The following is a 131,284-nucleotide window of genomic DNA, read 5'->3' on the forward strand; positions in this document are numbered from 1 at the left end:
CTCACACAATGCCCCAGCAGTGCCCCTCACACAATGCCCCAGCAGTGCCCCTCACACAATGCCCCAGCAGTGCCCCTCACACACAATGCCCCAGCAGTGCCCCTCACACACAATGCCCCAGCAGTGCTCCTCACACACAATGCCCCAGCAGTGCCCCTCACACACAATTCCCCAGCAGTGCCCCTCACACACAATGCCCCAGCAGTGCCCATCACACAATGCTCCAGCAGTGCCCCTCACACAATGCCCCAGCAGTGCCCCTCACACAATGCCCCAGCAGTGCCCCTCACACAATGCCCCAGCAGTGCCCCTCACACACAGTGCCACAGCAGTGCCCCTCACACACAATGCCCCAGCAGTGCCCCTCACACACAATGCCCCCAGTAATGCCCCACACACAATGCCCCCAGTAATGCCTGCAGCTTTGCCAGGTCCCCTGCTCCCGCCAGATGTACCTCCTCATCCTGCAGCTTTGACGGGTCACCTGCTTCCACCATCCATGCCTCCTCCTGCAGTTTCGCTGGGTCCCCTCCGCCAGCTGTGCCTCCTCCTCCTGCAGTTCCAGTGCCGGGTCCCCTGCTCCCGCCAGCTGCGTCTCCTCCTCCGGCAGCTTCGCCGGGTCCCAACTCCCCAGCTTGTGACCAGACGTGCCTCCTCCTCCCTCAGCCGCGCTGGATCCACTCCTCTGCCCTGCCTGCAGCCAATGGAAATCGGGTAGGCGGCACCCAAGGGGACTCCATTACACTGCCTCCCTCGGCAGCATTTTCTTTTACTTAAAAAAAAAAAATCCTGTGCATGACGGGCCGGCGGGCAGGGGGCCACTGAGATCAGCTCCGCGGGACACTCGTGGCCCGCGGGCCATGGGTTGAAGACCCCTGGTATAGCGCAACTACCCCCCTCAATCCATTTGTGACAGGGAGAGTGACTGGCAGTGGGTGACAGGGAGAGTGACTGGCAGTGGGTGACAGGGAGAGTGGCTGGCACTAGTGGGTGACAGGGAGAGTGGCTGGCAGTGGGTGACAGGGAGAGTGGCTGGCAGTGGGTGACAGGGAGAGTGACTGGCAGTGGGTGACAGGGAGAGTGGCTGGCAGAGGGTGACAGGGAGAGTGACTGGAAGTAGGTGACAGGGTGAGTGGCACTAGTGGGTGACAGGGTGAGTGGTTGGCACTAGTGGGTGACAGGGAGAGTGACTGGCAGTGGGTGACAGGGAAAATGACTGGCAGTGGGTGACAGGGAGAGTGGCTGGCACTAGTGGGTGACAGGGATAGTGGCTGGCAGAGCGTGACAGGGAGAGAGACTGGAAGTAGGGGACATGGAGAGGTGGGGCTGATGTAACATCACCAGAGACTGTGCCACATACCAGAGACTGCAGCACATACCAGCATACCTCTTACAGTAGGTGCATGCCGGCATTACCCTGTGTTACCCCGCTGCCACCTATCACCACCATAGCCCCCGGCTTCCTCTTACAGTAGGTGCATGCCGGCATTACCCTGTGTTACCCCGCTGCCACCTATCACCACCATAGCCCCCGGCTTCCTCTTACAGTAGGTGCATGCCGGCATTACCCTGTGTTACCCCGCTGCCACCTATCACCACCATAGCCCCCGGCTTCCTCTTACAGTAGGTGCATGCCGGCATTACCCTGTGTTACCCCGCTGCCACCTATAACCACCATAGCCCCCGGCTTCCTCTTACAGTAGGTGCATGCCGGCATTACCCTGCGTTACCCCGCTGCCGCCTATCACCACCATAGCCGCCGGCTTCCTCTTACAGTAGGTGCATGCCGGCATTACCCTGTGCTGCCCCGCTGCCACCTATCACCACCATAGTCCCGGCTTCCTCTTACAGTAGGTGCATGCCGGCATTACCCTGTGTTACACCGATGTCACCTATCACCACCATAGCCCCCGGCTTCCTATTACTGTAGGTGCATGCCGGCATTACCCTGTGCTGCCCCACTGCCACCTATCACCACCATAGCCCCCGGCTTCCTATTACAGTAGGTGCATGCCGGCATTACCCTGTGCTGCCCCGCTGCCACCTATCACCACCATAGTCCCGGCTTCTTCATACAGTAGGTGCATGCCGGCATTACACTGTGTTACCCCGCTGTCACCTATCACCACCATAGTCCCCGGCTTCCTATTACAGTAGGTGAATGCCGGCATTACCCTGTGTTACCCCGCTGCCACCTATCACCACCATAGCCCCCGGGTTCCTCTTACAGTAGGTGCATGCCGGCATTACCCTGTGTTACCCCGCTGCCACCTATCACCACCATAGCCCCCGGCTTCCTCTTACAGTAGGTGCATGCCGGCATTACCCTGTGTTACCCCGCTGCCACCTATCACCACCATCACTCCCGGCTTCCTCTTACAGTAGGTGCATGCCGGCATTACCCTGTGTTGCCCCGCTGCCACCTATCACCACCATAGTCCCCGGCTTCCTATTACAGTAGGTGAATGCCGGCATTACCCTGTGTTACCCCGCTGCCACCTATCACCACCATAGCCCGGCTTCTTCATACAGTAGGTGCATGCCGGCATTACCCTGTGGTACCCCGCTGCCACCTATCACCACCATAGCCCTTCCTCTTACAGTAGGTGCATGCCGGCATTACCCTGTGTTACCCCGCTGCCGCCTATCACCACCATAGCCCGGCTTCTTCATACAGTAGGTGCATGCCGGCATTACCCTGTGGTACCCCGCTGCCACCTATCACCACCATAGCCCCCGGGTTCCTCTTACAGTAGGTGCATGCCGGCATTACCCTGTGTTACCCCGCTGCCACCTATCACCACCATAGCCCCCGGCTTCCTATTACAGTAGGTGCATGCCGGCATTACCCTGTGTTACCCCGCTGCCACCTATAACCACAATAGCCCCCGGCTTCCTCTTACAGTAGGTGCATGCCGGCATTACCCTGTGTTACCCCGCTGCCGCCTATCACCACCATAGCCCGGCTTCTTCATACAGTAGGTGCATGCCGGCATTACCCTGTGTTACCCCACTGCCACCTATCACCACCATAGCCCCCGGCTTCCTCTTACAGTAGGTGCATGCCGGCATTACCCTGCGTTACCCCGCTGTCACCTATCACCACCATAGCCCCCGGGTTCCTCTTACAGTAGGTGCATGCCGGCATTACCCTGTGTTACCCCGCTGCCACCTATCACCACCATAGCCCCCGGCTTCCTCTTACAGTAGGTGCATGCCGGCATTACCCTGTGTTACCCCGCTGCCACCTATCACCACCATAGCCCCCGGCTTCCTCTTACAGTAGGTGCATGCCGGCATTACCCTGCGTTACCCCGCTGTCACCTATCACCACCATAGCCCCCGGGTTCCTCTTACAGTAGGTGCATGCCGGCATTACCCTGTGTTACCCCGCTGCCACCTATCACCACCATAGCCCCCGGCTTCCTATTACAGTAGGTGCATGCCGGCATTACCCTGTGTTACCCCGCTGCCACCTATAACCACAATAGCCCCCGGCTTCCTCTTACAGTAGGTGCATGCCGGCATTACCCTGTGTTACCCCGCTGCCGCCTATCACCACCATAGCCCGGCTTCTTCATACAGTAGGTGCATGCCGGCATTACCCTGTGTTACCCCGCTGCCACCTATCACCACCATAGCCCCCGGCTTCCTCTTACAGTAGGTGCATGCCGGCATTACCCTGCGTTACCCCGCTGTCACCTATCACCACCATAGCCCCCGGGTTCCTCTTACAGTAGGTGCATGCCGGCATTACCCTGTGTTACCCCGCTGCCACCTATCACCACCATAGCCCCCGGCTTCCTATTACAGTAGGTGCATGCCGGCATTACCCTGTGTTACCCCGCTGCCACCTATAACCACAATAGCCCCCAGCTTCCTCTTACAGTAGGTGCATGCCGGCATTACCCTGTGTTACCCCGCTGCCACCTATAACCACAATAGCCCCCAGCTTCCTCTTACAGTAGGTGCATGCCGGCATTACCCTGTGTTACCCCGCTGCCGCCTATCACCACCATAGCCCGGCTTCTTCATACAGTAGGTGCATGCCGGCATTACCCTGTGTTACCCCGCTGCCACCTATCTCCACCATCACTCCCGGCTTCCTCTTACAGTAGGTGCATGCCGGCATTACCCTGTGTTACCCCGCTGCCACCTATCACCACCATAGCCCCCGGCTTCCTCTTACAGTAGGTGCATGCCGGCATTACCCTGTGTTACCCCGCTGCCGCCTATCACCACCATAGCCCCCGGCTTCCTCTTACAGTAGGTGCATGCCGGCATTACCCTGTGTTACCCCGCTGTCACCTATCACCACCATAGTCCCCGGCTTCCTCTTACAGTAGGTGCATGCCGGCATTACCCTGTGTTACACCGCTGCCACCTATCACCACCATAGCCCCCGGCTTCCTCTTACAGTAGGTGCATGCCGGCATTACCCTGTGTTACCCCGCTGCCACCTATCACCACCATAGCCCCCGGCTTCCTATTACAGTAGGTGCATGCCGGCATTACCCTGTGTTACCCCGCTGCCACCTATAACCACAATAGCCCCCGGCTTCCTCTTACAGTAGGTGCATGCCGGCATTACCCTGTGTTACCCCGCTGCCGCCTATCACCACCATAGCCCGGCTTCTTCATACAGTAGGTGCATGCCGGCATTACCCTGTGTTACCCCGCTGTCACCTATCACCACCATAGCCCCCGGGTTCCTCTTACAGTAGGTGCATGCCGGCATTACCCTGTGTTACCCCGCTGCCACGTATCACCACCATAGCCCCCGGCTTCCTATTACAGTAGGTGCATGCCAGCATTACCCTGTGTTACCCCGCTGCCACCTATAACCACAATAGCCCCCAGCTTCCTCTTACAGTAGGTGCATGCCGGCATTACCCTGTGTTACCCCGCTGCCGCCTATCACCACCATAGCCCGGCTTCTTCATACAGTAGGTGCATGCCGGCATTACCCTGTGTTACCCCGCTGCCACCTATCTCCACCATCACTCCCGGCTTCCTCTTACAATAGGTGCATGCCGGCATTACCCTGTGTTACCCCGCTGCCACCTTTCACCACCATAGCCCCCGGCTTCCTCTTACAGTAGGTGCATGCCGGCATTACCCTGTGTTACCCCGCTGCCGCCTATCACCACCATAGCCCCCGGCTTCCTCTTACAGTAGGTGCATGCCGGCATTACCCTGTGTTACCCCGCTGTCACCTATCACCACCATAGTCCCCGGCATCCTCTTACAGTAGGTGCATGCCGGCATTACCCTGTGTTACACCGCTGCCACCTATCACCACCATAGCCCCCGGCTTCCTCTTACAGTAGGTGCATGCCGGCATTACCCTGTGTTACCCCGCTGCCACCTATCACCACCATAGTCCCCGGCTTCCTCTTACAGTAGGTGCATGCCGGCATTACCCTGTGTTACCCCGCTGCCACCTATCACCACCATAGCCCCCGGCTTCCTCTTACAGTAGGTGCATGCCGGCATTACCCTGTGTTACCCCGCTGTCACCTATCACCACCATAGCCCCCGGCTTCATCTTACAGTAGGTGCATGCCGGCATTACCCTGTGTTACACCGCTGCCACCTATCACCACCATAGCCCCCGGCTTCCTCTTACAGTAGGTGCATGCCGGCATTACCCTGTGTTACCCCGCTGCCACCTATCACCACCATAGTCCCCGGCTTCCTCTTACAGTAGGTGCATGCCGGCATTACCCTGTGTTACCCCGCTGCCACCTATCACCACCATAGCCCCCGGCTTCCTCTTATAGTAGGTGCATGCCGGCATTACCCTGTGTTACCCCGCTGCCGCCTATCACCACCATAGCCCCCGGCTTCCTCTCACAGTAGGTGCATGCCGGCATTACCCTGTGTTACCCCGCTGCCACCTATCACCACCATAGCCCGGCTTCTTCATACAGTAGGTGCATGCCGGCATTACCCTGTGTTACCCCGCTGCCACCTATCACCACCATAGCCCCCGGCTTCCTCTTACAGTAGGTGCATGCCGGCATTACCCTGCGTTACCCCGCTGTCACCTATCACCACCATAGCCCCCGGGTTCCTCTTACAGTAGGTGCATGCCGGCATTACCCTGTGTTACCCCGCTGCCACCTATCACCACCATAGCCCCCGGCTTCCTATTACAGTAGGTGCATGCCGGCATTACCCTGTGTTACCCCGCTGCCACCTATAACCACAATAGCCCCCAGCTTCCTCTTACAGTAGGTGCATGCCGGCATTACCCTGTGTTACCCCGCTGCCACCTATAACCACAATAGCCCCCAGCTTCCTCTTACAGTAGGTGCATGCCGGCATTACCCTGTGTTACCCCGCTGCCGCCTATCACCACCATAGCCCGGCTTCTTCATACAGTAGGTGCATGCCGGCATTACCCTGTGTTACCCCGCTGCCACCTATCTCCACCATCACTCCCGGCTTCCTCTTACAGTAGGTGCATGCCGGCATTACCCTGTGTTACCCCGCTGCCACCTATCACCACCATAGCCCCCGGCTTCCTCTTACAGTAGGTGCATGCCGGCATTACCCTGTGTTACCCCGCTGCCGCCTATCACCACCATAACCCCCGGCTTCCTCTTACAGTAGGTGCATGCCGGCATTACCCTGTGTTACCCCGCTGTCACCTATCACCACCATAGTCCCCGGCTTCCTCTTACAGTAGGTGCATGCCGGCATTACCCTGTGTTACACCGCTGCCACCTATCACCACCATAGCCCCCGGCTTCCTCTTACAGTAGGTGCATGCCGGCATTACCCTGTGTTACCCCGCTGCCACCTATCACCACCATAGCCCCCGGCTTCCTATTACAGTAGGTGCATGCCGGCATTACCCTGTGTTACCCCGCTGCCACCTATAACCACAATAGCCCCCGGCTTCCTCTTACAGTAGGTGCATGCCGGCATTACCCTGTGTTACCCCGCTGCCGCCTATCACCACCATAGCCCGGCTTCTTCATACATTAGGTGCATGCCGGCATTACCCTGTGTTACCCCGCTGTCACCTATCACCACCATAGCCCCCGGGTTCCTCTTACAGTAGGTGCATGCCGGCATTACCCTGTGTTACCCCGCTGCCACGTATCACCACCATAGCCCCCGGCTTCCTATTACAGTAGGTGCATGCCGGCATTACCCTGTGTTACCCCGCTGCCACCTATAACCACAATAGCCCCCAGCTTCCTCTTACAGTAGGTGCATGCCGGCATTACCCTGTGTTACCCCGCTGCCGCCTATCACCACCATAGCCCGGCTTCTTCATACAGTAGGTGCATGCCGGCATTACCCTGTGTTACCCCGCTGCCACCTATCTCCACCATCACTCCCGGCTTCCTCTTACAATAGGTGCATGCCGGCATTACCCTGTGTTACCCCGCTGCCACCTTTCACCACCATAGCCCCCGGCTTCCTCTTACAGTAGGTGCATGCCAGCATTACCCTGTGTTACCCCGCTGCCGCCTATCACCACCATAGCCCCCGGCTTCCTCTTACAGTAGGTGCATGCCGGCATTACCCTGTGTTACCCCGCTGTCACCTATCACCACCATAGTCCCCGGCTTCCTCTTACAGTAGGTGCATGCCGGCATTACCCTGTGTTACACCGCTGCCACCTATCACCACCATAGCCCCCGGCTTCTTCATACAGTAGGTGCATGCCGGCATTACCCTGTGCTGCCACCTATCACCACCATAGCCCCCAGCTTCCTCTTACAGTAGGTGCATGCCGGCATTACCCTGTGTTACCCCGCTGCCACCTATCACCACCATAGTCCCGGCTTCTTCATACAGTAGGTGCATGCCGGCATTACCCTGTGCTGCCCCGCTGCCACCTATCACCACCATAGCCCCCGGCTTCCTCTTACAGTAGGTGCATGCCGGCATTACCCTGTGTTACCCCGCTGCCACCTATCACCACCATAGTCCCGGCTTCTTCATACAGTAGGTGCATGCCGTCATTACCCTGTGTTACCCCGCTGCCACCTATCACCACCATAGCCCCCGGCTTCCTATTACAGTAGGTGCATGCCGGCATTACCCTGTGTTACCCTGCTGCCACCTATCACCACCATAGCCCCCGGCTTCTTCATACAGTAGGTGCATGCCGGCATTGCCCTGTGTTACCCTGGAGACATCTATCACCACCATAGCCCCCGGCTTCCTCTAACAGTAGGTGCATGCCGGCATTACCCTGTGTTACCCCGCTGCCACCTATCACCACCATCGCTCCCGGCTTCCTCTTACAGTAGGTGCATGCCGGCATTACCCTCTGTTACCCCGCTGCCACCTATCACCACCATAGCCCCCGGCTTCCTCTTACAGTAGGTGCATGCCGGCATTAACCTGTGTTACCCCGCTGCCACCTATCACCACCATAGCCCGGCTTCCTCTTACAGTAGGTGCATGCCGGCATTACCCTGTGTTACCCCGCTGCCACCTATCACCACCATAGTCCCGGCTTCCTCATACAGTAGGTGCATGCCGGCATTACCCTGTGTTACCCCGCTGCCACCTATCACCACCATGGCCCCCGGCTTCCTCTTACAGTAGGTGCATGCCGGCATTACCCTCTGGTACCCCACTGCCACCTATCTCCACCATCACTCCCGGCTTCCTCTTACAGTAGGTGCATGCTGGCATTACCCTGTCCTGCCCCGCTGCCACCTATCACCACCATAGCCCCCGGCTTCCTATTACAGTAGGTGCATGCCGGCATTAACCTGTGTTACCCCGCTGCCACCTATCACCACCATAGCCCCCGGCTTCCTCTTACAGTAGGTGCATGCCGGCATTACCCTGTGTTACCCCGCTGCCACCTATCACCACCATGGCCCCCGGCTTCCTCTTACAGTAGGTGCATGCCGGCATTACCCTCTGGTACCCCACTGCCACCTATCTCCACCATCACTCCCGGCTTCCTCTTACAGTAGGTGCATGCTGGCATTACCCTGTCCTGCCCCGCTGCCACCTATCACCACCATAGCCCCCGGCTTCCTATTACAGTAGGTGCATGCCGGCATTACCCTGTGGTACCCCACTGCCACCTATCACCACCATAGCCCCCGGCTTCCTCTTACAGTAGGTGCATGCCGGCATTACCCTGTGTTACACCGCTGCCACCTATCACCACCATAGTCCCCGGCTTCCTATTACAGTAGGTGCATGCCGGCATTACCCTGTGTTACCCCGCTGCCACCTATCACCACCATAGCCCCCGGCTTCCTCTTACAGTAGGTGCATGCCGGCATTACTTTGTGTTACCGCGCTGCCACCTATCACCACCATAGCCCCTGGCTTCTTCATACAGTAGGTGCATGCCGGCATTGCCCTGTGTTACCCTGGAGACATCTATCACCACCATAGCCCCCGGCTTCCTCTTACAGTAGGTGCATGCCGGCATTACCCTGTGTTACCCCGCTGCCACCTATCACCACCATCGCTCCCGGCTTCCTCTTACAGTAGGTGCATGCCGGCATTACCCTCTGTTACCCCGCTGCCACCTATCACCAACATAGCCCCCGGCTTCCTCTTACAGTAGGTGCATGCTGGCATTAACCTGTGTTACCCCGCTGCCACCTATCACCACCATAGCCCCCGGCTTCCTCTTACAGTAGGTGCATGCTGGCATTACCCTGTGTTACCCCGCTGCCACCTATCACCACCATAGTCCCGGCTTCCTCATACAGTAGGTGCATGCCGGCATTACCCTGTGTTACCCCGCTGCCACCTATCACCACCATGGCCCCCGGCTTCCTCTTACAGTAGGTGCATGCCGGCATTACCCTCTGGTACCCCACTGCCACCTATCTCCACCATCACTCCCGGCTTCCTCTTACAGTAGGTGCATGCTGGCATTACCCTGTCCTGCCCCGCTGCCACCTATCACCACCATAGCCCCCGGCTTCCTATTACAGTAGGTGCATGCCGGCATTACCCTCTGGTACCCCACTGCCACCTATCTCCACCATCACTCCCGGCTTCCTCTTACAGTAGGTGCATGCTGGCATTACCCTGTCCTGCCCCGCTGCCACCTATCACCACCATAGCCCCCGGCTTCCTATTACAGTAGGTGCATGCCGGCATTACCCTGTGGTACCCCACTGCCACCTATCACCACCATAGCCCCCGGCTTCCTCTTACAGTAGGTGCATGCCGGCATTACCCTGTGTTACACCGCTGCCACCTATCACCACCATAGTCCCCGGCTTCCTATTACAGTAGGTGCATGCCGGCATTACCCTGTGTTACCCCGCTGCCACCTATCACCACCATAGCCCCCGGCTTCCTCTTACAGTAGGTGCATGCCGGCATTACTCTGTGTTACCGCGCTGCCACCTATCACCACCATAGCCCCTGGCTTCTTCATACAGTAGGTGCATGCCGGCATTGCCCTGTGTTACCCTGGAGACATCTATCACCACCATAGCCCCCGGCTTCCTCTTACAGTAGGTGCATGCCGGCATTACCCTGTGTTACCCCGCTGCCACCTATCACCACCATCGCTCCCGGCTTCCTCTTACAGTAGGTGCATGCCGGCATTACCCTCTGTTACCCCGCTGCCACCTATCACCAACATAGCCCCCGGCTTCCTCTTACAGTAGGTGCATGCCGGCATTAACCTGTGTTACCCCGCTGCCACCTATCACCACCATAGCCCCCGGCTTCCTCTTACAGTAGGTGCATGCTGGCATTACCCTGTGTTACCCCGCTGCCACCTATCACCACCATAGTCCCGGCTTCCTCATACAGTAGGTGCATGCCGGCATTACCCTGTGTTACCCCGCTGCCACCTATCACCACCATGGCCCCCGGCTTCCTCTTACAGTAGGTGCATGCCGGCATTACCCTCTGGTACCCCACTGCCACCTATCTCCACCATCACTCCCGGCTTCCTCTTACAGTAGGTGCATGCTGGCATTACCCTGTCCTGCCCCGCTGCCACCTATCACCACCATAGCCCCCGGCTTCCTATTACAGTAGGTGCATGCCGGCATTAACCTGTGTTACCCCGCTGCCACCTATCACCACCATAGCCCCCGGCTTCCTCTTACAGTAGGTGCATGCCGGCATTACCCTGTGTTACCCCGCTGCCACCTATCACCACCATGGCCCCCGGCTTCCTCTTACAGTAGGTGCATGCCGGCATTACCCTCTGGTACCCCACTGCCACCTATCTCCACCATCACTCCCGGCTTCCTCTTACAGTAGGTGCATGCTGGCATTACCCTGTCCTGCCCCGCTGCCACCTATCACCACCATAGCCCCCGGCTTCCTATTACAGTAGGTGCATGCCGGCATTACCCTGTGGTACCCCACTGCCACCTATCACCACCATAGCCCCCCGGCTTCCTCTTACAGTAGGTGCATGTTGGCATTACCCTGTGTTACACCGCTGCCACCTATCACCACCATAGTCCCCGGCTTCCTATTACAGTAGGTGCATGCCGGCATTAACCTGTGTTACCCCGCTGCCACCTATCACCACCATAGCCCCCGGCTTCCTCTTACAGTAGGTGCATGCCGGCATTACCCTGTGTTACCCCGCTGCCACCTATCACCACCATAGTCCCCGGCTTCCTATTACGGTAGGTGCATGCCGGCATTACCCTGTGTTACCCCGCTGCCGCCTATCACCACCATAGTCCCCGGCTTCCTATTACAGTAGGTGCATGCCGGCATTACCCTGTGTTACCCCGCTGCCGCCTATCACCACCATAGTCCCGGCTTCTTCATACAGTAGGTGCATGCCGGCATTACCCTGTGTTACCCCGCTACCACCTATCACCACCATAGCCCCCGGCTTCCTATTACAGTAGGTGCATGCCGGCATTACCCTGTGTTACCCCGCTGCCGCCTATCACCACCATAGTCCCGGCTTCCTCTTACAGTAGGTGCATGCCGGCATTACCCTGTGTTACCCCGCTGCCACCTATCACCACCATAGCCCCCGGCTTCCTCTTACAGTAGGTGCATGCCGGCATTACCCTGTGTTACCCCGCTGCCACCTATCACCACCATAGCCCGGCTTCTTCATACAGTAGGTGCATGCCGGCATTACCCTGTGTTACCCCGCTGCCACCTATCACCACCATAGCCCGGCTTCTTCATACAGTAGGTGCATGCCGGCATTACCCTGTGCTGCCACCTATCACCACCATAGCCCCCGGCTTCCTCTTACAGTAGGTGCATGCCGGCATTACCCTGTGTTACCCCGCTGCCACCTATCACCACCATAGTCCCGGCTTCTTCATACAGTAGGTGCATGCCGGCATTACCCTGTGCTGCCCCGCTGCCACCTATCACCACCATAGCCCCCGGCTTCCTCTTACAGTAGGTGCATGCCGGCATTACCCTGTGTTACCCCGCTGCCACCTATCACCACCATAGTCCCGTCTTCTTCATACAGTAGGTGCATGCCGTCATTACCCTGTGTTACCCCGCTGCCACCTATCACCACCATAGCCCCCGGCTTCCTATTACAGTAGGTGCATGCCGGCATTACCCTGTGTTACCCTGCTGCCACCTATCACCACCATAGCCCCCGGCTTCTTCATACAGTAGGTGCATGCCGGCATTGCCCTGTGTTACCCTGGAGACATCTATCACCACCATAGCCCCCGGCTTCCTCTTACAGTAGGTGCATGCCGGCATTACCCTGTGTTACCCCGCTGCCACCTATCACCACCATCGCTCCCGGCTTCCTCTTACAGTAGGTGCATGCCGGCATTACCCTGTGTTACCCCGCTGCCACCTATCACCACCATAGCCCCCGGGTTCCTCTTACAGTAGGTGCATGCCGGCATTACCCTCTGTTACCCCGCTGCCACCTATCACCACCATAGCCCCCGGCTTCCTCTTACAGTAGGTGCATGCCGGCATTAACCTGTGTTACCCCGCTGCCACCTATCACCACCATAGCCCCCGGCTTCCTCTTACAGTAGGTGCATGCCGGCATTACCCTGTGTTACCCCGCTGCCACCTATCACCACCATAGTCCCGGCTTCCTCATACAGTAGGTGCATGCCGGCATTACCCTGTGTTACCCCGCTGCCACCTATCACCACCATGGCCCCCGGCTTCCTCTTACAGTAGGTGCATGCCGGCATTACCCTCTGGTACCCCACTGCCACCTATCTCCACCATCACTCCCGGCTTCCTCTTACAGTAGGTGCATGCTGGCATTACCCTGTCCTGCCCCGCTGCCACCTATCACCACCATAGCCCCCGGCTTCCTATTACAGTAGGTGCATGCCGGCATTAACCTGTGTTACCCCGCTGCCACCTATCACCACCATAGCCCCCGGCTTCCTCTTACAGTAGGTGCATGCCGGCATTACCCTGTGTTACCCCGCTGCCACCTATCACCACCATGGCCCCCGGCTTCCTCTTACAGTAGGTGCATGCCGGCATTACCCTCTGGTACCCCACTGCCACCTATCTCCACCATCACTCCCGGCTTCCTCTTACAGTAGGTGCATGCTGGCATTACCCTGTCCTGCCCCGCTGCCACCTATCACCACCATAGCCCCCGGCTTCCTATTACAGTAGGTGCATGCCGGCATTAACCTGTGTTACCCCGCTGCCACCTATCACCACCATAGCCCCCGGCTTCCTATTACAGTAGGTGCATGCCGGCATTACCCTGTGGTACCCCACTGCCACCTATCACCACCATAGCCCCCGGCTTCCTCTTACAGTAGGTGCATGCCCGCATTACCCTGTGTTGCCCCGCTGCCACCTATCACCATCATCGCTCCTGCCAATAGCCGGTGAGCATCTGTACATACGTCACGCAGACTTCTAGGAAATGTTCCGATAAATGACTCATGTAGTATTGTCTCAGCGTAGTCACCCAGACTCAAGGAAAGGATTAAATGGGAGTCTGTCCAGAACGTATATCATCCTCTTCCTCATACGCAGCAGCCACAGACACACAGACCTGCTTCACCTGTGTATCAGCGACAGGCACACAGATTACAGGCACGTTGGAACCCTGCACTGTTTGTATAAGGGGTGTGAGAGCTCCGTACACACAGGATTCTAAGCTCCGGGACATAGGAACACAGAGCATGTGCCAGCATTGTGGGACACATCCCGTACAGGGGACCTCCCACTGCGCCTGTGTCGGCATGTAGACAACATTAGGGGGGGGGGGCTGATGTAGACCTCATCAAGCCCCATCCCCAGTATTGCAAATCCTGCAATTCGCAGGTCTTCAAGGAGGGGACGAGGTGAAATGATGCAATATGCATCGTTAGGCCCCCCACCGATATGTCAAGAATTTACTGCTGTGGCCAGGGAGATCTGCAGGGCGCAGCCAGTATCCGGGAGGGTTGCCCACATTTCTGGGGGGATGGGGGGGGAGGGGGACCCATTCCGGGAGGGTAAGCCACCCTGACATAGGGGTGTAATCGGTCCGGGACTCTGTTGATTATGCTGTACCAATCAGGATAAACAAAAGTAACAAATGGAAGCGGCACTTTGTACAAAGTTTATATATTACAAATGGAAATCACGGTGTCTGACATTTCGGGGTGGGAACACACCCTGATGAAGGGGTATGTTCACCTGTTTCCATTTGAATACTAAATCAGGTGCGATGCAGAAGAAATGCCTACTCTCAGGAGCATGGGAGACCACACAAATAATCGCGAGTCTCCTGCATTCTGGGAGAGTAGGCTCAGTGTTGTGGGTCTAGGGCTGATGTATGATGTAGTGATGAGGGCAGTGAGCCTGTGGAGATGTTCCCCCTGGTGACCAATCAGCCGCCACCTATAATTTTATAGAACACACTTGCTAATTGTTACCTCAAAGCTGGTTGGTTGCCATGGTGTAAAGGGGTGTGCGGTGCGGTGTAGTGCCTGTTGCCGTGCAGGTGGACCACTTACCTGGCACCGCACCCTCTCACCTTCAGGCCGTGATGAGCCATGGTCCTGGTACTCGCCTGCCCCCCGGACAGGAGGATCTAGGAGGAAGGAGAGGTGGTGAGAACTGTTCTTCGTTTGCAACAAACGATGCCCCCTACACCCCGCGACATTCCTACAACACGGAGCTTCGGGCTTACGTGATGTCATCCTCGGTACTATTGAACTATCGGCTCAAATTAACACCTATAAGCACTCGCACACCAGGTGATAACTCCACCATGCACCCTGGGCCGGCGCCACCACTAGGCAGCTTTAGGCGTTTGCTGGGGGCGCCGGCCACTGGAGGGTGGCACTTGGGAGCAGGTCCCCATCCACCCATGGAGCCAGGTGAGCGGTGCCTGCCCCCCACCCGTGGACCGACTCGGTGGCGGCAGCCGCATCCCCTCTTGCCGTAGAGTGAGTGAGCGGTGGGGATGGTCTCAAATCCCCCCACATCTCTCCCTCCCCCCACCGTAAAGCTTCTTTGTTTCTGTGCAGGGTAAATACTGACTGCTTTATTTTACACTGCAATATAGATCTCACTTTGAAGTAAAACCCCACCCAAATCGAATTCACTCTGCACAAGTTACATCTGCCCCACCTGCAGTGCACATGGTTTTGTCCATCTAAGAAGGAACTTTGCGAGTGAACCAGAATAAGGGCCTGTGTGTGTAGAGCGACACAACACTAGCACGTTTAATAACTGCGCCCAGCGTGCAAAACAGCATTCACCAAAATATAAACAAATGTATAGAAGGGGTTCTGCACCCGCTGGACTGCTGACAAACCGTGTTCTCCTGGGCTCACCACGCCCCATACAACATTCAACACAACATAGGAGAACCCCACACGGCGCTGTGCCCCCATCCTCAATGTGTTTAATCACGATTCTGCCGTTTGCAGCTGGATCTACGGATATCCTCAAAAAATTCCCAGTCCGGACCTTGTGGCTGGGCCCTATGTGCGCATCGAGGTTTCTTTTGATGGATACACACTGTCCCGGTCACCAGTTCCAGTACCACACATTGCGAGTACTGACCTCTATATTGGGCCCTATTTTCAAATAAAGGTTTCTTTTAATGGATTCTCCGTTTCACCCCTCTCAATGGTTCATGCAGCGCAAGTCCCCAATCTTCCAGATACTGACCTCCAGAATGGGCCCTATTTTCCTTAAGCAGTTTATTCAAGGCACCAGTCCTTATGTCAACAATGACTCGCCTAAAAAAGAGGCCCTACAGTATATGCCTCAAAAGGTGTTTTTTTCAATTCCTCTGTGATTGGACCCACAGACTCAGGTCAACCATTCATCCATAAAAATTATTATTATTATTATTATTATTATTATTATTATTATTATTTTAAAAAATATATAAATTAAAAATGCACCTGCAGGTGGGAACCTCCAGCTCTATCCACAATCCGGATCAGGACAGAAGTGGCAGCCGATGGAAAAAAAGGTAAGGTCCCAGTTAGCTAAAATGCCTCCACTCACCAACATGTTTCCAAGTGTGGAGGGATCCGGTATTTATACCAGGACCCATATTACCTTCCTGGTCTAGAACCCGGTACTTAGAAGGAGTTTTACAGAAACCTCTTGAGGCTTACAGGGCGAGTCATTGTGCCTAAGCTGCAGGGGGGAGCTATGTTATCCAGTGGTGGCTCTCACCATATTAGAGGAGGGGGCTGCTACAATGCGCCCCCCTCCACTGCCGCTGCACCAGCCGCACCGACCCTCCGGTCTCGGCCACCGGTCCCCCCAGGGCAGGACCGAGTACGGGGCTAAGGCAGAGTCCCATTGGCCATCATTTCGGGAGTCGCGATTGGCTCATGAATGGCACCAATTTAGAAATGCTGCTCTGTCCACATAGCTCCTTGTGCCGCGTGTACCCCTGCTACCTACCGCACTACTTCCAGTGCTGGGACCGGACATTTGATCCTAGCGACTGGAGCCGGGTCCTGCTTTGGACTAGGGATGGGACATCGAAAGAAAACATCAGTTGAATTATGTTTTTCAACATTGGTTAGAAAACATCATTTAGACCTAAACATTGGTACTGTGAACCTGATGTTAACCGATGTTTCTATATATATTTCAATAAACTGTCTACTTAAGCATATAATACACTAATAAGCTAATGAAATGATAAATAATCCATTTAAGTTTATCATGTTGGAGGCTTTTACAGTTTACACACATCTCATATATTTGGCTACATGTGTCAATCATCCTGAGAGTGTGTGTATAACGCTGGGCAGGGTCACACATGAAACTCCACCCCCCACCCAGCCTTATACACACACATTGGATATATGATTCATGTTTTGAGGGAAATAAAAAAAAAATAGTGAGGGGAAAACATAAAGCATTAACTAGCAAAACTTTATTGTAGCAACTCACAGCAGCTCACAGCCTGCTACAACTCACAGCGGCTCACAGCCTGCTACATCTCACAGCAGCTCACAGCCTGCTACATCTCACAGCAGCTCACAGCCTGCTACAACTCACAGCGGCTCACAGCCTGCTACAACTCACAGCAGCTCACAGCCTGCTACATCTCACAGCAGCTCACAGCCTGCTACAACTCACAGCAGCTCACAGCCTGCTACATCTCACAGCAGCTCACAGCCTGCTACAACTCACAGCGGCTTACAATCTGTTATTTTTAAATATTTGTAAGGTACTTCCTTGTCTTTGCGGCCACCGCTTACACCAGTTACGTTAGCCGCTACGTGAATTGCGATTGTCCCCTCACGATTGCTCACCGTGCTTCAGGCTCAGTGGCACACTCTGCTTCGCTCGCCACAACATTACTAAAGGTAATAGATGGTGGCGTGGACCCCGAAAATAACAAGCTTGTCCCCAGCTTGCAGAATCATAATGTCCCCAGGACAGATCACTGCCACTGCACAAATCAGTTCTAGTCAACGCTCAGTGGAGATGTTTGCAGAAAAGAACACATCAGGGTATGACACAAAGGCAGGGTGCCAACTTTTAAACGCTCCAGCCTGGAGAGGAGACTTTCAGCAGGAGTTCGGGGGCGGGACTTAAACGTGCCATCATTAAGCCCCGCCCCCATGAAGGAAAGTTACTAAATTTGCCTATCTTCGTGGAGGGGGTGGGGCTAAATGACGCGATTAAGACACTTTAGCCCCGCCTCCTCCCCGGAGATCTGCAGATAAGATAATTTGGTACTTATGTAATATCTGGGCTCCCGTTTTTCTTATGAGACTGTGTCCCCTCGCGGGGCTCGCTGCGCTCTCCACGCTTCGGGCACGGTGGCTCGCTGCGCTCGCCACACTATATAAAATCAACTCCATGCGTAGTTGGATAGTAGGGGTATGAAAAAATGGGGTGCATTTAACATGGGAGCCCAGATAATACATAAGTACCGGTAATTTAAACGCCGCGGTCAGGGGTGGGGGAGCCGCAATCGGGGGGGGGGAGCAGGGGTCCCCCAGAATCCGGGAGGGTTGCCCACCTTTCCGGGAGGCCGGAAGGGTGACCCGATTTTCGGGACCCTCCCGGCCATTCCGGGAGGGTTGGCAACCCTGCACAAAGGTGCAGAACATTCTTTGTACATTGCACGTGGTCAGCTATAGCGTATTCTGTTTATTCCCTGTATTTACCAGGAACTGCCACTAGATGGTGCCAAAATCCACGAGATTGTTATTTTCCCAGCATGTAAGTCAGGGTATACGGACTGATCACAGACTAATGACTCATGATAGACAGTCATATGGTCCACCACTAATGGTGGACAGTCAAATTGTCGACAGGGTTTAAAGGCCGACACACAATAGGTCGACAGGGTCTAATGGTCGACATGGTCAAAGGGTCGACGTGAGAAATTGTCGACATGAAAAAGGTAGACATGCATTTTTTTACAAAATTTTCAGCCGACATGTGCCGACAGGCGGTATTCCCTGCCCTACCATCCACTAGCTAGGGGAGCGCAGCGAGCCATGCAAGGGGACGCAGTACACTTAGACAGTGTCCATGTCGACATAGACACCCTAAAAACATTAAAACATCATGTCGACCTTTCCCATGTCGACCTCTTCGAATGATTTCCCAGTGTGTGCGTAGCTCTGACTCTTCCACATCTGTGTGACACAATCAGGCTGATAGTGGCCGGCGCTGATGATTTCACCGCCCTGCCTGGGCACGCCTGCGTATTCTCTGCCCCTCCCAGAAAACGTCCGGTTACCGCCCACAAAGAGCAGCTTCCTATCACATTGCGGTCAGATTAGATGCTGAATTGTGTTGCTGTCTGACCTCATGCGCTACGTTCTGCGCACAGGGGCTACGTTCTGCGCACATGGGCTACGTTCTGCGCACAGGGGCTACGTTCTGCGCACATGGGCTACGTTCTGCGCACAGGGGCTACGTTCTGCGCACATGATCTACGTTCTGCGCACAGGGGCTACGTTCTGCGCACATGGGCTACGTTCTGCGCACATGCGCTACGTTCTGCGCACATAGGCTACGTTCTGCGCACAGGGGCTACGTTCTGCGCACATGGGCTACGTTCTGCGCACAGGGGCTACGTTCTGCGCACATGATCTACGTTCTGCGCACAGGGGCTACGTTCTGCGCACATGCGCTACGTTCTGCGCACATGGGCTACGTTCTGCGCACATGGGCTACGTTCTGCGCACATGGGCTACGTTCTGCGCACATGCGCTACGTTCTGCGCACATGGGCTACGTTCTGCTCACATGGGCTACGTTCTGCACACATGCGCTACGTTCTGCTCACATGGGCTACGTTCTGCACACATGCGCTACGTTCTGCGCATATAGGCTACGTTCTGCGCACATGGGCTACGTTCTGCGCACATGGGCTACGTTCTGCGCACATGGGCTACGTTCTGCGCACATGGGCTACGTTCTGCCCACATGGGCTACGTTCTGCGCACATGGGCTACGTTCTGCGCACATGGGCTACGTTCTGCCCAAATGGGCTACGTTCTGCCCACATGGGCTACGTTCTGCCCACATGGGCTACGTTCTGCGCATATGGGCTACGTTCTGCCCACATGGGCTACGTTCTGCGCACATGGGCTACGTTCTGCGCACATGGGCTACGTTCTGCGCACATGGGCTACGTTCTGCGCACATGGGCTACGTTCTGCCCAAATGGGCTACGTTCTGCCCACATGGGCTACGTTCTGCCCACATGGGCTACGTTCTGCGCATATGGGCTACGTTCTGCCCACATGGGCTACGTTCTGCGCACATGGGCTACGTTCTGCGCACATGGGCTACGTTCTGCGCACATGGGCTACGTTCTGCGCACATGGGCTACGTTCTGCGCACATGGGCTACGTTCTGCGCTCATGGGCTACGTTCTGCGCACATGGGCTACGTTCTGCGCAAATGGGCTACGTTCTGCCCACATGGGCTACGTTCTGCCCACATGGGCTACGTTCTGCCCACGTGGGCTACGTTCTGCGCACGTGGGCTAAGTTCTGCGCACGTGGGCTACGTTCTGCGCACGTGGGCTACGTTCTGCGCACGTGGGCTACGTTCTGCGCACGTGGGCTAAGTTCTGCGCACGTGGGCTACGTTCTGCGCACGTGGGCTACGTTCTGCGCACGTGGGCTACGTTCTGCGCACGTGGGCTACGTTCTGCGCACATGGGCTAGGTTCTGCGCACATGCGCTACGTTCTGCGCACATGCGCTACGTTCTGCGCACATGGGCTATGTTCTGCGCACATGCGCTACGTTCTGATAATACAGGAGGCAGGGACACATATGGGGCTCATGTGGAGATATCTGTGTGTAGGAGGGAGCGCAGCGCATGTCCCCAATACCGATGTGATCCCCCATTCCCGTACGCAGCCGTATGCAGGTGTGTATGGAGAAGGGGGTGGGGTGGTGTTGGGTGGGACGGTGCAGGAGAAGTGGTGAGAGGACTCCCCTAGCTCAGTCCACGGCATGGCGGAATGTGTAAGGAGTGATCTCACCTGCTGGGGAACTACTGTGCCCAGCAGCACCAGAACCAGCTGCCTGTTCACTGCTGGGATAAATACGAGGGTGCTAAAGATAAACGTTTTTAAGGCTTAATACATCTGCCCCTCTGTGCTAATCCTTGGAGCATTAAAGTGGAGAGAGATAAAGTCACACACAATCAGCTCCTAATTGCACAGGCTGTGTTTGGAAAATGAAAGGAGATGATCGGTACTTTACCTCTCTCCAAGGGCCCCATTTATCCAAGAAGAATAACCCCAAGGACATACTGTATTCTGTTTAGTATAACTGATAATATACAGCTGGTACTCTCCTCGCCGGTGAAGTCCATCGCTGCCTCACACCTCAGCGGTACTCTCCACTCTGCAACATGCATCCCCTCCCCCGTGTCCAATGTGCTGCAGTAATTACATGCTATCAGCCATCGCTACTTATGCTTTGGTGGAGTACGGAAGGGTTAATTCATTACGCACCCTCAGTATACACATTATTCTGTGCCTGTGTAACACTACATAATCCTGGATAATTCTGGCATTGCCGCGGTTAATGGCCTTACATCACAGGAAAATGAGGACATTGTGTATAATAATAATGGGAACGTTTCGTTACTAATTCGCTTTCTGCGGCTGTTGTGTTCTGCAGCCATGAAATCACATAATCGGCTCAGTCCAGGGACTCTGGGGACGATACATGGAGAATACTGGGCCGCCAGCTCTCTCTTCAGTGGCAGAGGATGGGCCGGCAGCTGGACTGGACCGCCAGCTCTATCTTCAGAGGCAGAGGATGGGCCGCCAGCTGGACTGGGCCGCCAGCTCTCTCTTTAGAGGTAGAGAATGGGCCGGCAGCTGGAATGGGCCGCCAGCTCTATCTTCAGAGGAAGAGGATGGACCGGCAGCTGGACTGGGCCACCAGCTCTATCTTCAGAGGAAGAGGATGGGTCGGCAGCTGGACTGGGCCGCCAGCTCTCTCTTTAGAGGCATGGGATAGGCCGGCAGCTGGCCCGTGCCGCCAGCTGTATCTTCAGAGGCAGAGGATGGGCCGGCAGCTGGACTGGGCCGCCAGCTCTATCTTCAGAGGCAGAGGATGGGCCGACAGCTGGACTGGGCCGCCAGCTCTATCTTCAGAGGCAGAGGATGGGCCTGCAGCTGGACGGGGCCGCCAGCTCTATCTTCAGAGGCAGAGGATTGGCCGGCAGCTGCACGGGGCCACCAGCTCTATCTTCAGAGGCAGAGGATGGGTCGGCAGCTGGACTGGGCCACCAACTCTATCTTCAGAGGCAGAGGATGGGCCGGCAGCTGGACTGGGCTGCCAGCTCTATCTTCAGAGGCAGGGGATGGGCCGGCAGCTCTCTCTTCAGAGGCAGGTGCTGGGCAGGGGATTGGCCGGCAGCTGGACTGGGCCGCCAGCTCTCTCTTCAGAGGCAGAGGATGGGCCAGCAGCTGGATTGGGCCGTCAGCTCTCTCTTCAGAGGCAGAGGATGGGTCGGCAGCTGGACTGGGCCGCCAGCTCTCAGTTTAGAAGCATGGGATGGGCCGGCAGCTGGACTGGGCCGTCAGCTCTCTCTTCAGTGGCAGGGGATGGGCCGGAAGCTGGACTGGGCCGCCAGCTCTCTCTTCAGAGGCAGAGGATGGGCCGGCAGCTGGACTGGGCCGCCAGCTCTCAGTTTAAAAGCATGGGATGGGCCGGCAGCTAGACGGGGCCGCCAGCTCTCTCTTCAGTGGCAGGGGATAGGGCGAAAGCTGGACTGGGCCGCCAGCTCTCTCTTCAGAGGCATGGGATGGGCCGGCAGCTGGACTGGGCCGTGAGCTCTCTCTTCAGAGGCAGAGGATGGGCCGGCAGCTGGACTGGGCCGCCAGCTCTCTGTTTAGAAGCATGGGATGGGCCGGCAGCTGGACTGGGCCGCCAGCTCTATCTTCAGAGGCAGAGGATGGGCCGGCAGCTGGACTGGGCCGCCAGCTCTATCTTCAGAGGCAGAGGATGGGCCTGCAGCTGGACGGGGCCGCCAGCTCTATCTTCAGAGGCAGAGGATTGGCCGGCAGCTGCACGGGGCCATCAGCTCTATCTTCAGAGGCAGAGGATGGGTCGGCAGCTGGACTGGGCCACCAACTCTATCTTCAGAGGCAGAGGATGGGCCGGCAGCTGGACTGGGCTGCCAGCTCTATCTTCAGAGGCAGGGGATGGGCCGGCAGCTCTCTCTTCAGAGGCAGGTGCTGGGCAGGGGATTGGCCGGCAGCTGGACTGGGCCGCCAGCTCTCTCTTCAGAGGCAGAGGATGGGCCAGCAGCTGGACTGGGCCGCCAGCTCTCTCTTTAGAGGCATGGGATGGGCCGGCAGCTGGACTGGGCCGTCAGCTCTCTCTTCAGAGGCAGAGGATGGGTCGGCAGCTGGACTGGGCCGCCAGCTCTCAGTTTAGAAGCATGGGATGGGCCGGCAGCTGGACTGGGCCGTCAGCTCTCTCTTCAGTGGCAGGGGATGGGCCGGAAGCTGGACTGGGCCGCCAGCTCTCTCTTCAGAGGCAGAGGATGGGCCGGCAGCTGGACTGGGCCGCCAGCTCTCAGTTTAAAAGCATGGGATGGGCCGGCAGCTGGACGGGGCCGCCAGCTCTCTCTTCAGTGGCAGGGGATAGGCCGAAAGCTGGACTGGGCCTCCAGCTCTCTCTTCAGAGGCAGGGGATGGGCCGGCAGCTGGACTGGGCCGTCAGCTCTCTCTTCAGTGGCAGGGGATGGGCCGGAAGCTGGACTGGGCCGCCAGCTCTCTCTTCAGAGGCAGGGGATGGGACGGCAGCTGGACTGGGCCGCCAGCTCTCTCTTTAGAGGCATGGGATGGGCCAGCAGCTGGACAGGGCCGCCAGCTGTATCTTCAGAGGCAGAGGATGGGCCGGCAGCTGGACTGGGCCGCCAGCTCTATCTTCAGAGGCAGAGGATGGGCCGGCAGCTGGACTGGGCCGCCAGCTCTATCTTCAGAGGAAGAGGATGGGCCGGCAGCTGGACTGGGCCGCCAGCTCTATCTTCAGAGGAAGAGGATGGGCCGGCAGCTGGACTGGGCCACCAGCTCTATCTTCAGAGGCAGAGGATGGGCCGGCAGCTGGACTGGGCTGTCAGCTCTATCTTCAGAGGCAGAGGATGGGCCGGCAGCTGGACTGGGCCGCCAGCTCTATCTTCAGAGGCAGAGGATGGGCCGGCAGCTGGACTGGGCCGCCAGCTCTATCTTCAGAGGCAGAGGATGGGCCGGCAGCTGGACTGGGCCGCCAGCTCTATCTTCAGAGGCAGAGGATGGGCCGGCAGCTGGACTGGGCCGCCAGCTCTATCTTCAGAGGCAGAGGATGGGCCGGCAGCTGGACTGGGCCGCCAGCTCTATCTTCAGAGGATGGGCCGGCAGCTGGACTGGGCCGCCAGCTCTATCTTCAGAGGCAGAGGATTGGCCGGCAGCTGGACTGGGCCACCAACTCTATCTTCAGAGGCAGAGGATGGGCCGGCAGTTGGACTGGGCCGCCAGCTCTATCTTCAGAGGCAGAGGATGGGCCGGCAGCTGGACTGGGCTGCCAGCTCTCTCTTCATAGGCAGGGGATGGGCAGGCAGCTCTCTCTTCAGAGGCAGGGGCTGGGCAGGGGATGGGCCGGCAGCTGGACTGGGCCGCCAGCTCTCTCTTCAGAGGCAGAGGATGGGCCGGCAGCTGGAATGTGCTGCCAGCTCTCTCTTTAGAGGCATGGGATGGGCCGGCAGCTGGAATGGGCCGTCAGCTCTCTCTTCAGAGGCAGAGGATGGGCCGGCAGCTGGACTGGGCCGCCAGCTCTCAGTTTAAAAGCATGGGATGGGCCGGCAGCTGGACGGGGCCGCCAGCTCTCTCTTCAGTGGCAGGGGATAGGCCGAAAGCTGGACTGGGCCGCCAGCTCTCTCTTCAGAGGCAGGGGATGGGCCGGCAGCTGGACTGGGCCGTCAGCTCTCTCTTCAGTGGCAGGGGATGGGCCGGAAGCTGGACTGGGCCGCCAGCTCTCTCTTCAGAGGCATGGGATGGGCCGGCAGCTGGACTGGGCCGTGAGCTCTCTCTTCAGAGGCAGAGGATGGGCCGGCAGCTGGACTGGGCAGCCAGCTCTCTGTTTAGAAGCATGGGATGGGCCGGCAGCTGGACTGGGCCACCAGCTCTCTCTTCAGTGGCAGGGGATGGGCCGGAAGCTGGACTGGGCCGCCAGCTCTCTCTTCAGAGGCAGGGGATGGGACGGCAACTGGACTGGGCCGCCAGCTCTCTCTTTAGAGGCATGGGATGGGCCGGCAGCTGGACAGGGCCGCCAGCTGTATCTTCAGAGGCAGGGGATGGGCCGGCAGCTGGACTGGGCCGCCAGCTCTATCTTCAGAGGCAGAGGATGGGCCGACAGCTGGACTGGGCCGCCAGCTCTATCTTCAGAGGCAGAGGATGGGCCTGCAGCTGGACGGGGCCGCCAGCTCTATCTTCAGAGGCAGAGGATTGGCCGGCAGCTGCACGGGGCCACCAGCTCTATCTTCAGAGGCAGAGGATGGGTCGGCAGCTGGACTGGGCCACCAACTCTATCTTCAGAGGCAGAGGATGGGCCGGCAGCTGGACTGGGCTGCCAGCTCTATCTTCAGAGGCAGGGGATGGGCCGGCAGCTCTCTCTTCAGAGGCAGGTGCTGGGCAGGGGATTGGCCGGCAGCTGGACTGGGCCGCCAGCTCTCTCTTCAGAGGCAGAGGATGGGCCAGCAGCTGGACTGGGCCGTCAGCTCTCTCTTCAGAGGCAGAGGATGGGTCGGCAGCTGGACTGGGCCGCCAGCTCTCAGTTTAGAAGCATGGGATGGGCCAGCAGCTGGACTGGGCCGTCAGCTCTCTCTTCAGTGGCAGGGGATGGGCCGGAAGCTGGACTGGGCCGCCAGCTCTCTCTTCAGAGGCAGAGGATGGGCCGGCAGCTGGACTGGGCCGCCAGCTCTCAGTTTAAAAGCATGGGATGGGCCGGCAGCTGGACGGGGCCGCCAGCTCTCTCTTCAGTGGCAGGGGATAGGCCGAAAGCTGGACTGGGCCGCCAGCTCTCTCTTCAGAGGCATGGGATGGGCCGGCAGCTGGACTGGGCCGTGAGCTCTCTCTTCAGAGGCAGAGGATGGGCCGGCAGCTGGACTGGGCCGCCAGCTCTCTGTTTAGAAGCATGGGATGGGCCGGCAGCTGGACTGGGCCGCCAGCTCTATCTTTAGAGGCAGAGGATGGGCCGGCAGCTGGACTGGGCCGCCAGCTCTATCTTCAGAGGCAGAGGATGGGCCTGCAGCTGGACGGGGCCGCCAGCTCTATCTTCAGAGGCAGAGGATTGGCCGGCAGCTGCACGGGGCCACCAGCTCTATCTTCAGAGGCAGAGGATGGGTCGGCAGCTGGACTGGGCCACCAACTCTATCTTCAGAGGCAGAGGACGGGCCGGCAGCTGGACTGGGCTGCCAGCTCTATCTTCAGAGGCAGGGGATGGGCCGGCAGCTCTCTCTTCAGAGGCAGGTGCTGGGCAGGGGATTGGCCGGCAGCTGGACTGGGCCGCCAGCTCTCTCTTCAGAGGCAGAGGATGGGCCAGCAGCTGGACTGGGCCGCCAGCTCTCTCTTTAGAGGCATGGGATGGGCCGGCAGCTGGACTGGGCCGTCAGCTCTCTCTTCAGAGGCAGAGGATGGGTCGGCAGCTGGACTGGGCCGCCAGCTCTCAGTTTAGAAGCATGGGATGGGCCGGCAGCTGGACTGGGCCGTCAGCTCTCTCTTCAGTGGCAGGGGATGGGCCGGAAGCTGGACTGGGCCGCCAGCTCTCTCTTCAGAGGCAGAGGATGGGCCGGCAGCTGGACTGGGCCGCCAACTCTCAGTTTAAAAGCATGGGATGGGCCGGCAGCTGGACGGGGCCGCCAGCTCTCTCTTCAGTGGCAGGGGATAGGCCGAAAGCTGGACTGGGCCGCCAGCTCTCTCTTCAGAGGCAGGGGATGGGCCGGCAGCTGGACTGGGCCGTCAGCTCTCTCTTCAGTGGCAGGGGATGGGCCGGAAGCTGGACTGGGCCGCCAGCTCTCTCTTCAGAGGCAGGGGATGGGACGGCAGCTGGACTGGGCCGCCAGCTCTCTCTTTAGAGGCATGGGATGGGCCGGCAGCTGGACAGGGCCGCCAGCTGTATCTTCAGAGGCAGAGGATGGGCCGGCAGCTGTACTGGGCCGCCAGCTCTATCTTCAGAGGCAGAGGATGGGCCGGCAGCTGGACTGGGCCGCCAGCTCTATCTTCAGAGGCAGAGGATGGGCCTGCAGCTGGACGGGGCCGCCAGCTCTATCTTCAGAGGCAGAGCAATCGGCCGGCAGCTGCACGGGGCCACCAGCTCTATCTTCAGAGGCAGAGGATGGGTCGGCAGCTGGACTGGGCCACCAACTCTATCTTCAGAGGCAGAGGATGGGCCGGCAGCTGGACTGGGCTACCAGCTCTATCTTCAAAGGCAGGGGATGGGCCGGCAGCTCTCTCTTTAGAGGCAGGTGCTGGGCAGGGGATTGGCCGGCAGCTGGACTGGGCCGCCAGCTCTCTCTTCAGAGGCAGAGGATGGGCCAGCAGCTGGACTGGGCCGCCAGCTCTCTCTTTAGAGGCATGGGATGGGCCGGCAGCTGGCTGGGCCATCAGCTCTCTCTGAGGCAGAGGATGGGTCGGCAGCTGGACTGTACCGCCAGCTCTCAGTTTAGAAGCATGGGATGGGCCGGCAGCTGGACTGGGCCGCCAGCTCTCTCTTCAGTGGCAGGGGATGGGCAGGAAGCTGGACTGGGCCGCCAGCTCTCTCTTCAGAGGCATGGGATGGGCCGGCAGCTGGACTGGGCCGTCAGCTCTCTCTTCAGAGGCAGAGGATGGGCCGGCAGCTGGACTGGGCCGCCAGCTCTCTGTTTAGAAGCATGGGATGGGCCGGCAGCTGGACTGGGCCGCCAGCTCTCTCTTCAGTGGCAGGGGATGGGCCGGAAGCTGGACTGGGCCGCCAACTCTCTCTTCTGAGGCAGGGGATGGGACGGCAGCTGGACAGGGCCGCCAGCTGTATCTTCAGAGGCAGAGGATGGGCCGGCAGCTGTACTGGGCCGCCAGCTCTATCTTCAGAGGCAGAGGATGGGCCGGCAGCTGGACTGGGCCGCCAGCTCTATCTTCAGAGGCAGAGGATGGGCCTGCAGCTGGACGGGGCCACCAGCTCTATCTTCAGAGGCAGAGCAATCGGCCGGCAGCTGCACGGGGCCACCAGCTCTATCTTCAGAGGCAGAGGATGGGTCGGCAGCTGGACTGGGCCACCAACTCTATCTTCAGAGGCAGAGGATGGGCCGGCAGCTGGACTGGGCTACCAGCTCTATCTTCAGAGGCAGGGGATGGGCCAGCAGCTGGACTGGGCCGCCAGCTCTCTCTTTAGAGGCATGGGATGGGCCGGCAGCTGGACTGGGCCGTCAGCTCTCTCTGAGGCAGAGGATGGGTCGGCAGCTGGACTGGGCCGCCAGCTCTCAGTTTAGAAGCATGGGATGGGCCGGCAGCTGGACTGGGCCGCCAGCTCTCTCTTCAGTGGCAGGGGATGGGCAGGAAGCTGGACTGGGCCGCCAGCTCTCTCTTCAGAGGCATGGGATGGGCCGGCAGCTGGACTGGGCCGTCAGCTCTCTCTTCAGAGGCAGAGGATGGGCCGGCAGCTGGACTGGGCCGCCAGCTCTCTGTTTAGAAGCATGGGATGGGCCGGCAGCTGGACTGGGCCGCCAGCTCTCTCTTCAGTGGCAGGGGATGGGCCGGAAGCTGGACTGGGCCGCCAACTCTCTCTTCTGAGGCAGGGGATGGGACGGCAGCTGGACTGGGCCACCAGCTCTCTCTTCAGAGGCAGAGGATGGGCCGGCACACAATGCCAGGGTGAGATGGCATGTTACCCAGGCTAAACCAACCTGAGCCCTCTCCATCCGTCCCATGAGTATAGGTGACACACAGTGCCAGGGTGAGATGGCATGTTACCCAGGTGAGACCATCCTGCGCCCTCCACATCCGTCCCATGAGTACAGGTGACACACTGTGCCAGGGTGAGATGGCATGTTACCCAGGTGAGACCATCCTGTGCCCTCCCTATCCGTCCCATGAGTACAGGAGACATGGAAGTAACATTGTACTGATCACGTTTCTAACTTCTGTGTCCTCTTTCGGCATTAATTAATCTAATGGGGTAAATTGGATAATACAGAGAATGTGCTTTGATGGATGAGATGAAATCCAGACTTACTGTATGTAGATATATTACCAGCAGCTGCGCAGGGGGAGGGAGAGAATACTGCAGGGTTATTTGGGCAGTTCCTAGGCACCCTCTTGTAGCTTCTTACATTCTCCGCTTAAGCTTGAGTTTCAGAGGTTGTGGTTGGGTTGCGTTGGCACAGCCATGGATAATCGCAGAGTAATTGGGTTGTGTTGGCACAGCCATGGACAATCGCACAGTAATTGAGTTGTGTTGGCACAGCCATGGACAATCGCACAGTAATTGGGTTGTGTTGGCACAGCGATGGACAATCGCACAGTAATTGGGTTGTGTTGGCACAGCGATGGACAATCGCACAGTAATTGGGTTGTGTTGGCACAGCGATGGACAATCGCGCAGTAATTGGGTTGCGTTGGCACAGCGATGGACAATCGCACAGTAATTGGGTTGTGTTGGCACAGCTATGGACAATCGCACAGTAATTGGGTTGTGTTGGCACAGCAATGGACAATCGTGCAGTAATTGGGTTGCGTTGGCACAGCCATGGACAATCGCGCAGTAATTGGGCTGTGTTGGCACAGCAATGGACAATTGTGCAGTAATTGGGTTGTGTTGGCACAGCCATGGACAATCGCAGAGTAATTGGGTTGCGTTGGCACAGCGATGGACAATCGCACAGTAATTGGGTTGTGTTGGCACAGCCATGGACAATCGCACAGTAATTGGGTTGTGTTGGCACAGCGATGGACAATCGCACAGTAATTGGGTTGTGTTGGCACAGTGATGGACAATCGCACAGTAATTGGGTTGTGTTGGCACAGCCATGGACAATCGCACAGTAATTGGGTTGTGTTGGCACAGCGATGGACAATCGCACAGTAATTGGGTTGTACACTTATATATAGAATTTTACTTGTGTTCAATGCGCATAAATTGTGATTGGCTGCCTGCTAATTTCCCATGGGAGGGATACCGTCCTCCTTTAACTGTAAACTGGTATAGATGAATATGGGATAGCTTGGCGCACATTCACAAATAAAATGTGAGTTGTTTAAATTTTAAAAACAACATTTATTTGGATAAAATACATACATATAACACTAGGACACTTCTGAAACACTGGGATAAAAATACAGATAATTTGACCTCACCCTGATGGTTCTTTGCGGTGGGCTCTCTATTCATCTATACCAGTAATTGGGTTGTGTTGGCACAGCCATGGACAATCACGCAGTAATTGGGTTGCGTTGGCACAGCCATGGACAATCGCACAGTAATTGGGTTGCGTTGGCACAGCCATGGACAATCGCACAGTAATTGGGTTGTGTTGGCACAGCGATGGACAATCGCGCAGTAATTGGGTTGCGTTGGCACAGCGATGGACAATCGCACAGTAATTGGGTTGTGTTGGCACAGCCATGGACAATCGTGCAGTAATTGGGTTGTGTTGGCACAGCAATGGACAATTGTGCAGTAATTGGGTTGCGTTGGCACAGCAATGGACAATCGCGCAGTAATTGGGTTGTGTTGGCACAGCCATGGACAATCGCTCAGTAATTGGGTTGTGTTGGCACAGTGATGGACAATCGCACAGTAATTGGGTTGCGTTGGCACAGCCATGGACAATCGCACAGTAATTGGGTTGTGTTGGCACAGCGATGGACAATCGCACAGTAATTGGGTTGTGTTGGCACAGCGATGGACATTCGCACAGTAGTTGGGTTGTGTTGGCACAGCGATGGACAATCGCACAGTAATTGGGTTGTGTTGGCACAGCGATGGACATTCGCACAGTAGTTGGGTTGTGTTGGCACAGCGATGGACAATCGCACAGTAATTGGGTTGCGTTGGCACAGCCATGGATAATCGCACAGTAATTCGGTTGTGTTGGCACAGCCATGGACAATCGCACAGTAATTCGGTTGTGTAGGCACAGCAATGGACAATCGCACAGTAATTGGGTTGTGTTGGCACAGCCATAGATCTGTGTGCACAATCTGAGGGAACAGGGGGGTCAGCTGACATCCGGTGCAGGGGAGAATGATCCAATGATTTCTCCAGATCCGAGACTCCTCTGTGGTGTTTCCGACCTGCGAGCACCCCATGCAGGAAGCAGACGGGTAGCTGACGTCAGCTGCCCACCACCACACCCGCATCACCGGCCCATTACCATGGAAATGGCCATGAAACGTTCCCATGGACAATCGCACAGTAATTGAGTTGTGTTGGCACAGCGATGGACAATCGCGCAGTAATTGGGTTGCGTTGGCACAGCGATGGACAATCGCACAGTAATTGGGTTGTGTTGGCACAGCCATGGACAATCGTGCAGTAATTGGGTTGTGTTGGCACAGCAATGGACAATTGTGCAGTAATTGGGTTGCGTTGGCACAGCAATGGACAATCGCGCAGTAATTGGGTTGTGTTGGCACAGCCATGGACAATCGCTCAGTAATTGGGTTGTGTTGGCACAGTGATGGACAATCGCACAGTAATTGGGTTGCGTTGGCACAGCCATGGACAATCGCACAGTAATTGGGTTGTGTTGGCACAGCGATGGACAATCGCACAGTAATTGGGTTGTGTTGGCACAGCGATGGACATTCGCACAGTAGTTGGGTTGTGTTGGCACAGCGATGGACAATCGCACAGTAATTGGGTTGTGTTGGCACAGCGATGGACATTCGCACAGTAGTTGGGTTGTGTTGGCACAGCGATGGACAATCGCACAGTAATTGGGTTGCGTTGGCACAGCCATGGATAATCGCACAGTAATTCGGTTGTGTTGGCACAGCCATGGACAATCGCACAGTAATTCGGTTGTGTAGGCACAGCAATGGACAATCGCACAGTAATTGGGTTGTGTTGGCACAGCAATGGACAATTGTGCAGTAATTGGGTTGCGTTGGCACAGCAATGGACAATCGCGCAGTAATTGGGTTGTGTTGGCACAGCCATGGACAATCGCTCAGTAATTGGGTTGTGTTGGCACAGTGATGGACAATCGCACAGTAATTGGGTTGCGTTGGCACAGCCATGGACAATCGCACAGTAATTGGGTTGTGTTGGCACAGCGATGGACAATCGCACAGTAATTGGGTTGTGTTGGCACAGCGATGGACATTCGCACAGTAGTTGGGTTGTGTTGGCACAGCGATGGACAATCGCACAGTAATTGGGTTGTGTTGGCACAGCGATGGACATTCGCACAGTAGTTGGGTTGTGTTGGCACAGCGATGGACAATCGCACAGTAATTGGGTTGCGTTGGCACAGCCATGGATAATCGCACAGTAATTCGGTTGTGTTGGCACAGCCATGGACAATCGCACAGTAATTCGGTTGTGTAGGCACAGCAATGGACAATCGCACAGTAATTGGGTTGTGTTGGCACAGCGATGGACATTCGCACAGTAATTGGGTTGTCTTGGCACAGCCATAGATCTGTGTGCACAATCTGAGGGAACAGGGGGGTCAGCTGACATCCGGTGCAGGGGAGAATGATCCAATGATTTCTCCAGATCCGAGACTCCTCTGTGGTGTTTCCGACCTGCGAGCACCCCATGCAGGAAGCAGACGGGTAGCTGACGTCAGCTGCCCACCCCCACACCCGCATCACCGACCCATTACCATGGAAATGGCCATGAAACGTTCCCATGGGCTGTGTCCTCTGCCACCACACCCACACTGCTAGGTGCGAGCAAGACAACGAACATGTAGTTTGCCGTGCCCACTCGCACCCTGCAAAGAAATGCAAAACATTGGTCCTCCATGTGAACATGCAGGGGACCGAACCAATTAGGATAACCCCCTAATGTCAGAGCACAAGCACATCCCCCCCCCCATCTATCGCCTGCTCTTGCGTATAAATTGGAAAAACTGCTTCACTTTTGTTTGTTGAACTACCATACCTCCCAGCATGCACCTCTCCATTCCCTAGTAATGTGACAATTAACCTCAGTGGCGTAACAAAAAAGTCACGCCCCCCTTCCCCCCCCCCCCCGCCAGGAAAATTTTGTTTGCAGATCAGACACCCGTGGGCTCCGGTTCTAATGCAGCAGATATCCCTGCGCTGTGCATATATACTGTATGCTGCCTTTATCTGGATTACATGATTGATTCCTAAGTGTCGGTTCTGCAGTACAGCACTGGTGCGCCACATGACCTACTTTCTGTGCCCGTCCTGCGGTATATGCTGCTGCTGGGGAACCCTCTGAATCAGTAGCCCGGCTAAGGATATGGTGGAATGGCCCAGTATGCTTCCCCCTATACCCCCTACTAGATGTTACATTGAATCCCTGGTAGCTGTGTCACAGCTCCCCGTGCTGGGCCCATAGCAGCAGAATGTGCTGCGGCGAGGGTGCAGCACGGAGGGAGAGCCGGGCACTTCCCTCCCTGTGACCAGGAAACTCTCTCATCAGCGGCTCCCTCGCTCCATGCAACTGATCTGGGACAGAGATGTTTCATGCATATTTCAGCACCCTCGGCCCGCACAGTAATTAAAGACAAGTGGAGAACAATGACGACGTTAACTCTTCGCGGGACACACTAATGTTACATACCGCGGCTACTTCAATGCTCAGGTGTTACGTGGCCAGTAATTGTCCTGTACAATGGCGGCGCCAACATCACGCGAATTGCTGACATTCCACTAGCGCCGTGCAATGGGTACTGTATTACCCCCAATGTACATTTGGGGACGGGCAAATTCAGCGTATATAATCAGAGGCAGATTCACCCGATTCTATGACATCTTGGAACCGATGATTTAATGCCCGATTATCTTTGCCACGGTCTCTTTCTCGTGCCACTTTTGGAATCTCAGGTCATCAGTGTTCTGGCTAGGGAGGCCAATCCCGGGATCAGAAACGATGGAATTCCGGGATTTAAGGTTCAAAATTTTCTCGAGTTTGAATCCCGGAATTGGAGCCTCCAATCCCAGTATTTCGGGGTCAGTGCGCACGTACACAATTACTCGCTGTGCCGGGCTGAGATGCTGCCCAGCAACCAGTAATATAAAGGTAACACTGTAACCACCATTGGTCGACACTAGTGTTCACGCAGGGGAGTGATGGTCAACACATTAAAGAGTCACATTATAGTCTCCCTCTATGCCCAAAATACTTGTGTTGACGTTTTGTCAATGTTAACCTATTGCATGCTGACATTTTTTACGTGTCGACATATTGCTGTTGACCAATAATTGTCGACCTACTGACTAATGACCTTACACAGTCGACCTATCGGACGGATCCCCTCAGGCAGCCAATCCCGGGTCTCTCGGTAATCCCAGGTTTGGCCTCCCTAGTGAAGAAGGCGAGTACTGTACTACCATGGCCGTGATCCGTGGTAGGGAGATAGGGAGTGATGACATCATCTCTGTGCTCCGCCCACTCGGAGATGGGTTCTCAGATTGGCTACAAGTGGCTCCTCTTACCTCGGACCTGTGTACAAATGGACACAGAAGATTGATGAGCTGACATTCTCTGTGCTGCTGATAATAATCTATTATGCTAGTTAATGTTGTAGGTTCATCTCCTGCTCACCCATGTGTAGCCAGTATTCGGGAATGGATATAGGAGGTGCCCAGACATTATCAAAATGACCTATAAGTGTTGTGAGATGGTCTGCAGCCAACCGTTCTGGACTGGTGCATGGCGGGGCCAACGGAGGAATGCAGGGGCAGTACTGGCTGTATCCAGGTAACGACTGTACTGTAACCAGGTAATGATTATATCCTGGTAACGACTGTACTGTAACCAGGTAATGGTTATTTCCAGGTAATGACTGTAGCCAGGTAATTACTGTACTGTAACCAGGTAATGACTGTACTTTAACCAGGTGATGACTGTATCCAGGTATTGACTACTGTAACCAGGTAATGACTGTATTGTAACCAGGTAAAGACTGTATCCAGGTATTGACTGTACTGTAACCAGGTAATGACTGTACTGCAGCGGTCCTCAAACTATTTTGCTCCGGGACCTCGTCAGGGCAATAAAAATTATTACGGGACCCCAGCAAGCTACCACAGAATGGTCACACACATGTGTGGTCAGCAGACAGCACATACATGACAGTATGGTGGAGGCACAGAGTGATGGGAGGAGTCTGAAGTAACAGACAATTCAACTGATTTTTCAACTACTTAAATGAGGGATTAGAGAAGTCATCAGCCTGATGGTCAACAATATGGAGTCGCGACCCCATGCAGAGGTGTTCGTGACCCACTTTGGGGTCAGGACCCACAGTTTGAGAACCACTGCTGTACTGTAACCAGGTAATGACTATATCCAGGTAATGACTGTAGCCAGGTAATGACTCTACTGTAGCCAGGTGACGACTGTATCCAGGTATTGACTGTGCTGTAACCAGGTAATGACTGTACTGTAACCAGGTGACGACTGTAACCAGGTAATGACTGTAGCCAGGCAATGACTATATCCAGGTATTGACTGTAACCAGGTAATGACTGTAACCAGGTAATGACTGTACTGTAAAAAGGTAATGACTGTAACCAGGTGACGACTGTATCCAAGTATTGACTGTACTGTAACCAGGTAATGACAATACTATAACGAGGTAATGACTGTAGCCAGGTATTGACTGTACTGTAACCAGGTAATGACATTACTGTAACCAGGTAATGACTATATCCAGGTAATGACTGTAGCCATGTAATGACTGTAACCAGGTAATGACTATATCCAGGTAATGACTGTACTGTAACCAAATAATGACTGTACTGTAACCAGGTAATGACTGTAGCCAGGTATTGACTGTACTGTAACCAGGTAATGACTGTACTGTAACCAGGTAATGGCTGTAACCAGATAATGACTGTAACCAGGTAATGACTGTACTGTAACCAGGTAATGACTGTAACCAGGTAATGACTGTAGCCAGGCAATGACTGTACTGTAACCAGTTAATGACTGTACTGTAACCAGGTAATGACTGTAGCCAGGTATTGACTGTACTGTAACCAGGTAATGACTGTACTGTAACCAGGTAATGACTGTAACCAGGTAATGACTGTAGCCAGGCAATGACTAGGTGGGTTTGCACGGGGGGAATTTTAGCATCTGCCCATGCGCAGATATGACTATATCCAGGTAATATCTATGGATCTTATTCTGGTCCATTCGCTCTCCTGCGTGTTCACACAGGGGAGTGATGGTGTGAGACTACACATGCGCATAAACCGTGCGGGCAGCCATGGCAAACTGATTATTCGCCACAGTGCTGCGGGTGGGGGGCATAGGGTGGCGGCAAGTGGTCACACCAATTGGACCGTCCAGCATTCCCATGGAAATTCGGCAATGATGCGGGTGCGGGGGGTGTTGGCAGCTGATGTCAGCACAAGGCTCCCGCAGACCTAAGACACCACAGAGGTGTCTTAGGTCTGCAAGCGCTGTAGAAATCATTTGATAGTTGGCGATCATCTAATGATTTCCTCCTTGCACGCAAGCTGCGAATGGATGTTTATGCAAAACATGCGGCGCGCGAGGGGGAGCAGGGCACCGGGCATTTGGTGGACTTCTAAGGCTGTGAAATTCGCAGCCTTGTGAGACAACCATAATAAGGTCCTATATCCAGGTAATGACTGTAACAAGGTAATGACTGTATCCAGGTAATGATTGTAGCCAGGTAATGACTGTAACCAGGTAATAACAGTAACCAGGCCTACTAAAAAATAAGCAGGTAATAGAAGGAAAAGAGAAAGCGGAATTATTCAGTTAATTTTTTGCTTCGGTATTTACAAGGGAAGAATCTTCAGAAGATCTCACACAGATTACATGCTCGGCTCTTGATTGCTCCCAAACTGTATGTTTGAGAGAGGAAATAGTCTAATATAGATTACAGAACCTAAATAGTAACAAATCTCCTGGCCTGGACGAAATACACCCTAGAACAGGCATGCCCAAAGTCAGGCCCGGGGGCCAATTGCGGCCCGTGCTGTCATTTCAAGTGGCCCGCAGCCTCCAGCTGGAAGCGGGCAGAGCATCAGATGTGGGAAGCACAGCACAGGACACTAAAGGTGGGGCCCCGGCGAGCGCACCTTTACCTTGCTGTCTGCTGCAGTGAGGAGGTGCCGGCCGCCACAGTCAGATGTGTTTGGCATCCTACCCCTGCTGCTGCAATCATATATCACCCTACTCCACAATCACAGTTACAGCAGGGTGCAGGGAGGGGGGCAGCAAGGGGGAAGCTTGCTCCCGTAACATGCAGAGCGGAGGAGGGCAGCAGCGGGAGCCCAAGCATCTCCTGTCCTTGCAGTGCCTGCTTTGCCTCTCCTTCCTCTGGCTCACACAAGGGGCTGGGAAACATACAGAGAAGGGAGGGGGCAGAGTGGGGGACATACAGTGAAGGAGGGTCAGGCTGGGGGACATACAGTGAATGGAGGCAGTGATGGCCATTCAGAGAAGGTGGAGCAGGGGCAGGCTGAGGGACATACAGTGAATGGGGGCAGAGTGGGGGACATAGTGAATGGGGATCATACAGTGAATAGGAGTCATACAGTCAAGGAGGGTCAGGCTTGGAGACATACAATAAATGGAGGCACTGATGGACATTAAGAGAAGGGGGGCAGGCTGGAGGAGAGAGCGAATGGGTGCAGAGTGGGGAACATACAGTGAATAGGGGACATACAGTGAACGAGGCCACACTGGGGGACATACAGTGAATGGGGGCAGGCTGGGGGAAATACAGTGAGTGGGGGCAGAGTGGGGGACATACAGTGAATAGGGGACATACAGTGAAGGAGGGGCACGCTGGGGGACATACAGTGAATGGGGGCAGGCTGGGGGAAATACAGTGAATGGGGGCAGAGTGGGGGACCATTCTGATGTGATTAATGATTCAAAGAATGTCAGGCTGAATGGTCGGCCCCCACACATTTACACTTCACCAAATCTGGCCCTCATCGCAAAAAGTTTGGACACCCCTGCCCTAGAATACTAAAATAATAAATTTCTGTCACAGCACTACCATTATATCTGATATTCGAGGAATTAATCAATTCAGTGACGGTACCAAGGGACTGGCGCATAGCTAACCTAGTTCCAATATGGAAGAAAGGTAGCAAAACTAACCCTGAAAATTATAGACCGGTCAGCCTTACATTTATTGTGGGGAAAATATTAGAAGGAATAATAAGAGATAATATCCAACATTTCTTAGAACAGGAGAAAGTGATAAGTAAGGCTCAGCTTGGGTTCATCAAATATAGATCATGTCAGACTAATTTAATTAGCTTATATGAGGAAGTCAGTAGGCGGCTGGACTTAGGGAAATCTGTTGCTGTAATACTTCTTGATTTGACTAAAGCTTTTGACACGGTGCCTCATAAAAGGTTATTAATAAAACTAGGTAATTTAGGGTTAGGAGATACAGGGGAGTATTCTATGCATTTTTTCTCCATGTGCAGTGAATCCTGTTTAGGATTCACTGCACATTCACAGGGTTCCGGAGGGCTTCAGCATTTGCTGCCAGCCCTCCCTGTCACCCTATTCAACGCCGCAGGGGCTCGCTGCCCCTGATGGCAAATTTTATTCGCCGCCGGGGGATGGCGGCAGGCAGGGAGATGTAAGAATCCCTGCCTGCCCCAGAATTTGTGGGGGAGAAGGAGGGCTCCCGGTGACACAGGCAGCAGAAGCTGCCCCCCCCCCGGGAGAGTTGGTAGGGGACAGGGGTAGGGAGCTGCTTCACTGGTCCTGCTCGTAATAAGCCAGGACCAGTGTGAAGTGAATATATGAATATTTAATGAGCGGCTCCTGGCTCCCGGCAAAAAAAAAAAAAAAAAAAAAAAAGGTAAAAATAAATAAATAATTAAATATATATTAATGTGCTTCAAGCACATGAATAAAAATATAATGCCCCTTCACAGAAAAAAAAAATCTGATTTTTTTTTACACCAAAAAAAACAAAAACTTTATTTTAAAAGATCACTTTCCAGTTCACCTAAAAAGATGTTGAATGCAAAACGGGGAATCATGGGAAAAATCATCCTAGCATTGAATACACTCTCGGCGAATCCCAGTGAAAACCCCATAGAAATATTCCAGCGTCTTGCAGCGAGCATGAAACGGAGAACTGGCCGTCATTCACTGGTCGCTTTATTTGATCTTTTACAGGATATAATATTGCAGTAACTGCAGAGCTGGTTGATTCTACAAGCACAGGACAAGGGGTTGGGATGGGAAATCGGCCTGGAAAATTTTTGGATGCAGCCTTCATGGAGGCGGGGACTGTTGAGGGGGTGGGGCTGTTGCATTGGTGAGATCCCTCCTCATAGGGCCTGATTCTGTATTGGGCACAGTTGCAGTCGTCCTTGTGTCTTTACCTGCAGCAGCAGCTGAGTCTTTATGCTAATTCCCAGCGGCAGAACTTGTGTGATCCCAGGTGGACAAATATCATTTTCCTCAGATTTCCCTGAATGTTCCTCCCTCTAGTTTCAGTCCACTCTCCTGCCCGCCATTGCCACAGCCTACTCCTGCCCGCCATTGCCACAGCCCGCTCCTGCCCGCTATTGCCACAGCACAGTCCTGTCAGTCATTGCAACAGCCTGCTCCTGCCAACCATTGCCACAGTCCACTCTCCTGCCCGCCATTGCCACAGCCCACTCCTGCCCGCCATTGCCACAGACAACTCCTGCCCGCCATTGCCACAGCAAGCTCCTGCCCGGCATTGCCACGGCACACTTCCGGTCAGGTAAGGCAGCTGGATTTGGAGTGGGAGGTTTGAGGGGGGAAAGCTGAACATTCCCTATTTCTGGGGTAGGTGTATGAAGCAGTGATAAGGGAGAAGAAGTGATAAAGTGCCTGGTACTCTATCACCGGCCAATCAGCTCCTGGCTGATAAGTTACAGGCGGAAGCGGTCATCTATTAGAATGAACTTAGGTCTACAGTCATTAGGTCGACCCCACTAGGTCGACTGGCAGGAAGGTCGACCTGACTTAAGGTCGACATGGGCCAAGGTCGACATGACTTAAGGTCGAATTTGCATAAATGTCGACATGAGGAAGGTCGACTGGTCATAAGGTCGACATGGGTTTTTCACTGTTTTTTGAGCTGACATGTGCTGACAGGCGGTATTTCATGCCCTACCATCCACTAGGGCGTGGTGGGAGAATAAAATAGTGAGCGCAGCGACGCACCGTGCCCGAAGCATTGCGAGCGAAGCGAGCGATGCGAGGGTCCGATTCTCATTGCCAACTGTGTCCATGTCGACTGTGTCGACATTCGGATCAAAAAACCGTGAAAAACCCATGTAGACCTAATGACTGTAGACCTAATTTCATTCTGACAGATGTCCCGATTCCTTACAGGCTGGGTATAAAAAGGGACAGTTAGGAGCTGATTGGCCGGAGATAAAGTACCGGGCACTTTATCACTTCTCGTCCCTTATCACTGCTTCATACATCTGCCCCTCTGTGTGATTTATTTCCAACAGCCCCATAACAGAGATGTTGCCCATAGCAACCAAGTATCTTCTACCTGACATCTAGCAGAGGCTGTAAGATGACAGGTAGAAGCTGATTGGTTTGCAGGGTGATTCCCCCGGTCACTGCTGCATCCCAATGTCCTTACGGCAGTGAAACGGTTAACGTTATAGACAAGCTGGTAATTATAATCCCAGACTCAGTGCTCCGTTATCTCTCCGCTCCCTTCTCCTCTGTGTAAGGCACATTATCATCCAATTATCAGCCGGCGTGTGCAGCGATCACCCCGGTATCGCAGGACTAATGTGCTCCTGCCGAGATAATCCTACAGGTGGGCAGCCAGCCAGACACTTCAATTACTCTGCCGGAGCCACCAAGCGCGGAGAGAGGCCGCGAATCGTGATGACAGAGGATGTGTGGTGACAATAGGCTTCTGTTCCCAGCTGTGACCGTTAGGGATATAATAACAGAAGGGTGTGATATAATAACAGGGCGATATAATAACAGAAGGGTGTGATATAATAACAGGGCGATATAACAGAAGGGTGTGATATAATAACAGGGCGATATAATAACAGAAGCGTGTGATATAATAACAGGGCGATATAATAACAGAAGGGTGTAATATAATAACAGGGCGATATAATAACAGAAGGGTGTAATATAATAACAGGGCGATATAATAACAGGGCGATATAATAACAGAAGGGTGTGATATAATAACAGGGCGATATAATAACAGAAGGGTGTGATATAATAACAGGGCGATATAATAACAGAAGAGTGTGATATAATAACAGAAGGGTGTGATATAATAACAGGGGGATATAATAACAGAAGGGTGTGATATAATAACAGAAGGGTGTGATATAATAACAGGGCGATATAATAACAGGGCGATATAATAACAGAAGGGTGTGATATAATAACAGGGCGATATAATAACAGAAGGGTGTGATATAATAACAGGGCGATATAATAACAGAAGGGTGTGATATAATAACAGGGCGATATAATAACAGAAGAGTGTGATATAATAACAGAAGGGTGTGATATAATAACAGGGCGATATAATAACAGAAGGGTGTGATATAATAACAGAAGGGTGTGATATAATAACAGGGCGATATAATAACAGAAGGGTGTGATATAATAACAGAAGGGTGTGATATAATAACAGGGCGATATAATAACAGAAGGGTGTGATATAATAACAGGGCGATATAATAACAGAAGGGTGTGATATAATAAGAGGGTGATATAATAACAGGGCGATATAATAACAGAAGGGTGTGATATAATAACAGGGCGATATAATAAAAGGGCGATATAATAACAGAAGGGTGTGATATAATAACAGGGCGATATAATAACAGATGGGTGTGATATAATAACAGGGCGATATAATAACAGAAGGGTGTGATATAATAACAGGGCGATATAATAACAGAAGGGTGTGATATAATAACAGGGAGATATAATAACAGAAGGGTGTGATATAATAACAGGGCGATATAATAACAGACGGGTGTGATATACTGTAATAACAGGGCGATATAATAACAGAAGGGTGTGATATAATAACAGGGCGATATAATAACAGAAGGGTGTGATATAATAACAGGACGATATAATAACAGAAGGGTGTGATATAATAACAGGGCGATATAATAACAGAAGGGTGTGATATAATAACAGGACGATATAATAACAGAGGGGTGTGATATAATAACAGAAGGGTGTGATATAATAACAGAAGGGTGTGATATAATAACAGAAGGGTGTGATATAATAACAGGGCGATATAATAACAGGACGATATAATAACAGAGGGGTGTGATATAATAACAGGGGGATATAATAACAGAAGGGTGGGATATAATAACAGAAGAGTGTGATATAATAACAGGGCGATATAATAACAGAAAGGTGTGATATAATAAAAGGGCGATATAATAACAGAAGGGTGTGATATAATAACAGAAGGGTGTGATATAATAACAGAAGGGTGTGATATAATAACAGAAGAGTGTGATATAATAACAGGGCGATATAATAACAGAAGGGTGTGATATAATAACAGAAGGGTGTGATATAATAACAGGGCGATATAATAACAGAAGGGTGTGATATAATAAAAGGGCGATATAATAACAGAAGGATGTGATATAATAAAAGGGCAATATAATAACAGAAGGGTGTGATATAATAAAAGGGCGATATAATAACAGAAGGGTGTGATATAATAACAGAAGGGTGTGATATAATAACAGGGCGATATAATAACAGAAGGGTGTGATATAATAACAGGGCGATATAATAACAGGACGATATAATAACAGAGGGGTGTGATATAATAACAGGGGGATATAATAACAGAAGGCTGTGATATAATAACAGAAGGGTGGGATATAATAACAGGTGGGTGCATGATTATACTGTACTGGGCAGTGGGCACACAGCTAGTCCCCCAGGTGGGTGCATGATTATACTGTACTGGGCAGTGGGCACACAGCTAGTCCCCCAGGTGGGTGCATGATTATACTGTATAATCATGCACCCACCTGGGGGACTAGCTGTGTGCCCAGTACAGTATAATCATGCACCTACTTGGGGGACTAGCTGTGTGCCCACTGCCCAGTATAGTATAATCATGCACCCACCCTGCACATAGAAATGAATGGACAGCCAGTGATTGGCTGAGAGCTCTCAGCCAATCACTGATTGTCCATACATTTCTATGTGCGCCCGCTGCTCCCCTGCTTCCCCTACGCCAGTGGCGTAACTCCCAATGCGGCAGACCCCGCGGTGGCTTGGAGGAGCCAGCACCGCGGGATATGCAGGGAGCGTTTTTCGCCGGTACTTGTAAATCAGGGATGCTGGAAAGCGCAGGCATCCCTGACTCCTCCTGCTGACAGTGGCCGATTCCCTTAAAGCCGGCCGTGCTGCACCCTCTCTCCCTGGCTGCTGAGGATGGAGGGAGCAGCGGCGTACACATGGGAGATGAGGTTATTTAATAGTCAGCTTGCTGTTTCAGAAAAGCATCCGGGGGGGGGGGGGGGTATCCTGTAGGTTTGCCTAGGGCGCCTAGATGCCTTGCACCGGCCCTGAGTGCAGACTGGCCAATGGTACATTTTCCCATATCCAAGATGGCGGCGCCAGCCTCACGGTGCCAACCAGAAACTAAATCACATTATACCTGCAGGCCTCTGGAACTAAGCCCATTTTAGACCACCAACATGGCATAAACCCCCATCCAGCGCAATGCAAGCCTCTGCTGGTCGGGTAAGTAACACACTCGTCGGCGGCAGTTACGAGTGACCATGACAGAGGTGAGGGGGCAGCAGCAAGGGAAAGCCTAGCGTTCCCCTGGGAATGCAGGCGCATCGATGCATGCACAGGGCAGGTGGCTGAGGTCACATAAAGATCACATAAAGATGACATCACATGTCACATGAACATGATGTCAGCACCATGCATGTTCACTGGGGCATTCGTTTCAGCCGCGGGCACTGCTTGCCAAGTATATGCAGCCTAGTGCACACGTCTGAATCAGGCTCATACATTCTTGCCATCTCCTCCGGGGCAGCCCAGCTAGCGCAGGGGGCGTGGCCAGCACAGGGGGCGTGGCCAGTACAAGGGGCATGATCAGTGGGAGTATGCGCTTTGCGTTGGGCGTGGTGACATGACTGTGTCATTTCATTGTGGCTCGCTTTCTGCTATGCAAACCAAAATCTGGTGCCCATTTGTCCACCTTCCCAGGGGGCCAGCTGAATTTCGGGAGGGAACCAGAGCAAGTTTCGGTAATTTTTCCTACAATGAGCGATTTGCATTCTTCATAGGATAATGCATTTATGACATAGACAGTGACGGAGGGGAGGGGACGTCTAGCACCTGCACCTTTATCTCCGCAGACCTACCTCGCCCCCACCCCGCTCTCGCTAAGGCCCAGACATGGACGACGACATACTTTGCATTCCCAGATTTCTGCAACACCTGCTCCAGCGGCGACTTCCCTTGGTAAATCTTTCGGTCTAAGCCCGCCATGCTCTACTTCCAGAACAGCCGCCGCTATCTGCCGCATAAATAATTTATCAGAGCCTAAGTGGCTGCAGAGGGAACCCCGGCCCACCACCCCCCCCACCCCCCCCCCACACACAGACACACACACTCACCTCCCCCACCCACCCCTCGCCTATCCCCGGCGACAGCCTACATTTAGTGTGACCCAGTTCTAGAATCTTCCATCTGCAGTTTGTGATGTTCTCAGCACATGGCATTACCAGCGCAGCGCTTCCTTATCTCCGCTGTATAAACCCTTCTCAGCTTTAAGCCCAGAGATAAGTCAGACCGTGCGCAATTCACTCTGCAGATAGGGAGCGCCGCGTGCCCGAGCCTTTTCAATTCTTAATTAGTTTGGACAGTCCAGATAACACTTATAATCTCACACGGTTTCCCGGAGTCCAAGTCAGTAGGGAGACGAGGGATCCGCGGGCAATGGAGCGAAAACACAGCGAACGGAATTAACTCCTTCCGTACCAGAGAGATCCAGTGATCCGAGGCTGCATTATAAAGACAATGGCGCATATACCGGGCCTCTCTGCGTGACCACCGCTGCGAACACGGGAACATGTATGCTTGTTCTTTTATTTTATACCGATTTACTTCAAAGAAAAGTCTGGGTGCGCGGACGTACGTACATACATACAGATGTAGCCGCGCTAACCCAGCCTGCAGCTGTTGTATTTCTGCAAATCCTGACACTCTCCGAGATCCCTCCTTCTGCGCCACCACTTCTACAGGCAGCACAGCGTACAGCACAGCCCAGGCCCCCGACCACACAGCGTGCAGCACAGCCCAGGCCCGACCACACAGCGTGCAGCACAGCCCAGGCCCCCGGACCACACAGCGTGCAGCACAGCCCAATGCCCCGACCACACAGCGTGCAGCACAGCCCAGGCCCCAGACCACACAGCACGCATCACAGCCCAATGCCCCGACCACCACAGCGTGCAGCACAGCCCAGGCCCCCGACCACACAGCGTGCAGCACAGCCCAGGCCCCCGACCACACAGTGTGCAGCACAGCCCAGGTCCCCGACCACACAGCGTGCAGCACAGCGCAGACCCCCGACCACACAGCGTGCAGTACAGCACAGGCCCCCGACCACACAGCATGCAGCACAGGCCCCCGACCACACAGCGTGCAGCACAGCCCAGGCCCCCGACCACACAGCGTGCAGCACAGCCCAGGTCCCCGACCACACAGCGTGCAGCACAGCGCAGACCCCCGACCACACAGCGTGCAGTACAGCACAGGCCCCCGACCACACAGCATGCAGCACAGGCCGACGACCACACAGCGTGCAGCACAGCCCAGGCCCCCGACCACACAGCGTGCAGCACAGCCCAGGCCCCCGACCACACAGCATGCAGCACAGCACAGGCCCCCGACCACACAGCATGCAGCACAGCACAGGCCCCCGACCACACAGCGTGCAGCACAGCCCAGGCCCCCGACCACACAGCACAGCCCAGGCCCCCGACCACACAGCGTGCAGCACAGCCCAGGCCCCCGACCACACAGCGTGCAGCACAGCCCAGGCCCCCCGACCACACAGCGTGCAGCACAGCCCAATGCCCCGACCACACAGCGTGCAGCACAGCCCAGGCCCCCGACCACACAGCGTGCAGCACAGCCCAGGCCCCCGACCACACAGCGTGCAGCACAGCCCAGGCCCCCAACCACACAGCACGCAGCACAGCCCAGGCCCCCGACCACCACAGTGCGCAGCACAGCCCAGGCCCCCGACCACACAGCCCTGGCCCTGGACATCAAAATTGTGGGGGGCCCCCTCTCACCCCCCCCCCCCCAACACTCACCGGAGTAGTTATACTCGCTGCCCATCGGAGTTAGAGCTGCTGCACGGGCGCGGCCTCTTCATCAAGAGAGCAGGGCAGCGGGGAGATGCGAGGCTGGCAGGTGACTGGGAGAACACGGCATCTATCGCCCAGCACTGCTGCAGTGCTTCCCACGCTGCGGCGGATGGGCAGTGGAGGGGGCCCTGCGGTGGATGGAGGAGGGGCCACACTCACTGCACCCATATTCAGGTGTCCCGCGTCAGAGCTGCTGCTGCCGGAGATGTCCCTCAGGAAATGATGCGGCGGCCATGTTACTGGTGATTTATGCAGAGGCAGTAGAGAGTAGTTCCCGGGAACACTGCGGGCGCCATGCTTATGGAGACCTGCGCTGCAGAGAGGAGGGGCCACAGGGACGGTCTACACAGGACCATTATCTCTTAAACCGCCCCTGGGCCTCACACATACATATGCACAGATGTACATAAGGGCCCGATTCAGACCTGGCAGCATGGCTGTGAATTTGCGCAGCGGGCTATTATTGATACACTGCACATGTGTACGGCTCCCAGTACCATCCTGAGTAAGTCTCCGGGCACGCGGCTCCTGTGGCGACTTGTGCCCTATTTACAAATCATTCGATGATGAGCCTGTTACGGAGGAATTCGGACATATTACCGGTGGGAGCGGCTGTGCACGGGTGGGAACGGCTGTGCACCCATACACATCCATTCACTGGCTGCAGCGAATTTGCAGCCGTGCGATCAGCTCCGAATTACCCCCAATTGTAGTACACACTGCTGCGGATGCTTCTACCTCTGACTCATACCCTCATCCTCATCTACCCCGTCTACCCTCCAACACTGGGCTGGACGTGCAGACTGGCACATCAGGAAATTGGCACATGGTGTCCCCGTGCCGCATGCTCACCCCCCACGTGCCACGCTGCTGTGCCGTGTTTAGATGCAGCTTTCCTCTGTATTTACCCTGGGAGCCTCTGTCACGCGTCAGTACTGCAGCAGGAATCAGCCCCCCCTCCCCCCACCGTACAGCACATTATTACGCACCGTCGGCTCCTGTTATGATGGAAACAAGTTATATGAATTATTGGTACTTATGTATTATCTGGGCTCCCATGTTAAATGCACCCCATTTTTTCAAACCCCTACTATCCAACTATGCATGGAGTTGATTTTATATAGTGTGGCGAGCACAGCGAGCCACCGTGCCCGAAGCGTGGCGAGCGCAGCGAGCCCCGCGAGGGGATGCGGTCTCATAAGAAAAACGGGAGCCCAGATATTACATAAGTACCGAATTATTCACTTGCGAGTTTAGAAACTTGTCACCTTCAGAGCCCACATGAAGTGCAGCCGCTTCCAGGCGTCTGCGTATGAAATATAGCAGGGCCGGATTAAGCCTTCGGGGGGCCCAGAGCACTTTAGACAGGGGGCCCCCTCCCACTTGTTATTACTGGCCGCAAACTGCACAGGAGAATATTACACTGTCAATACACAGAATAATGGCAGTAACTGCAGGGGGGGGGGGGGGGGGGGGTGTTAATATTATATATATATATATTCAGTAGCATGTACGGGACCTAATTGTGAGATGGAAGAGATGGCGCTCTAGTGCGCAGTGGAGCGTATACCACGATGGGTGCGTATACTGTAAGTCCCACTCCGCAGATGCCACCATTGTCTTGCGATGGAGATGGTCCAGAGAATTATACGTAAAGTGGTTGACACTCTGGGGGAAATTTACTAAAGCAAATTTGTAACAAATAGGTGTATTCGTATCCAGAAATACACCTATTTTTTACACATTCATATTTTCGGGATTTACTATCCCAAAAATACGCCAATTTGTATTCGTATTGAAGGGACATTCGTATTTGTATTTACAAATACGACTGAATATACCATCGAAAGAATACGACAGAAATCACCATTCAAAAGAATGGTGATTCCTAATTTACTAAGCGGCCGTATCGAAAATATGGCCGCTAATTAGCGGTAAACGGCCTTAATTGCCGGCCAAATACGCCAGGAAAATACACTTCATTTCCACAGCAAAACCAATAGTTAAATAAAAGCACACTGACACATGTAAAATAAAGCTATACTGATACCCAGTAGTACAATGTAAACATGCTTGGGATAAGCATAGTGATATCCTTACACAGAAATAAGGATCAAATATGGTTTGAGGTAACATGTTTAATAAAGGGGCAGACTAGATGGGCCAAGTGGTTCTTATCTGCCGTCACATTCTATGTTTCTAGGTTTCTATACTTACCTATATTAATGAGCCCGTAGGTAGGTCCCTGTCCATCTGTCATGATGGGGTCTGGGGTCCAGTGTCCTGGGCTCCAGGGTCCGAAGAAATCCATAGGGGGACCTGTGGAAGGAAATTATACTCATGGGACTCCTCCGGCGTAGATCTGGTCCTCTTCACTCCTGAAGTAGTCCTGCGTACTTGGCAAAATAATAAACCGGACACCCGAATCCATCGCGAACATGTTTACATTCAGCGCTTCTCACTCCGAATGCCGCTATTGGCCGCCTAGTGGCCAATCAGGAGCTACTAGGCCACAAGCCAGCCAATAGCGGAATTCGGAAGGAGGAGCCGCAGGATGTAAACAAACATCCTCCGGCTGCTCCTGTCAGTTCAGAATGGATTTGGGGTTTTGCAGTTTATTATTTTGCCACGTACGCTGGACTACGTCAGGAAACAAGAGGACAGGTCTACGCCGGAGGAGCTCCGTGAGTATAATTTACTTCCACGGGGACCTACCTACGGGCTCAAGATAGGTAAGTATCAGTATGTGTGGGCTATGTATGTAATAAAGCTTTATATATAAAGTGTACTTTTATTTAACTATTGGTCTTGCTATGGAACTAAGAGTCCCAGCAAGCCCATTAATGGACTGCATGCTGGGACTTGTGGTTCTCCAAGTCCCAGTATGCGATCCAGGCTTGCTGGGACTCATAGTTCCACAGCAAAACCCAATAGTTATTAAAATTTTTACACAATTTATCAGCCTGGCACCCACAAATGATTCCCTGATTTTTTACAACCAGGCCCGGCTCTATGAAAAACCATGTTGACTTTTTTCATGTGTCGACTAATGGTCTGTCGACCAATAGTGGTCAACCTATTGACTGTCAACCTGTTGTGGACCTGTAGACCAAATTCCCGCCACACCAGTAACTGCAGCGTCTGACCGTCCACACTCATGTCGGTAATTAGCGTATACTGTATGACGACGAGGACGAGCCGTCAGCGGCCATGCTGGGAATATTAATGAATGCATTAAGGAAGGAGCCGGACGTCATTGTATAACAGATGTTTATTCCCATTTACATAGCTCCAACCTGAGCCCCGCCCCCCGCGTCATCCCCCGGCCCGGCCGACACCACATTGCAGTGTATATGGGCCACTGCAGCCCTATGCCTATTACTGCACATAGGGCCTGATTCAGTAAGACTCGGGCCCCAGCATGTTCCGGCCAGGGACCGATGTTACAGGTCTGCGCATGCGTCTGGGCAGGGGAGGGAGCGGGCGGAGAGCGGCCTGGGGCAGGGGAGGGAGCGGGCGGAGAGCGGCCTGGGGCAGGGGAGGGAGGGGGCAGAGAGCGGCCTGGGGCAGGGGAGGGATGGGGCGGAGAGCGGCCTGGGGCAGGTGAGGGAGGGGGCGGAGAGCGGCCTGGGGCAGGGGAGGGAGGGGGCGGAGAGCGGCCTGGGGCAGGGGAGGGAGCGGGCGGATAGCGGCCTGGGGCAGGGGAGGGAGGGGGCAGAGAGCGGCCTGGGGCAGGGGAGGGAGGGGGCGGAGAGCGGCCTGGGGCAGGGGAGGGAGGGGGCAGAGAGCGGCCTGGGGCAGGGGAGGGATGGGGCGGAAAGCGGCCTGGGGCAGGGGAGGGAGGGGGCGGAGAGCGGCCTGGGGCAGGGGAGGGAGCGGGCGGATAGCGGCCTGGGGCAGGGGAGGGAGGGGGCAGAGAGCGGCCTGGGGCAGGGGAGGGAGGGGGCGGAGAGCGGCCTGGGGCAGGGGAGGGAGGGGGCGGAGAGCGGCCTGGGGCAGGGGAGGGAGGGGGCGGAGAGTGGCCTGGGGCAGGGGAGAACACCCGCCTTTTATGGGCATCCCCATGTAAAGGCTGGCCATTCCCCTGGGGCCGCAGGTGGGCCAATGCCTGCATTCACCAATACACTCGCACAGATCTAAAACATCGGTCTCTGCGACGAATTCGCACCTGAATCAGGCCCATAGTGTATACAGTGTAACTAGAAAAGGTTCCTGTACTGTACAATCATTGTCTGCGTTTGGCATTTATATAGCGCTTCACAGATACTGCACATGACTACAAACGTTTCACCACTGTATATACCGCTGTTTATACCACTGTATACCTTTATATATGGATCCCGCGATTTCACCTCTGCTGGATAAATATATCTACATTTGGATTATTTATTTACTGGGCCACTAAAGCCAACATTTGTAAACTTTATATATAAACCAATGAGATTAAATACTGTGTTCAGTGCTACCCTGTCATTGCTCTGCGGATCTACTGAAAATCAATATATTCCTGTATCTTCCCACTCAGAAAACACAGCTTCGACCTTACCAACCTCACCACTGAGCTGATTCTGCAGTTATCTGAGTTGCTGTGACATCACTGACCCCGCCCTTATTTAGGAATCTACCAATGTATTTCTTACTTACAGAAATGATGTCATTTCACACATATTATTGAGCTCAGCATTATATAGAATTTCATACATATAAATGGCAAATACTGATGTCACTTGCTTCTAAATTAATTCAGCTCAGGTTGCAATTTGGAAAATAAGTGTCATAATCCCGAATAGACTTATGCCCCCGGTGTCGTAGGGGGATACGGTCATATTGTCTACAGCATTTAGGTCTACAAGCATTAGGTCTACACCACTAGGTCGACCTACATTAAGGTCGACCTACATTTAGGTCGACATGCATTTAGGTCAACATGACTGAAGGTCGACAGGGTCATTAGGTCGACAGGGCCATTAGGTCGACTTTTATAAGGTCGACAGGGTCATTAGGTCGACATGGGGAAGGTCGACAGGCAAAAGGTCGACATGGGGTAATTTGACTGTTTTATGAGTCGACATGTGCCGACAGGTGGTATTTCATGCCCTACCATCCACTAGGGCGTGGTGGGAGAATAAAATAGTGTGCCGAGCGTACCGAGGCACCGTGCCCGAAGTATGGCGAGTGCAGCGAGCCATTCGAGGGGACGCGGTGCTATGTTGACTGTGTCGACGCTTGAAAAAAACAAATTTTGGAAAAAATAAATAAAACCATGTCGACTTTTTCACTGTCGACCTAATGACCCTGTCGACCTTATACCTGTCGACCTAATGACCCTGTCGACCTAACACATGTTGACCTAATGACCCTGTCGACCTAACCCATGTCGACCTTCAGTCAGGTCGACCTAAATGCAAGTCGACCTAATGGTGTAGACCTAATGCTTGTAGACCTAAATGCAGTCTGACGAATGATCCCATTCCATCGTAGGTTATGATGTAAGCTTCTGTATTTGGTGGTTGTAAAGACGTTTCGCCTCCTGTAGATATTCCTGCACACTGGATAATAATGGTGGAATACTGCTATATACTGTACACACACATAACCTGCACATTCTCCAACATTTGGGAAGTGTTGGGGCTACGACATGATATTTATTGCTGATGCGACTATGAAACTATGTTTTTACATGATGATCTCGAAACGTACGTCGGCCTCGGAATACGGTTCTACGACATGGTATTTATTGCTGATGCGACTATGAAACTATGTTTTCACATGATGATCTCGAAACGTACGTTGGTCTCGGGAGACGTTCAGAATGGCAGAGTACTTGTGTACACCTGATGGTCACATAGAATCACATGAATAATCTGCTTTGGGCGACCATGTGAAGCTGCTGTGAATCTTCCAGGATAGAGTTAGACAACCTGGCAGGAGATAATGGAACTGGTATCTCCACCACGACACCATGCCTGGCAACATGTGGATGGCCTAAAGTTAGGACAATGTCCATCAGATTGCTTTGCCCATGATGAGCACGCTCATGAAAAACACCATGATGAAGAACACCCACATGAAGAATCGGTCCATCACCTTGGCAACCTTCTTCCACTCCCCAGTTCGTTTCTGTGCTGCCTTCTGCTCCCTGAAGCAGTTGGCCATGTATTCAATGTTGTTAAGCAAGCGCTGATTGTGGCACAGGCAACGGTCCTTGGCGCACTCAGCGTACCCACTTCCTTTCCCACCCCCACCTTGATCATCATTATCATAAGTCCCAGTCTCCTTCCAGACACCATGGCCATTGCTTACAGCATCTTCAAGGCAAAAGTCTGAGTCTTCTCTCATCACTTTACCCTTCGGGCCACTGTCTCCACAGTTCTTAATTATGGCTGCGGGTTCCTCCCGTTTGGCTTCTCCATTCATGACTTGTACTTTGGGTGGTTTCTCTGGCTCAGCTTTGGGCCTCCTACAGCTCTCGCCCACCTCATAGACAAAGAAAATCCTGGACATGTACTGCAAGATAAACTTCTTTGCCCACTGTGGGACTGGTTTTGCCTCTGGGCCGCAGTGATGAATATTCATGATGAAGATGGTTAATGCTGTGGAGGCCGTGATCATTGTCATGGTGGCAATGTAATACTTTCCTAGAACAAAGTGACAGATATAGATTTTAAGAATGAATTAGATCAAACCTGAAGCTTTGTACTGGTGTGTAGGTAATGTAGACTATTACGTCCACAAGCCTCACGTTGTACTCTATATAGAGAAATCATGTCTTATGTTATCTCTTACTTGTCCGAGGTACCAAAAGCACCCCCTTCCCTCTACTACAATGGACCAGTCCACATATCTCCTCCTATAATATTTCACAGTAGCATCATTTCTGTTTGCCATAGCTATACCCTGTAGCACAATACCTCCCAACATTACTTTCAGGGGTTAAAGTGAGGGGGAACATTGGCCCTGCACAGTAATTCTCACATAAAAAGCATTCTAGTTTGCAGGGGGATGCCAAAAACCCTACCACTGGCCCTGTCTCTGCCTAATGGGGGGTAATTAGGTGGCATAGACAAAATGAGTTCCCCCACCTCTGCATGACCTCTTTAAGCCCACCTCCTCATTGCATGACATCTCATAACATTGCATCACACATCCCAAAAATACATTACACATCCCAAAATGATATTGCGTCTCCCAACATTACATTTCATCTCCCAAAACTACTTCACGACCCCCAAAACCACATATTATACTATATCTTAGTTGCCTGATAACTGAATCGTGGCTACACAGCTCAGTTTATAAGTAGCCAGCTTGGCACCTTAACTCCTGGTGACTGGTTTTAGGTGAGAATGGGGTGAGGACATCTAGCATGGCATCCTCATAGTAATTACTGTGCTTAGTGAGAGAAGCTGCATATCATAAGGGCTTAGGTACTGGCTACCTCCTCTCTCCCTGATCCTATGATGGACACTGAGGTGCTCTCTATTGGATGATAGTAGACATTCCTACATAATGTAATGCAGTCACTAGGATACTTTCTGTATTGTATGATAGTCACTGGGATGTTCTCTGTATTGTATGATGGCCACTAGGATGCTCTCTATTGTATGGTAGTCAGTAGACATTTCTATATAATATAAGGCGGTCACTAGGATACTTTCTGTATTGTATGATAGTCACTGGGATGTTCTCTGTATTGTATGATGGCCACTAGGATGCTCTCTATTGGATGATAGTAGACATTCCTACATAATGTAATGCAGTCACTAGGATACTTTCTGTATTGTATGATAGTCACTGGGATGTTTTCTGTATTGTATGATGGCCACTAGGATGCTCTCTATTGGATGATAGTAGACATTTCTACATAATGTAATGCAGTCACTAGGATACTTTCTGTATTGTATGATGGCCACTAGGATTTTCTCTGTATTGTATGATAGTCACTAGAATGCTCTCTATTGTATGATAGTCACTGGGATGCTTTCTGTATTGTATGATGGCCACTAGGATGCTCTATATTGCATGGTAGTCAGTAAACATTTCTAGATAATATAAGGCAGTCACCAGGATATTTTCTGTATTGTATGATGGCCACTAGGATGCTCTCTATTATATGATAGTTAGTAGACATTTCTATATAATATAAGGCAGTCACTAGGATAGTTTCTGTATTGAATGATAGTCACTGGGATGCTCTCTGTATTGTATGATGGCCACTAGAATGCTCTCTATTGTATAATAGTCACTGGAAATGTCTTTATATTGTAAGGCAGTCATTAGGATACTTTCAGTAATGTATGCTAGTCACTGATATGCTTTCTGTATATTATATCTACTAGCATTGGGCAATTATACATAACAGCATAATACCGGCTTTATCTTACTTGCATTACATTTTGCATCTTTCATGAGAATATTTTTTATCCACACTCATTACTTGCTCCCACTTACACTTGCGGGATTTTTGTTAAGCAGCACCCACCCTATGGAATGTCCTTCCACGCACACTAACACTCTCCTCTAGCCTCCAAACTTTCAAGCGTTCCCTGAAAACTCACCTCTTCAGGCAAGCCTATCATATTCAGGACCCCCACACAACCTCCAGTAGCATTCATATCTACTTGCCTCCCACCAGGACCACCTAGTAATCTGGTGGGACTGCCATGCTATGGAATTCTATCCTTATATATCCCTCCTATTATCCCTATAGATTTTAAGCTTGCGAGCAGGGCCCTCCTACCTCCATGTCGGTTTGTATCTACCCAGTTTGTTAAATCACTGTTGTTTCCAATTGTAAAGCGCAACGGAATCTGCTGCGCTATATAAGACGCTGTAACGGAATCTGCTGCTATATAATATGTGGTAACAGAATCTGCTGCGCTATATAAGACACTGTAACGGAATCTGCTGCTATATAATATGTGGTAACAGAATCTGCTGCGCTATATAAGACACTGTAACGGAATCTGCTGCTATATAATATGCTGTAACAGAATCTGCTGCGCTATATAAGACACTGTAACGGAATCTGCTGCGCTATATAAGACGCTGTAACGGAATCTGCTGCGCTATATAAGACGCTGTAACGGAATCTGCTGCGCTATATAAGACGCTGTAACGGAATCTGCTGCGCTATATAAGACGCTGTAACGGAATCTGCTGCGCTATATAAGACGCTGTAACGGAATCTGCTGCGCTATATAAGACACTGTAACAGAATCTGCTGCGCTATATAAGACACTGTAACGGAATCTGCTGCGCTATATAAGACGCTGTAACGGAATCTGCTGCGCTATATAAAACGCTGTAACAGAATCTGCTGCGCTATATAAGACGCTGTAACGGAATCTGCTGCGCTATATAAGACGCTGTAACGGAATCTGCTGCACTATATAAGACACTGTAACGGAATCTGCTGTGCTATATAAGACACTGTAACGGAATCTGCTGCGCTATATAAGACACTGTAACGGAATCTGCTGCGCTATATAAGACGCTGTAACGGAATCTGCTGCGCTATATAAGACGCTGTAACGGAATCTGCTGCGCTATATAAGACACTGTAACAGAATCTGCTGCGCTATATAAGACACTGTAACGGAATCTGCTGCGCTATATAAGACGCTGTAACGGAATCTGCTGCGCTATATAAAACGCTGTAACAGAATCTGCTGCGCTATATAAGATGCTGTAACGGAATCTGCTGCGCTATATAAGACGCTGTAACGGAATCTGCTGCGCTATATAAGACACTGTAACGGAATCTGCTGTGCTATATAAGACACTGTAACGGAATCTGCTGCGCTATATAAGAAACTGTAACGGAATCTGCTGCGCTATATAAGACGCTGTAACGGAATCTGCTGCGCTATATAAGACGCTGTAACGGAATCTGCTGCGCTATATAAGACGCTGTAACGGAATCTGCTGCGCTATATAAGAAACTGTAAATAAATACATATCTTATTATATAGCTCTACCTTTTATACAGCATGTGTGGAATTGTTAATGCTAGTGTTTACAAGTGGCCACAGTTATATGTAACAATGGGTCTGATTCGCTAGGCTGTGTATAATGAATTGGTCCCAATATGTATTTTATGTATTTTGATGCCACTCCAAGGCAGTTCCGGCTGTCCGTTTGCAGCACCGCTATGTCTGGTAGTGCCCTGGCATTAGTCTCTATTGCGTATTTTACCCCTTGGTAACTATCTGTGAATTCCTGCTATAGATACTAGTCTGGTTACAGGTGTGATATCTTCTACTTACCGATAAGTGGCACATTTTCTGATGGTGGCATGCTCTCTGCCACCAGCAGCTGAAACACAGTGAGAGCCAAGAGGACAGTTACGCCCAGAGACACCTTCTCCCCAGAGTCTGCTGGAAGGTAGAATCCTAGAGGTGCCAGGAAAGAGATCATCACACAGGGAAGGAGAAGATTGAAGATGTAGAAGGAGGCCCTCCTCTTCAGCATTAATGTGTAGGTTACATCAGGGTAGGGTTCAGAGCAGCACCCGTAGGTTATAACGTTTTTCTTGGCCGGCATCCCAAGCACCTCCCATTCCACATTCTCCACAAAGTCCGTCAGATCACCGGTGTCTAGGTGGTTCAGGATGTCAATTTGATTGCCATTATATGTCCACGAACCAAAGGTCAAGCGACATTGCTGAGCATCAAATGGGAAGAAAGAGACATCTACTTTGCAGGAGCTTTTAGTAATGGCCGGAGAGTCCCACATGATCTGCCCGTCATATCTGATCACGACGTTGGTCTCCATGGAGCCTGTAAACTGGTCGTCAGCACTGGAAAGAAGAAGAGAAAACGTATAATGTTCTAAAACATGGAATCAAGAGCGAGATGTGGAGGAAACATAACAGTCTAAGTACCACCATTGATTCTTGAGACTTCAGTCTACAATAAAGGGATATTAAACCATAGGAGATCACCTGGTCCATGGTTTGTATGGTCTTGGAATGAGAACCCTGACTAGCTAGGCTGAAATCCCAGAGCCGTCGCATATTATAAAGGAACAACAGCCCAGAACTTGGCCAAGTACAGTAGTAGGGTGACCTCAATCTTCTCAAATCACCATTTGCGGATCATCTATGGAATAAAGTTGTAGACTTTCCCCCTCTGGTGTAATATTCTCACAACAATAGATTCTGCATATAAGTGTACCAATTAGCCACATGCAATTATCAAATATATAGGAACTTTACATTGACTTTCACCAGGTGGACAACATTTCCTTACACCCGGCGGTAGAAGGAAACCATGGAAGCAAACACAACACACATTGACAGGCTAATTCTGAGTTGAATGCAAGTGGAACTGGGGATGGATGGCGTCAATTCATCCGTACCGCACATGTGCTGTAGAAAGAGATCTTGAACCCTGTATAAATACACAGATGGGGATTGCAAGAGCCAATGGATTGAGTCACACTTGTGCAGAGTGTTAGCTCATGTACTGGGCATTTCTGGGTGGTAACTGGGTAACGAACTCTCTTGACACATTTTACTAATGCGTGTTGGAGGAGTGTCATGGACAGAGAAGGTGGCTTTTTAGGGGCATACGGGCATGTGTCTTCAGCATCATATGTGTCATATGTATAAAACAGCTTTAGTTATAAATAAACTGCACTCCTCTAAATTAGTAACAGCTTCATAGTACACATCATCAGCCCTGGAGCTTTATTTGATGTCAAGGACAACAGAGCACATGAAATATATATAACCCAACGCATTTCTCCGAGTGTACAGATATCATCAAGGGAACAATATATGGGAGACCGGTTGAAATCTCCAATATCCCCAGGGCCAATGATATTTCAGAAAGAGTATCTTTAAAGATGTTTTCGAGGATTAAGGTGCAAGTTGGCAAAAATATCCCAGAAATGGCTGTATCGCGTACCTTTGGCATCTCATACATAGAGAATCCAGAAGATATTACTATATTATAGTATATATCAGATACAATACAATAGAGAAGACCAAAATGAATCATTAAATATGAATATAAACCACCTGTCTAAAAACACATTTTTAGAAGATTAATGAATTCATTTTGGCATTTAAAACATAACAGTTTAATGGTGCTTATTACACATAAACACGGAGCACTCAAATATAAATAAACAGTATGTATTGTTTTTTATATAGATATACTGTATATGTATTTTAGCACTTTTATGTGTAATAAGCACTATTAGACCGTCACATTTTAAAGGCCACAATTAATTAATTTATATTTTAAAAAATAGTTTTTAGACAGGTGGTTTATATTCATATTTTAATTATTAATATTGGTCTAGAATAGATACGACACCATAGGTCTCTCACACCCTATTCACCTACTCTGTACCGTACTGGCCTCCTGCCTGTGATTTGCTGCAGTAAGTTTGATTGTAATCCAGTTTTCTACTAGATGTTCCTCTGGCAGCACTCACCTGTACTGGTCAGAGGCCTGTGATTTGTTTGTGGAGTAAGTTTGACGATCTTGTTTTTTATTAGGCATTACTGCGGCTGCACTCACCCGTGCTGGTCTGAGGCCTGTGATTTGCTATTTGAAATAATGCATTGGCAATATATATATTTTTTTTTCTACTAGGATTTTACATTATTAGTGTATAATGAAAAAAGGTCATACTTATAATTTAACTGCTGCCCTGTCACTGTTTTTCCTCAATGTTTAATAGACGAGCTCTGTTCTTTTTTACTGCCCTGTGTTTGTGCTGCTGCTCTGTTGCTTAGTAACCAGCCAGCTCGCTGCAGCCTATGGCCAGTATTAATGAAGCAATATTGTGAGCAAAATTTACTGGAAATTACTGGAAAACAATGGTTTTATCTGTGTTTTTTTGTTTGTTTTTAAAAAAATCAAAACAATTTACAGGGGTATTTGATAAGTGCCATTTTTTCAACTAGTCAAAAACCCAACACTTTTTGCCATCTAAGGCCGACTTTAGATTCGACCTATTTAATCAAAAGTGACAATTTTTTTGACTAGTCAAAAAAGCCAGAACGGTCGAAAAACATGTGGACTGGTGAAATACTCACCGAGTCACATGTTTTTGGCAAAATTGCGGACGTTTTCATCATTTATTGCCCATGCAGTTTCGACTTTAAAAAACAAAAGAGAAATTGCATCAGCAAAAAATGAATAAAAAACTCCCGAAAACGGCCACATGTGAATACTAAACTCTTACACAATGTGCAGTAACTCAGAGTCACTGCTGCCCACTGCAGTACAGAGCATGGAATTGCAGCACTGGGTGGCGCTGGTGGGGCAGTGACACTGTCCTCTATATCTGTAATGCTATGGGGTACATTTACCAAGATGGCAACCAATCAGATATACTGTACTTCTTATTTAGCACCTTCTAGAAAATAATAGAACTCCCAGCTTAGTATATTTACCCCTCTAAGGCAGAGGTGTCAGTTTGGTCTAAATGCGCAGCCAAACGCACACAACCGCGAGCAAGCACCGGCGTTTGCACAATTGCAGCTGACGTGTGTAATTGGGGTATTCCTAAATTGGGCGAGGGCGTGTTGTGGGCGTGTAGGCGGAATTGTTGGAAATGATGGGATGTACATACGGAGAGATCCATCTGATCTCTATCTCCTGCCCCAGGTAGCGGATGGTGAAAGTGCACGCTGATAATGATGGCGGTCTAATTCCGTAAGAGTATGAAATAATGGCGTCTAGTTGACTCAGCGGCGCCGGCGATATGTTACTAGAAGTAAATCATCCTATAACTTACATGAATGATTTTATATTGCAGATTCTCGCCAATACAAAATCCTCATTATCACTGAATAATAATTAATTCCAACATCATTATATTTCTTATTCCCAGAGAAGAGGACCGGCCTTCATGTATCTACACCAGCTATGGTGGCTAGAGGCCTTTATGTCACTCCCAGTAATGTGGCAATACCTGCGTCTGACCTGTATTACGGGACCATCAATATTCTCTGTGTAATCAGATAGGATGTATAAACTACAGAGGTAAAATAATCTGTGACGTGCACAAGGGGTGACATAAAAACTGCAGAGGTAAATAAAATAATCTGTGACGTGCACAAGGGGTGACATATAAACTGCAGTGGTAAGGAAAATAATCTGTGACGTGCTCAAGGGGTGACATAAAAACTGCAGAGGTAAAATAATCTGTGACATGCACAAGGGGTGACATATAAACTACAGAGGTAAAATAATCTGTGACATGCACAAGGGGTGACATAAAAACTGCAGAGGTAAAATAATCTGTGACATGCACAAGGGGTGACATATAAACTACAGAGGTAAAATAATCTGTGACATGCACAAGGGGTGACATATAAACTACAGAGGTAAAATAATCTGTGACGTGCACAAGGGGTGACATAAAAACTGCAGTGGTAAATAAAATAATCTGTGACGTGCGCAAGGGGTGACATATAAACTACAGAGGTAAGTAATATAATCTGTGACGTGCACAAGGGGTGACATATAAACTACAGAGGTAAGTAAAATAATCTGTGACGTGCACAAGGGGTGACATATAAACTACAGAGGTAAGTAAAATAATCTGTGACGTGCACAAGGGGTGACATATAAACTTCAGAGGGAAGTAAAATAATCTGCAATGTGCACAAGGAGGGGGGACATATAAACTACAGCAGTGGCATGCGGTGGGGTGAGGCAGGTGAGGCACAGCCTTTCCTGCCAAACTCACGTATATGCCGGAGTTTTGAATTTATAAAGTATGTCAAAAATACAAATGATATATTAAAAATCTTATTTTTATTTTAATAATTTTTATAGTCAAAACTGTGGAGTAAAACGTCTTTGTCAGGTGAGGCAGTGCCTCACCTGCAGTGCCTCACCTGCAGTGCCTCACCTGGCTATCTTTTCTGTGCATCTCTTATCAAAACTCAGCGAATCTCCAGCAGTGTATTCTGCTGCACATGTGTATAATGCCGGCATGTAGCCCATGGCTCATATATTGTGTGCATATCTGGCTCTGGTGCTTGCCAGGGACTCCTTAGCCATTTACCTCATCGCACGTCCCTGAACTACAGAGAGAAGTAATATAATCTGTGATGTGCACAAGGGGGGGGACATATAAACTAAAGAGAAAAGTAAAATAATCTGCAACGTGCACAGGGGGGGCATATAAACTACAGAGTAAAAAAATATAATCTGTGAGGTGCACAAGGGGTGACATATAAACTACAGAGATAAGTAATATAATCTGTGAGGTGCACAATTGGGTGACATATAAACTTCAGAGGCAAGTAAAATAATCTGCAACGTGCACAAGGGAGGACATATAAAGTACAGAGATAAGTAATATAATCTGGGATGTGCACAAACTGGTGACATATAAACTACAGAGATAAGTAATATAATCTGTGACGTGCACAAGGGGGGACATATAAACTACAGAGGTAAGTAATATAATCTGTGACGTGCACAAGGGGATGACATATAAACTACAGAGATAAGTAATATAATCTGTGACGTGCACAAGGGGGTGACATATAAACTACAGAGGTAAGTAATATAATCTGTGAGGTGCACAAGGGGGTGACATATAAACTACAGAGATAAGTAATATAATCTGTGACGTGCACAAGGGGGTGACATATAAACGACAGAGCTAAGCAAAATAATCTGTGACGTGCACAAGGGGGTGATATATAAACTACAGAGGTAAGTAATATAATCTGTGACGTGCACAAGGGGTGACATATAAACTACAGAGCTAAGTAATATAATCTGTGACATGCACAAGGGGGTGACATATAAACTACAGAGCTAAGTAATATAATCTGTGACGTGCACAAGGGGGTGACATATAAACTACAGAGATAAGTAATATAATCTGTGACGTGCACAAGGGGGTGACATAAACTACAGAGGCAAGTCAAATAATCTGTGTCATGCACAAGGGGGTGAATATACTGAGCTGCAGAGTTATATTTTGTTTTCTTTATGAAATTGCCCATTTTCAGAGGTATCACTAATCGCTAACGACTCTCGGGAGTGCGTATCGTTAACTATATTCAGAGTCCAAACTAGATGATATAATGAACAATATCGCTCGGAAGCCCCCAATATCCCTCAGAAGTCCCCAATATCGCTCAGAAGCCCCCAATATCCCTCAGAAGTCCCCAATATCACACAGAAGCCCCCAATATGCCTCAGAAGTCCCCAATATCGCTCAGAAGTCCCCAATATCCCTCAGAAGCCCCCAATATCCCTCAGAATCCCCCAATATCACACAGAAGCCCCCAATATCCCTCAGAAGCCCCCAATATCCCTCAGAAGTCCCTATTGCCGAGTGTGCTTGTATTTATATCCATCTGATTGAATGAGCATTAGTAACATGCTGAGCTTGCCCGCTGTGCCCGCAGCCCTGGTAGGGGAGTGTGCCCAGGGCCATGCAGGGAACGTGTGGCCACAAGCTGTGCTGTCAGATAGAAATGCAAAGTTGTAATTCGGTCCCAGGGCTCTGAAAGTCACCTCAGCTGGAGAACATGAGCCGCACACACACGGCAGCTGTACCTGAGATTGTGTTACACCTTCCCACCGAGGTTGGCAGCACATGGGGGTGAGAGGAGCCCACGTACACTATGTCTCCTAGAGATTTCTGCTGTTCTAAAGTCAGAAAATTAACTATTTCTCCACTCAGTCCAGACACCCCCGAGATCTGCGTCTCCCACCCACGCTCATTACCTGCTCACGTTACTGGTTACATGGGCATTCCTAAGGGCACCCACTCCATGCCCTCTCACCCTTGTACAATACGGCTTTCCTGCAGTCTCCAAACCATTCAGCACTTCCTCACATTGTACCTGACTAACCCCTTCTAACATACCAATTACCCTGACTAACCCCTGATTAACCCAAGCGATAATACCCAATTACCCTGACTAACCCCTGATTAACCCAGGCTATAATACCCAATTACCCTGACTAACCCCTGAATAACCCAGGCTATAATACCCAATTACCCTGACTAACCCCTGAATAACCCAGGCTATAATACCCAATTACCCTGACTAACCCAGGCTATAATACCCAATTACCCTGACTAACCCAGGCTATAATACCCAATTACCCTGACTAACCCAGGCTATAATACCCAATTACCCTTACTAACCCCTGATTAACCCAGGCTATAATACCCAATTACCCTGACTAACCCCTGACTAACCCAGGCTATAATACCCAATTACCCAACTACCCAATCTATCCTATTCTACCCGACTAACTGCCTTCCTATGTTATTTTCTCAGAGTGAAATGGTAAATCGCTACATGCTGTCTCTTAGCCGTATGTTATCTATAAATAGCATCATACAGTATGTCTGAGTTAATATTATTAACCAAACGTAATGGTCAGACTGTCTAGACTCCAGGTGCTGAACTTGTTTACCTGCCTCTATAACAGTATCTGCATATGCACAAGTTGGTCGTTGGGTTTTTGTAGTGTCACTCTCAACACAACTCCAGGAGCGACCCTGCTTGAACACAGGTGGGTCTGCGGTCATCTCAGTGATCCTAATATGATCTGCTTTCTGAACTCACACCTGAGAACAATTCCTCTTCTCAGTCTAACGTATTTCCTTGCAATAAGATGAGTATTGAATAGTTAAGGATACATACAGGGCATGTAGTATATGTTCACCGTCCTTTGCTTCCTGTGTTAATCTCCATCGCCCTGGTGGACTCCAAGACCTCACACTCACATTTAGGTGGGCAGTCATAATGGAACTACAGACTCCAAAGCCGGGTAATGGGATCTGTGGATCAATCATGGTGCATGCTCCAAATATGAACATGCTGTCAAGCAATCCGCCAGGAGAGGACAACAGGCCGGAGATGAGGGTGATGGTCACCACAGTTGACCTTGATACGCAGAACCACTATGACTGCCATGAAGATGACCTGGTTCTGATACCCAGTAATTCTCCCAGTATCAGAGTGCGGTTATATAACACAATTAGATCCTTCGCATTGGCGGCAGAAGGTGGCAACCAGATATGGCCCTTCCATCATAATGGTGACGTAGGAGAAGTCTCTGCCTGGACCCCGGCTGGAAAAGTGACAAGAATCAGACTGATGGCTCTCAACATCCATCCGACCTACTTGTTATATAGGACTATATCAGGTCTCCATACATAACTGCTAGGTATGCGGATGGTATCGAGACCATCATAATCGTCCTTATTCCAGCGCAGGTAGGCATCAAACCAAACCTGTCGGATCCACAGATATGCCATCAGGATCTGATTGCGCTCGTCCTAGGAGAGACCACAAGGGGGAGAAGATGAAGCAGTGATCACAGTGCTACTTACAACCACCTACCTCGCTCTAGGAGAACATCTGAAGGCCCTACCACCAACTTACCTCCCTGTCCCAACGCAGTGCACTAGCTTGGGATAATACGTGGTAGCCAATATCATGGTCACAGTGAAGGATTCAATGACATTTTCAGAATACTGACGAGTGTTGAAGAACCATAATTAAAATGTAATGAATAAAATCACATTCTGTATATAAAATGGAATGAAAAAACCATTGACAAAGGTGCCCAATGCTCAGTAAACGTAGCCATAATTACACTACGGACAATTTATTTAAATTAATCCCCTAGACTTCTATTAAATTGAGCTGATTCTATAATACTGTAATGCATCCTTAACACCGGCACAGTCTATTAGCTACAGGATGACACAAGCAGATGCGCGTTTCACCCAACACTAGATATCTGACACCAAGATAAATAAAGGGGGCTCTATACATGTTCATCAAGGTGCCACAACGAAATAGTATATAGACAGAAAATGTTATGACAGGCGCGTTTCATCAACCTGAAGACTTTTCAAACAGGTGAAACGCGTCTATGGCTAAAGAACATGTTTTTATGCTCATTATTCCCTAGTGGACTCTTCCAGCAGGTAATATGCAAGCTACAAGGTGGCCGCCTCAATCATCCGGACATTGGGAACTTTCTGGTTATACACAGTTGGAGGCATCCCAGTATTTTGACCTTGTCGGGATTTTAAATGTCGGTATTTTGACCATGTCGGTATTTTGACGTTGTCGGGATTTTGACCTTGTCAGGATTTTGACCGTAGGTCAATGGTTGTCTGTATTTTGACCGTCGGGATTTTGACTGTCGGGATTCTGACTGCATCCCATTATGATAATGAAACAACAAGGTTGGTGGTCTTTGCGCATCAATGGAAGCAGCTATGTTCTTGAAGTATCACCACCTGCCTGAATATAACATATACAAAGAAACTGGAACTGCGCTGCCAATTGGGATAACTCTGGGGTACAAAGGATAATGTGTCCTTAAGTCACAGTTTGTCTTCTTACTGTATGTCCAAAGATTTTGGGTTTCCGTTCACCTCAAAAAAACAAGAAGAAAAACTCCTGGTGCAGTATTATATTAAATGTTTAGTACATGGCAGCTAATGGATACCATATATTAACCGTACCATCTACAGACCTTATCCAGGCCTGTTATGAAGCATGTACACCAAACAGGTCACTGGATATCAATCCTCCTCCTCACCAATCACCAACAAGGCAGGGCCGTAACTATGGGGGGGCTGGGGGGTCACGCGCACCGGGCGCTGGAGGGGGCGCTAGTGTGCAGTCCTGGGACTCAGTCAATCAGTCCTGGGAATGAATTCAGCCAATCAGCGTCCGGCAAGTCTTTTGAAAATCTGCTTCCCGCCCACCGCCCGGCAGCGCTAGGAGCCGGAGTTAACCTACTCCAGTCCCCGGACCCCTGCTGCCTGTCCCCAAGCCAAGGCAGTCATTTGGTGTGTGTGTCCCCCCGCCGGGTGGGTGGTGGTGGGGGGCGACCAAATGACAAGGTAACAGGATTCTCCACCAAACACCTACACGTTTCAACCTATAAAAGGTCTTACACCCTGAGGAAGACCTTGGTCTTACTTACACCCTGAGGAAGACCTTGTGTAGGTTGAAATGTTACTTTTCTTCTTGTTTTTTGAGGTGAACAGAAACCCGAAAGCTTTGGACCTACTGTAAGAAGATAAAGTGCGACTTAAGGACTCATTATTATTTGTACCCCAGAGTTACCCCAAATGGAAATGCAGTTCCAATTAGTATTATGTTAATTTACTGCAACAAGGGGACACGGGGACTTTGGAGGATGGTATAATACCTTCTACAAATACACCTTTAATCATTGGTCATAAATGGGACACATGGTCACAGTGTAAGGGAGTGTGTGCCACATAAACCAGCGATGTGCCCAGTGCTTCTACAGCGCCAAGCCCCACCCACCCTTCTACTGGAATCTGTCCCTAGCTGCCATGTGCAGTAGCGACAGGTAAGAGATCACCACCTGGTCACCTCCCATCTCCCCTGAAAGCAGCACTGGGGCAGGGGTAAGGCTGGCAGACAGGTCACACAGCGGTGCCCAGCAGTTACTGGCATAAGATCACAAACCACAGGACACATGATGGGCAGACTAATGGGTTCTGCAGCGCGGTGAGAATACCATGTCGATAATCTGTGACAGGGTGATCTGCAGCGTCACATTCATTGCTTTGTCCATGTCTTCCACTGGCCGCAGAGCGTTGGAGTAGTTGGCAAAAAGATCGTTCATCAGCTTGTAGGCGAACTTCCCCTGAGCCCCCAGAGTGCCTGCAATGAGAGAGGAGTCAGTGACAGGATGTAACACATTAGTACATAGGTAGGTACTAGAACACTGACCACCAGACGCCACGTGTGCTGTCCCTGAGATCCGGGGACCTGGGGAGACCACAGGGACATGTGTGAGACCTGCAGAGCTGACAGAGTAATCTGACCATACACAGGCCGCCCCAGATTCAGCCTAAGTGCCCTAGAACCAGGAACACCCCTATATTGTATTCCACCCCCATTCTCTGCAGGGTACCAAGACCCTCAGGTAGGGATGGCCATCGATGGCAATACCAGCCATTGATAGTAACAAACTATGTGATGGATGAGCATCAAAAGTTTTTCCTATCGATGGTCATCCATTTTCTTTGTCTGACTGGCCTGATGGCCAATCAGAACATGGGGCGGGGTTACAGGGTTGTCGGTGGCAGAGCTATGCTCCATGTTCTTGCATCTTGAGAAAAAAAAAACATTGGTTTTGCTGCGCCCTCGATGGAGGCACACCGTCTGGTTCTCCCCCATCGTTGGCAAAAGTATTTGATATCGGCCATAAACCATCGATGATTTATACCCACAGGTTCCCCTTATCAGACAAGCAGAGCTCACAGTACAATCAGACAATAATAATAATAGGATAAATCCTCTATGTCTAGTGTCCGTTTGTGAGTCTCCGACACAATGCCATCTGTTGGCAGCGAGAGAAACTACATCTCTTTCTCTCTCACACATGCACAAACACAGAGGCAATCACAAGGTAGCAGGCTAGGTTTTTTATTTGCTTACTAGTACAATATCATTAGGTGTTTGCGCCCCTGACAGTGGCAATAAAAGATGATGTATCAACAGAATGTTTCAAAAACACACACCCAGGAATAGGGCAGAGATAGGTGCCCGTCACTGCAATGGGCACAACAGCGGGTATCCGCAATATATCCTGGGATTCCCCAGGGGCAAATTTACAAGTGATAACGCCCCTAGGCACAACAGCAATGCCCCCCCCCCCCCCTTACTCAAGTGTATTATTTTCACCAGTTATAAGCCCTCAACAGAGTTTGCCAATTTAGTAGAATAATAAAAAGCCACAAACATGTACAGTATACATGTTTACTACGTATGACAGCTTAAAGTATGTGGATGTCCTAACCATTTACATCCCATTCAAGGCGAAATATGATACAGTACACTGAAAATATTTAGCAATTTCTGGTTACGTTGCTGGCTGACCGTACCAATACAAGCATCTAAGTGCTGCCCTCAAACAGGTGCCACCTCTAGGCACATGCCTCATGTGCGTAATGGGAAATTTGTTGACCTCACAAGGAAAAGGACAGAAATTCCATGCAGCACATCTGTCATGCATCTGTTTATGGAGGTCATTCTGGTCAGCGAATTTACCCCCCTTATGCACATGTGCAAGGCTTCTATGCGGGCACCCTTGGAGACTTAAGGGGCATACACACGTAGAGATCTGTGCTAAGCAATTTTGCTAATGTCAAGATCTCCCATGGAGAGCACATACACACGCAGAGATTTGTGCTAAGCAATTTTGCTTAAGCAAAAAAAGGCCGGGCAGTGGTTCAGAATGAGATATTGCGATCAGTATCTCTCATTCTGTACACACAGAGAGATTTGCAGTCATTTGCTAAGCAATCTGACTAGATTTTGACTGCATGCACTGACTTAGCAAGAGATATTTAATTTCTTGGAGCATACACACGGAGAGATCTGTGCTTACTTTCTAAGCAATCTAGTCAGATTGCTTAGAAAATAGCACAAATTTGCTCCGTGTGTATGACCCCTTTACATACACATAGACAATACCCGCACCAGTCTTTAGTTTTTGTACAAAATATTTTCCTATCTCTACTTCAATAAATGTACTGCAGGGAAGATATCCCATTCATTCATTTATTCGGTAAGGGAGGTGCCACCCAATACTCAGTTATAGACAGATTTCACAACAAGGAAAGGGAAGTATTTATGTGAGTGCACTGAAAGTCAAATAATGATCAATAAAATATAACTTTTAATGATGTTTAATGAAAAATGGTGAAATATTAAAATGTAGTAAATAAAGATAAAGAGCAGAAAATGAAAGATTAAAACACAAATGGCCGCTGCTTATTCATGTCCACCACTTGCAGGGGTAAGTTGTCCTGTATGCCTGCGAGGAATAGCTGCTGTGTATCTTTTGTATACTCAAATATTCACTGGCTTCATGGCTAGCCTTTCACTTGCACAGTCTCCGTGGCACTCATGGGCGGGGGGATGGTAGTTCCTCATGCGAACGAGTGCAGGTACCGGCCTTCCAGGCAGCAGAGACGGTCTTAGATCTTCAAGCACTGTGGAAACCATTCGATGGTCGACGATCATTGAATGTGGCGCATATATTTTCTAGGGGCAGTGGGGGGTGTGCATACACATGGCCTGCGGGCAGTATTACATGGCCCGCTAAGAGGATGCAGTTTAAATCCTGGCGGTCGGGATCCCGGCGTTCAAAATCCCGACGCCGGAATCCCGACACTTTCTCCCCCCGTGGGTGTCCACGACACCCTCGGAGGGAGAATAAATTAGTGTGCCGAGCGCAGCGAGGCACCGGGCCCGCTGCGTGGCGAGCGCAGCGAGCCCGCAAGGGGGGGCCATCCACGTCCCCCCCTTGTCGGGATTCCGGCGTCGGGATTTTGAATGCCGGGATCCCGACCACCGGCTTTTCATGCTGAATCCCCGCTAAGCAGCGAAATATCGCTGCTTAGGGAATCAACCAGAATCAGGGCCTTAATTCAGACTGGTTAGCATGGCTGCAATTTTTGCAGATGGACAATAGCATGCTGCACTGCAGGTGGGGCAGATGTATCATGTGCAGAGAGAGTTACATGTGAGTTATTTTGTTTCTGTGCAGGGTAAATACTGGCTGCTTTATTCTTACATTGCTATTTAGATTTCAGTTTGAACACACCCCACCCAAATCTAACTCTCTCTCTCTCTGCACCCGTTACATCTGCCCCATCTGCAGTGCAGCATGGTTTTGTCCACCTGCAAAAATTGTAGCATTGCTAACAGGTCTGAATCAGGCCTTGAGCACCAATCAGTAAACCGTAATGGAATGTTGGGGGCTCGTCCGTTGTTTGAGTCTTATATACAGGGTTCCATGAGAGGGTTTGATTGGATGCCTTCATACATCCTCTGGGCCCAGGCTTACCGTCAACACCCAATATATGACTAATCAGGAGATAATGATTTATTTATTTACAGGTTCTTATATAGCGCAGCAGGTTCCATTACAGCGTCTTACATACTGCAGCAGATTCCGTTACAGCGTCTTATATAGCGCAGCAGATTCCGTTACAGTGTCTTATATAGCGCAGCAGATTCCGTTACAGTGTCTTATATAGCGCAGCAGATTCCGTTACAATGTCTAATATAGCGCAGCAGATTCCGTTACAGTGTCTTATATAGTGCAGCAGATTCCGTTACAGCGCCTTATATAGCGCAGCAGATTCCGTTACAGTGTCTTATATAGCGCAGCAGATTCCGTTACAGCGTCTTATATAGCGCAGCAGATTCTGTTAAATTGTCTTATATAGCGCAGCAGATTCCGTTATAGTGTCTTATATAGCGCAGCAGATTCCTTTACAGTGTCTTATATAGCGCAGCAGATTCCGTTACAGCGTCTTATATAGCGCAGCTGATTCCATTACAGTTTCTTATATAGCGTGTCAGATTCCGTTACAGTGTCTTATATAGCGCGGCAGATTCCGTTACAGCGTCTTATATAGGGCAGCAGATTCCGTTACAGTGTCTTATATAGCACAGCAGATTCCGTTACAGTGTCTTATATAGCGCAGCTGATTCCATTACAGTTTCTTATATAGCGTGTCAGATTCCGTTACAGTGTCTTATATAGTGCAGCAGATTCCGTTACAGTGTCTTATATAGCGCAGCAGATTCCGTTACAGTGTCTTATATAGCGCAGCAGATTCCGTTACAGCGTCTTATATAGCACAGCAGGTTCCGTTACAGTGCCTTATATATAGCAGCAGATTCCGTTACAGTGTCTTATATAGCGCAGCAGATTCTGTTACAGTGTCTTATATAGCGCAGCAGATTCCGTTACAGTGTCTTATATAGCGCAGCAGATTCCGTTACAGCGTCTTATATAGCGCAGCAGATTCCGTTTTAGTGTCTTATATAGCGCAGCAGATTCTGTTACAGCGTCTTATATAGCGCAGCAAATTCTGTTAAATTGTCTTATATAGCGCAGCAGATTCCGTTATAGTGTCTTATATAGCGCAGCAGATTCCGTTATAGTGTCTTATATAGCGCAGCAGATTCCTTTACAGTGTCTTATATAGCGCAGCAGATTTCGTTACAGCGTCTTATATAGCGCAGCGGATTCCATTACAGTTTCTTATATAGCGTGTCAGATTCCGTTACAGTGTCTTTTATAGCGCGACAGATTCCGTTACAGCGTCTTATATAGCGCAGCAGATTCCGTTACAGCGTCTTATATAGCACAGCAGATTTCGTTACAGTGTCTTATATAGTGCAGCAGATTCCGTTACAGTGTCTTATATAGCGCAGCAGATTCCGTTACAGCGTCTTATATAGCGCAGCAGATTCCGTTACAATGTCTTATATAGCGCAGCATATTCCGTTACAGTGTCTTATATAGCGCAGCATATTCCGTTACAGTGTCTTATATAGCACAGCAGATTCCGTTACAGTGTCTTATATAGCGCAGCATATTCCGTTACAGTGTCTTATATAGCGCAGCATATTCCGTTACAGTGTCTTATATAGCACAGCAGATTCCCTTACAGTGTCTTATATAGTGCAGCAGATTCCGTTACAGCGTCTTATATAGCGCAGCATATTCCGTTACAGTGTCTTATATAGCACAGCATATTCCGTTACAGTGTCTTATATAGTGCAGCAGATTCCGTTACAGTGTCTTATATAGTGCAGCAGATTCCGTTACAGCGTCTTATATAGTGCAGCAGATTCCGTTACAGCGTCTTATATAGCGCAGCAGATTCCGTTACAGCGTCTTATATAGCGCAGCAGATTCCGTTACAGTGTCTTATAGATCGCAGCAGATTCCGTTACAGTGTCTTATATAGCGCAGCAGATTCCGTTACAGTGTCTTATATAGCGCAGCAGATTCCGTTACAGCGTCTTATATAGCGCAGCAGATTCCGTTGAGCTTTACAATTGTAGACAGGACAAACTGGGTAACAACAGACAGACTTGGGGGTTAGAGGGCCTTGCTGCAAGCTTACAATCTATAGTGACATACGAGGGAAACACAAGGACAGGCACCAGTAATGATATGACATTGCTTTTAACCTCAGCTAAATTATCTGACGGACTCCACCGCCGCTATCGATAGATAACGCCACGCAGAGCTCCAGATTACATAAGAAGATAGAAAATGCTTTCAATTCATATTTTGTGTCAATTGCGGAATAAATTATCTTAAATATGTCTGCAAATGTCCTATAAGTATAACACGAGTTGTTTATCTTGTTTCCTGGGGCTAAAACTTGACAGATTTATCATAGTATATTTATCAGGCAATGATATTCAAGGACTTTCTCTAATTATTTCAGTCCCAATAAGCATATATTTTCTATTAAGTGCATCAGGGTAATTAATGTGCTTAAAGCTAACCACATTGGATAAAAAGTAACAGCATGAGATAAGCGAAATCCAATTAAACAAAATTAATTATGCAAAAAATGAAACGATAATTGCCTGATCAGATAAAACTTACAGAGACCCGAAGCAGAGTGTAACATTCCCAGATGTATCAACAAAAGTTCTCAGAAAGTGACACAACTGAAGGGCGGTGCAAAGCTTCAGGGTGCGGTGCAGTGTTCCATGTGGTGGGGCCGCTGGGTCCCTCTGCTGCCAACACCTCTCTCCTCTTATGGCTGCATAAAGCCGGGGCTGTGGTTGTTGACAGGGCTGGTTCTACCATATGGAAACATAAGGCAGTTTTATATAGCGCCAGGGTCTGTGGGGGCACCCCTGAGACTGCCTATCTCAAAATAAGGATGTGTATGAGGAAGCTGCTCTTGTAGTACTTAATGCAGGTGGCGCCTGTGGGACTTCTATAACTCCATGCCAGCACTTGGTGCCAGCGGTGGGGTTGGTTAAGTGGGCAGAAGAGTGAAAGGTTGTCTTGGGTGCCAAGAAGCCTCACACCGGCCCTAGTTGTTCTCCTGTGAACTACCCACGAAACAAATAGAAATCTCAGGTAGGAGAACCATCAACCCTCACCTGGCCATGGAGAGCACGTTATATCAATAACCCAGGTGGACATAGCATTTAAGGGGTCTTTTTAGGGGACAGACATAGACTATGGGAGGTCCAATGCAGAAGTCTGTGGGCAGGCTGCCTCTACCATTAGGCAGTAGAATCTGGGGGACGCCCCTGAGTCTATCACAAAATGAAGAAAGACTCTTAAGAAGGCGGCATTGTGGAACCTAATGCAGATGGCAGGTGTTGTAGTTCCAAGACGCCACCTCCACACGTTCACCGGAGGGTCTGGAAAGTGGGTATTGGTGTGTGGGTGGTGGAGGGGGATAGTAAGCTGAGGTCTGTGGGCCCCATCCCCAATGGAAAAGCAAATGGCACAGTTCAAACGTCACAAGGACTTTGTGGCCATACTAGTGTCCTCTGTACATACTCTGTGCAATAATTTGCCACTCGCTTCTGAAATACGGGGCAGGCGCCAGTCTCCTGGGGATCCCTGGCATGGTGCCGGTGGCATATTTTGGAGATTTCAGTGTTATAATGGCGCCGGTGGAAGCAGGACAGGCAGATAGTAAGTACTGGAGGGGTTAATTCAGCATGGATCGCTAATTAGAGAAAACACAAACTGCGCATCGTGCATGCGCAAGCTGAAACCGCCACTAAAAATGCGATCACAATCCAGTCGCGGTTTGACTGACAGGAAGACGTTGTTTGGGGGGTGAAAGCATGACTTTCTGGGTGTGTTTGGAAAAACGCAGGCCCAGGCATTTTTCGGGTGGGTCTCTGACATCAGCGCTCACCACTCCCAACCGGTTTCAGTCGCAGATTAGTGGAAGCCTCAGACTTATACACAGTTTGCACAGGTACTATTCGATGTTCTGGGAATTGCGAATGCACGGGAATTAGCGATGCAAAGGGGTGTTTATTCTCTCCTAGTGGGCGGCAACTTTCTGCTCGCAGTCCACTGCATTTTCTGTATAAAGTGATCCATGCTGAATTAGGCTCCGAGTGAGTCAAAAGTCAGTTTGACTTTGAAAAAGCCTTTGGAAAGGTGAAACACGTGTCAGGACCCCCTGAACCTGCAGAACCTCTGTTGTTGCAATATTAGAAAACATGTATACAAAATTCTTAATTTAATAATCTACTTTAAACAAATTACAAATATAAATAGTGATAGAATAGCAGGGTCTGTGTAACCCAGTAAGAACCCCTATTAAGGGGACTGGGGGAAGCCTAGCAGTAAGAGGGCAAAGACAGTGAGGAATTAACCCCTGCCCAGCTTATAACAGCAGTGCAGATTCACTGTAAATAGGGATACAAAACTATTTACAGTATATGCTTATTAAAAAGTGATACAACTTAACTGTGAATAAAATGTGAATAGAAACGCAACATAAACATCAATTTAACATGGTAATAATCCCCATAAAAAAACAGAGGGAAATCTAACACCCAGACAGTTAAGGTAAAGAAGGGTTTATTCCTATTAAACCCATTATAACGGAGCAGATCTATTTAACATAGATATAATACTCCTCTGCCAATATCAGGCTGCAATAAAATACCAGAGACTTCAGCAGTCTTGTTGCAACATTGTATTTTACAGCAATAGACTACTCCTCACCAAAGTATCAAAGTCCCACTCAGAGAAAAGCCTGGGCTCTGTGCCAGAGAACAGGGTTACATTGTAACCATCTGTACTAAATCTAAGCACTGTGCTCAAAGAACAGAGTTATAAAAAGCAATATAGATAGTAAATTCCAGTGCTTATTTCTCAAACAATAGATTTAAGGCACAACAGAGGTTCTGTATTTTAATACACTACTGTTGCACAATTTTTCCAATCTTTTTTCCCTACACGCAGGGGTTTATTCTGTTTGGTACGGTGGGACCGTATACGGGCGAATCAGTGTTTTTTTCATCTGCGCATGCGTAGCTTTCGCAATGCGCATGTACGGCGACCTCACACCGCTCACGGACGGGTCTCTCCGTGCGAAAAAACCTGTTCTCAAGAGTACGGACATTGTGGGTGGCATGGGGGCGTTTTTATGGGAGCGGCTGGAATAATGAGGAAAACTGGGCGTAAACATGGGCATACACGGGGGTGTGCACACAAAATGCACGGTGCTACAACCGCTCGATCGGCGAATGCACCGTGCATTTTGGGCCAAAAACAGGCGGACGCCAAAGATAGCTCCAGACCACCCCTAGAGATACCGCATGAGAGCGGACGCCTAGGTCTGCTAATTAACGCTGATTACTACTCAAACACATACACCTGAATGTAATAAGCAATGCTGCAGTCTATTAAGTCCAAACCATGATTTCACTACCTGCAAGCCACACACAGCACTCAAACACATTGGAAGCTTATCTTTATATACTTCTCTACATGTAAAGGTTGGTTTCATTGTAGGTAATATTAATTCTAAGACCTGCTTATATAGGTAGTTATTTTATAACCATCTACACCCAATCAGAAAGTGTTTTTGTATACTTTAAAAAGCAGTACACTCAATTCACAGAAGTCGACATGTGTCAACTTTTTCACTGTAACACCAACATAACTTTATTTAAAAGTAAAACCAATGTGGGGACACATAGATAGTGATTAAAATGCAACATTAGAACATAATAAATATACATGTAATGAGGGTTAAAATGTTGTTTTATTAGGGTGTTTATTAAGGTAGACAATTGAGTTAATAGAAAACAATTATTGAATAACAGTTAGAATAATTAATTGTCTTAATTATAGTTGAAAGGCTAGATTAGCAGGTCCATATATGTGAAGGGTATGCCACCGTGCACGGACGTACGCTCACTCTCACGATCGGTGACACGCTGAGTTTTCCATTGAAAAAAGGCGAGACCCGTCCGTGCACTGTGGCGTACGCTCAGATATACGGAAGATGTCGGTGTGAAAATGGACAACATCCGTCCGTATACGGTGGCGTACGCTCTGTTGTACGCCAGTTATCGGTGGCTAAGAGGAGACCCGTCCGTATACGGTGGTGTACCCTCAAGTGTACGCCACTCCCCATTGTCGGTGTTTGTGACCATCTGTATGCAGCTGTTCTGTGGGCGGACTTTCGCTCACCGTCCGCGTACGGGAAACGTACGGTGAAATGGACCATACGTATGTTTCACCGACCTAACCAGAATAAGGCCCACAGTGTATTGTATGTGTTCAATGTATGTACATTTTTTAACCTCATATTTCACCTCGTCTAAATGTCTTATGCCCTCAAGTTTCAATTAATAAAAGGAAAAAGAAAGAGACATTTTTAATAAAACTTTATTGAAGTCATTGTTCACAATAAAAATCATATGTGAAGGAGTGCATCTAATCGTACAACCCCTTTTTTTTCTCCTTTTCCTGTGTACTTATCACTGGTTGTCTAAGATAGCACCCCCACCTGTAATTAAATTCAAAAACAGGTGGATTTAAGACCCGAATACACGGGCATAACAAATAGTGTGCGGACCAACTCCACCTGTTCTATGAAAGCACCAGGCGGTAAGGCATCGTATAACAACTCTCAAAGGGCCAGATGTATCAAGATTCATAAAGTGATAAAATGGAGAGTGATAAAGAACCAGCCAATCAGCTCCTAACTGCCGTGTTACAGACTGGGGTTGAAAATGACAGGTAGGAGCTGATTGAACGCTTCTATATCACTCTCCATTTTATCACTTTTTGAAGCTTAGTGCATCTGGCCCTAAATGGGCACCTCACTCCTTGCACACTGATACACACGGATGTACACCAGGGGAGGAGCTTGTAGCCGTATTCACAGTAGCAAAACCGGCAAAGATGTTACCACAGACCCTGCAGACAGCAACACAGAATTGGTGGATGACAGTGATTGTATAGTGTGCATGACCTTGGGGGGAAATGACCACTCTCCTAATACACATGTGTACAGATATACATGTGTATGATTAGTGTTACACATATACAGATTGGCTGAGAGAAGTCTGAGCCAATCAATGGCTTGCTAGTCATCTGTATGGGCATTTTTTTTTTCCAAGTTATCTGTTCCTCCCAGCTCCCGCCGCTGCCCGGCAGCCAGCATCTTCAAGTTCTCCCTGCCCGGAGCCCTGCTCCCACTGTCACCTCACCACAACAGCTTCCTCCTGCCCGGCTCCCTATGCAGCCTCCCCTGCTCTGCTCTCTATTAGCCGGCATCCCCCGCCTGGCTCCCTCCTCCTGCCCGGCTCCCTATGCAGCCTCCCCCTGATCGGCTCTCTATTAGCCGGCATCCCCCGCCTGGCTCCCTCCTCCTGCTCGGCTCCCTATGCAGCCTCCCCTGCTCTGCTCTCTATTAGCCGGCATCCCCCGCCTGGCTCCCTCCTCCTGTTCGGCTCCCTATGCAGCCTCCCCTGCTCTGCTCTCTATTAGCCGGCATTCCCCGCCTGGCTCCCTCCCCCTGCTCGGCTCTCTATTAGCCGGCATCCCCCGCCTGGCTCCCTCCTCCTGCCCGGCTTCCTATGCAGCCTCCCCCTGCTTGGCTCTCTATTAGCAGGCATCCCCCGCCTGGCTCCCTCCTCCTGCCTGGCTCCCTATGCAGCCTCCCCCTGCTCGGCTCTCTATTAGCCGGCATCCCCCGCCTGGCTCCCTCCTCCTGCCCGGCTCCCTATGCAGCCTCCCCCTGCCCGGCTCTCTATTAGCCAGCATCCCCCGCATGGCTCCCTCCTCCTGCCCGGCTCCCTATGCAGCCTCCCCCTGCTCGGCTCTCTATTAGCCGGCATCCCCCGCCTGGCTCCCTCCTCCTGCCCGGCTCCCTATGCAGCCTCCCCCTGCTCGGCTCTCTATTAGCCGGCATCCCCCGCCTGGCTCCCTCCTCCTGCCCGGCTCCCTATGCAGCCTCCCCCTGCTCAGCTCTCTATTAGCCGGCATCCCCCGCACAGCTCCCTCCTCCTGCCTGGCTCCCTATGCAGCCTCCCCCTGCTCGGCTCTCTATTAGCCGGCATCCCCCGCACGGCTCCCTCCTCCTGCAGCTCCCCGGGTACTGCATATGATAAATCCATGCGATTTATCATATGCAAACCTTGGCACATCAAGTGCCTAATCGTGTGTCCCCCTCCCGGGGAGCTGCAGGGTGAAATCAGGTCCGACTTGTCCCTGTATGGGGGCCTTTAGGTAGGCAGCAATGGAGTACTAGATTTAGATTAGATAGATTTAGATTCAGCTTTATTGTCATCACCCTAAGTTAGGGCGACAAAATTCAGTTTTAGCGTTCATCCAAATACTAACATAGGTACTTATGTAATATCTGGACTCCCGTTTTTCTTATGAGACCGCGTCCCCTCGCGGGGCTCGCTACGCTCGCCACGCTTCGGGCACGGTGGCTCGCTGCGCTCGCCACACTATATAAAATCAACTCCATGCGTAATTGGATAGTAGGGGTATGAAAAAATGGGGTGCATTTAACATGGGAGCCCAGATAATACATAAGTACCCTAACATACAATAAAATCTGAATGGTCCACATACAAATAACAATACAACTTTAAGTCCCATACTAGGTCTGTTCTGCAACTGCTGAGCGTCTGTATCTGGGTCTATGGTCAATAAATAATGAGTCTGGGGCCGGTGAGACCTCCCAGCCTCGTGCTCTGTGTTCTGCGTGTGTATGACCTACGCAGATATAAGTGACTGTGAAGGACACCGTCTCTGGGTCTATAAATGATGAGGCTGGGGTCGGTGAGACCTCCCAGCCTCATGCTCTGTGTTCTGCGTGTGTATGACCTACGCAGATATAAGTGACTGTGAAGGACAACGTCTCTAGGTCTATAAATGATGAACCTGGGTCCAGTGACACCTCCCAGCCTCGTGCTCTGTGTTCTGCATGTGTATGACCTACGCAGATATAAGTGACTGTGAAGGACACCGTCTCTGGGTCTATAAATGATGGGCCTGGGTCCGGTGAGACCTCCCAGCCTCGTGCTCTGTGTTCTGCATGTGTATGACCTACGCAGATATAAGTGACTGTGAAGGACACCGTCTCTGGGTCTATAAATGATGGGCCTGGGGCCGGTGAGACCTCCCAGCCTCGTGCTCTGTGTTCTGCATGTGTATGACCTACGCAGATATAAGTGACTGTGAAGGACACCGTCTCTGGGTCTATAAATGATGGGCCTGGGGCCGGTGACACCTCCCAGCCTCGCGCTCTGTGTTCTGCGTGTGTATGACCTACGCAGATATAAGTGACTGTGAAGGACACCGTCTCTGGGTCTATAAATGATGGGCCTGGGGCCGGTGACACCTCCCAGCCTCGTGCCCTGCGCTCTGCGTGTGTATGACCTATGCAGATATAAGTGACTGTGAAGGACACCGTCTCTGGGTCTATAAATGATGAGGCTGGGGCCGTTGAGACCTCCCAGCCTCATGCTCTGTGTTCTGCGTGTGTATGACCTACGCAGATACAAGTGACTGTGAAGGACACCGTCTCTGGGTCTAAAAATGATGGGCCTGGGGCCGGTGAGACCTCCCAGCCTCGTGCCCTGCGCTCTGCTTGTGTATGAAATATGCAGATACAAGTGACTGTGAAGGACACCGTCTCTGGGTCTATAAATGATGGGCCTGGGGCCGGTGAGACCTCCCAGCCTCATGCTCTGTGTTCTGCGTGTGTATGACCTACGCAGATATAAGTGACTGTGAAGGACACCGTCTCTGGGTCTATAAATGATGGGCCTGGGGCCGGTGAGACCTCCCAGCCTCATGTTCTGTGTTCTGCATGTGTATGACCTACGCAGATATAAGTGACTGTGAAGGACACCGTCTCTGGGTCTATAAATGATGGGCCTGGGGCCAGTGAGACCTCCCAGCCTCATGCTCTGTGTTCTGTATGTGTATGACCTATGCAGATATAAGTGACTGTGAAGGACACCGTCTCTGGGTCTATAAATGATGGGCCTGGGGCCAGTGAGACCTCCCAGCCTCATGCTCTGTGTTCTGTATGTGTATGACCTATGCAGATATAAGTGACTGTGAAGGACACCGTCTCTGGGTCTATAAATGATGACACTGGGGCCGGTGAGACCTCCCAGCCTCGCGCTCTGCGTGTGTATGACCTACGCAGATATAAGTGACTGTGAAGGACACCGTCTCTGGGTCTATAAATGATGGGTCTGGGGCCGGTGAGACCTCCCAGCCTCGTGCTCTGTGTTCTGCATGTGTATGACCTACGCAGATATAAGTGACTGTGAAGGACACCGTCTCTGGGTCTATAAATGATGGGCCTGGGGCCGGTGAGACCTCCCAGCCTCATGCTCTGTGTTCTGCATGTGTATGACCTACGCAGATATAAGTGACTGTGAAGGACACCGTCTCTGGGTGTATAAATGATGAGTCTGGGGCCGGTGAGACCTCACAGCCTCATGCTCTGTGTTCTGCGTGTGTATGACCTACGCAGATATAAGTGACTGTGAAGGACACCGTCTCTGGGTCTATAAATGATGGGCCTGGGTCCGGTGAGACCTCCCAGCCTCATGCTCTGTGTTCTGCGTGTGTATGACCTACGCAGATATAAGTGACTGTGAAGGACACCGTCTCTGGGTCTATAAATGATGGGCCTGGGGCCGGTGAGACCTCCCAGCCTCACGCTCTGCGTGTGTATGACCTGCGCAGATATAAGTGACTGTGAAGGACACCGTCTCTGGGTCCATAAATGATGACACTGGGGCCGGTGAGACCTCCCAGCCTCACGCTCTGCGTGTGTATGACCTATGCAGATATAAGTGACTGTGAAGGACACCGTCTCTGGGTCTATAAATGATGGGCTTGGGGCCGGTGAGACCTCCCAGCCTCATACTCTGTGTTCTGCATGTGTATGACCTACGCAGATATAAGTGACTGTGAAGGACACCGTCTAGGGTCTATAAATGATGGGCCTGGGGCCGGTGAGACCTCCCAGCCTCGTGCCCTGCGCTCTGCGTGTGTATGACCTATGCAGATATAAGTGACTGTGAAGGACACCGTCTCTGGGTCTATAAATGATGACACTGGGGCCGGTGAGACCTCCCAGCTTTGCGCTCTGCGTGTGTATGACCTACGCAGATATAAGTGACTGTGAAGGACACCGTCTCTGGGTCTATAAATGATGACACTGGGGCCGGTGAGACCTCCCAGCTTTGCGCTCTGCGTGTGTATGACCTACGCAGATATAAGTGACTGTGAAGGACACCGTCTCTGGGTCTATAAATGATGGGCCTGGGGCCAGTGAGACCTCCCAGCCTCATGCTCTGTGTTCTGTATGTGTATGACCTATGCAGATATAAGTGACTGTGAAGGACACCGTCTCTGGGTCTATAAATGATGAGTCTGGGGCCGGTGAGACCTCCCAGCCTCGCGCTCTGCGTGTGTATGACCTACGCAGATATAAGTGACTGTGAAGGACACCGTCTCTGGGTCTATAACTGATGGGCCTGGGGCCGGTGAGACCTCCCAGCCTCATGCTCTGTGTTCTGCATGTGTATGACCTACGCAGATATAAGTGACTGTGAAGGACACCGTCTCTGGGTCTATAAATGATGGGCCTGGGGCCGGTGACACCTCCCAGCCTCGCGCTCTGCGTTCTGCGTGTGCATGACCTATGCAGATATAAGTGACTGTGAAGGACACCGTCTCTGGGTCTATAAATGATGAACCTGGGTCCGGTGAGACCTCCCAGCCTCATGCTCTGTTTTCTGCATGTGTATGACCTACGCAGATATAAGTGACTGTGAAGGACACCGTCTCTGGGTCTATAAATGATGAGGCTGGGGCCGGTGACACCTCCCAGCCTCATACTCTGTGTTCTGCATGTGTATGACCTACGCAGATACAAGTGACTGTGAAGGACACCGTCTCTGGGTCTAAAAATGATGGGCCTGGGGCCGGTGAGACCTCCCAGCCTCGTGCCCTGCGCTCTGCGTGTGTATGAAATATGCAGATATAAGTGACTGTGAAGGACACCGTCTCTGGGTCTATAAATGATGGGCTTGGGGCCAGTGACACCTCCCAGCCTCGTGCCCTGCGCTCTGCGTGTGTATGACCTACGCAGATATAAGTGACTGTGAAGGACACCGTCTCTGGGTCTATAACTGATGGGCCTGGGGCCGGTGAGACCTCCCAGCCTCATGCTCTGTGTTCTGCGTGTGTATGACCTACGCAGATATAAGTGACTGTGAAGGACACCGTCTCTGGGTCTATAAATGATGGGCCTGGGGCCAGTGACACCTCCCAGCCTCGCGCTCTGCGTTCTGCGTGTGTATGACCTATGCAGATATAAGTGACTGTGAAGGACACCGTCTCTGGGTCTATAAATGATGGGCCTGGGGCCGGTGACACCTCCCAGCCTCATATTCTGTGTTCTGCATGTGTATGACCTACGCAGATATAAGTGACTGTGAAGGACACCGTCTCTGGGTCTATAAATGATGGGCCTGGGGCCGGTGAGACCTCCCAGCCTCGTGCCCTGCGCTCTGCGTGTGTATGACCTATGCAGATATAAGTGACTGTGAAGGACACCGTCTCTGGGTCTATAAATGATGACACTGGGGCCGGTGAGACCTCCCAGCCTCGCGCTCTGCGTGTGTATGACCTACGCAGATATAAGTGACTGTGAAGGACACCGTCTCTGGGTCTATAAATGATGGGCCTGGGGCCGGTGAGACCTCCCAGCCTCGTGCTCTGTGTTCTGTGTGTGTATGACCTACGCAGATATAAGTGACTGTGAAGGACACCGTCTCTGGGTCTATAAATGATGGGCCTGGGTCCGGTGAGACCTCCCAGCCTCGTGCCCTGCGTTCTGCGTGTGTATGACCTATGCAGATATAAGTGACTGTGAAGGACACCGTCTTTGGGTCTATAAATGATGACACTGGGGCCGGTGAGACCTCCCAGCCTCGCGCTCTGCGTGTGTATGACCTACGCAGATATAAGTGACTGTGAAGGACACCGTCTCTGGGTCTATAAATGATGGGCCTGGGGCCAGTGAGACCTCCCAGCCTCATGCTCTGTGTTCTGCATGTGTATGACCTACGCAGATATAAGTGACTGTGAAGGACACCGTCTCTGGGTCTATAAATGATGACACTGGGGCCGGTGACACCTCCCAGCCTCGTGCCCTGCGCTCTGCGTGTGTATGACCTATGCAGATATAAGTGACTGTGAAGGACACCATCTCTGGGTCTATAACTGATGGGCCTGGGGCCGGTGAGACCTCCCAGCCTCATGCTCTGTGTTCTGCATGTGTATGACCTACGCAGATATAAGTGACTGTGAAGGACACCGTCTCTGGGTCTATAAATGATGGGCCTGGGGCCGGTGAGACCTCCCAGCCTCATGCTCTGTGTTCTGCATGTGTATGACCTACGCAGATATAAGTGACTGTGAAGGACACCGTCTCTGGGTCTATAAATGATGAGTCTGGGGCCGGTGAGACCTCCCAGCCTCGTGCTCTGTGTTCTGCATGTGTATGACCTACGCAGATATAAGTGACTGTGAAGGACACCGTCTCTGGGTCTATAAATGATGAGTCTGGGTCCGGTGAGACCTCCCAGCCTCATGCTCTGTGTTCTGCATGTGTATGACCTACGCAGATATAAGTGACTGTGAAGGACACCGTCTCTGGGTCTATAAATGATGGGCCTGGGTCCGGTGAGACCTCCCAGCCTCGTGCTCTGTGTTCTGCATGTGTATGACCTACGCAGATATAAGTGACTGTGAAGGACACCGTCTCTGGGTTTATAAATGATGGGCTTGGGGCCGGTGAGACCTCCCAGCCTCGTGCTCTGTGTTCTGCATGTGTATGACCTACGCAGATATAAGTGACTGTGAAGGACACCGTCTCTGGGTCTATAAATGATGGGTCTGGGGCCGGTGAGACCTCCCAGCCTCGTGCTCTGTGTTCTGCATGTGTATGACCTACGCAGATATAAGTGACTGTGAAGGACACCGTCTCTGGGTCTATAAATGATGAGTCTGGGGCCGGTGAGACCTCCCAGCCTCATGCTCTGTGTTCTGCGTGTGTATGACCTACGCAGATATAAGTGACTGTGAAGGACACCGTCTCTGGGTCTATAACTGATGGGCCTGGGGCCGGTGAGACCTCCCAGCCTCATGCTCTGTGTTCTGCATGTGTATGACCTACGCAGATATAAGTGACTGTGAAGGACACCGTCTCTGGGTCTATAAATGATGACACTGGGGCCGGTGAGACCTCCCAGCCTCGTGCCCTGCGTTCTGCGTGTGTATGACCTATGCAGATATAAGTGACTGTGAAGGACACCGTCTCTGGGTCTATAAATGATGACACTGGGGCCGGTGAGACCTCCCAGCCTCGCGCTCTGCGTGTGTATGACCTACGCAGATATAAGTGACTGTGAAGGACACCGTCTCTGGGTCTATAAATGATGGGCCTGGGGCCAGTGAGACCTCCCAGCCTCATGCTCTGTGTTCTGCATGTGTATGACCTACGCAGATATAAGTGACTGTGAAGGACACCGTCTCTGGGTCTATAAATGATGGGCCTGGGTCCGGTGAGACCTCCCAGCCTCGTGTCCTGTGTTCTGCATGTGTATGACCTACGCAGATATAAGTGACTGTGAAGGACACCGTCTCTGGGTCTATAAATGATGGGCCTGGGGCCGGTGAGACCTCCCAGCCTCATGCTCTGTGTTCTGCATGTGTATGACCTACGCAGATATAAGTGACTGTAAAGGACACCGTCTCTGGGTCTATAAATGATGAGTCTGGGGCCGGTGAGACCTCCCAGCCTCGTGTCCTGTGCTCTGTATGTGTATGACCTACGCAGATATAAGTGACTGTGAAGGACACCGTCTCTGGGTCTATAAATGATGGGCTTGGGGCCGGTGAGACCTCCCAGCCTCGTGCTCTGTGTTCTGCATGTGTATGACCTACGCAGATATAAGTGACTGTGAAGGACACCGTCTCTGGGTTTATAAATGATGGGCTTGGGGCCGGTGAGACCTCCCAGCCTCATGCTCTGTGTTCTGCATGTGTATGACCTACGCAGATATAAGTGACTGTGAAGGACACCGTCTCTGGGTCTATAAATGATGGGCCTGAGGCCAGTGAGACCTCCCAGCCTCGTGCTCTGTGTTCTGCATGTGTATGACCTACGCAGATATAAGTGACTGTGAAGGACACTGTCTCTGGGTCTATAAATGATGGGTCTGGGGCCGGTGAGACCTCCCAGCCTCGTGCTCTGTGTTCTGCATGTGTATGACCTACGCAGATATAAGTGACTGTGAAGGACACCGTCTCTGGGTCTATAAATGATGAGTCTGGGGCCGGTGAGACCTCCCAGCCTCATGCTCTGTGTTCTGCGTGTGTATGACCTACGCAGATATAAGTGACTGTGAAGGACACCGTCTCTGGGTCTATAACTGATGGGCCTGGGGCCGGTGAGACCTCCCAGCCTCATGCTCTGTGTTCTGCATGTGTATGACCTACGCAGATATAAGTGACTGTGAAGGACACCGTCTCTGGGTCTATAAATGATGACACTGGGGCCGGTGAGACCTCCCAGCCTCGCGCTCTGCGTGTGTATGACCTACGCAGATATAAATGACTGTGAAGGACACCGTCTCTGGGTCTATAAATGATGGGCCTGGGGCCGGTGAGACCTCCCAGCCTTGTGCCCTGCGCTCTGCATGTGTATGACCTACGCAGATATAAGTGACTGTGAAGGACACCGTATCTGGGTCTATAAATGATGGACCTGAGGCCAGTGAGACCTCCCAGCCGCGCTCTGCGTGTGTATGACCTATGCAGATATAAGTGACTGTGAAGGACACCGCTCCCTCAAAACCCACTTTTTTCGACTAGCCTATCCCTCCTCCTAACCTCTTTTGATCCTCCTATCCTGCCTCCGTTCCCCTCCGTTCCTACTTATCCTATTGTTTTTCATTCGTCTACCCACCTATTTTTAGTATGTTAACTCGGTACTTGTTTCCTAGCACGGCCACAACGATCAAGATCGTGGTCATCGTAAGTGAAAATCGGGGGCATCGCGGGCATCGCGGGCATCGCATGCACTAAAAAAATCGGGTGCGATGGCCGCAACGCGATTTCCCCATAGGGAACAATGTTAAATGCCTCAATTTAGCCGCGATGCCCCCGATTTCCCATAGGAAACAATGGTAAATGGGCCAGAAACCCCCAAAAACACGCCTGAACAGTGAAATGTCCCCCCAAAAGTATTTTACGCCACCCCACGATCAACGCGAACCCGTAGCGTGGCGAGCGCAGCGAGCCCGCGAGGGGCGGCGGTACGCGTCCTCCGACCTTTTCATACCCCCACTATCCACGTCGGCGTGGAGTTGAGAATAGAATAGTGTGGCGAACGCAGCGAGCCACCGAGCCCGAAGCGTGGCGAGCGCAGCGAGCCCCGCGAGGGGACGCGGATACCTGTGAAGCCCGCGAAGGGACGCGTTTACCTGTGAAGGTATCCGCGTCCGCTCGCCACGCTTCGGGCTCGGTGGCTCGCTGCGCTCGCCACACTATTCTATTCTCAACTCCACGCCGACGTGGATAGTGGGGGTATGAAAAGGTCGGAGGACGCGTACCGCCGCCGCTCGCCAAGCTTCGGGTTCGCGTTGATCATGGGGTGGCGTAAAATACTTTTGGGGGAAAATTTCACTGTTCAGGGGTGTTTTTGGTGGTTTCTGGGCCATTTACCATTGGTCCCTATGATGATTTGGTGAAATTGAGTCATTTAACATTGTTCCCTATGGGAAATCGGGGGCATCGCGGGTACATTGAGCCATTTAACATTGTTTCCTATGGGGAAATCGTGGGCATCGCGTCTGCACCATTTAAGCCTTTTTTAGCCGCATACGACGCGACCGACACGATTTTCACTGTTTTCAATGCATTTCAATGGGAAAATCGGGGGCATCGCGTCGGTCGCGTCGTATACCACTAAAAATGACACACGATGCCCGCGATTGTGGCCGTGCTAGGAAACAAGTACCGTTAACTCTTATGAGTAGGGTCCTCCTGCCTCACGTACTCACCCTACCTCTTTACCTCACCTGTGCTCCTGTCCTGTTCTTCCCTTCCTCTACTTCATCTTCAGTCTCCTCGACAATTTCCACACCTACTTCTGAACTGATGCTGATTTTATTTCTACCAGCTATACCCCTATTTATACTGTATTTTATCACCACACCCTGTACGTTACCTTGTCATTTGTTTTTTGTTTGCTATGTACGGCGCTGCGGACACTTTGCGGCGCCTTATAAATAAACGTACTACTACTACCGTCTCTGGGTCTATAAATGATGGGCCTGGGGCCGGTGACACCTCCCAGCCTCATGCTCTGTGTTCTGCGTGTGTATGACCTACGCAGATATAAGTGACTGTGAAGGACACCGTCTCTGGGTCTATAAATAATGGGCCTGGGGCCGGTGACACCTCCCAGCCTCGCGCTCTGCGTGTGTATGACCTACGCAGATATAAGTGACTGTGAAGGACACCGTCTCTGGGTTTATGTTGGTGGTTAAAGTCATTCCTATGGGAAGACGCACCAATGTATACGGGTCATGAAGCAGCAATTGTTCCCTCAGTATACGCCATCCTCGGACAGCCACTGTCTCTTCTCATTCATCTTTGTGCTTTCCATTTGTTATGCGGGATCTCAGCATCAATGTGTTGTGAGATTTCAATTACTAGCGTCAATGTATTCCCTGCACCCCCCATCCTGCCCACTTTACAGGTAACCACACCCCTACAGCTCCCCCTCCCCCCCCCCCCTCTATCCCCCATCTTCAGTAAACATCTCACTGATGCTAGTGTCTTTAAATCAGGGCCTGGATCTTCCTTCCCCGCTGCAACAAAAAAACTGATTTTGCAGGTCCGCGGCGAGGGGGCAGGGCTAAAATGGCGCAAATCATGTCAATTCATGTTATTTTAGTCCCTCCCCCAATCCACAGACCTGCGAATTGCCAGGTTTGACTGTCAGTGGGGTGGGGCTTGGTGATGTCAGCCTCGTCCCGTCCCCCTGACATGTAGGGGGACATTTACCAAAATGGATTCGTAGAAAAAAGGTGTATTCGTAGGGAGAAATACACCTTTTTTTTACGAATTTGTATTTTCGGGATTTACAATCCCAAAAATACAACAAATCGTAGTCCTAAAGATGGAACATTCGTATTTGTATTTACAAATACGAATGTCTACACCATCGATAGAATACGACAGAAATCACCATTCAAAAGAATGGTGGTTTCTGATTTACTAAGCAGCCGTACTGATAATACGGCTGCTTAGTGGTGTGAAACACCCACGCAAATACGACAGGAAAATAGAACACCATTTTCCTGTTCTATTTGCGTTTTAGCCTGCACGGATCAGTCAGATCCGTGCAGGCTGTAGTGTAAAAAAATAGAAAAATTAAATAAATTTAAAAAAAAAAACGGCGTGGGGTCCCCCCCACAGCTGTAACCAGCACCAGGCTGAAGGAGCCGGGGCCGGTAATTAAAAATCAGGGAACCCGGCAAATAGGGGTTCCCCGATTTTTAACAACCAGCCCCAGGTTCCTGGTCCGGGGCTGGTTCCCAAAATACGGGGGACAAAATGACTAGGGGTCCCCCGTATTTCAAAAACCAGTCCCAGGCACAACCAGCCAGCAGGGTAATGCCACAGCCGGGGGACACTTATGATATAAGGTCCCGCGGCCAAAACATTAACCCCCTGACCGGTCAGCCATGGATCCAGAAGACCGCCGACACAGGACCAGAAGATGACACAGGACCAGGGCTACCTATGGAAAGAAGATAGGTAAGTATTAGTATGTGTGGGCTTTGTATGTATTAAAGTTTTATTTTAAAAGTGTGTCAGTGTGTTTTGTGTACTATTTTTTTAACTGTGGAACTACAAGTGCCAGCGGGCCCTTTAATGCCCAGCAGGCTGGGACTTGTGGTTCTCCAAGTCCCAGCTTGCTGGGGAGGCTTGCTGGCACTTGTAGTGCCACAGTAAAAAACAATAGTTTCATCTTTTTTTTTTACACCATAATCAGCCCGATGCCCACCGCCCAGGGGCATCGGGGACAGTACCAGGCTTCAGCCTGGTCAGGTAAGTCCTGGAGGGGGGGGACCCCTTCATTGGGGGGGTCCCCACTCCCCCAGGGCCCCTGGCCAGGCTGACTGGTCGGTAGGGTTAATGCTTTGGCCAGGGGGACTTGTATAAAAAGTCTCCCCCCGGCTGTGGCATTACCCTGCTGGCTGGTTGTGCCTGGGACTGGTTCTTGAAATATGGGGGACCCCTAGTCATTTTGTCCCCCGTATTTTGGGAACCAGCCCCGGACCTGGAGCCTGGGGCTGGTTGTTAAAAATCGGGGAACCCCTATTTGTCGGGTTCCCTGATTTTTAATTACCGGCTCCAGGCTCCGTCAGCCTGGTGCTGGTTTCGGCTTGCAGCCTGCACGGATCTGACTGATCCGTGCAGACTGCCTGTACGAATTCGTATTAGCGGCCGTATATATGGCCAGCTAATACGAATTCCTACGACATCGGAGGGTTACAAAGCAGTTGTATATGACTGCTTTGTAATTTCCCCTCCGGAACACGACTTTGCATACGACTCAAACAGTCGTATGCAGCCGTAGGGGAAATACCAATACGAAAAACTAGGTTTTTCATATTGGTAAATTTCCCCCGTAATATCGGGTCTAGAGATGGCCATCGGTGCAGTCATCATCAATGGCAATACTGCGACCAGCCATTGACAGTAATAAAATATGTGATGGATGACCATCGATAGTTTTACCTATCGATGGTCACCCCTATTCTTTGACTGACTGGTCCATGGGCCAATCAGAACATGGGGGCGGGGATTTACAGGTGTGCTGACATACAGGTCTAGTGATACGAACATGTAACAATGTACATGTATTTTTCAAGGTGGAAAAAGCTGCATGAGCATCGAAACGCGTCGGAGACTGGTACAACAGAAGTGCTGCTATACCCATCTCCTTCCCAAAACTGTGTCTCTAAGTGCCCCAGGAATCGCAGTGGAAATTCTATCCGTTTGGTCATCCCAGAACAACAGGATCCAGGTGCAGGCCTGCACACACCTGTGGAGGAACGCCACCTCTTTAATTTACCTGCTGAGGACAATGTGAACACTTCAGATATTTCATCGGTGCGGAGGGACGCCATACCCCCCCCCCCCTCCACCCCGATTGGAGGAAGTATTTCGAAGGGATACCATTCAATATCTGCCTAAACAGGACGAATTGCACTCTTTTTGGGCCCAGAAAGGAAGGGACACACACAAGGAGACGAGGTGACTGAAATAACCCAGTACGAATGCGTACTACCCACTCCATACATGTATTTTTACTCACACCTATTTAGCCAATACTTTTTGAAGAGTGATATAATATTAAATGTTTTTAATTTAACTCCCTTTGTTTGCACACCTGATTTACTGTATAGCGCAACTTCCATTAGTTTTTTTTGGTTGTTTGGACTGTGCCCACTCAACTTTGCCCCATACTGCCCTTCAAAAAGCAATGGCATCCTTCAATCGCACTTTGAGCTTCGGGCAGAGGCGGAAATACCATTGGTGCAGCAGATGCATTGCACCGGGGCCCCTGAAGACTAAGGGGCCCATTTCTGCCACCCACTGCTGTGTCGCATATTGTGAACTTGGTTTGGAGTGGAAGAGGAGGGCCCAAAAATGTTGTTTTGCACCTGGGCCAACCACTTGTAAGTTCCGACACTGGCTTCTGGCATGTGGTCAGCAGGGCCCACGCTCTCTCCACAGAGGGAGGGCGCCATTCAGATCCAGACAGGGGCATCTCCCTTCCAATCAGCGCCATGGATCGCACATCTGCGCAATTTACATCCCGGGCCATACTCCCAGTAAGTTTTGCGCTGTGTATGTGCAAATTGCTAGGATAACGGGCACCACAACATTTCCTTGGCGATATGTGCAGCACCATTGACCCGGGCTCCAGAGCGGTGAATGTAAACCAGGGGTTCAGGATGTGCAGAGTGGGGACCCTTTGGACCAGGGGCCCCGTTAGGTAGGTAATGGGGATTTGGGTTAGGAGGACATAGGAAGCAGCAGAGGGACAAGTGAAGCGACGCTGCAGGTGTAAGGACGGGGATGTGTTTTGTTAAGGCAATTGAACATGTATACTGTACATATAAAGAGAACAAATGCTCCAATCAGGAGTAAATGAATTTAAAAGCGATAAGTAATCACCCATCTTAATTAGATTGTAATAAGCGTGACGGACGGGAGCCATTTGTCAGCTGCGCCCAGTGCAGAGGAACGCTGTGTGCCGCAGAGGAATCAGGAACGCAGGTAACTGCTGCCAGTGATCTGCCGCACTAACTGCCCCAAGTACGCTGCCAGGGAAAGTGTCATTTATCCCAGGCTAAGCGGGGCTGACAGTGCGTGACGATGGCTGCTGTCTCCTCACCACCCCCAGCATTACAGACACGCACCAGGAAATTCCTAATCTGCACCTGATGACAATACTCAGTCACCGTCAGTCCCACAGAGACACCCCAGCCCCACCAGAAGTAGGATACATTGTGCATTGTATCCTGAAGACGGGGCCGCTGAGCACCGAAACATCTAGCACATGGATTAAACCACTCCAACTTGTTTTCACCTTTATCCAAGACTGCGAGTGCCACTTTATATAGACTCAGCCAAACATAGTATAAAAGTTATTTTTTGCTCCTTATACAGACACAGTCACATGAAGTATACAAGTTCTGTTCTCCATATACAGACTCAGCCACACACAGTATAAAGAGTTCTGTTCTGCTCCATATACAGACACAGTTACTGTACATGCGGTATACAAGTTCTGTTCTGCTCTGTATACAGACACAGTCCCACACAGTGTACAAGTTCTGTTCTGCACTTTATACAGACACAGTCACACACAGTATACAAATCCTGTTCTGCTCTCTATACAGATTCAGCCACACACAGTATACAAGTTCTGTTCCGTATACAGACACAGTCACACACAATATATAAGTTCTGCTCTGTATACACGCAGTATATAAGTTCTGTTCTGTATACAGCCTCAGTCATACACAGTATACAAGTTCTGTTCTGCTCCATATATAGCCTTAGTCACACACAGTATACAAGATCTGTTCTGCTCCGTATACAGCCTCAGTCACACACAGTATACAAGTTCTGTTCTGCTCCATATACAGCCTTAGTCACACACAGTATACAAGTTCTGTTCTGCTCCGTATACAGCCTCAGTCACACACAGTATACAAGTTATGTTCTGCTCCATATACAGCCTCAGTAACACACAGTAAACAAGTTCTGTTCTGCTCCATATACAGACTCAGTCACACACAGTATACAAGTTCTGTTCTGTCTGTATACAATCTCAGTCACACACAGTATACAAGTTCTGTTCTCCATATACAGAAACAGTCACAAAAGGTATATAAGTTCTGTTCTGCTCCGTATACAGACACAGTCACTTGCAGTATACAAGTTCTGTTCTGCTCTGCATACACACTCAGTCACATGCAGTATACAAGTTCTGTTCTGCTCCGTATACAGAGTCAGTCACACACAGTATATAAGTTCTGTTCTGCTCTGTATACAGAAAAAGACACATGCAGTATACAAGTTCTGTTCTGCATACAGACACGGTCACACACAGTATACCATTTCTGTTCTGATCTCTATACAGACACAGTCACACACAGTATACAAGTTCTGTTCTGCTCTCTATACAGATTCAGCCACACACAGTATACAAGTTCTGGTCTGTTCCATATACAGACTCAGTCACACACAGTATATAAATTCTGCTCTGTATACACACAGTATACAAGCTATGTTCTGCTCCGTATACAGCCTCAGTCACACACAGTATGCAAGTTCTGATCTGCTCCATTTACAGACACAGCCACTCACAGTATACAAGTTCTGTTCTCCATATACAGACTCAGTCACATGCAGTATACAAATTCTGTTCTACTCTGTATACAGAAACAGTCACATGCAGTATACAAGCTCTGTTCTGCTCCGTACATAGAAACAGTCACATGCAGTATACAAGTTCTGTTCTGCTCCGTTTAGAGACTCAGTCACACGCAGTATACAAGTTCTGTTCTGCTCCATATACAGACTCAGTCACATGCAGTATACAAGTTCTGTTCTGCTCCGTATACAGTCTCAGTCACACACAGTATGCAAGTTCTGATCTCCTCCATTTACAGACACAGCCACTTACAATATATAAAGTTCTGTTCTGCTCCGTATACAGACTCAATCACATGCAGTATACAAGTTCTGTTCTGCTCCGTACATAGAAACAGTCACATACAGTATACAAGTTCTGTTCTGCTCCGTTTAGAGAATCAGTCACACGCAGTATACAAGTTCTGTTCTGCTCCGTATACAGACTCAGTCACACACAACATATAAGTTCTGCTCTGTATACACGCAGTATATAAGTTCTGTTCTGTATACAGCATCAGTCACACACAGTATATAAGTTCTGTTCTGTATACAGCATCAGTCACATACAGTATACCAGTTCTGTTCTGCTCCATATAGAGCCTCAGTCACACGCAGTATACAAGTTCTGTTCTGCTCCATATACAGCCTCAGTCACACACAGTATACAAGTTCTGTTCTGCTCCATATACAGACTCAGTCACACACAGTATATAAATTCTGCTCCATATACACACAGTATACAAGTTATGTTCTGCTCCGTATACAGCTTCAGTCACACACAGTATACAAGTTCTGTTCTGCTCCATAAACAGACACAGCCACACACAGTATACAAGTTCTGTTCTCCATATACAGACTCAGTCACACACAGTATATAAGTTCTGTTCTGCTCCATATACAGACTCAGTCACATGCAGTATACAAGTTCTGTTCTGCTCCGTATACAGAAACAGTCACATGCAGTATACACGTTCTGTTCTGCTCCGTTTAGAGAATCAGTTACATGCAGTATACAAGTTCTGTTCTGCTCCGTATACAGACTCAGTCACACACAGTATACAAGTTCTGTTCTCAATATACAGACTCAGCCACACAGTATATAAGTTCTGTTCTGCTTTGTATACAGACAAAATCACTTGCAGTATACAAGTTCTGTTCTGCATACAGACACAGTCACACACAGTATACAATTTTTGTTCTGCTCTCTATACAGACACAGTCACACACAGTATACAAGTTCTGTTCTGCTCTCTATACAGATTCAGCCACACACAGTATACAAGTTCTGGTCTGTTCCATATACAGACTCAGTCACACACAGTATACAAGTTCTGTTCTGCTCCGTATACAGACACAGTCACACACAGTATACATGTTCTGTTCTGCTCCGTATACAGACACAGTCACACACAGTATACAAGTTCTGTTCTGGTCCATATACAGCCACAGTCACACACATTATACAAGTTCTGTTCTGCTCCATATACAGACTCAGTCACACACAGTATACAAGTTCTGTTCTCCATATGCAGACACAGTCACACACAGTATATAAGTTCTGTTCTGCTCCGTATACAGACACAGTCACTTGCAGTATACAAGTTCTGTTCTGCTCTGTATACAGACTCAGGACCTTATTCTGGTTCAGGCGGCCAAACGTACGCACATTCCGTATCAGCGTACGTTTCCCCTACGCGGACGGTGAGCGAAAGTCCACCCACAAAACGTCCGCATACGGACGGACACAAACACCGACAAAGGGGAGTGGCGTATACTTGAGCGTACGCCACCGTACACGGACGGATCTCCTCCTAGACACCGATAACTGGCGTACAACAGAGCGTACTACACCGTATACGGATGGCTTTCGTCCGTTTTCACACTGACATCTTGCGGCTATCTGAGCGTTGGCCACCGTGCACGGACGGGTCTCGCCTGTTTTCAATGGAAAACTCAGCGTATGTCACCGATCGTGAGAGTTAGCGTACGTCCGTGCACGCTGGCATACCCTTCACATATATGGCCCTCATAATCTAGCCTTTCAACTATGATTAAGGCAATTAAATGATATATTGTAATTGTTATTAAATTATTGTTTTCTATTACCTCAATTGTCTACCTTTATGAACACTCTAATAAAAATACATTTTAACCCTCCTTACATGTATATTTATTATGTTCTAATGTGGCATTTTATTCACTATCTATGTGTCCACACATTGCTGTTACTTTTAAATAAAGTCATGGTGTTGTTTGTGTGTATGTACTAAATTATGTCCATAATTAGTTTGATGCGATTTTTTAATATGTATACCTGCCCCAATGTTATGTGTGATGTTTTAATCTAACAACATTAAACATTCATGCATTTTCACTATGTGTTATTTAACTCAAAAACACACACATTCACACAGCAATCGTTACCCCTCACCTCAAATTACAAATATAACTGACGTTTCACATCTGTATGTACCTGCCCTTACACGCCCTCTAACATATTTATGAGTAACAACACAGGCAACTTCTAACTGAACATGAACTTTTATTTTTTTTAACAAAAATTTAAAACTTGAAAAAAACATTAAATGAGGGCCTCCAGTTGGCCAAAAAGAATATATAGATATAGGAGGGTCAGGAAGATTTCCCTCATTATCCGGTCCACCTCACCCTGGTGCTGTTCAGTGTCTGTAGTGAAGGGGAAAAAAAAAAAAATATATATATATATATATATAATATACACAAATGTTAGTTGTATTTTAACATAATACCAAGTTGTGTGTTAAGTGTGAAGGCCACATACATTTTTCAACTACATTGAAGATGGATCTGCTGTAAACACAGTACTAAATACTAATATGTTTACACACACATACTGTACATATTACATAACATGAAATAAATTCCTCCTTTTTGGATGAATGTATGCTGTATTCCAATTGGGAGGTTTGTGCTGGGGACTCACCTCTAACCTCACAATTAGGCTGTGCTATTTAAGGGTAATGACATGGTTGTGGCTTAAGCACTTCTTACTATTTTAAATGTAGGACATTGCTGTACAAATTATAGGCCTACAGCTGTGTTTGTAAAGCATGCATCCGCATGGCCTCACACACTATGAACAAAACAATCTATAAATTTATGTTGCACATCATGCTGGGAAGTGTAGTTACACAACAGCTGGGCCCACATAACTTCAACACCACTACTGTAGGATATGTCATTGGATGTACTGTTATGTCAAATACTCAAGGGGTGAGGCGTGGCAACACTCTTACTGCTAACTCCATTCTAGACCCCCTCCAATCCGGGTTCCGCCCTTTACATTCCACTGAAACGATTTACTATCGGCTAAATCCAAAGGCCTCTTCTCTATCCTCATCCAGCTTGATCTGTCGGCTGCCTTTGACACTGTTGACCACCCTCTCCTGCTCAACACCCTCCGCTCCTTTGGCATCACTGGCACGGTCTTCTCCTGGTTCACCTCATACCTCTCCGATCGCTCCTTCTACATCTTCACTCCGAGCTCCTCCTCTCCTACTACCCCGCAGCCAGTCGGTGTTCCCCAAGGGTCAGTCCTTGGCCCTCTCCTCTTCTCCCTCTACATCACCTCTCTGGGCACCCTCATCAGCTCCTATGGTTTTCATTACCACCTTTATGCTGATGATACCCTAATCTATCTACTGCAACATCCTTCTCTCTGGGCTACCTCTCACCCGCCTCGCACCTCTCCAAACCATTCTTAACGCTGCCGCTAGGCTCATCTTCCTCTCCCGCCGCTCTACCTCCGCCTCCCCCCTCTGTCTATCTCTTCACTGGCTCCCCATTCCTTTCCGAGTTCTCTTTAAACTCCTCACCACCACCTACAAGGCTCTCTCTCCGTTCCTACTTATCCTGTTGTTTTTCGTTCGTCCACCCACCTATTTTTAGTATGTTAACTCTTATGAGTAGGGTCCTCCTGCCTCACGTACTCACCCTACCTCTTTACCTCACCTGTCCTCCTGTCCTGTTCTTCCCTTCCTCTACTTCATCTTCAGTCTCCTCGACAATTTCCACACCTACTTCAGAACTGATGCTGATTTTATTTCTACCAGCTATACCCCTATTTATACTGTATTTTTCAACACACCCTGTACGTTACCTTGTCATTTGTTTTTTGTTTGCTATGTACGGCGCTGCAGACACTTTTCGGCGCCTTATAAATAAACGTACTACTACTACTACTCTGAAAATACACCAAGGGGACCCTTGTTCCTGGAGGAGGCCAGGCCACAGCTATGGCTCTCACTGCATTGATATGTTGCAACTAATGATGATGTTGGATACACATATGTGGGTGTTGTAAATGTTTATGTGTAGAAATGTTTATGTAAACATTTGGCACATTGTTTACTTACGGCTACTTCTGCCATCCTGTTCTTCACTGGATGGGTGTCCAGTAGCAGCTGACTGGCTGGTGGCAGATGCCTGGCTGGCGGCAGATGCCTGGCTGGCGGCAGATGCCTGGCTGGGGGTGGGTGAGTGGCTGGCGGCAGATGCCTGGCTAGGGGTGGGTGAGTGGCTGGGGGTGGGTGAGTGGCTGGCGGCAGATGCCTGGCTGGGGGTGGGTGAGTGGCTGGCGGAAGATGCCTGGCTGGGGGTGGGAGACTGGCTGGTGGAAGTGGAGGGGGAGATGGTGTGGGTACCAGCAGGCCCCAAGGTGGTCTCCACTAAATCCTCCTCCTGCAGCTGGGCCTCCTCTCTGGCCCTCATGCGTGCCCTTGCGTGTGCTGAAATGTTCATGTTGATGGTATCGATATTGAATGTTGTGTTTCATGAAAATAAGTGAAAGAAAAAATTACATTAGTCATGGTCATATAAATATAAATGATACATTTACATTTATATTTAAAATTTCCCATGAAAATTTTAAGATCCGCTACACACAAAATCCAAACTTATCCATATACACCCCTATACACCCACATACACCCACATATTAAAAGTAATTCCTGAAACCATTGCTAAAAAACTCATACATATTTGAGAAAAAATATATACTTACATCGGCTAATATGCCGCCGAAGTGTGCATAGAAGCACTGGCTGCCGGCAGCGCAGGTCCGACCAGCGCCTCTCCACCTGCCCCAGGCTTCTCTGACGTGGGTCCGGGCGTAGATTAAGCGGTGGGCAGGGTTATACGCCCGCCGCTTCTTAGCATTGGACACATATGGGGCCCCAGTACATGACTTGGACCAACGCCAGCAGCTCCGCAGTGGAAAGGGGGTTAGCCCTTGCTGAAGACATATTGGCAATGGCGCAGTTATTAATTGCAGGTACATATATAACTTTTGGTGGTTGCTGATTGGTCTAAAACCTATTTTTTTTATTTTTAACTTTATTAATCCATCTTACATTAACAATATGTATGCGAATAAAAACTTTTGCATTATGCTTTCAATGTAGAGAGACGTACTGTATATACAGTGTGCGAAAAATTATACACGCAACCATCTACTAATACATACGCTGATAACAAGGCACATACAACATGTTGGTGTATGACAAATTAATACTCATAACAAATGTAAGGAAAGCATTGTAACGTTGGTATGTTTTTAAATTTGTTTAAGAAAGCATACACAAACTCCAACAGAGACCACCTGAAAACACTCATCATTGGAGTGACATGTGCACACATTTAACCATGTAGCACACAATGGTCAACAACCTGTGTATGTGCATGTACAGGTGAATGCTCAGGTGCGTTGAGACCTGCGTAATTTAAGCGGGAATTATCGGCGGGAAATATCGGCGTAAATTAGCTACTACATTGCGGGGAAAAATATATGCCCCCTTGTTCATGGCGGGAGATTACCATATAAATATACAGTCAGATGCAGGCCAGAATTGCTGCAAACATGTCTAGCTCAGATGATTCCGCAGCTGAGGACGCTCTACAGAGAGCAAGAGCAGAATCCCTGCTTGAAAGGTTGAGGCAGAGGGAGCAGGAGAGGACAAGGAGGGCCCAAGAGCAAGGGGGCCCCTCACTAACAACGCCACCAGCTCCACAAGGGCCAAGCAACCAGCCAGAACAAGAGGTTGCATCTCTCCAAACAGGTGTGACCCAGCAGCTGCATGGTGAGAGAACTGGGGCCACCAGAAAATGACCTGCAACATCTAGGCCGAGTACTGAGCAGGATACCACCACCAAAAAGAGAAACCCTGCATTTCAAGAGGCAGAGATGAGAATTTTAGTGCCCAGAGCACGAGAATGAATAGAATTGGCTATCAGGAAGCCGGGTGCCAGTGCAAGGCGAAAGATTTGGGAGAAAATCACAGAGGAAGTGAACTAGGTGTCAACAGTGGTCAGAGATTGGCTATCAGTGAAGAAAAGGCAAGTGTGTTTGTCCCCCTGATAATGTCATATGTGTGTACATATGTTACATGTATGTTTTGAGAATAATAGAAAGGTGTGTTTGTAGATAGTGCTACACTTCAATCACACATGTGAACACAACCATGTCTAATAACCCACAATTATATATGAAACATGCACCCTTGGTGTGATGTGAGGTTATGGGCACAGTTCTGCTCCTGTGAAGTATTTGATGGGACAACAGAAAGTGTGTTGTTGAAAAAGAGTTGTAGTAACATGTTCCATATGATGCTACTGAAACAAGAATGTCCAAACTGTGCACATGTAGCTGTTGAGAAACTACACATCCCAGCATGCCTTCCCATAGTTAAATTAATCCATATTATCAACACTGTCAAGCTATGGTGGGATGTGTATTTTCACAACAGGTGGAGGTGGATAATTTGCCCATGGCTGCTGTCATTTTTGCATAGGGCGGTATTCAATGAGAATACCTGCGAGGTGCAGCGAATCCTTTTTAGGATTCGCTGCGCATTCGCCACGTTCCGGAGCCTCGCCGGCTCCGGTATTCAACGTGTCAGGGGCTCGCTGCCCCTGACTGGTGAATATGAGCTCCTGCGGCGAATGCCGCAGGGAGCCTGAGGACGGTGCCAGGCAGAGAGATGGAAGTCTCTCTGCCTGCCCCAGAACGTTTGTGGGGGGGAGGTGGGCTCCCCGGGTGCCAGGCAGCACAGGCTGCCCCCCGGGGGTGCCAGCAGGGGACCGTATATTCACTATACCTGATCGGAACGATCGGGTGCAGTGAATATATGAATATGAATATGTAATGAGCGGCTCGGCTCCGGCGCCCCCTGCTGGCTGCTGTGTAAAAAAATATATATATATATTTTTTTAAATTAAATATATATTCATGTGCTAAAATAGCATGCCCCTCCTCAGAATAAAATTCCAGATTTTTTGACACCAAATGTAAAAAACAAAACACTTTATTTTAAAAGTTCACATTCCACTTCTCCATAAAAAGATAGCGATTGCTACTCGGTGAATCATGGCGAAAAAAACCTTCAAATGTATTCGCCATCTGGTCATTGAATAGGGTGATTCACAGTTTTTGTCAAAAATTCGCCAAACAGCACAAATTCGCCATAAAAACATGGCGAATCAGGCTCATTGAATACCGCCCATAGTGAGATATGTATGTGCATTTAGTGGCCTAATGAATGAGATGAGACACTGAAATGCCTCATAATGGAGACATTAATGTGTGTGTGGGAAACATATGCATTAAAAACATAAGATCACCCACACTAGGAAATGTAACGTAGTAATGATGTTCACTAGCACAGTGGTGCACATATCTCATGGTGATTTATTTTTGAATAAATTTGTAGGTGGTCAGACTTCAAAACTGGACTGAAGAGGAAGATGACTGACCGGTACAACCACAGCATGTCCACCGGGAGGGGGCCTATGCCATCCAGTTTGGAATATACCCCCCTGGAGCAGGACTTGTTGGATGTGATTGATGTGGGCGAGGTCAGGGTGATATCCAATATGGATAGTGAGCTCCCGGTGGAGGTCTTTGCTGCTGCTTTTGATGGTAAGTCACAGTAATGCATTGTTTGTTGTAAGAGAGATTGATTGTGTATGTGATGGTGACATTGGTTTCAATTTTGATCCTAGAAGAAGCAGAAGCACCTGATGAACCAGCAGCATCTTCCTCTTCAGAGCCACAAGTGGAGCAAGTGGTCCAGCCTCCACCAATACGCCACACCCATCCACTGGCCTCATATGATGGCAGGTTGCTGGAGATGCTGGACAGGATCGAGCAGCATGGGGTGCAAGCTGCAGACCGTCAGCAGCAGTTTGTGGAGTTCATGGGGATTTGGAAGGAGACCAACACGCAGCAGTTTGAGGCCTTCAAACGCCAGAATGACATTCTGGCGGAGCTGCTCACCACCGCCAGTTCCCAAAGGGACAACCCCCCATCTGCTGCCCCTCCACAAGCTACCACCTCTGCTGACCCTCCTCTGTCCACTGGCCCAAGACTGCGCAAGCCTTCAGTCCCAAAGGCCCCTGTCTCCAAGGCCCCATCCAAAAAGGGGAAAAAAGGGCCAAAATAATGACACCTGGCTCACTTCCTCTGTGATTGGACCCCAAATTTTTAATTTGCACTGTGGATCCACTTCCTGAGTTGGCCATCGATCCATTTTCGTGCCATGGGCAGTAAAGTTCTTATTTTGACCTCTTGAAATGCAGGTTTTATTTTTGGTGGTGTGTATCATGCTTAGTATTCTCCCTGGTTGTTGCAGGTCGTATTCTGGTGTCCACATTTCTTTCACCATTGCAGTTGCTGGGTAACACATGTTTGGATATATGCAACCTCTTGTTCTGGCTGATTGTTATTTATGTAAATATTTCATATTTTAATTTTATTTATGAAATTAAAGTTTCTAATAAGCTGTGATGCTGAACAGCAAATACATTTTATTTCACCATTACAAAACAATTGTTGTATGTGTAATTTCTTGTGTGAAACAAATAATACATTTATGTGTACTTACTGACCAGGGTATTTTTGTGCATTTGTTGAAGTGTTGTAGAAGTTTCCCATGTGTAACCCTCTCCATGGCCATTTCCATGTTCCTATCCAACTTTTGCAGAGCAACTTAATAGGTGAGAAAGCAGTTTGTGTGCAGGTGAGGTAGCTCCTACATTAGTAGGTAAAAGCAGGTCCAGAACAATGATTTCCTCATGGAGTGGGTGAGGTAGGCAAACAAGGGGCAAAAGGGACATTTGTGTAGGAATGCATATGTGTCCTCCATAATAAACCAGTCAGGTCTTGGTACAGGTATGTTAAAGATGTGTGAGTCGACCAAACATGATAAAATTGCTTGTGAACAAACATGTTTACATATTGTAACATATATGAGTTCTCAGTGTCATAAGCAGATGTAGGAATCCTTTGTTAGACAGATGTGATTGCAATAATGTGATTGGTGGCATCTTACATCCAGAGTGTAGTAAAATCCAATTCATAGCAGATCAGATAGTGGTACAGTTCTGTATTTTGGGTACAATACAAAGATTGTGTGCAAAATAGTGGCCATGGGCTTAGAACATTGCTGAAACATCCTTGTAGCTCTTAGATGTGGTTTATGTATTTTTATCATAAATACAAAAACTATGTTTGTATTAGAGTGAACACGTTGACACATGTCGACTTGTGTAGATTGAGTGTGCTACTGTGTAAAGTATATGAAAACACGTAGTGAATGTGTATAAATGTTTAACAAATACCTACCTTGACATATATAAGCAGGTCTTAAAATGATTCTTACCTTAAATTAAACCAACCTTTACATGTAGAGAAGTGTAGAAAGATAAGCTTCCAATGTGTTTGAGTGCTGTGTGTGGCTTGCAGGTAGTGAAATAATGGTTTTGAATTAACAGGCTGCAGCATTGCTTATTACATTCAGGTGGATGTGTTTGAGTAGTAATCAGCGCCTGTTTTGTGTCCGAAATGCACGGTGCTTTCGCCGATCGAGCGGTAGTAGCCTCGTACATTTTTGTGCACACCCCCGTGTACGCCTCAGTTTCCCTCATTATTTCGGCCGCTCCCCTCAACACGCCCATATGCCGCCCACAATGACCGTACTTTTGCAGACAGGTTTTTTTGCACGGAAAGAGGAGTACGCATGCGCAGATCAAAAAAAATCCACGAACGTACGCTTACGGCCCAGCCGCCCAAACCAGAATAACCCCCTCAGTCACATGCAGTATACAAGTTCTGTTCTGCTCTGTATACTGACAAGGTCACACACAGTATACAAGTTCTGTTCTGCTCCGTATACAATTCGTTGGGGGGGGGGAGGAGCGCTATTGGTTTTACTATGCAAATTATGTTAGTTATAGGCTTTGAAATCTGAAAATAATGGTGGGTGGGGAAACTTGTTTATAAATATTTGAGCTTTGCAGTTTAAAATTATGAGTATAAATTATGGAAATAAAAGTATATAATGAAAATATATTAGTGATACCTGTGGGAAAAAAAACTTAGGTTAGTGCCAATGTTTACACCCTTTCAGTGAAGGAGTTTTGAGTTTTGTAAAAATAAGTCAGTCCGGTGGTACTATCCCTATCTTACCCTATGCTCCTTTTGATCTTGTCCTGGCTGCTTTGGTCTCTGTGGGCTGTGAGGGCTTCCAAGCGCAAGTTTCCCCACCCACCATTATTTTCAGATTTCAAAGCCTATAACTAACATAATTTGCATAGTAAAACCAATAGCGCTCCTCACCCCCCCCCCCCCCCCCCCCCCCAACGAATTCCCCCCAACGAATTCTATAACTAAAAATACAGGAGCTGCTTAAACTTAAAGCGCAAGACCACACAAACTTCCATAACTGCTCCGTATACAGACTCGGTCACACACAGTATACAAGTTCTGTTCACCATATACAGACTCAGCCACACAGTATATAACTTCTGATCTGCTCTGTATACAGACACAGTCACACGCAGTATACAAGTTCTGTTCTGCTCCGTATACAGACTCAGTCACACACAGTATATAAGTTCTGTTCTGCTCCGTATACAGACACAGTCACTTGCAGTATACAAGTTCTGTTCTGCATACAGACACAGTCACACACAGTATACAATTTCTGTTCTGCTCTCTATACAGACACAGTCACACACAGTATACAAGTTCTGTTCTGCTCTCTGTACAGATTCAGCCACACACAATATACAAGTTCTGGTCTGTTCCATATACAGACTCAGTCACACAAAGTATATAAATTCTGCTCCATATACACACAGTATACAAGTTATGTTCTGCTCCGTATACAGCTTCAGTCACACACAGTATACAAGTTCTGTTCTGCTCCATAAACAGACACAGCCACACACAGTATACAAGTTCTGTTCTCCATATACAGACTCAGTCACACACAGTATATAAGTTCTGTTCTGCTCCATATACAGACTCAGTCATATGCAGTATACAAGTTCTGTTCTGCTCCGTATACAGAAACAGTCACATGCAGTATACACGTTCTGTTCTGCTCCGTTTAGAGAATCAGTCACACGCAGTATACAAGTTCTGTTCTGCTCCGTATACAGACTCAGTCACATGCAGTATACAAGTTCTGTTCTGTATACAGACACAGTCACACACAGTATACAAGTTCTGTTCTACTCCGTATACAGACTAAGTCACACACAGTATACAAGTTCTCTTCTGCTCTGTATACAGACACAGTAACACACAGTATACAAGTTCTGTTCTGCTCTGTATACAGACACAGTCACACACTGTATACAAGTTCTGCTTCGTAAACAAGTTCTGTTCCGTATACAGACTCATTCACACACAGTATACAAGTTCTGTTCTGCTCCATATACAGACTCAGTCACACACAGTATACAAGTTCTGTTCTGCTCCATATACAGCCTCAGTCACACACAGTATACAAGTTCTGTTCTGCTCTGTATACAGCCTCAGTCACACACAGTATACATGTTCTGTTCTGCTCCATATACAGCCTCAGTCACACACAGTATACAAGTTCTGTTCTGCTCTGTATACAGACTCAGTCACATGCAGTATACAAGTTCTGTTCTGCTCTGTATAATAACAGTCACACACAGTATACAATTTCTGTTCTGCTCTCTATACAGACACAGTCACACACAGTATACAAGATCTGTTCTCCATATACAGACTCAGCCACACACAGTATATAAGTTCTGTTCTGCTCTGTATACAGACAAAGTCACATGCAGTATACAAGTTCTGTCCTGCTCTGTATACAGACACGGTCACACACAGTATACAATTTCTGTTCTGCTCTCTGTACAGATTCAGCCACACACAGTATACAAGTTCTGTTCCATATACAGACTCAGTCAAACCCAGTATATAAGTTCTGCTCCGTATACATGCAGTATACAAGTTCTGTTATGCTCCATATACAGACACAGTCACACACAGTACACAAGTTCTGTTCTGCTCCGTATATAGACTCAGACACATGCAGTATACAAGTTCTGTTCTGCTCCGTTTAGAGAATCATTCACACGCAGTATACAAGTTCTGTTCTGCTCCGTATACAGACTCAGTCACATACAGTATACAAGTTCTGTTCCGTATACAGACACAGTCACACATAGTATACAAGTTCTGTTCTGCTCCGTATACAGACTCAGTCACATGCAGTATACAAGTTCTGTTCCGTATACAGACACAGTCACACATAGTATACAAGTTCTGTTCTGCTCCGTATACAGACTCGGTCACATGCAGTATACAGGTTCTGTTCTGCCCCATATACAGACTCAGTCATATGCAGTATACAAGTTCTGTTCTGCTCCGTATACAGAAACAGTCACATGCAGTATACACGTTCTGTTCTGCTCCGTTTAGAGAATCAGTCACACGCAGTATACAAGTTCTGTTCTGCTCCGTATACAGACTCAGTCACATGCAGTATACAAGTTCTGTTCTGTATACAGACACAGTCACACACAGTATACAAGTTCTGTTCTACTCCGTATACAGACTAAGTCACACACAGTATACAAGTTCTCTTCTGCTCTGTATACAGACACAGTAACACACAGTATACAAGTTCTGTTCTGCTCTGTATACAGACACAGTCACACACTGTATACAAGTTCTGCTTCGTAAACAAGTTCTGTTCCGTATACAGACTCATTCACACACAGTATACAAGTTCTGTTCTGCTCCATATACAGACTCAGTCACACACAGTATACAAGTTCTGTTCTGCTCCATATACAGCCTCCGTCACACACAGTATACAAGTTCTGTTCTGCTCTGTATACAGCCTCAGTCACACACAGTATACATGTTCTGTTCTGCTCCATATACAGCCTCAGTCACACACAGTATACAAGTTCTGTTCTGCTCTGTATACAGACTCATTCACATGCAGTATACAAGTTCTGTTCTGCTCTGTATAATAACAGTCACACACAGTATACAATTTCTGTTCTGCTCTCTATACAGACACAGTCACACACAGTATACAAGATCTGTTCTCCATATACAGACTCAGCCACACACAGTATATAAGTTCTGTTCTGCTCTGTATACAGACAAAGTCACATGCAGTATACAAGTTCTGTCCTGCTCTGTATACAGACACGGTCACACACAGTATACAATTTCTGTTCTGCTCTCTGTACAGATTCAGCCACACACAGTATACAAGTTCTGTTCCATATACAGACTCAGTCAAACCCAGTATATAAGTTCTGCTCCGTATACATGCAGTATACAAGTTCTGTTATGCTCCATATACAGACACAGTCACACACAGTACACAAGTTCTGTTCTGCTCCGTATATAGACTCAGACACATGCAGTATACAAGTTCTGTTCTGCTCCGTTTAGAGAATCATTCACACGCAGTATACAAGTTCTGTTCTGCTCCGTATACAGACTCAGTCACATACAGTATACAAGTTCTGTTCCGTATACAGACACAGTCACACATAGTATACAAGTTCTGTTCTGCTCCGTATACAGACTCAGTCACATGCAGTATACAAGTTCTGTTCCGTATACAGACACAGTCACACATAGTATACAAGTTCTGTTCTGCTCCGTATACAGACTCGGTCACATGCAGTATACAGGTTCTGTTCTGCTCCGTATACAGACTCAGTCACATGCAGTATACAAGTTCTGTTCCGTATACAGACACAGTCACACATAGTATACAAGTTCTGTTCTGCTCCGTGTACAGACTCAGTCACATGCAGTATACAAGTTCTGTTCCGTATACAGACACAGTCACACATAGTATACAAGTTCTGTTCTGCTCCGTATACAGACTCGGTCACATGCAGTATACAGGTTCTGTTCTGCTCTGCATACAGACTCAGTCACATGCAGTATACAAGTTCTGTTCTGTATACAGACACAGTCACACACAGTGTACAGGTTCTGTTCTACTCCGTATACAGACTCAGTCCCACACAGTATACAAGTTCTGCACTGTATACAGACACAGTAATAGGCAGTATACAAGTTCTGTTCTGCTCTGTATACAGACACAGTCACACACAGTATACAAATTCTGTTCTGCTCCGTATATAGACTCAGTCACATGCAGTATACAAGTTCTGTTCTGCTCCCTTTAGAGAATCAGTCACACGCAGTATACAAGTTCTGTTCTGCCTGTATACAGCCTCAGTCACACACAGTATACAAATTCTGTTCTGCTCCGTATATAGACTCAGTCACATGCAGTATACAAGTTCTATTCTGCTCCGTTTAGAGAATCAGTCACACACAGTATACAATTTCTGTTCTGCTCCATATACAGACACAGTCACACACAGTACACAAGTTCTGTTCTGCTCCATATATAGACTCTGTCACATTCAGTATACAAGTTGTGTTTTGCTCCGTATACAGAAACAGTCACACACAGTATACAAGTTCTGTTCTGCTCCGTATACAGACTCAGTCACATGCAGTATACAAGTTCCGTTCCGTATACAGACACAGTCACACACAGTATACAAGTTCTGTTCTGCTCCGTATACAGACTCAATCACATGCAGTATACAGGTTCTGTTCTGCTCCGTATACAGAAACAGTCACATGCAGTATGCAAGTTCTGTTCTGATCCGTTTCGACAATCAGTCACATGCAGTATACAAGTTCTGTTCTGTATACAGACACAGTCACACACAGTGTACAGGTTCTGTTCTACTCCGTATACAGACTCAGTCACACACAGTATACAAGTTCTGCACTGTATACAGACACAGTAACTGGCAGTATACAAGTTCTGTTCTGCTCTGTATACAGACACAGTCACACACAGTATACAAGTTCTGCTCTGCATACAAGTTCTGTTCCGAATACAGACTCAGTCACACACAGTATACAAGTTCTGTTCTGCTCCATATACAGCCTTAGTCACACACAGTATACAAGTTCTGTTCTGCTTCATATACAGCCTCAGTCACACACAGTATACAAGTTCTGTTCTGCTCCGTATACAGCTTCAGTCACACACAGTATACAAGTACTGTTCTGCTCCATATACAGCCTTTCACACACAGTATACAAGTTCTGTTCTGCTCCATATACAGACTCAGTCACACGCAGTACACAAGTTCTGTTCAGCCTGTATACAGCCTCAGTCACACACAGTATACAAGTTCTGCTCCGTATACAGACAGTCACACACAGTATACAAGTTCTGCTCCGTATACAGACACAGTCACACACAGTATACAAGTTCTGTTCTGCTCCGTATACAGACTCAGTCACACACAGTATACAAGTTCTGTTCTCCATATACAGACTCAGCCACACAGTATACAAGGTCTTTTCTGCTCTGTATACAGACACAGCAACAGGCAGTATACAAATCATATTCTGTATGCAGATACAGTCACACACAGTATACAAGTTCTGTTCTGTTCTGTATACAGACACAGTCACACACAGTATACAAGTTCTGTTCTGCTCCGTATACAAAGTCACACACAGTATACAAATTCTGTTCTGTATGCAGATACAGTCACACACAGTATACATGTTCTGTTCTGCTCTGTATACAGACTCAGTCACACGCAGTATACAAGTTCTGTTCTGCTCCGTATACAGACACAGTCACACTCAGTATACAAGTTCTGTTCTGCTCCGTATACAGACACAGTCACACTCAGTATACAAGTTCTGTTCTGCTCCGTATACAGACTCAGTCACACTCAGTATACAAGTTCTGTTCTGCTCTGTATACAGATACAGTCACACACAGTATACATGTTCTGTTCTGCTCTGTATACAGACTCAGTCACACGCAGTATACAAGTTCTGTTCTGCTCCGTTTACAGACACAGTCACACTCAGTATACAAGTTCTGTTCTGCTCCGTATACAGACTCAGTCACACTCAGTATACAAGTTCTGTTCTGCTCTGTATACAGACACAGTCACACACAGTATACATGTTCTGTTCTGCTCTGTATACAGACTCAGTCACACGCAGTATACAAGTTCTGTTCTGCTCCGTATACAGACTCAGCCACACTCAGTATACAAGTTCTGGTATAAGAGATGTTAGTTATGGGGTACAGTGGGTACATCTCCCTCAATTTATTATGTGAGCTCTCAGGACACAAATGAGCAGTATAATAGGGACTGATTCAGACCCTTTCGCACAGCTCCGAGTTTGGCCCCTATCCAATTGTGGGCCAACTGTGCATGCACATTTACCATAAGGCTGTAAAGGTGCTTGCAGCCTGATGTGCCGGCATGGAGCCCTGCATTTCACATGCGTGCACACAGAATTGGTGAATGCGCCCATAGAAAGGCGGAGGCATTGCTTTGGCTGCTAGGGCAGGTGCATGATGTTGCAGTCGCGGAAGCAGGGACAGGTGGAGAAATCATCTCTTATATATTTAGCCAGATCTGTCACTCAACCCCTGTGGAGAACGTTCCTGTGTAGAACAGTTTCACTTTCATGTGTCTAACGTTCCACCCCCTTGACATCACCTCCCCCCGCCCAGCCAGGGCTACAGTACACGCCCACCATCCACCATTACTCCACAGCCACCATCCACCATTACTCCTGCACATCCCTACCCTCTGCCAGGACCCCCGCGACCCCCCTCCCGTGATTCGCGGGACCCCCCGCGCCCCCCCCCCCTCCCGCGATTTGCGGGACCCCCCCGCGACCCCCCCTCCCGCGAATCACGGGACCCCCGCGCCCCCCCCTCCCGCGAATCGCGGGACCCCCGCGACCCCCCTCCCACTATTCGCGGGACCCCCGCGACCCCCCTCCCGCGATTCTCGGGACCCCCGCGACCACCCCGGTATCCGGACTTTTGTTAGACAGCACTTACATCGACAGCCATTACATCGACACCATTAGTTCGACAGCTCAATAGGTCGACATGGTTTTAGGTCGACATACCATTAGGTCGACATGTCATTATGTCGACAGCTCATTAGGTCGACAGCTCATTAGGTCGACATGTTTTTAGGTCGACACTGCCATTAGGTCGACAGTGTCTATGTCGACAGTCAAAAGGTCGACATGGGTTTTTTCACTGTTTATTGAGCCGACATGTGCCGACAGGCGGTATTTCATGCCCTACTATCCACTAGGGCATGGTGGGAGAATAAAATAGTGTGCCGAGCGCAGCGAGGCACCGTGCCCGAAGCATAGCGAGCGGCTGCGGTACACTTCAAACTATGTCCATGTCGACTGTGTCGACATTTCGGCCAAAAAAACAGTGAAAAAACCCATGTCGACCTTTTGACTGTCGACATAGACTCTGTCGACCTAATGGCAGTGTCGACCTAAAAACATGTCGACCTAATGAGCTGTCGACCGAATGAGCTGTCGACATAATGACATGTCGACCTAATGGTATGTCGACCTAAAACCATGTCGACCTATTGAGCTGTCGAACTAATGGTGTCGATGTAATGGCTGTCGATGTAAGTGCTGTCTAATATCCGTCCCAGACCCGACCACCCCCTCCCGCGAAACGCGGGACCCCCACGACCCTCCCGCAAATCGCGGGACCCCAGCGACCCCTCCCTCCCGCGAGCCCCCTCCCGCGATTCGCAGGACCCCTGCATCCTCCCCTCCCGCGATTCGCGGGACCCCTGTGACCCCCCCTCCTGGCATTAAAAGGGCCCCCCGCGACCCCCCCTCCCGCGATTCACGGCACCCCCCCCCTACTGTGATTTGCGACCCCCCTCCCGCAATTCGCGCCGCCCCCTCCCGCGATTCACGGAACCCCCCGTAGCGCCCCCCTCCCGCGATTTGCGGGCCCCCTCGGCACTTCTCGCGATATGCGACCGCCCCCTAATTCACACGTTCGGGGACCCCACCTCCCGCGATTCATGCCCCCCTCACGCAATTCACGGCACCCCCCACACCCCCCTTCCTGCGATTCGAAACCCCCCACGACCCCCCCTCCCGCGATTCACGAAACCCCCCGTAGCGGCGATTCGCGGGACCCCTGTGACCCCCCCTCCTGGCATTAAAAGGGCCCCCCGCGACCCCCCCTCCCGCGATTCACGGCACCCCCCCCCCTACTGTGATTTGCGACCCCCCTCCCGCAATTCGCGCCGCCCCCTCCCGCGATTCACGGAACCCCCCGTAGCGCCCCCCTCCCGCGATTTGCGGGACCCCTCGGCACTTCTCGCGATATGCGACCGCCCCGTAATTCACACATTCGGGGACCCCCCCTCCCGCGATTCATGCCCCCCTCACGCAATTCACGGCACCCCCCATACCCCCCTTCCTGCGATTCGGAACCCCCCACGACCCCCCCTCCCGCGATTCATGCCCCCTCCCGCGATTCACGGACCCCCGCACCACCCCCCTGCGGCCACCCTCCCTTGATTCACGCCCCCCTCATGCAATTCACGGCTACCCCCCACACCCCCCCTCCTGCGATTCGCAGCCCCCCCACGACCCCCCCTCCTGCGATTCATGACCCCTCCCGTGATTCACGGACCCCCGCACCACCCCCCCTTGACTCACGGCACCCCACGCGCCCCTCCCGCAATTAACGGACCTCCGCAACCCCCCCTCCCGCAATTCACTAACCCCGACAACCCCCCTCCCGCAATTTGCGGACCCCCCTTCCCACGATTCAAGCCCCCCCGCGCCCCCGCCCACGATTTGCGGACCCCCGCCCCCTCCCGCTAACCGCGGATCCCCACACACCACCCCCCCTCCCGCAATTTGCAGACCCCCTTCCGGCAATTCCACCCCCCAGCGGACCACCGCGGCCCCTGCTCCCGCATTTCACGTACCCCCGTGACAATGGGGGATCCTGTACCACCACAAGCAGGTACCGCCCCTAGGTGGGAAATCCGGCCCTGGCTGCCGCACTGCAGGTTTCCCCACTGCCCTCTGCACCAGCGCCACAACTTTTATCAATGTCTTGCCCACATACCACTATTATACAGCCTCCTGCTCTCATGCACGCTCACTCCCTCCCAGTGGGAGGAGACGCTCACCCACTGCCTGCAGCTGCATACTGTCCCCCACCCTCCTCCAGTTCTAGGGATGCCCATCGACCATCAATGATTTTCAAATAATCGATGGTTTATGGCCGATGTTGAATACTTTTGCCATCAATGTGGGAGGACACTGCCCTGCCTCCTGTTCTCCTGCCCCGTAACTTCCGCCAGTGGAGACCCGCTCACCCTGTGTTGCCCACATTCCCCTATCATGCTTTACCGCCCAGCCTTCTGCTCTCATGCACCCTAACTCCCACCCAGTCGGAGGAGACACTGACTCCTGTATTTCTGTGCTGCCACGCTGGACCCTCACCCACTGGCAGAAGCTGCACAGTGTCCACCACCCTCTTTAGTCCCCCGTATGCCCACACACCCCTATCACTACCCAGCTTCCTGCTCTCCTGAACCGTAACTTCCACCACTGGGTAATCGCTGACGCTGTGTTGCCCACATACCCCTATCATGCCTCATATCCCAGCCTCCTGCTCTCATGCACCCTAACTCCCACCCAGTAGAAGGAGACACTGACTCAGGGCCACCGTCCGGTACTCCTGTGCTGCCACGCTGGACCCTCACCCACTGCCAGAAGCTGCAATACAGGGCATCTTTCATACAATTCTAACCATATTTCTCACAATACAAATGTTCACAAATTAAGGGGCGTAGCCCCTTACGCCGGTGTGAAGAGCGCCCGTAGGGCGCAATGAATCACCTAGTCTGATAATAAGTGTCCACCAAATGATTTCTGCACTGTGCTTGGGGGGGGGGGACACATGTGGGCGGGGCTAGGAACACATGCAGCCCCACGAGCGGCTCTGAATCAGGCCCATAGTAAGAGCTGCTCTCCGGTGGATGGAGCGTTGCGCTGTCCCAGCTTCCAGTGCTGAAAGTTTAATGTGGTGGCTTCCATTCCCCGGATCGCCTCGCTCGCTTACAGATCAGGACAACACTCGCAATTATCAGGCAGAGAGGATGGAGGCCACGCTCGATTGAATTACAACTAATTCAGAGATGTACGGGTGATTGCAGGATCCCAGATACCTGACACAGGGTGGGATCTGTTACAGGTGTTGGCGGAAGGGTGTTAACCCAATCGTGGCCCGGAGGGGACATGGTAACCCTGCACCAGCACACGGGTCCTGGTCCTGTATTCCCAGCATATACTGTAATAACTCAGTACTGCTACACAAGGGTAATAATAATAATAATAATCCCCGGACACCTGGAGCCCCACCCAGCACTGAAGGGGTTAATGCTGCACCCCCCCATGGGGCTCCCGGGAGAGCCAAGATTAACTCCTCCCTTCCCACGGCAATAGAGCAGACACAGAATATAAACCTATGCGAACAATAAGAAACTTAACCCTTCGTGGCCTGATTTATTGTATTTTATAAATGTTTTCGTGCTTCTTGTGTATTGTGCTGACAAGGAAAAATATCACAGGCAAAAAATAAAAGATTTCTTTTGGAAAACCGCTCGGCAGCAAATAGTCCACAACACGAAACGGCGCCTGTCTGAGCTCCGAGTGTTCTATAGTGAGATGTTTGGGTATGTAGCAAATCGCAACAGCATGCAATGAAGGGTTAAAGTGGCGAGAGGTAAAATTCCAACCTATTGGCTCATAACTGTCATTTTTGAAACACAGCCTGTAACCTGCCTGTAACATGACAGAAATAGCTGAGTGGTTAGTACTTTTGAGTCTATGGCCCTTATTCTGGTTGACTTGCAGCCTTCAAGTCCACCAAGGGCCACCCCCGAACTCCCGCAGGCCTGCGAATGGATGATTTGCATAACTGTCCATTGGCCGCCTTGGGTGGAGGGAGAAATCATTCGATGTTCGGTGACCATCGAATGATTTCTCCAACACTCACAGATCTGAGACACCTCTATGATCTGCGGGCGCTTTGTGCGAGGACAGGGCGGGCAGTGGACATCCGCTGACGTCAGCTCCCGGCCCCCCGAACCCGCATCACCGGGCAATTTGCACGGGAACGCCCGGCGTCATCCCGCGATACATCTCAGAAGCACGCTCGCCATGTGCGCGGAGAAATTGGATAACTGCTCTTTGCGTTGATCTGGAGGAATCCATCATACATCCGACCGCGCAAAACAACGTTCCAGGAATGCAGAAACTGAGGCGAAGCCGATCACTACACATGCGCCACCGGGGAAAACGCAGCGCCGGCAAACACATTAACCCGCTGCGATTACATCCAACGCCACTACAGTCCTTTTCATTTGTGTATATATATATATATATCACATCATTCTTACAACTATCAGTTACATAATTACACAGGTTCCTCTCAGCGTTCCACCATTTAGGTTACATAACCTGCCCTGGATCACGAACACATACAGTATTACATTGCAGTGAGAGGTATCTGCTATCCCAATTACTCCTCTACCCTCTCCCATCATGTGCCCCTGACCTGGGCACAGGCAGCTCCTCTCCTGCACCACCCTTCACCTCCCTGAGAGCTTATTCCCCAGCATTGGGTAACAGACGTGTGACATGTATGTGGACACATATGACACACACATGCTAATTGCACAGCCTGTCTCTGTCATCACCCTAAGTGCCCATTCCCCCTAATCCTCCCACAATGCATGGAGCCGTCAGTAAATGTGCCAGCAGTCAGTAAAAGAAGAAGCTGCTCCACATACAGACGCAGTCACACGGAAGTTAATAGATGTTCTCATGTACAGAATCCCCCCAGCATTGCCACACATTACACAATCTCTTACTGACACAAGCTGTCAGTAAATGTCCCCAGCCCTGTCCCAGCAGTAATCTCGGCTGGGATATAGCACATACAGTACATGTTCTGTGATGGACATATTACACAATCTCTTACTGACACAAGCTGTCAGTAAATGTCCCCAGCCCTGTCCCAGCAGTAATCTCGGCTGGGATATAGCACATACAGTACATGTTCTGTGATGGACATATTACACAATCTCTTACTGACACAAGCTGTCAGTAAATGTCCCCAGCCCTGTCCCAGCAGTAATCTCGGCTGGGATATAGCACATACAGTACATGTTCTGTGATGGACACATTACACAATCTCTTACTGACACAAGCTGTCAGTAAATGTCCCCAGCCCTGTCCCAGCAGTAATCTCGGCTGGGATATAGCACATACAGTACATGTTCTGTGATGGACATATTACACAATCTCTTACTGACACAAGCTGTCAGTAAATGTCCCCAGCCCTGTCCCAGCAGTAATCTCGGCTGGGATATAGCACATACAGTACATGTTCTGTGATGGACATATTACACAATCTCTTACTGACACAAGCTGTCAGTAAATGTCCCCAGCCCTGTCCCAGCAGTAATCTCGGCTGGGATATAGCACATACAGTACATGTTCTGTGATGGACATATTACACAATCTCTTACTGACACAAGCTGTCAGTAAATGTCCCCAGCCCTGTCCCAGCAGTAATCTCGGCTGGGATATAGCACATACAGTACATGTTCTGTGATGGACATATTACACAATCTCTTACTGACACAAGCTGTCAGTAAATGTCCCCAGCCCTGTCCCAGCAGTAATCTCGGCTGGGATATAGCACATACAGTACATGTTCTGTGATGGACATATTACACAATCTCTTACTGACACAAGCTGTCAGTAAATGTCCCCAGCCCTGTCCCAGCAGTAATCTCGGCTGGGATATAACACAATGAGACACTCACCTGGAAGGAAGAAGAGACAGCAGCTGAGCAGAGACAGAAGTCTCATGGTGAGCAGGGTGCGGATCAGACCTCTGAGAGTGCTGTGCGATGCATGCCCCTTGGAAGCCCTGGCAGTGGGACAGGTGGTCACAGGCTCAGCAGGGTGCCCATCGCTCTGCCATTGTGCCCCGGCATGTCTGAGTGTCAGGCTGGCAGAGTCTTCATAGACTTCTTACACCTCCAGTGTCATCCCCCTCTCGCTGTGTTCTCTGATGGGTTATTGCTGCTGCCCTCATCCCCCCCACCCATCCTATGCCAGTGTCTGCTGCTGTGTGCCACTGGTCTGTTCTCCACGCTGCTCTGCCACCTCCCAAATACCCTCTCCTCCTTCCTTCCCTCTCCCCCTCCTTCCTTCTATCTCCAGGTATCTGTCACCTCTCTCAGCCCAGCCAGGTGTGTCGAAGCACCCTGCTCACCAGTTTCTGTGTGTGTGTGTGTGTGTGTATCTATCTAAGTGATAACAGTAGAACTCCCCCTCCCCCAGTCTATACATGTCGTCCTTATATTCTGTGACAGTCTGCAAGTCTTTACCAGCAATGGTAGTTCCCTGGTCTATGCTCTCTGGGTGCCAAATGACGCTCCGACAGGGGGGGATCCCGACAGTCAGTATCCCAACGTCAGAATCCCAACTGCCGGTGCTCCGACAGGGGGGATCCTGACACACAGGGGCCATTCTCCCTTGTGGGGGTCCACGACCCCCAAAGAGAGAGAATAAAACATGTGGCAAGTGTAGAGAGCCACCGAGCCGCAGCATGGCAAGCGCAGTGAGCCCGTAAGGGGCTTTGTGGCGCTCGCTCCCCTGTCGGAGCACCATACCGCACCCACTACTCTTTCCTCATCATCTGTGCCCCCGTCTCCCTGTCCCATCTCCTGTGCCCCGTCTCCCTGTCCCATCTGATGTGCCCTTTCTACCCATCCCCATCTCCTGTGCGCCTATCTCCTGTGTATGGATAGTGTAATGGTTAGCATTACTGCCTCACAACACTGAGGTCATGGGTTCTATCCCCACCATTGTTCTACCTGCTCGCCACACTATCTAACATCAACTCCGCGCCGATGTGGATAGTGGGGGTATGAAAAGGTCGGAGGACGCGTACCGCCGCCCCTCGCCACGCTTTGGGTTGGTGTTGATCCTGGGGGTGGCGTTGACTATGGGGGGCCATTTCACATTGTAAGGACCCATCAGGGTGCTTGTACAATCAAAAATCATATACGATCGCATCGTATGCCATTGTATGGCATACGATGCGATATTTTATTGTACAATATCGCATCGCATCCCTTATTTAGTATAATGGTATACGATGCGATGGGTGCCATGCTAGGAAACAAGTACCATAATATTCTCTGTACAGCGCTGTGGAATATGTGTGCGCTATATAATAACTGATAATAATAGTCTCTGTACAGCGCTGCGGAATAAGTGTGCACTATATAATAACTGGTAATAATATTCTCTGTACAGCGCTGCGGAATATGTGTGCGCTATATAATAACTGGTAATAATAGTCTCTGTACAGCGCTGCGGAATATGTGTGCGCTATATAATAACTGGTAATAATAGTCTCTGTACAGCACTGCGGAATATGTGTGCGCTATATAATAACTGGTAATAATAGTCTCTGTACATTGCTGTGGAATATGTGTGCGCTATATAATAACTGGTAATAATATTCTCTGTACAGCGTTGTGGAATATGTGTGTGCTATATAATAACTGGTAATAATAGTCTCTGTACAGCGCTGCGGAATATGTGTGCGCTATATAATAACTGGTAATAATACTCTCTGTACAGCGCTGTGGAATATGTGTGCGCTATATAATAACTGGTAATAATAATCTCTGTACAGCGCTGTGGAATATGTGTGCACTATATAAATAACTGGTAATAATAGTCTCTGTACAGCGCTGCGGAATATGTGTGCGCTATATAATAACTGGTAATAATATTCTCTGTACAGCGCTGTGGAATATGTGTGCACTATATAAATAACTGGTAATAATATTCGGTACTTATGTAGTATCTGGGCGCCCGATTTAGAAATCGGGTCGGATCGGACACATCGCATCGCATGTGACCAAATCGGATGCGATGCGATGGACCCGATTTTTCCATAGGATTCAATGTTAAAATGGTCTGAGTCCATTTTAACATAGAATTCAATGGGAAAAAGGGGTCCTTTTCATACCCCTACTATCCAAGTGGGCATGGAGTTGGATATAAACCTGTGGCGAGCCCGAAGCGTGGCGAGCGAACGGTATTCTGTGTCCCCTCGCGGGGCTCGCTACGCTCGCCACGCTTCGGGCTTGGTGGCTCGCTACGCTCGCCACAGGTTTATATCCAACTCCATGCCCACTTGGATAGTAGGGGTATGAAAAGGACCCCTTTTTCCCATTGAATTCCATGTTAAAATGGACTCAGTCCATTTTAACATTGAATCCTATGGAAAAATCGGGTCATCGCATTGCATGCGATATGGTCGTATGCGATGCGATATCGCATCGCATCTGATTGTATGCCTTAACTTAAGGCATACAATCAAAAAATCGGGCGCCCAGATACTACATAAGTACCTAATATTCTCTGTACAGCGCTGTGGAATATGTGTGCGCTATATAAATAACTGGTAATAATATTCTCTGTACAGCGCTGTGTAATATGTGTTCACTATATAAATAACTGGTAATAATATTCTCTGTACAGCGCTGCGGTATATGTGTGCACTATATAAATAACTGGTAATAATATTCTCTGTACAGCGCTGTGGAATATGTGTGCACTATATAAATAACTGGTAATAATATTCTCTGTACAGCGCTGTGGAATATGTGTGCGCTATATAATAATTGGTAATAATAGTCTCTGTACAGCGCTGTGGAATATGTGTGCGCTATATAATAACTGGTAATAATAGTCTCTGTACAGCGCTGCGGAATATGTGTGCGCTATATAATAACTGGTAATAGTATTCTCTGTACAGTGCTACGGAATATGTGTGCGCTATATAATAACTGGTAATAATAGTCTCTGTACAGCGCTGTGGAATATGTGTGCGCTATATAATAACTGGTAATAATAGTCTCTGTACAGTGCTGCGGAATATGTGTGCGCTATATAATAACTGGTAATAATATTCTCTGTACAGCGCTGCGGAATATGTGTGCGCTATATAATAACTGGTAATAATGTTCTCTGTACAGCGCTGCGGAATATGTGTGCGCTATATAATAACTGGTAATAATAGTCTCTGTACAGCGCTGCGGAATATGTGTGCGCTATATAATAACTGGTAATAATAGTCTCTGTACAGCGCTGCAGAATATGTGTGCGCTATATATTAACTGGTAATAATATTCTCTGTACAGCGCTGCAGAATATGTGTGCGCTATGTAAATAACTAGTAATAATAGTCTCTGTACAGCGCTGTGGAATATGTGTGTGCTATATAATAACTGGTAATAATATTCTCTGTACAGCGCTGCGGAATACGTGTGCGCTATATAATAACTGGCAATAATAGTCTCTGTACAGCGCTGCGGAATATGTGTGCGCTATATAATAACTGGTAATAATAGTCTCTGTACAGCGCTGCGGAATATGTGTGCGCTATATAATAACTGGTAATAATAGTCTCTGTACAGCGCTGCGGAATATGTGTGCGCTATATAATAACTGGTTATAATATTCTTAGTACAGCGCTGCGGAATATGTGTGCGCTATATAATAACTGGTAATAATATTCTCTGTACAGCACTGCGGAATATGTGTGCGCTATATAATAACTGGTAATAATAGTCTCTGTACAGCGCTGTGGAATATGTGTGCGCTATATAATAACTGGTAATAATAGTCTCTGTACAGCGCTGCGGAATATGTGTGCGCTATATAATAACTGGTAATAATATTCTCTGTACAGCACTGCGGAATATGTGTGCGCTGTATAATAACTGGTAATAGTCTCTGTACAGCGCTGTGGAATATGTGTGCGCTATATAATAACTGGTTATAATATTCTCTGTACAGCGCTGCGGAATATGTGTGTGCTATATAATAACTGGTAATAATATTCTCTGTACAGCGCTGCGGAATATGTGTGCGCTATATAATAACTGGTAATAATATTCTCTGTACAGCGCTGTGGAATATGTGTGCACTATATAATAACTGGTAATAATATTCTCTGTACAGCGCTGCGGAATATGTGTGCGCTGTATAATAACTGGTAATAGTCTCTGTACAGCGCTGTGGAATATGTGTGCGCTATATAATAACTGGTTATAATATTCTCTGTACAGCGCTGCTCCGCCCCCTCCACTACAGATCTCTTATCAGCATTGGGGAATGTGGGTTGTATCTTACATGGATAAGGAATGTGTACAAGTCACTCTGAAAACAGCAGACTAATTCTTCATGCAGATCAATTATCTAGAGTCATTCACTAGTGTCCAGCAGGGAAATGGTCAAAATCCCAAAGTTGGGAGTGATGAGGGAGTCTGCAGTTAAAACTGTTCTTATGTCCCTATAGCTGTGTTACTTCTTAGAGGAACAGCAAGCTGGCTGGAAGCGACACGTTTGTTTCAGGTAGAAACCCCCCCCCCCCCCTCCCTACTACAGAATGAGTACTTGGGTGTAAGATACAGTTCTGTCTTTTTAATTCCTCTTTATTTTGTTTGAGATGTATTTCTTTTGTGGGCACTTTTAAAATATTTGTAACCATTTTTATCGCTACAGCTCTGTAGTATTTTCTTGGAATAAATCCTACACATTCCCAGTTCTGATTTTGTGTTCTAAGGACTTAAGCCAAAGGAGAGCGGTCAGTTACAAACTGTTTATATAATGTATTGTGTGGTCAGGTGCAGCAAGGAGTTGCCCAGGTTGACGTATCTGGAGGAGCGACCGGTGAGTCCGTGACTCCGGGAATTTGGGATTGCAAGATGCATAACCCTGGGATTCCAGGGATTGAGTTGGTCAATATAATGACAAACTATAATCCCCCCTCTCCCCCAAACCGGGTGCCCTGTAGTGTCACTTACCCAGGCGGTGGTGTGGCAGATGAGATGTGGGCGGTGCGTTTGGTGCACGGGCTGCGAAGTGTGACCTCTGACATTGCATCACTCTGCCGCACAGCTGGGGGTCAGGAGCAGTCGGGCAGCTTCTCACCGGGTGCTCAGACGCTGCCCAGTATTTTATTTGCACATATGCACGCTAATCCTGGAATCCCAGTATTAGAAGCTCCAATCTCGGGATTCAAATCCTGGTGGTTTTATGGCCAAATCCCAGGTTCCTGCTGATTCTGGGACCAGCCACCTTAGTGGAGATGGGAGAATTGACCCAAGAGGCAAGTGAAGTGGTCTGGTCAATTTACAGCATACAAGGGAGTGTTATTGCTGGGGTTGCTTTCAGGGGGACAGTCCTCAGCCTGGGGTCCCAACTGTGGCTTGTTGTGAGGCGTTTGCACATGGCGCTGATACAGACAACTTGCACCAGAGGCTGTAATAGATCAATGTAATATATGCAATGACTATTGCAGATGGGGGGAGTGTTTCTCCGGCCTTTATCTGTAAACAGCTTTAGGCCGTGTGAGTGGGAAGGTACAAGCACCAAGAGCGCAGGGATTCCAGCCCATCCATCACCTTGGTTTGCCCTGACTTTGTCCTAAGGCTCTGGATGACTCAATAAGTGAAGGATTCACATTACTACACTTGAAAGTCATTTTAAAGGACATAACTATGGTTGGAATTCGGTTGGATTGTGGACATGGTAAGGGCCAAGTGGGACTTCTGAATGGACTCCTAGCAGAAGTTGTCTTGGTAAATGACTTAAGCCATGGATTGTCATTGCCACCATGACCCACAGTCAGACTGGCGCTGGACAGTTAGGTCCCAGCATGATCAACAGACCAGCACCAACGTCTTGGATGTGTCACCCAGCGCAGTCCCTGAATGGTTTACAGTCAACCCAAATCAAACCTGACAAACGCAGGTGGACTGGACAGAATTTAGCTGTCCCCATGGACAGACTTCTTTAGCTCACCAACCACTTGGGGCATCAGACTCTGGTAGTGTAGGAGGATTGTTGCAGCTGAGGCACCAGCGTTCGGTAAGACTCACAAGCCGTTAGTGGTGTCCATACAATCTAAATCCCAGTTACTAGCACTAGCTCATGACCTTGCAATAGAAGGGCATCTAGTAGGCAAGAAAACCAGAGCCATATATTCTGCACCTGATAATGGCCAGGCTTCGCCTAGGGTGTGTTTAAATATCACAACTCCTGCAAAGTACGTCAGACTTGGCTTCCAGCCTATCATTGTGGAACCTTTCCGGAGAGTAGCCATGAGCATTGTATTCTCACCATAGGTGATAAGTGACCAAGTAGCTCCAGCCTTCACCAATGCAGAGCGCGTTTCCCATGCCCAGATAGACATGTTCTGTTGGGCACGATTCCTGCAGGAGAGTGATCAAGCAGCACAGCCCCAGGGTGAGCTCCATGTACCACTGGTGCAGAGCATTCTATAGTTACATCACCATCTAGTGGTCATCGATGGATATGACAGCAGAAGTGTTATTATAAAGGTAGCAGAGGATGATTCAGCCAGACTGCCGAATGACAAATATAGGAGGGGGTGTAACATAACTTCCAAAGAAGGACAGCTGGAGAAGTTTCCTATAGCAACCAATTAGCTTCTAGAGATCATTTATCAAAATGATAGCCGCAGATTGGCTAGGACTTTATTTCTGGCCAATTTATCTCCATTCAAGGCTTAGTAAATAGACTCCTTTATCGCAGTAAGGCCAGGATGTATCAAATGGAAAATGCAGTAAAAACCCTGTTTTCATGTGTTCACAACATTTTCATATGTGCCAGAGAGGGTAACGTCAACTTTTTCTTCCATTAGCCTATTGGCTTCTATTCGCATCCCCCCCCCCATCTGCTATCTGAACCCAGTGACCTCCGCCTCCCTGGCAGCAGTACTTCCCCTTCTCCATAGGGTCTGTAAACGGTCACCTCCTCCATCACTGAAACGTGTCGTGAATTTCTAATTATACCTCAGTTATGGAAGATTCCGGTGTGACATTATCCCCACTTCTGTTGTCTTCCAATAACTTCTATCCTCCGGATATTCTGCGTCTTCTTCCTTGAAAAATGTTCTCCCAATTAGGTCTCACAGCCTTAACCCCTTCACGACATTTGACGTATATATACGTCATGGCCGGGAAGTACTTCCCGACACATGACGTATATATACGTCATGACTTTAAACTGTCACTGCGTCTCGAGACGCAGTGACAGAGGGACGATGTCTGCTGTCCCTGACAGCAGACATGTCCCTGCATGCCCAGGGGGGGCTGCGATGTCGCCCCCCCGTCGGCGATCGCTGTGATTGGCTGTTCAGTGTGAACAGCCATTCACAGCGTTTTCCTGTGTTACCAGCGAATCAGACGCTTGGTAACACAGGTGTCAATCACCGCCGGGCGTCAGGGGGCATGAGGGGGTCATCGGTGACGATGACACCTCACCCCACCCTCACCCCACCTGCCCCCAAGGCTGTGATTGGTCCGTGGGACCCACGGACCAATCACAGCCAAGGCGCGACATTTAAACTAACGGTGACTGCGCTGCAGACGCCATTCCGGTCTGGAGTAGCGTGCAGAGCGGTCACCGTGCCTATCTGCCGTGATACTGACCTGATCCTTGCTAATACTTACCTGATCCTTGCAAATACCTTACCTGATCACTTGATCACTGCTTGTAGCGTGCTGGACGCTTCCTGGATCTGACTTCCTGAGACTTCCTGCTGCTGCTGCAGTGTGATAGAGAGATAGAGAGAGAGAGATAGAGAGAGATAGTGACAGAGAGAGCTATATTTTGTGTCTGCTACCCCCCCTTTTTGGGGGTGCAGGGGTTTTTTATATATAAATAACTGTCGCTGCTGCTGCAGTGTCATAGTGATAGATAGTGATAGATAGTGAGAGATAGTGATAGATAGTAATAGATAGTGAGAGATAGAGAGATTTGTGTCTGCTACCCCCCCTTTTTTGGGGGTGCAGGTTTTTTTTTTATATATATAACTGTCAGTGCTGCTGCTGCAGTGTCATAGTGATAGATAGTGATAGATGATAGAGAGATAGAGAGAGATAGTGACAGAGAGTGATAGAGAGTGTATATTTTGTGTCTGCTACCCCCCCTTTTTGGGGGTGCAGGTTTTTTTTTATACATATAACTGTCAGTGCTGCTGCTGCAGTGTGATAGATAGTGATAGATAGTGAGAGATAGAGAGAGATAGTGACAGAGAGTGATAGAGAGTGTATATTTTGTGTCTGCTACCCCCGCCTTTTGTGCTGATCACTATATCTGAGGTGATCAGCAACTTTTTGGGGGTGCAGAGGTTTTTTTTTTTTATATATACCTGTCAGTTGCTGCCAGTTGCACCAAAGGTTGTGCACCTGCTGCCCCTCACTGGTAATCAGTGTCGCATCACTGATCACCTTTTTTTTTTTTTTTGTGGGTGCTGTGTGGTCTTTTTTTAATTTTTTTTTTACACACACTGTGATTTTGTGGGTGTCCTGTGGCCACTGTGCGCTGATCAGTGACGTACATCACTGATCAGCTTTTTCGGCACAGGGTTGATCTATTTTTTTTTTTTTGATCAAATTCCTGTTGCCTTTGAGCGCTGTTCAGTGACAGACGTTACTGACCAACATCTGTGCTCAATTTTTGGCGCAGGACCTTTTTTTTTGTTTTTTTAACCCCTTCAATTTTTTTTTTTTTTAACCCCTTCAATTTTTTTTTTTTTAACCCCTTCATTTTTTTTTTTTTGTATAAAGTATTTTTTTTGTTCTGCACTACATACACACAACACACTACATACCCCCCGGGTTGAAATAAAGTTTGTACCCCCCCCTACACTATACACGTGTTGAAACATTTCACTACCAGTAACACAAAAATAAAAATGTCATCCCAAATGTCATCCCAAATGTCATCCCAGTCATCCAGAAGAATGTATTCAGTGGAGGAGGCATATGCCATGCTTGCTTCTGATTCTGACACAGCCAGTGAGGCAAGCGGGGAATTTGAAGGATTCGTCTTAAGCTCCTCTTCCTCCTCTGGTGATGAGGGACCCCCTCAAAGACGCCCCAGTAGAGCAGCTGAGACCCCCCCCCCCCCAATAATTGATCTCGTATGGACCCCACCACCAGACAATTTTGAGCCCCAGGTTCCTGAGTTTTTGGCCATGCCAGGAATCCAATTTGATTCCACAGGTCTCAGAGAAATTGACTTTTTCAAATTATTTTTCTCTGATGATTTTATAAATTTAATGGTGGACCAAACTAATTTATATGCCCAGCAGTTTATTGCTCAAAACCCCACGTCATCATTTGCTAGGTGGACCCCTGTAGATGCAGTAGAGATGATGACGTTTTGGGGTCTGGTGTTTCATATGGGCATAGTAAAAAAGCCACAAATTAGGCAATATTGGAGTACAGATGTTCTGTACAGCACCCCATTTTACCGTATGGCCATGACTCGGACTCGTTTTGAGGCAATCCATAAATTTATACATTACACCGATAATGCACAGTGCCCACCCAGAGATGATCCCACCTTTGACAGGCTATTCAAAGTCAGGCCGGTCATTGATCATTTCAGTGCCAAATTTGCAGAGCTATACATCCCTGATAAATGTATTAGCATCGACGAGTCCCTTATACATTTTAAAGGAAGGGTTAAATTCCGCCAGTACCTTCCCAGTAAGAGGGCAAGGTATGGCATAAAAATGTATAAGCTGTGTGAAAGCACCACAGGGTACACCCACAAGTTTAGGGTATATGAAGGGAAGGATTCAAGAATTGAACCGCCAGAATGCCCCCCCTCCCTCGTAGGTGTTAGTGGAAAAATTGTCTGGGATTTAATGCACCCCTTCCTGGATAAGGGTTATCACCTCTATGTGGATAACTTTTACACCAGCATCCCCCTGTTTAAGGCCCTTGGTTCAAGAGGTACAGCAGCTTGCGGTACTGTGCGTAAGAACCAAAGAGGCCTCCCAAAAACGCACATTGCCCAAGTAATGAGAAGGGGTGAAAGCACGGGAATATGCACCGAAAATATGTTGTTGGTCAAATATAAGGACAAGAGGGATGTCCTTATACTGACAACAATTCATGGAGACAGTACCACCTCCATCCCTGTACGAGGTACCAGTACCCACACCTCAAAACCAAATTGTATCCTAGATTACAATAAGTACATGGGCGGAGTGGATCTTTCAGATCAGGTACTGAAGCCGTACAGTGCCCTGCGGAAAACAAATATCTGGTACAAGAAGCTGGCCGTGTATATCATCCAGATGGCACTGTATAACGCTTACGTGCTATTCCGTTCTACCGGCCAGAGGGGGACATTTATGCACTTTCAAGAGGAAGTCATAAAGGGCCTAATATTTGGGAACCAGCAGGCAGAGGGCCCCAGTACTTCTAGTACTGGCCCCCGTATTGTACCAGGGCAGCATTTTCCCAACGAAATCCCCTCCACTGCAAGAAAGGGCAGGACACAAAAAAGGTGCAAAGTTTGCTATAAAAAGGGAATAAGAAAGGAAACTATTTTCCACTGTGAAACTTGCCCCGACAAACCCGGCCTATGTATAAAGGAGTGTTTCAAAATATACCACACATCTATGGATTATTAGGTTCATCATTTCACCGTGCTTCGGGGGTCTTGCTAATGCCACATAGCACCCACCATTCATTCCACCAGAATCTGAGCTGCAAAATCCAAAAATCACTCCTTCCCTTCTGAGTCCTGTCATGCACCCAACTGGTATTTTTTGGTCACATGTGAGGCATTGCCGTACTCTGGAGAAATGGGGGCACAGATGTTGGGGTGCTTTGTCTCCTTCATTCCTTGTGAAAATGAAAAATTTTGAGCCAGAACTGCATTTTTGTGTAAAAAATGTAATTTTTCATTTTCACTACCCAGTTGTATCAAAATTGGTGAAACCCCTGGGGGTTTGAAATGTACACTATACCCCTAGATGAATTCCCTGAGGGGTGTAGTTTGCAAAATGGGGTCACTTGTGGGGGGGTTCCACTGTATTGGTAATGCAACATAGCACCCACCATTCATTCCACCAAAATCTGTGCTCCAAAATCCAAAAATCACTCCTTCCCTTCTGAGTCCTGCCATGCACCCAACTGGTATTTTTTGGTCACATGTGAGGCATTGCCGTACTCTGGAGAAATGGGGGCACAGATTTTGGGGTGCTTTGTCTCCTTCATTCCTTGTGAAAATGAAAAATGTTGAGCCAGAAGTACATTTTTGTGTAAAAAAATGTATTTTTTCATTTTCACAGCCCAGTTGTACCAAAATTGGTGAAACCCCTGGGGGTTTGAAATGTACACTATACCCCTAGATGAATTCCCTGAGGAGTGTAGTTTGCAAAATGGGGTCACTTGTGGGGGGGTTCCACTGTATTGGTAATGCAACATAGCACCCACCATTCATTCCACCAAAATCTGTGCTCCAAAATCCAAAAATCACTCCTTCCCTTCTGAGTCCTGCCATGCACCCAACTGGTATTTTTTGGTCACATGTGAGGCATTGCCGTACTCTGGAGAAATGGGGGCACAGATTTTGGGGTGCTTTGTCTCCTTCATTCCTTGTGAAAATGAAAAATTTTGAGCCAGAAGTACATTTTTGTGTAAAAAAATGTAATTTTTCATTTTCACAGCCCAGTTGTACCAAAATTGGTGAAACCCCTGGGGGTTTGAAATGTACACTATACCCCTAGATGAATTCCCTGAGGGGTGTACTTTGCAAAATGGGGTGACTTGTGGGGGGGTTCCACTGTATTGGTGCAACATAGCACCCACCATTTATTCCACCAAAATCTGTGCTGCAAAATCCAAAAATCACTCCTTCCCTTCTGAGTCCTGCCATGCGCCCAACTGGTATTTTTTGGTCACATGTGAGGCATTGCCGTACTCGGGAGAAATTGGGGCACAGATTTTGGGGTGCTTTGTCTCCTTCATTCCTTGTGAAAATGAAAAATTTTGAGCCAGAACTGCATGTTTGTGTAAAAAAATGTAATTTTCCATTTTCACATCCCAGTTGTACCAAAATTGGTGAAACCCCTGGGGGTTTGAAATGTACACTATACCCCTAGATGAATTCCCTGAGGGGTGTACTTTGCAAAATGGGGTGACTTGTGGGGGGGTTCCACTGTATTGGTGCTTTGGGAGTCTTGCTAATGCAACATGGCACCCACCATTCATTCCACCAAAATCTGTGCTGCCAAATCCAAAAATCACTCCTTCCCTTCTGAGTCCTGCCATGCGCCCAACTGTTATTTTTTGGTCACATGTGAGGCATTGCCGTACTCGGGAGAAATTGGGGCACAGATTTTGGGGTGCTTTGTCTCCTTCATTCCTTGTGAAAATGAAAAATGTTGAGCCAGAACTGCATTTTTGTGTAAAAAAATGTAATTTTTCATTTTCACTGCCCAGTTGTATAAAAATTGGTGAAACCCCTGGGGGTTTGAAATGTACACTATACCCCTAGATGAATTCCCTGAGGGGTGTACTTTGCAAAATGGGGTGACTTGTGGGGGGGTTCCACTGTATTGGTGCTTTGGGAGTCTTGCTAATGCAACATGGCACCCACCATTCATTCCACCAAAATCTGTGCTGCCAAATCCAAAAATCACTCCTTCCCTTCTGAGTCCTGCCATGCGCCCAACTGGTATTTTTTGGTCACATGTGAGGCATTGCCGTACTCGGGAGAAATTGGGGCACAGATTTTGGGGTGCTTTGTCTCCTTCATTCCTTGTGAAAATGAAAAATTTTGAGCCAGAACTGCATTTTTGTGTAAAAAAATGTAATTTTTCATTTTCACTGCCCAGTTGTACCAAAATTGGTGAAACCCCTGGGGGTTTGAAATGTACACTATACCCCTAGATGAATTCCCTGAGGGGTGTACTTTGCAAAATGGGGTGACTTGTGGGGGGGTTCCACTGTATTGGTGCTTTGGGAGTCTTGCTAATGCAACATGGCACCCACCATTCATTCCACCAAAATCTGTGCTGCCAAATCCAAAAATCACTCCTTCCCTTCTGAGTCCTGCCATGCGCCCAACTGGTATTTTTTGGTCACATGTGAGGCATTGCCGTACTCGGGAGAAATTGGGGCACAGATTTTGGGGTGCTTTGTCTCCTTCATTCCTTGTGAAAATGAAAAATTTTGAGCCAGAACTGCATTTTTGTGTAAAAAAATGTAATTTTTCATTTTCACTGCCCAGTTGTACCAAAATTGGTGAAACCCCTGGGGGTTTGAAATGTACACTATACCCCTAGATGAATTCCCTGAGGGGTGTACTTTGCAAAATGGGGTGACTTGTGGGGGGGGTTCCACTGTATTGGTGCTTTGGGAGTCTTGCTAATGCAACATGGCACCCACCATTCATTCCACCAAAATCTGTGCTGCCAAATCCAAAAATCACTCCTTCCCTTCTGAGTCCTGCCATGCGCCCAACTGGTATTTTTTGGTCACATGTGAGGCATTGCCATACTCGGGAGAAATTGGGGCACAGATTTTGGGGTGCTTTGTCTCCTTCATTCCTTGTGAAAATGAAAAATTTTGAGCCAGAACTGCATTTTTGTGTAAAAAAATGTAATTTTTCATTTTCACTGCCCAGTTGTACCAAAATTGGTGAAACCCCTGGGGGTTTGAAATGTACACTATACCCCTAGATGAATTCCCTGAGGGGTGTAGTTTGCAAAATGGGGTGACTTGTGGGGGAGGTTCCTAACTTTTAGCACTTATGGTGCCTAGAAACCTACATGGTGCCTAAAAAAAAATCTCATAAAAAGGAGGCTCCAAAATCAAGTAGGTGCTCCTTCTATTATGAAGCCTGTGGTTTGGTCAACGTGCACACTAGGGCCACATATAGGATATTTATGAAAACAAAAGAATTGGGGGAATCAATTTTTAGTCACATTTCTCTAGTAAAATCTACTGTATTCGTTAGAAAAATGTATTAAAATTGAAACTCTGCAAAAAAAAAGAAATTTTGAAATTTCACCTACACTTTGTTTTAATTCCTGTGAAACACCTAAAGGGTTAACAAACTTCCAAAATGCTGTTTTGAATACTGTGAGGGGTGCAGTTTTTGAAATGGCATCATTTATGGGGGTGTCTCACATACAAGTCCCTCAAAGTCACATCAGAACTGAACTGGTCCCTAAAAAAATCAGTGTTTGAAATTTTCTTGAAAATTTGAGAATTTGCTAGTCATATCTGAAGCCTCCTAGTGTCCAAAAAAATTAAAAGGAAGTTGAAATAATGATTGCAACATAAAGTAGACATATGGTCTTTGTTAGTTATTAACTATTTTGAGTGGTATGATTATTTGTCTCACAAGCAGAAAATGTGACATTTTGCATATTGCTAAATTTTCCATTTTTTCACGATATTTTGGTATTTTTCACAAAAAAACACAGACTGTATCGACCAAAATTTACCACTAACTTGAAGTACAATGTGTCACGAGAAAACAATCTCAAAATCACTGGGATAAGTAAAAGCAAAAAAAAGTTATCCCCACTTAAGTGAGACATGTCAGATTTGAAAAAAAGGGCTCTGTCATGAAGGCACAAACTGGCTCTGTCATGAAGGGGTTAATTATTCATTTTATTCCTGCATTCAGCTTCACAATCTCTTGTATGGGAAAACAGTCCACCTTCTAATCCTGACTCATTGCTGGACATT

General features: G+C 49.4%; 1 protein-coding gene across 2 annotated transcripts; it reads right to left on the reverse strand.

Annotated features, from left to right (window-relative positions):
- Positions 1-49,755: 49,755 nt before the first annotated feature.
- Positions 49,756-117,010, reverse strand: LOC146058317 (neuronal acetylcholine receptor subunit alpha-10-like). 2 transcript variants are annotated; one of them, XM_083170575.1, is made up of 5 exons: positions 116,483-117,010; positions 67,004-67,149; positions 64,612-64,766; positions 56,744-57,276; positions 49,756-53,113 (listed from the first exon to the last, which is right to left on the reverse strand). In XM_083170575.1, the coding sequence occupies exons 1-5, from the start codon at positions 116,526-116,528 to the stop codon at positions 52,482-52,484; spliced, it is 1,512 nt and encodes a 503-aa protein (XP_083026701.1). In that variant the 5' UTR covers positions 116,529-117,010; the 3' UTR covers positions 49,756-52,481. The 2 variants fall into 2 exon arrangements, with proteins under 2 accessions (XP_083026701.1, XP_083026702.1); XM_083170576.1 differs by lacking the exons at positions 64,612-64,766; positions 116,483-117,010 and having other exon boundaries at positions 67,004-67,142.
- Between the last annotated feature and the right edge of the window lie 14,274 nt (positions 117,011-131,284).

Source organism: Crinia signifera, chromosome 2 (genome assembly GCF_055691185.1).
Source record: "Crinia signifera chromosome 2, ASM5569118v1, whole genome shotgun sequence".
Classification (NCBI taxonomy): domain Eukaryota; kingdom Metazoa; phylum Chordata; class Amphibia; order Anura; family Myobatrachidae; genus Crinia; species Crinia signifera.

Excerpts from the sequence above, each read along its gene's own strand:
- LOC146058317 (XM_083170575.1), bottom strand. The coding sequence starts at position 116,528 with ATGAGACTTCTGTCTCTGCTCAGCTGCTGTCTCTTCTTCCTTCCAG. Across the intron at positions 67,150-116,482 it reads CTGTCTCTTCTTCCTTCCAG|GCACTCTGGGGGCTCAGGGG; the intron begins GTGAGTGTCTCA and ends CTCTCATTGCAG. Across the intron at positions 57,277-64,611 it reads GATATAGTCCTATATAACAA|TGCTGACGACCAGTTTACAG; the intron begins GTAGGTCGGATG and ends TCTTCTTTCCAG.